The 132,976-nt window shown below is 35.3% G+C and overlaps 1 long non-coding RNA gene across 1 annotated transcript; it reads right to left on the bottom strand.

Moving 5' to 3' along the window:
• Positions 1 to 24,694: 24,694 nt before the first annotated feature.
• On the bottom strand, positions 24,695 to 95,351 carry LOC132671478 (uncharacterized). The gene is made up of 3 exons (XR_009607117.2): positions 95,145 to 95,351; positions 88,800 to 88,903; positions 24,695 to 24,863 (listed from the first exon to the last, which is right to left on the bottom strand). It is a non-coding gene; the product is annotated as an uncharacterized LOC132671478 (long non-coding RNA).
• Between the last annotated feature and the right edge of the window lie 37,625 nt (positions 95,352 to 132,976).

Genomic DNA, 132,976 nt, shown 5'->3' with positions numbered 1-132,976 from the left:
GAGGCTTAGACATAGTAAATGGTTTAATCAGAGTGATATAGCTAGCAAATGGTGTAACAAGATTTTAGGCTTAGGTAGTCTGACTCAGGGCCCACAGTCCCAAGCAGTGAGAGAAGCAGAGATATGGAGAGCAACCTGATATTAACAACTTTCTAGGTCTGGTTTTCTTTGTGCTTTGTGATTCTGTGATATTCATTTTATACTTCCTTCTCCACCTTTTTACATAAGCTATTTGCTTGTTAAACAAAATAACAAGGTTTTACTAGTTGTTGGGAAATTAGGAGCTGTGAGTAAAGACTGCAGAGAAGTTTACTAACAGGGTACTGGAGCTATTTACACAGCATGCAAAATAGCAGACAAGGTAGTATCTTAGCAAAGCCATCTCTACCTGGAGGTAAGAGGTATAGATTACAGAAACAGTGCCATGATAGGAAGAATGAGGATCCATAAATAACCTGATAATGTTGAAAATGTAGAAATTCTGAGAATGGATGTGGGATAGATTTGGGCTCACAATTTAAACTGTTCTGCAATCTAAGAGATGGGAGTGGACTGATGTGTCCATTGTATGGGATTTTTAATAAGAGCTGCACTAGTATTTGACACGTGTAAGGTGGTCAAAATTTGTTGTATACATTACATGACACAAGAGAATTATAATTTACCTGGATAATTCTTAAGAAAAAATGGACATATTGGTACAAATACTATTCTAATGATTATTCTTTGAATTACATCTTTAGATTGCAACCATATCAAGTGAAGTGATTTGTGTGTTGTGCAAGTATAATACTTTTTGTACTTAAAAAAATTTTAAGTATACAGTATAGTATTGCTAAGTATAAGCACAATGTTATAACAAAAGGTCTCTAGAACTCTTTTATCTTGAGTGATTGCAACTTTATACCCATTAAATAACAACTCCACATTTCTCCTTTCCCTCAGCTCCTGACAACCATCATCCTGCTTCCTGCTTTGATGATTTTGACTATTTTATTTTATTTTTTACTATTTTTAAAAGTTTATTTATTTGAGAGAGAGTGAGAGAGCGAGAATGAGCATGAGCAGGTGAGGGTCAAAGAGAGAATCCCAAGCAGGCTCTGCACTGTGCAGAGCCCAATGTGGGGTTCAAACTCACGAACCATGAGATCATGACCTGAGCTGAAATCAAGAGTCGGTCACTTAACCTACTGAGCCACCCAGGCACCCCGAGTTTGACTATTTTTGATACCTCATATAAGTGGAATGATACAGTATTTTTTCTTCAATGATTAGTTTATTTCACTTAGCATAGTTTCCTCAAGGTTCATCCATGTTGTAGCATGTCATAGAATTTTTTATGGGTGAATAATATTCCATATTGTGTCTAAACCATATTTTATTTATCCATTCATCTGTTGATAGGCACTTAGATTGCTTCTACCTCTTAGCTATTGTGAACATAGCTGTAATGAACAATGGAAGTACAGATGCCTCTTTCTGATATTGATTTCAATTTTTTGGATAAATACACAGAAGTAGGATATCTGAATCATACGGTAATTCCATTTTTAACTTTTTGAGGGACTTCCATATTGTCCTGCATAATGGCTGCACCATTTTACATTCCCACCACAGGTACACAAGGGATTCACTCTCCACATCCTTATCAACATCTGTTACTTTCTGTTTTCTGGATTTTACCATTTCATGTCTCATGTTTAAGTCTTTAATCCATTTGGAGTTGATTTTTGTGGATGGAATAAGATAAAAAGTTCAGTTTCATTCTTTTGTATGTGGATACCCAGTTTTCCCAGCACCATTTGTTGAAGACTCTATCTTTTCCCCATTGTGTACTCTTCTCACCCTTGTTGAAGATCAGTTGATGCATGAATTGATTTCTAGGCTCTTTTTTTTGTTGTTGTTCCGTTGGTCTCTATATCAGTACCATGCTCTTTTGATTATTGTAGCTTTGTAGTATTTATGTTTTGAAATCAGGAAGTATGAGGTCTCCAGCTTTATTCTTTCTCAAGATTCTGGTTTTTCACAGTTCTTTGTGGTTCCATATGATTTTAGGATTGTGTTTTCTATTTCTGTTAAAATGCCATTGGAGTTTTGAAAGGAATTGCACTGATTCTGTAGATTGCTTTGGGTAGTATAGTAATTTTAACAATGTTATGTTTTCCATCCATGAACATGGATCTCTATTTATTTATGTTTCCTTTAATTTCTTTCAGCAATGTTTTGTAGTTTTCAGTATACAAGTCTTTTACCTCCTTGGTTAAGTTTATTCCTAAACATTTTATTCCTTTTGATACTATTATAAACAGAATTGTTTTCTTAATTTTCTTTCAGATTGCTTATTGTTAGTGTGTAGAAAATAATGATTTTTTGTCTGTTGGTTTTGTATCCTGAAACTTTACTGCATTCGTTTATTAGGTCTAACAGTTTTCTTGTGTATGTGAAAGTGGAGACGGGGAGGGGGCAAGGAGATTTGAGTGTGCGACTATCGGTATTATGCCTGATAGAATTTCCCAAGAGACTGAATAAACTTAGTTGGTAATAAACCTTTTGCAACTTAAATGTAAGTAATATTTTATACATTTGGATTTTATAAGCAAGCTAATAAAATTCTGTATTACTTCTTATCTTTTGAACACTTAATGGATTTCAGATTCAATTTCCAATAATCGTAGTGAGGTAATTCTTTTGGTGAAGGGCATTTGTCATAGTGGTTGCAAGAAGATAATTTATTGCCTGTTACATTTTTCTTGTTACTTTCTTCAGTTTATCTTGGTAGGATTTCATTGTCTAGAAGGGCTGAAATTTCTAGAGGTGATTTTCTAGTGCCATAACAAAAAAGATTAGCAGTGACAGTTTTCTAAAATATATGTTTCCTACCAGAGGCAGCCTTCTCAGCCCATTTCCTTTAATGATATCTGGGGAGGATCTGATAAGCTTTATTCTACTTGACACAGGTTAAAGGGCATTGTCTTCCCTTTCACTCCAGCAACCAACAACAAAGTCAGGCATATGTTATCACCATCACACAGGAAGCTGCGGGCTTGCTTGTGTTAAACAGAGCACAAATACAGGAAAAGTGTCAGGTAGGTTAAAAGCTGGTAGAGCTCTGCTAAGAGAATATTATGCTAATAATATTTCAGATAGAACCGGAGATATGTTATTAGATTTCAGCATAAAGTAGTTAGAAATCCTTAAACAGTCAAAACCTATATAGAAAGTAGCCATTTTATCTTCCCCACTTTGGAATTATGACCCCATTTTTTATAAATAGTAAAATAACACTTAAAACAGAAAAGTCAGGAAATGACATGATTTCTCAAAACATACAATTACACAATTTCTTAAAAGTTAAAAATTGTTCCCCTCTGCTTTGTATGATAAAAATTCCAATTGTATTCCCTTATTGCAAAAAAAAAAAAAAAAGAAAAAAAACAAAAAAACCAAAAAAACAAAAAACGGGGATTTCCATTTTGTGGCTAAAATTTAGTCACAAATAAAGAATGCATGCCTTTTGGAAACTAAAGAACTCATTTCATTCAGGGATTTTATGTTGTCAGTTTTAATTGGGGTATGCATCTGGTTTTAAAGAGTCATGGTGGATATATTCTAGTCATATCTACCAATGTAGTTTTATGTACCGTATTGGATTTGTTAATGGTGGATATATTCTAGTGATATCTAGTTTTATGTACCATACTGAATTTGTTAAAAAAAATATCTGAAGAGTTTGCAAAATGATTTCCAAATCCCTTCTTTTAAAAAGATTACAAACAGGGTGCCTGGGTGGCTCTGTCCATTGAGTGACCGAGTCTTGATTTTGGTTCAAGTCATGATCCCACGGTCATGGGATCCAGCCCCATGTTGCGCTGCACACTGGGCATGGAGCCTGCTTAATATTCTGTCTCTCTCTCCTTCTGCCCCTCTCTCTCCCCCCACACACTCTCTCTCTCCCTAAAAATAATTAATTAATTAATTAAAAATATAAACAAAATGGATTACAAAAACTTTTGAAGAGAAAACAACAATAATAATATATAGTCTTAAACTTTGACAGTCACTATCAGCATTTTGATTCATTTTCTCTCCATGTATATTTTTCAATGCATTTTCAAGATTGCAGTCAAATGTGTATACAAACACACGAATGTATATATATGTTTATAATTCTGAATATAACTTTTTCGTAAAAATCAATATTACATCACACATTTTCATGTTTATGTTGGTATTTTTTAGAATTTTCAGTTTTAATGGCTGCATAAGTTTTCATGATTACACTTGATCTTAGCCAAAAGGCCGAGAAGCGATTAAGTTTTCATGATTAAGCAAGACATAATTTATTTATTCAGTGAACATTTGTATGGGGTGTATGAATATCTTTCTTTGATGGACTCTTCAACTCTTCTGGTTACCATAGGGACAGGGACTCCCTATATCTTGTTTCTTCTTATGGCCATTATGAGGAAGGCCCATGTTATGTAGATAAAACTGTTGGATTTAATGGACCAATTGTAATGCACTTGTACTTAGCATAAAGTATTAAATATTAAAACATTAAGTTAATTGTTGCATAGGAAGTTGCATAGAAAGTGTTGCGTAGGAAGTGTTGTAGTTCTGTACATTTGTGTACAGAAATGTACACAATGGCAGGAGCCATTTGCAGTTTGGTTTTGAGCAGGAAAAGGTCTAAAGACCTTTAGACTTCTAAAGAGGCTTAAAATTTCTATCATCCAATCTTAGAGCAGAATTAAGCTGGTAGTCCACTGCAAAAGCACAGATAGAAAAAACTCATGTCTGAGACAAAATCAGGGTTAATAAGTAACACAAATGTCTTAAAGTATGGTTTTGTTTGGATATGTTACAAAACACACTAGGTCCATATGTGATTCTCTATATCTATTTGTGTTGGAAAAATTATGCTGGTTGTGCAACTTGCTTTTAGGACCCCAGGACAATACTAATTAGGACCCCAGGAAAATTCTAATAGCCATACATTGATTGTCTTCTCTGCTTATTGCTTATGAAGAGCCAAATACAAAAGTCCTAAAGCAAACGACACTTTATCAGAGTACTTGTCATCATCCACAGAAACATTATCATTAAAAAATTTTTCTTTTAATTTTTATTTATTTTTGAGAGGGAAAAACAGAGTGCAAGTGGACAAGGGGCAGAGTGGGAGACAGACACAGAATATGAAGCAGGTTCCAGGCTCTGAGCTGTCTGCACAGAGCTCAATGCAGGGCTCGAACACATGTACTGCAAGATCATGACCTGAGCTCAAGTTGGACACTTAACTGACTGAGCCACCCAGGTGCCCCCCATCATGGAACATTATTGTATGGCCTCCGACACTAAAGAAAGGAAATTTTATTATTGTGTTATATCTTCTTTTCCCCCTAATTTTTTCTTTCTTTCTCTTCCCACCAGCCCATTCTTTTTATTTAAGGGGATGGATTTGACAACCAGATTTTTAAGAGATCAAATACATTGAAGCAATTGTGTACCTTTTTGCCTTATAGGGTTTATCATGGAATAAAGGGTCATTTTTACCTTCATAGGAATAGTGATGTTTTAATAATTACATTTATATCTCTAACTTTCTGTTGACCTTATCAGGTTTTTTTATTGAAATATTCCATTTTTCTTATTTATGGCCCTGATTTCAAATAGTTTATCATTTAATAAGTCTATTTCATTTTTTTTTCATAAGGAACTGTGTTTGAAAAACCACAATATATTAAAAAAAAGAAGCTTACTATCACAGCTTGATTAAAAAACAAACTCTGCCTTATTTTTATTTAGGAAAATCACACATGGAAATATCAAAAGACAGACATTATTTAGCTAGTTTAGTTTTGTGCTGGGCTGATGCTGGACACAACAACAAAGAGAAGAATGAGTCTTTCTCTGCTGCAGCCCAGATGTTATGAGGCTGTTGAACTTGGGTTTAACTGACCCAGGAGAATCACTTGGCTGCTAGAGGGACCCTGCTTCTGGCTTTGTGGAGATCAAGGAAAGCCCTTTCAGCATGTCTGAGAGCCAGATCCAGGGTGTCTCAGGCAAGCTAGGGAGCACTTTGGCAAAAATCTCCTGAATTGTGCAATCTCTGACTCTGTTTTTTTCCAACTTTTCCCTGTGAAGATCACATGCTTAAATTGGGCCATGCAGCTGTGTGTGGGTGGAGTGCTTATACTCAGAGCTCTTAGGTTTGATGGTGGACCGTCAATGGTACACTATTTCTTCCCCCGCCCCCACCCTGAGAAACCTCAGAAGTAATCCCTTGAGGTTAGTAGTTGGTAATCTGATCTGTTCACCCTAATGTTAAAATAGGGCTTGCCTTTTCTTGGTTTGATACATATGTAAGCTTGTGGCTGTCAGGTAGTTTGCAAATGTTTCACTTGTTTTTTAGGTATCTAATGACCAATGTTATATCAATAGTTTTCTACCACAGAAGAGCCTCAAACTCAGTTGTTAGTTTAAAGAAGTCTCCATTTCTGCAATATTAATTTTTAAATTCAATTTTACAGACACTTTATTAGAGTGTTGATTACTGTAAATGTAGAAAAAGCCCCTCATATTATTCATTGTTTAAAAATACATTTTGAAGCACTCCTAATAATCCTTGCCACTAACTTTCTTTGATTTATGGAGTAGTTGTTTCAACATACTTAAAGAAGGACTTGATCCTGAGGACAAGGTTAATCTTGCAAGTTAAAAGAGCAGTTTGTTAGAGAGTAGCTCTTATGGTCTCCAGGAACATTATTCTGTCCTCTTTTAGATCCAAAGACATTATTTGTTATTATCACTGAGTCTGCTGGCTGCCTTCTTCTCCTCCCCTTCCTCTTCTTCCTCCTCCTCCCAGTTAAGGAAGAGACTTCACAATCAGATTAAAATTTTAACATGCAATGATGCTATTGAGTTTCTAAGGTCTTTTGCCAGGAAGAGTAGAATATAGTAATAAGAACAATCAAAAACTTAACAGGAACATCAATGACATTTATGAAGCTATTGTGGTAGATATGATTTAATCTAATAGAATTCTAATTTTATGACTATGAGTCAAGCTTTTGGAGAGTGACATCAACAAAATGGTGACGTAGGCCATTCCTGACTTTGCTCCCCCTCACCAGAAGAACAACTAACAAGTATTCACAAACAAGACACCACTGAGCAAATCCTAGAACATGAGGGTAAGGTTGCAACACCCCCTGCACCACAGACACCAAGACAGATGGCATTAGAAGGGTAAGAGAAGTACACATTTACTACATTGTCCCTCCCCCAGACCAGCAGAGCACCACCCAAAGAGGTCTTCTCTGAGCCTCCATTCCTCTAGTGGGAAAAGAAAACACAGGGGGTGACAACCAGCACCCCTCAGCATTGTCACTTTATGGGAGTCCCTACTCTGATCTGCACCAGGGGGATTGCAGGGAAATCTGTGGGGCTCAACCAATGGGAATTTGACTATGATGGAGAAGGGGAAGGGGCTTGCAACCAGCACATGGATCTTAGCAGAACAAGTTCATACCTGCACTGCCCAAGAACTAATCCCAAACAGTGGTTTTGTTCATCTGCAGAACCAAGCTGGGGGCACACTCTGACTAGGGAATTTAGATCTACCTCATTGAATTGTCAAATGAGGCATTTTGCTGGCTCTACAGCTTGATTTACCTACGCCAAGGCAAGGAACTGAGTCACAATCCCACCTGTTGGGGAGAGTGTTTCCTGGCTCCATTTGACCAGAAGGGCTGGTGGGAATACCTGGAAGCTGTGTGTACCTGCAAATTTGAGCTGAGAGGTGGTGGGAAGAGCTGACCACCCCGAGAGCAAAGCCAGTACTGGGCATGGAGAGTTACCCTGCGATATGCATAGGCAGGGCCATTAATCCATAGCTAAGGCTGAGGGTAGCTCCCAGCCCTTCCCAACTAGAAAGATTATTTGGGAAATTGAAAGTAGCCTATACAACCCCTCCCCTTTCTGCCCAGGCAAGGTAGCTGAGACATAGTCCCACCCACTGTGGCTCCTGGGGCCCCATCTGACCAGAAGTGCTCGTGAAAACACCTGGAAGCTGTGCAGCCGACCAGCAGAGATCAAGCAGAGAGGCAGGAAGGTGGAGCTGGCCACCCCCAGAGTAAAGCCAGTACTGAGTTCTGAGAGTACAAGTGCTATGCATAGGCAGGGGGATTAACTCACAGCCAAGCTTCAGATATTCTTGTAGCAATTCATGTTCTGTTAAAATAGTCTTGTCACTGACAAATGGAAAACCACAATTGTGTTTTCAGAGTGGTACTTAAAGATTTAGTTCATTAGTGATAGGTCTTCTTATTTGAAACTGTGTATGTAATTTAAGATAACTTTTCATTTTCTATGAACTTATTCAAGTCAGACCAAAAGGGAAACAGATAAGAGAGGAAGATTCACCCAAATAGATTTACTTCTTGACTTATATAGAATTAATGAATATTTGTGGGTGCCTGGGTGGCTCAGTTGGTTAAGCAACTGACTTGATTTTGGCTCAGGTCATGATCTCACAAACTGTGAGACTGCGCCCCATTTGGGGCTCTGTGCTGACAACACAGAGCCTGCTTGGGATTCTCTCTCTCCCTCTGTCTCTGCTCCTCCCTGGTCCATGCTTTCTCTCACTCTCTCTAAATAAATAAATAAACATTAAAAAAAGAATTAATGATTATGTGTGTGTGTTTGGGTAATAAAACTTACCAAGAACATTTACTTTTATTTGTCTCATTAAATTTTTAATAGCATTCTTTACACAAATATTTATTGATCACTTTATTAATGCCAGACTCAAAGATGCTTCAAATAACTTAAAATTGTATTTTGGAGGTGCTCACCTCATTTTCACAACCATCTGAGATCTCTAAATACTCTCTGTAATAAAGACAGATATTAGAGATTAGAGTTGTAAGTGAATGAAAATTGATGGATATTAGCAAAAGTGCTTTTAATTTAAATTTTTTTAAAACTGACCTTGTTCTTCATATTCTAAAAGTAGCTATAAAGTACATAAGGAAGTTGTTATTCTTACTGAAAGGCAAGAAAAGACAGTAGGAAAGGAAGAAGGAACGATGAGCCCTAGCATTTGTTGGGTACCTAATACAGGCTAGGCTCTTTATAGATCTTTCATTCAATTTTCCCCACAGCTCTTAAACGTTTACATTACTTACATTTTACAGATGAGAGAGAGAAGCTGAGTATTATCTATGTAACTTGACCAAAGTTATAAAATTGGAATTTGTTGGAATCACAGAGTGAGTACCATATATTCTGATTAAAAATCCTGTGGGGCCGTCTGGGTGTCTCAGTTGGTTAAACATCCGACTTTGGCTCAGGTCATGATCTTGTGGTTCCAGCCCCACGTCGGGCTCTGAGCTGATAGCTCAGAGCTCAGAGCCTGCTTCAGATTCTGTGCCTCCCTCTCTTTCTGTCTCTCTTCTGCTCACGCTCTATCTCTGTCTCTGTCTTTCAAAAACAGAAAAAAATTTTGTTTAATTTTTAAAATAAATTCTGTGATCTTCACCCCATCTCCCCCACTATATAGATTTTTCCTTTTGGGATCTCTCTGTGTTAAATGCAAATGCAAAAAAATAACAATGATAAAGGATGGAAAGGGAGTGATGGCAAGATGTTCTTCTTTTTTGTCTTTCCCTTTTAACAACAAATGAAAGATCCATCCACACACAGAAGCACCTTTGGAATTGTGGGATCCAGCATCACATGCCAGGGAATTTGGATGAAGTGTTGCCCATCTGTGCATCTGGTAAAAGGCAGACAGACCTCTGTATTGTCTGTGGAACCAGCAGAGCCAGAGAATTTGCCTCAACCTTTCTCATTCTAGTTGGGGTAATAAACTTGGAGAGTGCTGATTTGGGACAGATATCCACAGAACAGAGAGAATTTGCAAGAGTCCAGCCTTCCCAAGGGGAAATTCTAACATCTCATTGGAGGAAAAAAGAGAATTTGGTTGCAATGGAGATAGTAAGGGGAATCTTCCCTGCACTGTCCTTCCCTACCCTCAAGGCAACTCTGCACTGGGCTGAGCTATCCACCCAATGGTGATCTTTCCCATGGGGAAAAAGGATAGTGGTAAGTGAGGGCCTGGCTACTCTAGTTAAGTGGTACCTGTCTGAAAAAGCCCATTTCCTTCCAGAAGCACTCAGTACTAGGTGGGACCTCCATACTGGGGTGAAGAAGGAGATCAAGAAAAAGGCAGATAAGAATAACAAAAGGCATTAAAGCATATGGTTCCTGTTGACTACATTGAGACTTTAGCAGGAAGTTTGTCTGTGAGCCTTTGGGAGTTTGTCACCTAAGGATCTCTCCACGAGGTCCACAGCACCCTCAGTACCCTGAGGACTAAACCCACACCTTCTTCTACTCTGGTTTCCTGTGTGCGATCCTGAGGCCAGTGGCAAAATCAAGTCCAGCAAATGGAGTGCAATTAGAAAAACAAAGAATAAAATCCGTGGGTAATGGAGAAACTGCAAACACAAGCTATAGTGCAACCCTTCTGGGAAACCCAAAATGCAGAAAAAACCCAGATATAACAGCAACAATGAAAAGTATCTAACTCAAAGAGAATTAGTAAATATTTAAGGAGGCATCTGGTACATCAGATACAAAAGCAATGACACAAAACTACAAGAAACATGAAAAATAAAAAAAACAGGTTGTTACAAAAAATAACAATAATTCTATAGCTGAACCCAAAGGCACAGTATTTTGAGACCTAGCTGGTAAAGAATTCAAAATAGCTATTTTGAAGAAACTCAATGGGCTATAAGAAAACTAGAAGGACAATTCAATGAAGTCAGAAAAAAAATGAATAAAATGAGATATTTACCAAAGAGATAGAAATCATAAAGAAACAAATAGAAATTCTGGGGCTGAAGAATTCAATGAATGAAAAAATTTCAGCAGAGAGCATTGGTAGTTGAGTAGAGCAAAAGGAAGACAGGAGAAATAAGGGAGCAGACAGGAATTTTGAAACTACACAGTCAGGCAGAACAAAGATAAAAGAATGAAAAGGACCAAAGAAAGCCTACGTGATGTATAGGACTCCATTAAAAAATTAGAATATCAGGGTTCCAGAAGGAGAAGAGAGAAAGAAAGGGGCAGAAAGTTTATCTGAAGAAGTAATAGCTGAGAATGTCCCAAACCTGCAGAGACTTGGACATCTAAGTTCACGAAGCTAACAGGTCATCCTGTTGCCTCAATGCAAAAAAAAAAAAAAACCTCCAAGACATATTAAAATGAAACTGTCAAAAATCAAAGTTAAACAGAATATCTTAAAAACAGCCAGATAAAAGAAATATTGAGAACTAGAAAGAATCCCCCATTAGGCTATCTGAAGATTTCACAGCAGAAATCCTACAGGCTACAAGAGAGTAGAATGACCTATTCAGAGTGTTGAAACAACAACAAAAAAATTTCTAGCTAAGAATACTCTATCCAGCAAAGTTATCCTTCAAATACAAAGGAGAAAGAAAGACTTTCCCAGATGCACAAAAGCTGAGGGAGTTCATTATCACTAGACCTGACCTGCAAGAAATGCTGAAAGGAGTTCTTCAAGTTGAAATGAAAAGATGCTAGGTAGAAGATGCTAGGTAGTGACACGAAAACATATGAAAGTATACCACACACTGGTAAAGGTAAATAAATATACAGCCAGACTTAGAAAGCTCAAATTCTGTAATAGGATGGTGTGTTAACTACTTAACTATAGTATGAAAGTTAAAGGGGAAGTGTATTAAAAATAATTATAGCTAATATAGTTTGGTTAAATACACAACATACAAAGAGGTAAATAATACATCAGGGCACCTGGGTGGCTCAGTTGGTTAAGCATCTGACTTTGGCTCAGGTCATGATCTCATAGTTCATGAGTTTGAGCCCAACATCTGGCTCTCTGGTGTCAGCGTGGAGCCAGGTTCAGATCCTCTGTCCTCCTCTCTGCCCCTCCCTCTCTCTCTCTCTCTCTCAAAAATAAATAAATAAAACATTAAAAATATATATATTTAAAAAATAATACATCAAAAATATAAAATGGGGAAGTAAACTCATGAAGCTTTTGTAAGAAATGGAAGTTTAAGCTCTCAGCCTAAAACAGACTGTTTTGTCTGTGAAATGTTTTATGTAAACTTTATGGTAACTACAAAGCAAAAACCTAGAGTAGATTCACAAAAGATAAAGAAAAGGGAAACATAGCGTATCACTATAGAAAATTACCAATTTATAAAGGTAGTCAGAAACAGAGAGAAAAAGAAACAATGGAACTATAAAACAACCAGAAAGTAATTAATAAGATTGTACTAGTAAGTCTCTTACATATCAATAATAACTCTAAATGAAAATGGATTGTTTCATTCCAGGCACCTCTCAGCAAAAGTAGTTTTAGGAAGGAAGTTCAGAGTGATAAATGCTCATTTGAAGATACAAAGTTAAAATATTTTTTAATGTTTATTTATTTTTGAGAGACAGAAAGAGAGAGAGAGAGAGAGAGAGAGAGAGAGAGAGAGAAATCATGAGTAGGGGAGAGGCAGAGAGAGAGGGAGACAGAATCCAGAATCTGAAACAGGCTCCAGGCGCTGAGCTGCCAGCCCAGAGCCAGATGCGGGGATGGAACTCATGAACCATGAGATCATAAGATCGTGACCTGAGCTGAAGTCAGTTGCTTAATCGACTGAGCCACCCAGAAGTCCCTAAGAGACAAAGTTTTAAAATAAGCAATCTAACTTTACACCTCAAGGAACTAGAAAGAGAACAAAGTCCAACATTAATACAGAGAAGGAAATAACAAAGATCAAAGCAGTAGTAAATGAAATAGAGATTAAAAATGCAATAGTAAAGATCAATGAACATAAGAGCTAGTTTTTGAAAAGATAAACAAAGTAGACAAACCTTTAGCCAGACTCATCAAAGAGAGACAGGACTCAAAATCAGAAATGAAAGAGGAGACGTTACAAATGTCACTGCAGAAACACAAAATGTCCTAAGACTACTATGAACAATTATACATGAACAAATTGGACAACCTAGATGAAACAGATAAATTCCTGGAAACATACAATCTACCAAGACTGAACCATGAAGAAATAGAAAAGCTTAACAGATAATTACCAGTAGGTGGTAATCAGTAATCAAAAACCTCCCTACAAACAGAAGTCCAGGACAAGATGGCTTTATTGGTGAATTCTACCAGACATATTCAGAATTAATATCAATCTTTCTCAAACTCTTACAAAGAAAAAAGAACATTTCCAAACTAATTTTAGAAGGCCAGCATTACTCTGATATGAAAATCAGATAAGGACTCTAAAGAAAAGAAAATTATAGGCCAATACTCTTGATGACCATAGATCTAAAAATCCTGGACAAAACATTTGCCAACAGGATTTAACAATACATTTAAATAAACTGTGTTGGGGGGCCTGTAGCTGATGTGTTAAATTAAGAATATGCAGATTATGACCTACTGAATGAAGAGGCACAAGCCAGACACACACGGGGTTGGCAGGTAGCTCTCTCAGCATGTGAGTTCCCACTTTGGGGAAGTGAAAAAAAACTTCAGGGCAGTTTTGATTGAAGGTGCAGATTCAACACACTCATGAAAAGGAATTCCAGTCACAAGCCATTGCTGATAGATCCCAGAAAAGGATGGGAGGTGCAATGAGGGGTGGAGGAAGGGCACTTCTCTATTCTGTGTCATGATAGAGAGCAGGGTAGTAAGCACCTATTACTTATAAGGTGGTTGGGTGGCAGTCAGTAACTTTTCATGGGCTCAACTCTAAGTGGTTATTTTAAAAAGTGCCCTGGGAAGGGAATTAAAAGCAAAAATGAACTACTGGGACCTTATGAAGACAAAAAGCTTCTGCACAGCAAAGGAAACAACCAACAAAACTAAAAGGCAACCAAAAGAATGGGAAAAGATATTTGCAAATGACATATCGGACAAAGGGCTAGTATCCAAAATCTATAAAGAGCTCACCAAACTCCATACCCGAAAAACAAATAACCCAGTGAAGAAATGGGCAGAAAACATGAATAGACACTTCTCTAAAGAAGACATCCGGATGGCCAACAGGCACATGAAAAGATGCTCAACGTCGCTTCTCATGAGGGCAATACAAATCAAAACCACACTCAGATATCACCTCACGCCAGTCAGAGTGGCAAAAATGAACAAATCAGGGGACTATAGATGCTGGTGAGGATGTGGAGAAATGGGAACCCTCTTGCACTGTTGGTGGGAATGCAAACTGGTGCAGCCACTCTGGAAAACAGTGTGGAGGTTCCTCAAAAAATTAAAAATAGACCCACCCTATGACCCAGCAATAGCACTGCTAGGAATTTACCCAAGGGATACAGGAGTACTGATGCATAGGGGTACTTGTACCCCAATGTTTATAGCAGCACTCTCAACAATAGCCAAATTATGGAAAGAGCCTAAATGTCCATCAACTGATGAATGGATAAAGAAATTGTGGTTTATATACACAATGGAGTACTACGTGGCAATGAGAAAGAATGAAATATGGCCCTTTGTAGCAACGTGGATGGAACTGGAGAGTGTGATGCTAAGTGAAATAAGCCATACAGAGAAAGACAGATACCATATGTTTTCACTCTTAGGTGGATCCTGAGAAACTTAACAGAAACCCATGGGGGAGGGGAAGAAAAAAAAAAAAGAGGTTAGAGTGGGAGAGAGCCAAAGCATAAGAGACTGTTAAAAACTGAGAACAAACTGAGGGTTGATGGGGGGTGGGAGGGAGGGGAGGGTGGGTGATGGGTATTGAGGAGGGCACCTTTTGGGATGAGCACTGGGTGTTGTATGGAAACCAATTTGACAATAAACTTCATATATTGAAAAAAAATAAAATAAAAATAAAAAGTGCCCTGGGTAAAAGTGAAGTAGAAACTTATGGCAGGAATCCTAAGCTTGGCTCTTTATCTAATGTCCAGACTCTAGGTGTAAGTAGGGTTGTAATAATGTAAAATGACTAGGCAATAACTCCAAATAACTACTTTTTCATCACAGAATCATATACCTTGATTAACCAGGATGTATATCAAGGATGCATTTCAAGGATGCTTCAACATCCTCAACTCATACAATGTGATACACCACATTAACAAAATGAAGAGTAGAAATTATATAATTATCTCAATAGATGTGGGAAAAGCATTTGAAAAAATTCATCATATATTTATAATAAAACTCTTAACAAAGTGGGAATAAAAGGAACATACCTCAACATAATGAAAGCCAATATGGGACAAGCCCACAGCTAACATCATACTAAATGGTGAAAAGTTAAAAGCTCTTCCTCTAAGATCAAGAACAAGACAAAGATGCTCCCTCTCTCATCACTTTTATTCAACATTATGTTGGAAGTCTTAGCCACAGCAATTAGGTTAAAAGAAAAAGGCAACTAAATTGGAAGAAATAAAACTATCACTATTTGCAAAAAACATGACATTATATATAGGAAACCCTAATGACTCCACCAAAAATTTGAACCAATAAACAAATTCAGTAAAGTTGCAGGATACAAAGTCAATACACAAATATGTGTTGCATTTCTATACACAAAAATGAACTAATCAGAAAGAGAAATTAAGAAAACAATCCCATTTATATTAAAAAGAATAAAATACTTAGGAATAAATATAACCAAGGAGACCTGTACACTGAAAACTAGAAGACATTGATGAATAAAAGTGAAGCAGACCGAAAAAAATGGAAAAATATTCTGTGCTCATGGATTGAAATAATTAATATTATTAAATATCTGTACCACCCAAAGCAATCTACAGATTCAGTGCAATCCCTATCAAAACTTTAGTGGCATTTTTCACAGAAATAGAACACAAAAAATTGTGAAATTTGTATGGAACAATAAACCCTGAATAGCTAAAGCAATTTTCAGGCAGGAAAAAAAAAAAAAAAAAAAAGAGCTGGAGGCATCACACATCCTGATTTCACACTATATTTCAAAGCTACAGTATTCAAAATAATATGGTACTGGTATAAAAACAGATTATTGGAACAGAAAAAAAGCCCAGAAATAGGCTTACACATGTATGTTCAATTGTTACACAAAGGAGGCAAAAACATACAATGGGAAAAGGATAGTCTCTTTAATAAATGATGTTGGGAAAACTGGTCTACTACATGCAAAAGAATGAAACTGCACCAGTCTCTTACATCATACACACAAATAAATTCAAATGGATTAAAGACTTATACAAAAGACCTGAACCCATAAAACTCCTAGAAGAAAAAATACAGAGAAACTCCTTTATAATTCAACAATGATTTTTTGGATTTAACACCAAAAGCAAAAGCAACAAAAGCAAAATCAACAAGTGGGACTACTTCAATCTAAAAAGCTTCTACACAGCAAAGGAAACCACCAACAAAAGGAATAGGCAACCCTCTGAATTAGAAAAAATATTTGCAAATCTTATCTGATAAGGAATTAATATCCAAAATATATGAAGTCTTTATATAATGCAATAGCAAAAAACCAAACAATGTAATTAAAACATGGGTAGAGGATCTGAACAGATATTTTCCCAAAGACATAAAAATGGCCAACAAGTATATCAAAAGTGCTCAACATCATTAATCATTAGAGAAATGCAAATCAAAACCACAATGATATAACTTTATACCTGTCAGAATGGCCAGCATCAAGAAGACAAGAAATAACAAGTGTTGGTGAGCATGTGGAGGAAAAGGAACTCTCCTGCATTGTTTTTGCAGACGCAAATTGGTACAGCTATTGTGGAAAACAGTATAGAGATTCCTCAAAAACATTAAAATAGAAATATCATATGATCTGGTAACTCCACCTCTGGTTTTTGCCCAAAGAAAATGAAAACACTAATTCGAAAAGATATATGCCCCTCTATGTTTAGTGCAGCATGATTTACAATAGCCAAGATATGGAAGCAACCCAAGTGTTTATCAATAGATGAATGGATAAAAATAATATAGCATATAATATTACTCAGCCATAAAAAGAATCAGATCTTGCCATTTGCAACAACATGAATGAACCTAGAGGGAATTATGCTAAGTGAAATTAGTCAGAGAAAAAAAAATACCATATAATTTCAAATATATATGTGGAATCTGAAAAAACAAAACAAATGAACAAACAAACAAAAAGCAGAAACAGACCCATAAATACAGAGAGTAAACTGATAGTTGCCAGCAGGAGGGGGTGGGAGGGATGGGATAAATAAGTGAAGGGGAGTGGGAGATACAGGCTTCCAGTTATGGAATGAATAGTCATGGGAACAAAAGGTTTAGTACAGGAAATATAGTCAATGGTATTGGAATAGGTTGTATGGTGACAGGTAGTAGCTACACTTGTGATGAGCATAGCATAACACAGAGACTTGTTGAATTATGTAGTACACCCAAAACTAATGTGACATTGTGTGTCAACTATACCTCAATTAAAAACATGAATTTAAAAAGGGAAAAAATTAAAAATAGAGTCATAGATACAGAGAACAGATTGGTGGTTGCCAAAAGGAGGGCATGGGGAATGGGTGGAATAGGTATAATGGGTGAAGGTGATCAAAAATTACAAACTTCCAATAATAAAATTAGTAAGTCCTGGGATGTAATACACAACATAGTGACTAAAGTTAACAATACTGTATTATATATTTGGAAGTTGCTAACAAAGTAAATCTTAAAGTTCCTATCACAAGAAAAAAAATTATAACTATGTGGTGATGGATGTTAACTTATTGTAGTAATCATTCTTCAATATATACATATATTAAATAATTAAGTTGTACACCTAAAACTAATACAATTTCATGTATCAATTATATCTCACTTAAATAAAAACAAAAAAAACAATACTTAGGAATAAATTTTTTTTCAATGTATGAAATTTATTGTCAAATTGGTTTCCATACAACACCCAGTGCTCATCCCAAGAGGTGCCCTCCTCAATACCCATCAAGGAATAAATTTAACTGAAGGAGTGAAATACTTATAAAATGAAAACTATAAGAGCTTGATACAAGTAATTAAAGAAGATACAAATAAATGGAAAGATATTCCATGTTTATGGATCGAAAGAATTTATATTAAGATGTTCATAATACTCAAAGCCATCTATAGATTTAACACAATCTCTGTCAAAATTTCAATGACATTTTTTTCACAGAAATAGAGCAAATACTCCCAAAATTTGTATAGAACTACAAAATCCCCTGAATAGCCAAAGAAATCATATGAGTAAGAATAACAAAGTGTGAGGCATCACACTTCTTGATTTCAAACTATACTATAGTAATTAAAATAGTATGGTACTGGCATAAAAATAAGCACATAGATTAATAGAACAGACTAGAGAATCCAGAAGCAACCTCTTTCTTCCCCCCATAGTAACATTTCACAAGGGAGACAAGACAATTAAATCGGGAAAGGATGGTCTCTTCAACAAACAGTGCTGGGAAAACTGGATAAATACATGCAGAAAAATGAGATTGAGCCTGTCTGACACCACTCACTAAAAATTAACTCAGAATGGGTTATAAAGACTTAAATTTAAGACTTGATACTATAAAACTCTTAGAAGAAAACTTATGGAAGAAGCTCCTTGATGTTGGTCTAGGCAATGATTTTTTAAAATATGACAACAAAATGGGCGCCTGGGTGGCTCAGTTGGTTAAGTGTCTGACTTTGGCTCAGGTCATGATCTCACGGTTTGTGAGTTCGAGCCCCACATTGGGCTCTCTGCTCTCAGCACAGAGCCCACTCTGGATCCTCTGTCCCCCACTCTCTCTATCCCTCCCCACTTGTTCTCTCTCTCTCTCTCTCTCTCTCAAAATAAATAAACTTAAAAATAAAATAAAATAAGACAACAAAAGCAAAAATGAACAAATGGGACTACATGAAACTAAAAAAAAAACACAGAAAAAGATACATTCACAAAATAAAAATATAATCTGTGGAAGGGGACAAAATATTTGAAGCCATGTCTTGGAGAAGGAGTTAATATCTAATATACATAAAGAACTCATATAACTTGTCCAAATGGCCAAAAGGTATATGAAAAGATGTTCAACATTCCAGTCATTAGGGAAATACAAATCAAAATCACAATAAGCTATTACCTTATACCTTTTAGAATGGCAACCATGGAGAAGGTAAGACTTGGTGAAGAGATGGAAAAAAGAACACTTGTAAACTGTTGGTGTGGATGTGAATTGGTGTAGCCACTATGGAGAACAGAATGGAGATACCTCAGAAAATGAAAAATAGAATCACTATATTATCTAGCAATGCCAGTTTTGGGTATATATCTAAACGAAATTTTTAAAAAAATGATATTTGAGAGGTATATGTACTTCCACATTTATTGCAGCAGTTTTTGCAAAAGCCAAGATGCAGAAACAACTTAAGTGTCTGTCAATAGATGAATGGATAAAGATGTGGTATATGTATCCATGGAATATTATTCAAACACAAGAAAGAAGGATTTGTGACAACATGGATGGATCTTCAGGACATTATGCTAAGTGAAATAAGTCAGATAGAGAAAGACAAAAACTCTGTGATATTACTTATATGTGGAATTTAAAAAATCCAAATTCATTGGGGCACCTGGGTGGCTCAGTCAGTTGAGCGTCCAACATGAAGTCAGATCATGATCTCATGGTTTGCGGGTTTGAGCCCTGTGTCAGGCTCTGTGCTGACAGCTCAGAGCCTGGAGTCTGCTTCAGATTCTGTCTCCCTCTCTCTCTGCCCCTCCCCTGCTCACACTCTGTCTCTCTCTCTGTCTCAAAAATAAACATTTAAAAAATTAAAAAAAAATTCAAACTCATAAAAATAGTAGAATGGTGGTTACCAGATCCTGAAGGTGGGGACATTGGGATGTGCTGTTTAAGGATACAAACTTTCAACTAGTAGATAAATAAGCCCTAGAGATCTAATGAACAAAATAGTGATCATAGACAACAATACTATATTATAAGCTTCAAATCTGTTGAGAGACTAGATCTTAATTATTCTTGTCACAAAAAAGAAATGATATTCATATGACGTGATGGAAGTATTACCTAATGCTATGGTGGTAATCATATTGCTATACATAGATGTATCAAATTAATATGTTGTATTACATAACTTATGCAATGTTATATGTCAATTATATATCAATAAAACAAATTAAAAAAAGAAGAATGGAAGTTAGGTAAAACTTAAATGTGAATTAATATTTACTCAAGTTTAACCACATAGTAAACTTCTGTACTGCTGTATTAAAAACAAGCTTCTAAGTACATACATTAGTAAGAGAGTATTGGATTTCAACATTTACTGTCTACCAAGAACCTCTGGCAGAACAATTTTTCATTTCACAATTCCATGATGAAATAATCTGATGCTTTGCAACCTTTGGAATGACTCTAAATCCCAGGGGATGAAGATGTTGAATAAAATTAATTTTCAGAAAATGAAAAAAAAAAGCTAGATATATATTACCTTGACAAAGAAATAAATGATCTAGTCACTAAGGCTAAGAACATGTATCTAAACAAATGTACATTGACTAGACATTTAGTATTATGTAGGTTGATCTGAAATGAATGTTCTTAGAAACACTTAAGTATTGATAGGAATGGATGTATGTGAGAGAACAAGTCATTCCTTAGATAAATAGAAATGAAGGCCTTATTAGTTTAGATAATTTTGATAGTAAGTCATAGAAATAAAATTATTCTTAAGTGAAATATTTTAAAGCTCTTTTTACTATAGATGAAAATGCTGAATAAATGATTACCAAATGTAACAAATTGCAGGGATCTAGCTCTTTATATTTTAGATAAACCCTCTTTATTTTTTTAAAGTTTATTTATTTATTTGGGGGGGTTGGGGAGGGGCAGAGAGAGAGTATCCCAAGTAGACTCTGCCCCATTAGTGCAAAGCCTGCTGTGGGGCTTGAACCCACAAACCATGAGATCATGACCTAAGCAGAAGTCAAGAGTTGGATGCTTAACCGACCAACCCACCAGGTGCCCATAGATAAACTCTCTTTTAAACAAAGTACATATGGTCCACAAATAAATTTTCCATAATATTTATAATGATAGCCATCATTTATTGAGTGCCTACTCTGTGCCAGTAACGATTTTTAGTCATTTGTTTAATCTTCCTAATATCCCTAGTAAAAATTACTATCCACATTTCAAAAATTAGAAATTAAGGATCATATAGAAGCCCTGTAGCTAATTAGGGATGAGCTGATAATTAATTCAGATTTATCTGATTCCAAAGTCTATGGTTTTCCTCTTTACACTACAGCCTTAGGGGAATTTTTGGCTTACTCACTCTGTGTCAACGCTGCCTCTACCTTTGACCAGTCTTCACTTTCACACTTGGATTGGCCATGATCAAGTAGGAAGGATCCTTGTACTTTAAAAGGCACTAAGTGAGACTCTGTTCTCTCTGGTTTTCCATTTTATAGTCATACAGTGATTGTATCCAGGGAAAATTCCTTCTTTTCTCAACTTTCTTTATCAATACAGCTATCCAGAAAGTGGTTGAGGTCCCAAATTTATATTCAGGTTTGTTTCTGTGAGTGGAGGGAATAGAAGATGAAGATCATGGTAAGGAAAAGTAGACTGTTCATGCCTTTTCGTCAGTCTTATTCTTGACCTTTTGAGCAGAGCACAGTGATCCCATGCTTGCTCTGATATGAATAAAGTATGCTTTGATTTTCATTCTCCCTTGGTCCTTCTGTTGATTCCCCTCTCCCTCTGCCTCCCAACCACAGGAGGAAGGATGCTGCGCAGTGCAGAATTTGTCCATTCCTGGATATATGGTATAACAGCATTAAAGCATCTTAAAAACTTTGATTCAAGTAAACTATATTGTCTTTCCCTTTTTTCATTATGATTGAAATGCTTTCACTTTTAGAAAGCACAGTATTTGTTTATTGTAAAGACATTGCTATAATAAAAAAAATCAATCTGTAGTTATGGTAATGTCTTCTGAGTTTTTCCTATGTAAATGAATCATGGGAGGAGAAAGTCTTGATTTAAAGGTGGAAACACCTTGATTGACAGATGAAAGCTTATCTATTATTTGTGTTACAGCTAATCTCTTCCTGTAAACAAAGAACTCCATTGTGGAGGCTTGGAAGTGTTGAGTTTGGGGAAGCCAGCTGGTCAAATTTCAAGAGGTCAAAAAGTCATACAAAGTAGAATTACAACATTGGTGATTTCACTCTGGTCCATCTTACGAGTTTCAAAGACTCAGTCTTGTCAATACCCTATAATGAGTGAGATGTGTTGGATGACTCACACTGACTAAACTCACAAGAGACTGAAATATATAAATCAGAAAGCCAGTGTGTTATTTAACAATAAGAAATATAACAGTCAACATAACCCAACACTCCTAACCTCTAGCCAGAATGTTTTTTTCTGCAATATAACCAGAGATACACTTGGTGCACATGAAATCAGAATAAGTGACATATTTGATCTGAGGATTTAGAGGCATTTCTACAATAGAAATAAATTCTACTCAACACAACTTAAGTAGGCCAGTGCTAGCATTTGTCTTTCTGGTTATATTACTGATATACTTTTCATGATTTAACATTTTTTTCCTTTTTTTTCCTCATGTGTGCACACATGAGCACACATGAGCAGGGGAGGGACAGAGAGAGAGAGAGGGAGAATCCCAAGTAGGCTCCACACTGTTAACGCAGAGCCTGATGTGGGGCTCAAACCCACGAACCATGAGATCATGACCTGAGCCAAAATCAAGAGTAGGATGCTTAACCGACTGAGCCACCCAGGTGCCCCTTTATATTTTTAAAAATACATTTATTCGAGTTATAATCAAGTCTTTTTCTAGCTTCTTTAAATGACATTGCAATTAACAGTGAATATAAGAACAAAAGTTACATTTGACCACTACAGGGGAAGATTCATATTGAGTTAGTTTTTTTGTTTGTTTGTTTGTTTGTTTGTTTGTTTGTTTATTATTAACCTTTTTTTTTTATTAACTTGTTTTATTTTTTATTTTTTTAAATTTACATCCAAATTAGTTAGCATATAGTGCAACAATGATTTCAGGAGTAGATTCCTTAGTGCCCCTTACCCATTTAGCCCATCCCCTCTTCCACAACCACTCCCGTATTGATTTAGTTCTTAATAACTATATTTATACAGTGAAAACATAGTTGGGAAATTAGATTCTCCAATTGCCAGAAATATGTTTCTAGTCAGTCAAGTCTGCAGGCTATCAGTGAATATATAAATATATTAGAATTGACAAAACTGCCAAAAACTTCTGAAAAGAGGGGAAAATGTTCATGTTATGTCAGAAAACAAATATGTGTTGTGTAGAAAACAAAGCAGACATTATATATCTACTATAATTGAAAAAGGTACATTGCTTAAAATTTAAAGATAAAATTCCAAAATTATTCAATGACATAGATATATTGGTATAAGATGAATCAGTCTTGAACCACAACCAAAGGAATTTACTGAAACGTCTAGAGGAACTTATTATGATAGTCTTGCTGAATCGGATGGTCCTGTAAAGAACTGCCTAGTCTATGAGAAGTTGCTATTGTAACACTGTCAAATAATATCTAGTGTTTTATACTCTTTTTTCTCCTTTGGAACAACCAGAGGAAACTAGGATATATTTTAGAATCAGGTAAAATTGCTAGAATTATCTGCCTTCCTGCTGGTAACCTTAAAAGTGATTTGAGATAAGTATACATTAGGGAAGAGGCATAGTTTCTTCTTAGGTGAATATAAGCACTGAAAAAAAGGGTAGGCATATTCATTCATTTTAAAATTCAGACTCATAGAAGGACATTTGCTTATACTGAAAACTGTTTTTTCTTTAAAAAAATGTTTTTAAATGTTTATTTATTTTAGAGAGAGAGACAGAGACAGAGCATGAGCTGGGGAGGGGCAGAGAGGAAGACACAGAGTCTGAAGCAAGCTCCAGGCTCTGAGCTTGTCAGCACCGAGCCCGATGCCCGGCTGGAACTCACAAACCGCAAGATCATGACCTGAGCCAAAGTCGGACGTTTAACCGACTGAGCCACCCAGGTGCCCCCCCCCTTTTGTTCTTTAAACGATTATTTATTTTTGAAAGAGAGAAAGAGCATGCGTGAGCCCCAGCGGAGGGCAGAGAGAGAGGGAGACAGAGGATCCAAAGTGGGCTCTGCACTGAGAGGGGAGAGCCTGATGGATGCAGGGCTCGAACTCATGAACTGTGAGATCATGACCTGAGCCAAAATCAGATACTAACCTACTGAGCCACCCAGGCACCCTGATATACTATGTTTTATAGGTTACTGATACAATACACTGATGTAAATACAATATCTTTTCCCCTTCTGGAAAAGTCAATGAAGTCATCTGAATTTATTTCATTAATTCCACAGGTTTAGTGTTACAGATTAAGTTATTTTATATTTTATGCATAAAAATGTAAACTATGTAAAATATGTAAACATATTTTATAAATACATATATAATAATATTTAGGTTCATTTCAGGAGTTATATAATTTGTAATGTGAATCCTCAACACCTGGTTTCTACTTGTCTTATAAGTCTAAAAATAATTTAAATTAAGCATTTGACTCACAACCTTTGCTGCTCCAAGATCTGCCATTTCCTGGGGTGACAGTGTCCATGTGGATAACCCATCTGATTCTCTGCTCAGGTCCTTGAATTTTACATCTTTGGTGACTTTTACTTCCACAGCACTTCAGACAAGTGTTCCCTCAGCCATATCCTGGACCTTTTTATCACTCATTACTTCTTCCCCTTTCACATGTTAAAGTAAAAACAACAACAACAATAAACAGTTCTCAATCTTAAATCCTCTCAGCTCTATGGTTCTCAACTTTGGCTGCACATTAGTGTTACCTGGAGAAACTTTTGAAATCCTGATGCCCAGCCTAGGCCACATTTTGGATTAATTAAATTAGAATTTCTGTAATCTCTAGAGTTGTGATCAAAAGATCAGGTTTTCAAGCTCACCAGGTGGCACCAATATGCCACCACAGTTGAGAACCACAGTTTTAACTTTTCCATTCAGTTATTCTACTACACCTGTTTTTGAAACATTGACTCCTCAGCTGTCCCCAATCCACATTACCTGCCTTCCTTGCCCCACCGATGTTTTGTTTCATTCCCTAGCACAGCATCAATCCTGCATCAACCCAATGGTCCACTCCAGGCCACCCTGATGGTGAAAATCACATCATAGGTCAGGATGTTACCAGCACTGTCTTTCTTGTCAGTTGCACTGCGGTTCTCAGGGATGCCAGACAAGTCTGCCTTATTTTGCCAGCCATTTCATGTTTCCATTCTCCACAATACTTGTTCAAAATACACTTCACTTTTCTCAGACTCAAAGTTATCTGAGAATTTAAGAATTCAAACTTCCTTTCTACTGAAATATCAGAAGTTCTCATTTTTTCTTCCTTCAGCTAAACTTTATTGTTTTGTAGCTCACAAACGTGATATTCATTCAATTGGCAGAAATATGAACATCTCTCAATCCTCCTTTTTTTCCTCCCTTTATATATCAAATATATCAAAAATTCTGTGACTTATATATTTTACAATTGGTCCCTTTCTTAGTATTGCTATAGCTCTGACCTTAGGTCAAGCACCCCTTATTCTCTTCTTGATTGTTGAAACAGTCTCCACTAGGTCTCCCTCCACTCTGGCCTTTTTCCAAGCAGTTCTTCAGAGTGATTATGTCTCAATGCCTAGCAGATTGTGTCTCTCCTTTGCTTGCTTATCAGGGTTGCCCTCAGGATAAAGTTCTAATTTCTGAATTTGAAGATCCTCCACAATCTGCCCTCCAGCTTTCTCTGTTGCTTCATAGCAAACATCTCACAAAATTCTGTTGTTTACATATCTTAAATATTTGCCTACTTCTCAGTGCTGCTCCCTCTGTCTGAAACATTGTTTCCTCCCTTCTTTTATTTGCTAAGTCTGGCATCATTTTCTCTGGGAAGCGATTCTCTAATTTTGTCTGGGACTTTTGGCTCCTCTTCTTTGTTTCATTCTTCTTTGCTCTTCTGCCTCCATCACGGCAATTATTCCATGCTTTGAAAGTGGTCTTGTAAGTATTCCCCACTAAACTATAACAGCAGAGTCCATGATTATCACGTTCACCATTATCATAGGTTTTACTATGACATAACATAGTATAATATGTAATGGGTTTCAATCATAAAATATTTCAATAAATCACTGGTGGATAACTTTAAGCAAATGTTCAAATGCTTTTAATGATGTATAATAAAATTCAACTAGGACTCCACAGAATTTCATAATGCAATAAAATACCCAATAGAGGACTATAAATAATAATAATGGAAATCCTGGGACTTGAGTGAAAATTAGTTTAGTGATCTCATATTCATATGTTTAGTTTTGAGAACTTTTTCCATATTTGATGCACTGAGCATGATTCACAACACACCAGAATATCACTAAACAGATGGAGAAGACAATAACCTTTATTTGAGGTCTGAAAAATCACCTAAAAAAATCTTTGGGGCCAAAAATATGTCATTATTTGCTAAAGGTAAGCAACACAGACTTTGGAGCTAGACAACCTGCTGTGCAACTTGGATCCATTATTAACCACGTAACTTTGGGTGAGTTACTTCTTTAAAAATTTTTTTAGTAAGCTTATTTATTTTGAAAGAGACTGAAACAGTGTGAGCAGGGGAGGGGCAGAGAGACAGGGAGAGAGAGAATCCCGAGCAGGCTTCATGCTGCCAGCACAGAGCCTGACACAGGGCTTGAACTTGTGAAACCACGGATCACGACCTGAGCCGAAAACAGGAGTCGGATGCTTAACCAACAGAACCACCCAGGCACCCTAGGTGAGTTACTTCGTAAGTCTTGGTTTTTTCATCTATAAATTGAAGATAATTAAACCAGAATCACAGGGATATCATATAAAATGCCAACACAGTACCTGCTAAAGTAGGTGCTCAATACTTTTACTTCTTTTATAATGGTGCCTAAAATGCTATATTATTTTGGGTTAAAGGATCATGTCACCAGGAATCCCGTGTTAAATGCAAATATATGATGTGAAAGGCAAACATTTACATTTTAGTTTCTATTTGTGTATTCATCTGTAAGGTAATAGAATAGTAAAAATCAGTCATGAAAGGAATGAATACGGTGCCATATGAACTTCTGACATGTGTGAGGGATGGTGTGATAAGTGTGGAATACAGGACATTTGACTAAGGGGCAGTGTAAGCATACAGGTTCATCCTAGGCCCCTAGAGGACATTGGATTCATGGAAAAGAGGGAGATAAAAGCTCAGTGGTGAGGCAAGGGCAGTGCTGTTGAACAGAGAAGAATGAATCTAAGGTGAGCTTCAATTTCTTTTTATTTTAATTAGGGCAGTTTTAACAGGCTTGTCTGCCTCTGCGGACCTAAAAGGAAACAGTTATGTTGAGGCTCCAGGTCTCTGCATACTGGAGCATTTCTGTGAGTCCAAGCCGTTGGATGTTTTTAAGACAACAATCGTTTATTCCTGCCACCTCCCTTTGGCCATATCAAAATACAAATATCTGTGGAAACTATTCCATTAAAACGTGGGCTGTGGCTACAAGTCATTTCTAGTTAAATCCATCTAGAGAATCTTGCTGCCTTTTATCTTCTAGTCTAATTTAGTTTTATTTACCAAGAAATTTAGACATTTAAAAATACGCATCTTGAAATAAGAGAAAGCACCCAAAAAATAAATTTTTGATATTGTCACTTAGTCATGATGAATTTTGCTTTCAATTAATTATTTTTAGATATGCAATGTATTTGATATTAAATAAATTCTAAAGAACATGTATAATCTAGCTAGGTTTGGGGAATTTTATTAAAAGCCCCATTGAAACTTTTATGCAGCATTTACATTTCATTTACTGGTCACAAGAGGGAGTAAGAACACTGCTAAAAATTACATATTTTCAAACTTTTTCAGGATAAGTTGTATGAAGAGAATCCCCTCGTGTTCTAATGATAAAATGATTTCTTTTTTCCCTAATCAGTCTAAGAATTTTTCAGTCACCTCTTAATTTTGACCTGATATGACATTGTATTCAAATAATAAAATCTGAACTCATAAAAATATTAGAATCTTTATGTTTAATAAAGGATCATTTTCAAACAGTTGAAAAGGCCTGAATGTAATTTTTTAAACACTATTTGACTAATATGCCTGAGTCAGCCATCATGTTTTCAACATTTAAGTGATTGCAAACAAAGTGGTGTTTCAGTGATAATGATGCAACACAATGATGAAATATGTTGCAAAAGTAGAAGACCTTTTAGAGCAAAATCTGAAATTCCTTTCCTAGAATGTCTGTAACCTATGACAATTTGCTGTTTTCCTTTTTTTCTGGTTTTATCAGTTTCTTTAAAAAGCTATGGGCTAAAGTGCACTCAATCATTTAAGGTACCTTGATAATTACACAGATTATTCGGTAGTTTTTAGAGTAAAAGTTTAAGATGTCTTCTACTGAAAGTGCAACATTGCTGACCTTTGAAAAAGTTCTTAAGAAGTAAAAATTTCCACAACTTCCTCTTTAGAGTTTAGGTCTCCAAAAGATCACATGGCTTCTTGTCTTATATTCGTTGATAGAATGAATATAATTTCCCCTGAAGATTGCTTCTTACCACTTCATATAAAAGTACCTAAGTATCTGCTGGTTATTTAAGGAAAGAACTCCCCAAACTTAGTATTGAATCAGGGTCATGTGTGTAATTTGCCTCATAAATATAGGACAGATATTATGATAAACTGATACCACAACATATTTTCTTAGGCTTAATATAAGCTATAATGTATTTTAATTTGAATTGAATTTAAAAATTGAATTTAAAAATCCAAATTTTTCCTCAATTTGAAATTTTCACAAGGATGACATACAGGGAGCAAGACATTTACTACTATGAAGTAAATTATGTAGCTTAATACATTAATCCTTTTTTATTTTTGGTTAAATATATAGATGCTAACTGACCCAGAAATTTTGTTCTTTGAAATACCCATGGAAATTATTCAATAAAAATGTGGGGCTTGGCTACAAGTCATTTATAGTTAAATCCATCTGAAGAATTTTGCTGCCTACTTTTCATCTTTAAACTTTATGAACTGCAAAAGAAGCACTTGTTATTGTTTTTAATGCCTTAGCTATTACAAGTGCGAGCTGACTCCACGCAAACTTCTGGGAATCCTGAAGAAACACAGTGCTTCCCCGCTCCACCCACTACTCCTAAAGTTTCCCACAGTTGTTTTTTTGTCACATGGCTTAAAATGATGAGAGTATGAATACTAAGGGTCATTTGTAAGTAAAATTCAAAAGAAATGACTTTAAAACCCACAAAGCATTTAGATTATGCTTATTTTACAAGCTATACTTTTATTTTAATAGCACAAATCTAAACTCATTTTATTATTTAGTGAATTGCATATTAGAATTATCTTATGGAAAAAGTTTCATTACATGTGCTATTTTACAAATGTAGAACAGAATACCTATGCAGAGTAGTTCTAGCACTTCCTGTTTGTTGTGTATTATCTATAACTTTTTGTTATTGAACATGTATTGGTAATAGAAAATTAAAGAACACATAAGAATTTACCTAATGTAAGGCAAGAGATTTTTAAAAAGAAAAGTATACATGTAAATTCAATTTAAGTTTAAATTCAACAATGTATTCCATTCTTTAATTATTGAAAAGATATTTGTTGAACATCTGCCATTTGCTTAATCATTTTAATCCACTTTGTTTTAAAATGGCCTTATGGAGATTTCTATAAACGTTAAGTAATGGAGGAAGGGAAAGTGGTTTGAAATTAGTAGAGGAGATGAAGAAAGTAGAAATAATGAAGTCAAAAATAAGATAGAAAGAGGAATTGAGTATTTAATACAAAATAAATGTCCTGACATTCTATGCATTTTTTATTGGAGAGTATTGTTTTTTTTTTTTTTTATTTTCTAACAGCTAATGGGAAAGAAGGAAACACATAAATTTCATTCCTTGTAAGATAAAAATAATCCAATTTCTTTAGAAAAGCACAACTATTTATAATATTGAGAGCAAACTGTATTCCTTCTTTGGGTTCTCATAGATACAATACTGTGTAATTTAACAAACTTACTAAATGCTAGCCTTGATATTTTTCAGTGAGTTACACTCTCTTGCAGTCATATGTTAAGCACTGGGGATTCAAAAATGATTTTGACAAAAATAGAACTACCCTACAATGCAGTAATCGCACTCCTTGGTATTTACTCAATAAAAACAAAAAGGGATACATGAACCCCTATGTTTATTTTAGCATCATTTATAACACCTACATTATGGAAGCAGCTCAAGTGTCCATCAATAGGTGAATGAATAAGAAGATGTGGTACATATATATTGTATTGAATATTACTCAGCCACAAAGAAGAATGAATTCTTGCCATTTGCAACAACGTGGATGGAGTTAGAGAGTATAATGCTAAGCGAACTAAGTCAGTGAAAGACAAATACCATATGATTTCACTCATATGTTGAATTTAAGAAACAAAACAAAAGAAAACATGAACAAAAGAAAAAAAAAGAGAAAGAGACAAACCAAGAAACAGACCCTTAACTATACAGAACAAGCTGATGGTTACCAGAGGGGAAGTGGGTGGGGGGATGGGTGAAATAGGTGAAGAGGATTAAAGAGTACATTTATCATGATGAGCACTGAGTAATGTAGAGAACTGTTGAGTCACTATATTGTACACCCGAAACTAATATAACACTGTATGTTAACTATATTGGAATTAAAATTAAAAATTTAATAAAAAATTATTTTGACCCAGTTCATGCTCTCAAAGGAGTTGTAATTTAGCTAAGGAGACAGACACATAAATACATAATTAATATACAACACAGTAAGTTTATGATACAGGTGAGGTCAAGGTATTGTGGGCATACAATATTAAAATGCACTTACGCTCTTCAGTTTTCTATTGCATAAATATACGTCTATTAAATATATATAAAATTCCCTTACTAATATTATGTTTGATGATTACTTATGAAAGAAATTCATATTAAGTTTAGATTTACTAGAAAAATAATGCATTCTTTTACATATGGAAATACCCTATGAGGTCTGTGATTTCTATGCCTATCACTATTGTGTGTTTGTAAGTTTGTATGTATACAGACATTTCAAACATTATCAGCTTGCTACAAAATTAAGAAGCTTCATTATTATTCTAAACTTGAATCAATTTATTAATACTCTGTGTATATCTTAGAATACATAGAATACATGTATCTAGGTTAATCAGTAGTTAGCAACTAGAATAATCTTGGCAGAGTGGCCAAATAAAGATCACATTCATATACTTTTTTTATTTTTAAAATTTTTTTAATGTTTATTTATTTTTGAGAGATAGAGCGAGCGGGGGAGAGGGAGAGAGAGAAGGAGACACAGAATCCCAAGCAGGCTCCAGGCTCCAAGCTGTCAGCACAGAGCCCGACGTGGGGCTTGAACCCATGAACCACAAAATCATGACCTGAGCCGAAGTTGGACACTTAACCGACTGAACAACCCAGGCCCCCCCACGTTCACATATTTAATACATGAAATACATATGAAAGATCTAATAGCAATAATAATTTAATGTATTGCCTTTATTTTATAGCATTTTAAAAATAATTTTCTCTTTTTAATTGATGTAAGTACCTTGTAGATAGATTGTTCAGAGAATACTGACCAAAATGGAGATGGTGAACTTTTGATTTACATCTATTGTGATAAATCAAAGCCTTGAGAACTGTTTTTGAAGATGTTAAATCAGAGTTTATGTATTTGATTATATTTTGTGGAATGCTGCAACTTTATAAAAAAATTTTTTTTTATGTTTATTTATTTTTGAGAGACAGGGAGAGACAGGGCATGAGCAGGGAAGGGGCAGAGAGAGGGAGACACAGAATCTGAAGCAGGCTCCAGGCTCTGAGCTGTCAGCACAGAGCCCGAAACAGGTCTTGAACTCACGAACCACGAGATCATGACCTGTGCCGAAGTCAGACGCTCAGCCGACTGAGCCACCCAGGCGCCCCTAAATGCTGCAACTTTATAAAGAAACAGATTTTTTTTTTTTGCATTTTAGCTACTTTCCAACACTGAAGAAGTTATATTCATATATATGTATATATATGTATATTAGATTAGGCACATACTGGATTAGATTTACTCATTCATTTATTACCTAACATCTGCTAGGCATCTTTTGTGTGCTTGGTATGAGGCAAGTGCTAATAATAGGAACACAATTTATATATAACATCTTGTACTCTGCAGTTCAATTCTAAAGGTTTCTCACACTATATTTTGGGAGCCCATATGAAGGGAGGAAGATTTAGGGAAAGTTTCTAGGAGCAGCCAGTGTTCCAGTGGCATGTTAAAGGAGGATTGGGAAGTAACCAGACAAAGGAGAAGAAACCACAGGGTAGAACAGCCTGGATTGCATGGGGAATTAGATGCCCTTTTATGTTGCTATCAAAGGAGGACAAATTGCTAAATAGGGGCTAGTGGAAATGAGACCAACAGTTATTCATTTATGTATCTATTTAGTTGGCACTATTAATTAACTGATGATTATTATTTGCTTAATATTAAGTGATGTTTATCATTTGTCAGAAATTTTTCTGGGTGCTGTGGATTCCATCATTCATCATGGAGAGTCAGTCTGGAATAAGGTCATGAAGGCCTTAGTGGCATACTCAAGAGGTTGTAATTTATCCTGTCGACAATGGGAAGTTATCCACATTAGTTTAATCAGGGATTTGAGTGGGTCAGACTTGTGTTTTACATGAATGATTGTCGTAGCTGTGTAAGGCAGATCTACTCAGAGAAAGAGAATTCACTGTGGGGCTGCTACTGCTGTAATACAATTGAGATATGGTAAAGACATTAACTAAGGCAGTGGGAATAACAAGAATAATAACCTATTTAAGAATTAGAATAAAAAAATGACAAGGTGATGACCACTTGATTGTGAGGTATAATGGAGAGGGAGGAGTTGATGATTCCTTTGTGATACTAGTTTGTTTGATTAAGTGGGTTAATGATGGCACCACCAGCTAAGATAAGATAGAAGAACCCAGTTTAGAAAATAAATATTTCTTCCTGATAGTAAACCTATGAAATTCAAAAAGATATTCTTAAATCTTTATGAGACTTATAATTTTCAAACAACTGAATAGTTTTAGCATATTTGTTTTTCTTGTCTAAGTACTTTAAGCTATGTGGAATAAAATGGCAAAAATGGGATGATAAGAAGTGGGAGTGATAAAATGAGAGCTCAGACCTCCTATCACCATCCATAAATGATCCATTTATTAGTTTGAACATTATTTAGCTGGGGTGTCAGAACAAGTATCTACTAGGGCATTGTAATTTGTTTATTGAATGTGAATTTTGCATTAAAATTATACAATAATATTTAGTTCATTTTAAATGGCAAAAAGTGGAGAGAAAAATATGCTTTGTAGCCTAAGTTGGGAGGTAGACTTTTAAGTGACATAGCTGGGATCAGAATGTAAGTGGCTCTTACTTCACAGACTTTTCCAATAGAAATTTCCTGCTTTGCTCTTTTATAAACTATGTGTCTTCACTTGCTTTATATATTTTTATTGAAACTATATAACCAATCTGGGATTTTTGTAAATGCGCAATAAATGTTGGCTATTATTTTTTTGATAAGTCACATGGAACTGTTTAAAAGTTCAATCTTGTTTTTAATGACTTTCCTCTAGAAAAACTTGAAACCTTTATACAGCTCTTCTAGTAGCTTACTCTTTTTATCTACAAGTAACTTGTTTTCATATGAGAATTCATTTATACATTGCTCACACAATAACTAATTATCTGCGTATCTTCTATTACATAAAATATTTGAAATGTTTTGCTTTTAATCTCTGAAATAGTACTGATAATCTGATTGCAGTCAGGAGTTTAAATCTGAGATTGTAGTAACACTTCTATCTTTCATATCTTCCTTCTTACCATAAAAATTTTTGTGAAAGGGATTCCTGGTGCTATTTCTACCATTTGCTTTCATATATTCAGTTCCAAGAGGGCACACCCTGTGAGTGTGGGAATAAAACTCTTCTGGGCAGACACTTCAGAGCTGCAATTATATTAGATGAGGCTATTGGATTGCTTGATTTCTCCAGGGACTTTGGTAATGTAGCTAAAGAGCGCTCCCCATCCTGCTGCACTTCCAGCCACACTTGTTTTTCAATGCGCCATCCTAGATAATTATCTCACCTCTAACCTTGAATAACATGAACCTTCTAAGTTTGACCCATCATTAAAATTAACTCTGGAAAAACTTTATAATAATAATTTTAGAGAGGAAGTTATGGATTCAACACTGCCGGTCAGTTGAAATACTTCTAAACCTCAAAATTTAAATTGTTAATAGATACTATGAGAAACTACTTTTTGACCTTGTTACCTTATAGAAAAGAAGAAAAGTCTAACACAGAACCAACCCATACTTTGACTTATGCTTTTTTTAATTTAAATTAAGGTTTAATTGAACCATATTAATTGAACATAGTTATAATGCTGTGCATGTGTGAGTATCAAGCCTTTTAAGGTCAACTTTATAATAAGCATTTTCTAATTCATCATTTTTGGCATTGTATAAAAATGCGGAATTATCAATACCTGGTATTGGAGCTAAGAAGCAAAGGTGAATTGTTATTATGACAGTAAGCATAACTGCCATCTGCAGAAGTTTTAGTATGTGCTCATCTATGTACCTCCATCATCTCCTTTAATCCTCACCTATGGCAATATTATAGTAGAGGCAGTTAAAGGTCATAAGTAAGTGATGGGTTCTGGAGTCCAGTGACTTGAGTTTGAATTCTGACTCTACCACTTATTAGCTCTGTGACTTTGATCAAGTTCCCTAACCTCTCTGTGCTTTAGTTTCCTTACATGTAAATAAGGGTAAATTATATTCCACAGAATTTTGGGGAGGATAAATGAGTTATTGTGTGAACAATGCCAAAAACATAGTAAATGCTCAAGTGTTGGCAATTATTATTCTCCCTATTCCACTGACTAAATAGTTTGGATACCTTATTTCAGATTATATATTTTATAAAGGTTGGCATTAGAATAGGAAATCTGAGCTCTTGGACTTCACAGACAGTGGACTTGACCACTAGGCATTGTTATGTAAGAATTAAAGAATACTGGCAAAGTTTTCAGAGAGCCTTCAAGTATAAAATTAAGAGATGCAACAAGGTGAAAGAATAGATTGAATTTTTCCCACTAAGAGCTGTCTTAGTGCAATAGACATTTTTGTGTGCCATGATGTGCAAAGCCCTTGGTTGGGTCTTGGGAACACAAAGAAACAAAGGCAAGTCTCCTGCCTTTGAGGATCTTAGGGTCTTAGTATCTTTGTCTATAGACAAAGATCAAGAAATTACTGTAAGTCAGTACAGTGATTTATACAATGGGTGGACTGCTTCAGTGTTCAGGGGGAACAAAGGAGAAACAGCAACCCATGCATCATGGGAAGTCAGCATTTGAGTGGGATTTGAAGGTCAAGTAGGGGATTGTCAGGTGCAGTGAATGATGAAAGGATTATAGGAGCTGGAAGAATATGTGTGAAGGTGAGGAATGGGAAGAGAGGCTGGCATGTTGGGAACATCCTTAGAATTGTTTAGAACTGTTGGAGAGTGGAGTGTGTTCTGGGGAAGGATATGGAGTATGGGAAATGGCAAGAGACAAAGTCAGACAAAGCCGGCAAGTACCAGGTCAAAAAGTTTTGTATGCCATGTAGTCATGTCAGGTTTTTACTGTGATGAGAGTTATCAAATAGTAGGAATAGATCTTGGAAAAGGCAACTGCAGGTACAAACTAAACCTGGGATATAATGCAGAAGCAATTCCTAGATAAATGGTTTGCTTGGTTAATCAATGGATTTTGTTTTGTGTCAGTGTTAATGATTGTGGGCCACAAAGAATAACACGTGGTTTCTGTCTAATCTTTTTTTACTATTCAGAGATGTAACACAATTTGATGATTTTCCCTGTTCATAAATGAATTTGAGCCTGCAGCCATTACATTTAAATGTTTTCTAGGTTAAGTCACATTCAAAATATAGAAAACATTTTATTGCTTTAAACAAAACAGTAAGCATTTCCAGTCATATTAAAAGACTTTTTTACAGTCTGTTTGTTTGTTTACTTATTTATTCATTTATTCTCAAGTTAATTAACACCCAGTGTAGTCTTGTCTTCAGAGTAGAACTTAGTGATTCAAAGAGTGTCCTCCTTAATGCCCATCACCCATTTAACCCACCCCCCATAAACTCTCAGTTTGTTCTCTGTGTTTAGGAGTCTCTTATGGTTTACCTCCCTCTCTGATTTTATCTTATTTTTCCTTCCCCTCCCCTATGTTCATCTGTTAAGTCTTTCAAATTCCACATATGAGTGAAATCATATGATATCTGTCTTTCTTTGACTTATTTTGCTTAGCATAGTACCCTCCAGTTCCATCCACATTGTTGCAAATAGCAAGATTTCATTCTTTTTCATCACCAAGTAGTTTACAGTCTTCATTTCTTATTTTTTAAGACAAAGTTTTTAGAGCTGTTTTAAGTTTACAACAAAATGGAAAGGAAGGTATATAAATCTCATATATATCTCTTATTCCCACATATAAACAGCTTCCTCCTCATCAACGCCTCATCACTGATCAGAATGGTACTTTTTTTTTTTTTAAACCAGGGATGAACCTACATTCACACTTCTTAATTACTCAAAGTTCCTTGTTTACCCTAAGGTTCATTCTTGGTGTTGTACATTCTATGGATTTGGAAAAAGGTATACTGACATATATTCATCATTATAATATCATACAGAGTATTTTCACTGGCTTAAAAATGTTCTGTGTGGTTTCTGTCTTTAATATACCAATAATTCAGTACAGAAACCAAGGAGATTGCATATCATCATAAAGTCAAGTCTCTTTTTATTTCACTTCAAATTTTCTTCTTCAATTCAGTTCTCCCTTATTTTTATTTCATGAATTTGGTTATAAGTCAGCATAATTGTTTAGTGGGGTAAGTTTTAGGTAAACAGGAAGATGGCATATTTAATTTATTCGAATATATTTATTCATATCTAATGCTATTCAGTTTTCATAGGAAGGACTGGATATAAATAGATTGGCCAGATTTGCTTTGTCTTGGACTAAATAATAGCAAATTTGGGTAAAGCAGCTCAAATAGAAGCAGTAGTTTAAACAGCAGCAAAATTAGATAACATGACCAATGGCATGACCTAGTAATTATCTTATAATCTACTGATGATGTCTTTGAGTTCAATCTGGAGCTTATTCTGTCATTGGAACTTTTACAGTGTTTTCATTTCTAATATCCATTTTTTTTCTATTTGGCTATTTTATCATGTCAACTTGGGCTTATTTTATTCCTGCCAAATTTTTCTTTTAAAGTGTTTTGTTTGTTTTGGAACTCTGGGGAAGCTGGGAAAGTAGAAGGATCACAAGCTTACCTTGTCCTACAGACACACTAAAGTGGCAATTATATTAGTGCAACTAAATTTAAAAATGACCTGAAGGGGCGCCTGGGTGGCGCAGTCGGTTAAGCGTCCGACTTCAGCCAGGTCACGATCTCATGGTCCATGAGTTCGAGCCCCGCGTCAGGCTCTGGGCTGATGGCTCGGAGCCTGGAGCCTGTTTCTGATTCTGTGTCTCCCTCTCTCTCTGCCCCTCCCCCGTTCATGCTATGTCTCTCTCTGTCCCAAAAATAAATAAAAAACGTTGAAAAAAAAAAATTAAAAAAAAAAAAAAAAATGACCTGAAGATTCCAGAAAATTTTTACACAGTTAATTATAGAGAGGAGGCCGCATCTAAAAGGGTAGGAAGGGCAGAGACCAGGTCAGGAGTCAAACTCCCAGCAAGACTAACCACAGACAGGAAGGACACCACAAGCATGGAGAAGTAAGGGGATCAGACCTCACACCAGGCACCCCAGGCACAGGGGACCTGCCCTGGGAAGATGAGTATCCATAACGTTTGGCTATAAAAACCAGTGGGGCTTAATTTTACAAATTTTTACAATCAGTGGGGCTTAATTCCAGGTACTTTATAGCTGGCTTAGCTCTGGGAGCACCAGGAGGGATAAGAAACCGAGTCTTCACCCTTAAAGAGCCACATAATAAGTAAACCATCTAAGATACAGCATAGAAGCAGCAGTTTGAAAAGCACCTGGGGTATATGTGAAGGAGATTTACTTATTAATCTCAGAATATGCACTGGAGGGCAGGGGATCTTTAGGGAACTTCACTAAGAACAAAAGTGCTGGTGGTTGCCATTTCTCTTCACCCCTCTAGCCTACAGAGCAGGACACTTGAGGGAATAAGCATAAACACTCCCCATCTAATTTGTAGCACCACCTGCCCTGCCTCTACATTCTCCTGTGGATCTGCCCCATTAAACTTGCCCCACTTAGCATGTGTCCTTCCAAAGAAGCTTCTGCCCTGACACACCCTGAAAGCAACCCTAGCAGGGACTGATGGCACCCCAAGTAACTCTTGCCCTAGGAAGAGGGTAAGATAACCACACATACTAGTGTGACTACAGTCCCAGCATTTGAACTTTATAGCTAGCAATGTAAAGAGAGTGCCCTGCTGATGAGTGTGACTGTAGCCCCAGAGAATAGGCTGGGCATAAGCACCTGCTCTGTCTGCCAGTCCCAATCAACTACAAGCCTGTGGTGGCCCCAGACTAGCCACTTAACATCACAGAAACCAAATGATACCTGGTGTGCCCACAACAGGCAAAGTGGACCATTGCAGCTGACTGGACTGAAGGCAAATGTGGCTTAGCCATAACAGTAGGGTGCATGCAGCCCACATGGGAGAAGTACCTCTGAAGCACCCGGTTCTGATGAACTAGGGACATTGTGTTGCAGGGAACCTCAGGACCTCTTCTTCACAAGGCCACTACTTTCAAGATCAGGAGATATAGCTGACTTTTCTAATATGTAGAAACAAATGCAGAGAGTTAGACAAAATGAGGAGACAGAGGAATATGTTCCAAATGATATAACAGGATAGAACCACAGCAAAAAAGCTAAATAAAGTGGAGATAAGCAATATGCTTGATTAAGAATTCAGAGTATTGGTCATAAAGATACTCACTGGTCTTGAGAAAAGAGTGAGAAACCTCAGTGAGACCTTTAAAAGACATAGAAAATATTAAAAAAAAAACAGTCAAGAGATGAAGAACTCAATAACTGAGATAAAAAAATACACTAGAGGCAACCAATATCAGATTAGAGGAAGTAGAAGAATGGATAAGTGACCTAGAAGACAGGGTAATGGAAAGTAATCAAGGTGAATGGCAAAAAGAAAAAAAAAATGATAATAGGTTAAGGGAACTTAGTGACATTACAAGTATAATAACATTTTCATTATAAGGGTTCCAGAAGAAGAGAGAGAGAAGGGGGCAGAACATTTATTTGAAAAAATAACAGCTGAAAATGTCCCTAATTTGGGGAAGAAAACAGACATCTAGATCCAGAGAACTTCCAACAAAGTTAACTAAGTGAGGCCCACACCAATACACATAATAAATAAAATGGCAAAAAGTAATGATAAAGAGAAATATTAAAATCAGCAAGAGAAAAGAAAAAAGTCATATACCAGGGCAACCCCATAAGGCAATTACCTAATATTTCAGCAGAAACTTCTGATCAAAAGTGAGTGGCATGATATATTCAAAGTACTGAAAAGAAAAAAAAAACTGCAACCAAGAGTACTCTATCTTGCAAGGTTATCATTCAGCACAGAAGGAGAGATAAAGAGTTTCTCAGACAAACAAAAGTTAAAAGAGTTAATTACTATTAAACCAGCCTTACAAGAAACATTAAAGGGAATTCTTTGAGTGGAAAGAAAAGGACATACTCAGGAATAAGAAAATTGTGAAAGGAAAAAATTTCACAGGTAAATGCAAAAAAATGACAAAAGATTAATAGCTAGTGGAAATTAAAGCACAAAAGCAATAAAATCAATTATGTCTACAAAAATCAGTCAAGGGATTCACAAAATAAAAGGATGTAAAGTATGACATCACATACATAAAATGTACAAGGGAGTAAAAGTTTAGTGGTTTAAGAAAGGTTGAAACTCAAGTGAACCTCAACATAATATGGACTGCTCTACTCATAAGATGTTGTATACAAACCTACTGGTAATCCCAAATCAAAACCTATTAAGAGATACACAAAAAATAAAAAGAAAGGTACCCAAACATAAAACTAAAGAAAGTCATCAAACCACAAGGGAAGACAGCAAAAGAAGAATGGAACAGAGAAGAACTACAAAAACAAACATAAAGCAAGTAACAAAATGACAGTAAGCATATAAGTATCGATAATTACTTAAAATGTAAAAGGACTAAATGCTCCAATAAAAAGACATAGGGTGACTGAATTGATAAAAAAAAAAAAAGCAAGACCTATCTGTATACTGTCTGTAAGGGACTTAGCTCAAACCTAAAGACACATGCAGATTAAAAGTGAAAGGATGAACAATAATTTACCATGCAAATGGAAATGAAAAGAAAGCTAGGATAGCAGTACTTATTTTGGACAAACCAGACTTTAAAACAAAAACTGTAACAAACAACAATGAAGGACACTATGTAATGATAAAGAGAACAATGCAACAAATGGATATGACAATTATAAATACCTATGTACCCAACAAGGACACATCTAAAACATAAAAGAAACTATTAAGAGACATAAAGGAAGAAATTGACAGTAATACAATAATAGTGGGGGACTTTAACACTCCACTTATGTCAATGTATAGATCATCCAGACAGAAGATCAACAAGAAAACTGACTCTGAATGACACATTAGACCAGATGGACCTAACAGATATATTCAGAATAGCCCATTCAAAAGCAGCCAAATACACATTTTTTTCAAGTGCACATGGAATGTTCTCCAGGATAGATCACATATTAGGCCACAAAACAAATCTCAATACATTTAAGAATATTGAAATCATATCATGCTTCTTTTCTACCACAGAAATATGAAACTAGAATTCAATTACAAGAAAACTGGAAAGAGCATGAATATATGGAGTCTAAATAACATGCTACTAAACAATGAATGGGTCAACTAAGAAATCAAAGAAGAAATAAAAAAATACATGGAGACAAATGAAAATGAATGTATAATGGTCCAAAATCTTTGGGATGCAACAAAATCTGATCAAAGAGGGAAGTGCATTGCACTATAGGCCTATCTCTACACGCAAGCAAGATCTCAAACAAACAACCTAACTTATGCCTAACAGAGCAAGTAATGAACAAACAAAGCCCAAAGCCAGTAGAAGGAAGGAAATAATTAAAGATTAAAGAAAAAATTAATGAAATATGGACTAAAAAAACCTAATAGAACAGATCAATGAAACCAGGAGCTGGTTCTTTGCAAAGATCAATAAAACTGATAAACCGTCAACCAGACTCATCAAGATAAAGGGAGAGGATTAAAAAAAATCAGAAACAAAGGAGTAGAAATAACAACCAATACCACAGAAATACAAAGGAAGAGAGTATTATGAAAAAAATATGTGCCTAAAAATTGGCATAGAAACATATCGCCTTCCCAAACTGAATCTATTTCCAATAAGAAATAGGAAATTTGAACAGACCAACTGCTAGTAATGAAATTGAATCAGTAATAAAAAACTCCCAAAAAACAAGTCTAGGACCAGAGGTCTTCACTGGTGAATTATACCAAACATTTAAAGAAGAGTTAATACCTGTTTTTCTCAAACTATTCTAAAAAATAGAGGAGGGGAGAAAGCTTCCAAATTCATTCTACAAGGCCAGCATTACCCTGATATAAAACCCAGGGAAAGACTCTACAAAAAAAGAGGACAGGCCAATTTCTCTGATGAACATAAATGCAAAAATTCTCATCAAAATATTAGCAAACCAAATCCAACAATATATTAAAAATACTCACCACAGGAGTGCCTGGGTGGCTCAGTCAGTTAAGCATCCAACTCTTGATTTTGGCTGAGGTCATGATCTATCTCATGTTTCATGGGATCAAGCTCCTGCTTGCGATTCTCTCTCTCTCCCTGTGCCCCTCCTCCCACTTGTGCTCTCTCTCTCTCTCGAAATCAAATAAATAAAGATTAAAAAAAGCAAAGCATCAACAACAAAATCCATCATAATCAAGTGAGACTTTCCCCAGGGATGCAAGAATGGTTTAATATTTACAAATTAATCAATGTGGTATATCACATTAACAAGAGAAAGGATAAAAACCACATGATCTTTTCAATAGGTGCAGAAAAAGCATCTGACAAAGCACAATATCCATTCATGATAAAAGCTCTCAACAATTAGGTTTAGAGGGAATATTTCTCCACATAATAAAGGCCATATATGAAAACCCTACAGCTAACAGAATATTCAATGGTGGAAAAACAGCTTTTCCTCTAATATCAGGAAGGATATGCATTCTCACAATTTTTATTCAACAACATACTAAAAGTCATAATCTTGGGAATTAGGAAAGCAAAATAAAGAAATAGCATCCAAATTGGTAGGGAAGAAGTAAAACTTTCACTATTTGCAAATGACATGATACTATCTATAGAACACCGTAAAGACTCCACCAAGGGCTACCTGGGTGGCTCAGTTGGTTAAGCATTCCACTTCGGCTCAGGTCATCATCTCATGTTTGAGTTTGAGCCCTACATCTGGCTTGCTGTCAGCACAGAGCCCGCTTGGGAATCCTCTGTCTCTGCCCCCCCCCCCCCCCCGCCCTTCTCAAAAATAAATGTTAAATACTCCACCAAAAAACTACTAGAACTGATAAATGAATTCATTAAAGTTGCAAGATACAAAATTAATATACAGAAATCTTTTGCATTTCTATACACATAATGAAGCAGCAGAAAGAGAAATTAGGAAAACAATCTTATTTGCAGTTGCACCAAAAAGAATACAATTCCTTGGAATAAACTTAATCAAGGAGGTGAAAGACCTGTACTCTGAAAATTATAAAACATTGATGAATAAATTGAAGATGACACCAAAAATGGAAAGAAGTATACTCCATACTCATGGGTCGGAAGAATGAATATTATTAAAATGTCCACATTACCTACCTAAAACAACCTACATATTTAATGCAACCCTTATAAAAATACCAACATTTTTCACAGAACTAGAATTAAATATAACATGAGGAAAATTAAAACTGTGTTTTGATTTAATTAAACATCTCAGAAATAAGTTTAGAAAAATTACTCTGTTGCTTTATAATCTTTAGAAACTTGTTCCTTCCTCTGGAAAATCTTTTCCTCCAGTAGAGTGTTACATCTTGGCAAGGATTAAATAAATTGAATCAACTGTGATTAGATTCTGTTGAAAGGTCAAGATGATTTTAGATTTTACAAGTTATAAAGTTTGAGTCCTAATTTTATTAGGAATTTATTAAAATTATTTTAGAAATTTATTAAACTATATCACATGTTTATTCTGTATCTAGTGATACAAGAGGATATTAAATATTGTTTGTATCCAAATAAGATATGTTGTTAAAACACACACACACAGAAGGAAAAAAAAAAAGAGGTTATAGAGGGAGAGAGCCGAAACATAAGAGACTTAAAAACTGAGAACAAACTGAGGGTTGATTGGGGGTGGGAAGGAGGGGAAGGTGGGTGATGGGTATTGAGGAGGGCACCTGTTGGGATGAGCACTGGGTGTTGTATGGAAACCAATCTGACAATAAATTTCATGTTTAAAAACACACACACATCATTTTATAGCTTTAAGGATTTATTGTTTGGATGGATGTTATGAATTTCTAGGAGTTGGAAGCTAAGTAGACAATAGACTTCCACTTTTCTGTTCAGAAACTCTTCCTGCATAAATAATGTTATTTTGTGACCTTTTATAAACTCCTTTTTTTTTGGTTTAAGTACAATATGAATAGATTTCATATTCCAGATCCACATTCTTAGATTTGATTTTAATAATGACAAATATGAAAAGAGGTCTTTATAGTTCATTAGTATTGTTACTGTTTTTAATAAGAAAATATTTTTAAATTTGTTAAAATAATTTTTATTCAGTTTACAAAGTACTTTCATATACTTACTTTAATTATATCATAGTGAAATAGATAAGATACTTTTAAAGCAATTATTAAATTTAAGAACAAGACAGGTCCTTATTTGAATAGAAAATATAGTTGAGATTCAGAAAGTTGACTGCTATACCACTGCCTTCCTTCCAGGAACAATGTATGCACGAGTCACTTATTTATTTATATGTTTATTTCTGAGAGAGAGAGAGACCGGGGGTGGGGTGGGGGGTGGGTAGGGACAGAGAGAGAGAGAGGGAGACACAGAATTTGAAGCAGACTCCAGGCTCTGAGCTGTCAGCACAGAGTCTGACATGGGGCTCGAACTCACAAACCATGAGATCATGACCTGAGCCAAAGTCAGACACTCAACCAACTGAACCACCCAGGTGCCCCAGAAGTCATCCATTTATGTGGCATCCTTTAACATCCCTTGATAAATTCCAGCTCTCACTAAGTCTCCAAATACGGAATTGGGATTATCACTACTTTCCCACTGTTTTCACTCCCCAGATGCTTATCTAAAGAAAATTCAAAAGCTTCTGGAAGTTGTAAGAGCTTAATAATAAATTTTTGTCTAACATGCAAGTGTTATTACTACAATGATTAGAGCAATCTTGTATGTTAGGGCCACAGGGAGGACAAATGAAGGTGTGGGAAACGTTTGGTTTAAAGAAAAGTCTAAAATGAAGATAGAAATGAACTGAAACGAGTTATCTCCCTTTATCTTTTTTTTTTTCAACGTTTTTTTTTTTTTTTTTTTTTTTTAATTTATTTTTGGGACAGAGAGAGACAGAGCATGAACAGGGGAGGGGCAGAGAGAGAGGGAGACACAGAATCGGAAACAGGCTCCAGGCTCCGAGCCATCAGCCCAGAGCCTGACGCGGGGCTCGAACTCACAGACCGCGAGATCGTGACCTGGCTGAAGTCGGACGCTTAACCGACTGCGCCACCCAGGCGCCCCTATCTCCCTTTATCTTATCTTGTGCATCGTGTGGCTGTTTACTTGGTCTTTTACATGAGATTTTTGTGGTCTTCATAAGAATTTTCCATGCAATTATCAGCTGTTTTTTAAGATCAGAAATACTATGTTAACTAATTGTCAGAGTGATTAACTAATCATTCCTCTGATTTCATGTATTTGCCTGACACTTGCTAGCTGATGGGCTTCATGCTTAGGGGATAAAATTATGTTTTCTGGTTGGCAGCTTTAGTTTGTGTAATCAGATTTCAAGATTTTATTCAGGATATCCAATCAGACATATCAACACTTAAGTCTTAGAGTCATGCACTTGAAAAGGTCGATGTTTCTAGAAATGTTTCAGCCAGAAGAACAGATTCGGATGGAAGGGCAGTTAGCTCCGTATTTCTCTGCTTTGAGTGGGACAGGCAGCTTCCCTCCTAAACCATGAAAAACTGCTCTTGGTTACTCTTATTTTTTGAAACAAAGAAGAGTAAGGTATAATCCAAATGCAATATATCATTTATGTAATCTCTGATATATGACTCAGAGTTAATGACTCCTGTTGTCAGTGCCAGAGCTTCCATAAGCTGGCAGGCAATGGTTTGGGTTCAATGATGTATCTAATGTACACTCACAGCCTGCACTGCAATCTCCTTCCCTGTAGACAAAATGAGCACATTATGGTATAATAAGGATGGAGGAGTTTCTCCCTTCTACAGAGTAAATCGCATACTCTTTCCAGATATTCCTTCATACAACTTGTTTGGTGACATGCGATTACACAATGCACCATGCTAAACCCAATACAACTGTGGCTTTGTGGGCCACAACTGCACACAAGATAGTGTCTAGGCCAGAGAAATGAAACTGACAATTTGACCTGTTGTTTATTCTGAATGCTTTTATCTACTTAAAAAACCACAATAGTAGGAATGGGATTCTGAAAAACACTCTCCTGTTTTTCATTTTTTAAGGATTTTTTTTGGTTAGTATTTGCTTTGAACTGTGGCTTCATATGTATGTATGGTCTTAGAAAATTCTTAGTCATTACCTTTTTCTATTATTTCTAAGACGTGTAGTTTATGTCTTCAGAATTTTTCTAATACCCTTATTTGAAACTCCAGTTAGACACATGTTAGGCTTTAAGTCTATCCTTCAATAACTTTAACCTCTCTTTCATATTTTCTATCTCCTTTTCCTCACATTTTGAATAATTTCTTCAAATACATCTATCTGTAGGTTCTATAATTATTTCTTTACCATTCTTCGATTTGCTGTTTAACCTACCCATTGAGTTTTTAATTTAAAAAAATCATGCTTTTCAGATTGATAAATTATATTTCATTACTGTCAAATCTTCTCTGATCATTTTTGAGAATCTTCTGATTCATACTTTTATTTATTCCTACTTTTCTTTCAACATTTCACACATAATTGTTATAATCTTTATTTGATGATTCCTGTAGCTGAAGTTTTTGGACTGTAATCTATGATGAATGCTAACCTGTTCTTACTCACTCTTGCTGATGGCAGCTTGTTTTGTAGTGTGTTATATGATGTGGTGATGATGATGATGATGATGATGACGTAGTTTCTTTTTTAGAAATGAACCATATTTGCCTAGAATTAATCTGTGGAAACACTTAACGTGCTTGCTTGAGGAAAAATCTTTATCTCATGGTAGGATTTTGTTTTACTTTTACTGGGGGCCAACGGTTGATATCAGCTGTTCGGTAAGTTTACCTAATCCTGTCTGGGGATTCCCTGATTGGGATGGTAATATAAATTCAAATGATAAACTCATGTGAAAGCAGTATATTGCTACAAATTCTCAGAAAGGACTATTTTTTTTTAGCTTTTAATCACCTACGGCAATATTGAGTGGTAAGATTTACCACTATAGTTTTAGCTTAATATTTGAAGACTGAAAACATTTGTTTCTATTTTTGCCCTCAGGAAAATTTCTCTTAAATTTTTATGAACTCATAAGAGTTCAGTTTATTTAAAAGTATTTAAAAGCATGTTTATAGTAATTGATCCAGCATCTGGGTGTTTTTTAGCAGAAGGCCTTTTAGAATTTTTAGTCTTAATCATATTGATGAAATCAGAATGTTATACCATTATTTCTCTTGTCCTTCTGCTTAGCTGTCCTGCTACTCAGTTGATTTGAGTATGTTTAAAATAAAACTTTAACTCTGGAATAATTTTAGGTTAACAGAAATGTTTCAATGATAGTGGAGAATTCTTGTCTACCTTCATACAATTCTCTCCATTGCCAACATCTTTTTTTTTAAGTTTTATTTGTTTATTTTGAGAGAGAGAGAGATGGGGGTGGGGGAGAGTATGCATGCATGAGTAGGGGAGAAGCAGAGAGAAAGGGAGACAGAGAATCCCAAGCAGGCTCTGCATTGTCAGCACAGAGCCTGACATGGGGTTAGTCTCACAAATGGTTAAATCATGACCTAAGCCGAAATCAAAAGTTGGATGCTTAACCAGCTGAGTCACCCAGGTGCCCCTATTGCCAACATCTTACATAACCATGGTAAAACCAAGAAACCAACTTTGGTGCATCATTATTAACTAAGCTCCAGATTATATTCAGATTTCTCTACTTTTTTCCACTAGTGTTCTTTTTCTTTTTTTTTTAATGATTTTTTTTAACGTTTATTTATTTTTGAGACAGAGAGAGACAGAGCATGAACGGGGGAGGGTCAGAGAGAGGGAGACACAGAATCTGAAACAGGCTCCAGGCTCTGAGCTGTCAGCACAGAGCCTGACGCGGGGCTCGAACTCATGGACCGTGAGATCATGACCTGAGCCGAAGTCGGGCAATTAACCGACTGAGCCACCCAGGCGCCCCCTAGTGTTCTTTTTCTATCCCAGTATCTCATCCATGATACCACATTGTGTTTAGCTGTCATGCTTCCTTAGCGTCTTCAGCTCTGTGATAATTTCTCAGCCTTGTTTTTCTTGACCTTGACAATTTTGAGGAATACTGATTAAGGATGTTATAGAATGTCTTCACTTTGTATGATTTTTTCTCATTATTAGAATTATAGTTTTTTGTAAAGAATGTGATAGAGGTGAAATACCCTTCTCATCATCTTATCAGATGATGCTGACTATCAACATGACTTCTCACTATGTGAGGTGATTAACTGGACAAGGTAGTGTTTGCTAGCTTTTTTTCTCTGAAGCTTCTCTGTTGAATTTACTTTTTTAATATTTAAGTTCTTTAGGTGATACTTTTTTTTAATGAAAGCAGTATTGTTTCATATTTTTCTGAGGATATAAAATACATATTTTAAAGTACTATTCTGCATGTTTTATTCTTACTTTTGCTGTAATCTCCACATTTTGGGAGAGTACCTCTTCTTCTTGGGTTTCATTTTCTCAACTGGTTATTGATTTTTTTAATTTAAGCTTCTTAAAAATTTTTAAGTTTTTAAATTTATTTTATCATTTCATTTCATTTCATACATTATGATAAGTATACTCTAATCTCCATCACCTATTTTACTTATTCCCCCACCCACCTCTCCGCTGGTAACCATCAGTTTGTTCTCTATAGTTAAGAGTCTGTTTCTTGGTTTGTGTCTCTCTGGCTTTTTTTCCCCTTTGTTCATTTGCTTTGTTAATTAAATTTCACAAATGAGTGAAATCATATGGAATTTGCCTTTCTCTGTCTGACTTATTTCTCTTAGTATTATACTCCCTAGCTCTATTCATGTCACTGCAAATGGCAAGATTTCACTCTTTTTACATGACTGAATAATATTCCATTGTGTGTGTGTGTGTGTGTGTGTGTGTGTGTGTGTATATATATATATATATATATATATATATATATATATATATACCACTTTTTCTTTATCCATTCATCTATCCATGGACACTTGGCTACTTCCATAGTTTGCCTATTGTAAATAATGTTGCAATAAACATAGGGGTGAATGTATCCCTTTGGATTAGTGTTTTTATATTTATTAGGTAAATACTCAGTAGTGGGATTACTGGATCATAGATGGTTCTATTTTTAATTTTTTGAGGAAACTCCATACTGTTTTCCACAGTGGCTGCATCAGTTTGCATTCCCATCAACAGTGCAAGAGGATTCTTTTTTCTCCACATCCTTGCCAACACTTGTTTCTTGTGTTTTTTATCTTAGCCATTCTGACAGGTGTGAGGTGATATCTCACTAAGGTTTTGATTTGTATTTCCCTGATGATCAGTGATGCTGAGCATGTTTTCATGTATCTGTTGGCCATCTGTAAGTTTCCTTTGGTGAAATGTCTGTTCATGTCTTATGTCCATTTTTAAATTGGATTATTTGGGTTTTTCTGGTGTTGAATTGTATAAGTTCTTTACATATTTTGGATACCAAACCCTTACTGGATATGTGATGTGCAAATATCTTCTCCCATTCCATAGGTTGCCTTTTTTTTTTTTAGTTTTATTCATTGTTTTTTGTTGTTGCTGCTGTTGTGCAGAAGCATTTTATTTTGATGTAGTCTCAATAGTTTATTTTTGCTTTTGTTTCTCTGGTCTCAGGAGACATGTCTAGAAAAGTGTTTCTATGACTGATGTCAGAGAAAATACTGCCTGTGCTCTCTTCTATGATTTTTTTGGTTTCAAGTTTCACATTTAGGTCTTTAACCCAGTTGGAGTTTATTTTTGTGTATGGTATAAAAGAGTGGTCCAGTTTCATTCCTTTACATCTAGCTGTCCCATTTTCCCAGCACCATTTGTTGAAGAGACTGTCTTTTCCCTGCTGTAAATCATGGGTTTGTTTCTGGGCTCTCTATTCTGTTCCATTGACTTATATGTCTGTTTTTGTGTTGTACCATACCCTTATAATTACTACAGCCTTGCAGTACATATTGAAAGCTGGAATTATGATACATCCAATTTTGTTGTTATTTTTCAAGATTGCTTTGGCTAGTCTTTCCTAGTCTTTCCTATGGAACCAGTCTTTCCTGGTTCCATACAAATTTTAGTATTATTTGTTCTAGTTCTGTGAAAAATGCTGTTGGTATTATAAAGATTGCTTTGGGTAATGTGAACACTTTAACACTATTGGTTCTCCCAATTATTAGAATAGAATATGTTTCCATTTGTATCATTTTCGCTTTCTTTCATCAATGTTTTATAATTTTCTTAGGGCACATCTTTCACCTTTTCGATTAAGTTTATTCTTATGTATTTAATTATTTTTCGTGCACATGTAAGTGGGATTATTTTCTTAATTTCTTTTGCCTTTATTATTAGTGTATAGAAATTCAATAGATTTCTGATTTTCAATAGCACACTGATTTTGTATCCTGCTACCTTAATGATCATTTATCAGTTCTAGTAGTTTATCAGTGGAGCCTTTCAGGTTTTCTATATAGAGTATCATGTCATCTGCAATAGTGAAAGGTTTACTTCTTCCTTACCAATTTGGATGCCTTTTATTTTATTTTATTTTTTTGTCTGATTACTGTGGCTAGGACTTCCAGCACTTTGCTGAATAAAAGTGGTGTGAGTTGACATCCTTGTCTTATTCCTGATCTTAGAGGAAAAACTCTCAGTTTTTCACAACTGAATATGATGTTAGCTGTGGATTTTTCATATATGGCCTTTATTATGTTGAAGTACGTTCCTTCTAAGCCTACTTTGTTGAGAGTTTCCACTAGGAATGGATGTTGTATTTTGCAAAATGCTTTTTCTGCATCTATTAAAATGATCACATATTTTTAAATTTATTTTTTAAATGTACATCCAAATTAGTTAGCATATAGTACAACAATGATTTCAGGAGTAGATTCCCTTAATGCCCCTTACCCATTTAGCCCATCCCCTCTCCCACAACCCCTCCAGTAACCCTCTGTTGGTTCTCCATATTTAAGAGTCTCTTATGTTTTGTCCCCCTCACTGTTTTTATATTATTTTTGCTTCCTGTCCCTTATGTTCATCTGTTTTGTATCTTAAAGTCCTCATATGAGTGAAGTCATATATTTGTCTTTCTCTGACTGACTAATTTCGCTTAGCATAATACCCTCTAGTTCCATCTACGTAGTTGCAAATGGCAAGATCTCATTATTTTTGATTGCCGAGTAATACTCCATTGTACATATATACCACCTCTCCTTTATCCATTCAACCATCGATGGACATTTGGGATCCTTCCATACTTGGGCTATTGTTGATAGTGCTGCTATAAACATGGGGGTGCATGTGTCCCTTCGAAACAGCATACTTGTATCCCTTGGATATATACCTAGTAGTGCAGTTGCTGGGTTGTAGGGTAGTTCTATTTTTAATTTTTGAAGAACCTCCATACTGTTTTCCAGAGTGGCTGCACCAGTCTGTATTCCCACCAGCAGTGCAAAAGAGATCCTCTTTCTTGGCATCCTCGCCAACATCTGTTGTTGCCTGAATTGTTAATGTTAAGCCATTCTGACAAGTGTGAGGTGGTATCTCATTGCGGTTTTGATTTGTATTTCCCTGATGATGAGTCATGTTGAACATTTTTTCATGTGTTGGTTGGCCATCTGGATGTCTTCTTTGGAGAAGGGTCTATTCATGTCTTTTGCATATTTCTTCACTGGATTATTTGTTTTTTGGGTGTTGAGTTTGATAAGTTCTTTATAGATTTTGGATACTAACCCTTTATCTGATATGTCGTTTGTAAATATCTTCTTCTATTCCATTGGTTACCTTTTAGTTTTGCTGATTGTTTCCTTCACTGTGCAGAAACTTTTTATTTTGACGAGGTCCCAAAAGTTCCTTTTTGCTTTGTTTTTCCTTGCCTCCAGAGACGTGTTGAGTAAGAAGTTGCTGCAGCCAAGATCAAAGAGGTTTCTGCCTGCTTTCTCCTCGAGGATTTTGATGGCTTCCTGTCTTACCTTTAAGTCTTTCATCCATTTTGAGTTTATTTTTGTGTATGGTGTAAGAAAGTGGTCCAGGTTCATTCTTCTGCACGTCGCTGTCCAGTTTTCCCAGCACCACTTGCTGAAGAGACTGTCTTTATTCCATTGGATATTCTTTCCTGCTTTGTCAAAGATTAGTTGGCCATAGGTTTGTGGGTCCATTTCTGGGTTCTCTATTCTGTTCCACTGATCTGAGTGTCTGTTCTTGTGCCAATACCATACTGTCTTGATGATTACAGCTTTGTAGTATAGCTTGAAGTTTGGGATTGTGATGTCTCCTGCTTTGGTTTTCTTTTTCAAGATCGCTTTGGCTATTCGGGGTCTTTTCCGGTTCCATACAAATTTTAGGATTATTTGTTCTAGCTCTGTGAAGATTGCTGGTGTTACTTTGATAGGGATTGCATTGAATATGTAGATTGTTTTGGGTAGTATCAACATTTTAACAATATTTTTTCTTCCTATCTAGGTGCATGGAATCTTTTTCCATTTGTTTGTGTCTTCTTCAAATTCTTTCATAAGCTTTCTATAGTTTTCAGTGTATAGATTTTCCACCTCTTTGGTTAGATTTATTCCTAGGTACTTTATGGTTTTTTTGTGCAACTGTAAATGGGATCAATTCCTTGATTTCTCTTTCTGTTGCTTCATTGTTGGTGTATAGGAATGCAACCGATTTCTGTGCATTGATTTTATATCCTGCAACTTTGATGAATTCATGAATCAACTCTAGCAGTTTTTTGGTGGAATTTTTAGGGTTTTCCATATAGAGTATCATATCATCTGCAAAGACTGAAAGTTTGACCTCCTCCTGGCTGATTTGGATGCCTTTTATTTCTTTGTGTTGTCTGATTGCAGAGGCTAAGACTTCCAATAATATGTTGAATAACAGTGGCGAGAGTGGACATCCCTGTCTTGTTCCTGACCTTAGGGGGAAGCTCTCAGTTTTTCCCCATTGAGGATGATATTAGCATTGGGTCATTCATATATGGCTTTTATGATCTTGAGGTATGCTCCTTCTATCCCTATTTTCTTGAGGGTTTTTATCAAGAAAGGATGCTGTATTTTGTCAAATGCTTTCTCTGCATCTATTGAGAGGATCATATGGTTCTTGTCCTTTCTTTTATTGATGTGATGAATCACGTTAATTGTTTTGCAGATATTGAACCAGCTTTGCATCCCAAGTATAAATCCCGCTTGGTTGTGGTGAATAATTTTTTTTAATGTATTGTTAGATCCGGTTGGCTAATATCTTGTTGAGGATTTTTGCATCCATGTTCATCAGGGAAATTAGTCTATAGTTCTTTTTAGTGGGGTCTTTGTCTGGTTTTGGAATCAAGGTAATGCTGGTTTTGTAGAAAGAGTTTGGAAGTTTTCCTTCCATTACTCTGTTTGGAATAGCTTCAAGACAATAGGTGTTAACTCTTTCTTAAATGTTTGGTAGAATTTCCCTGGAAAGCCATCTGGCCCTGGACTCTTGTTTTTTGGGAGATTTTTGATTACTAATTCGATTTCTTTACTGGTTATGGGTCTGTTCAAATTTTCTATTTCTTCCTGTTTCAGTTTTGGTAGTGTATATGTTTCTAGGAACTTATCCATTTCTTTCTGATTGCCCATTTATTGGCATATAATTGCTCATAATATTCTCTTATTATTGTTTGTATTTCTGCAGTGTTGGTTGTGATCTCTCTGCTTTAATTCTTGATTTTGTTTATTTGAGTCCTTTCCTTTTTCTTTTTGATCAAACTGGCTAGGGGTTTATTAATTTTGTTAATTCTTTCAAAGAACCTGTTTCTTGTTTCATTGGTCTGTTGTACTGTTTATTTGGTTTCGATAGCATTGATTTCCACTCTAATCTTTATTATTTCCTGTCTTCTGCTGGTTTGGGGTTTTATTTGCTGTTCTTTTTCCAGCTCTTTAAGGCACAAGGTTAGGTTGTGCATCTTAGACCTTTCTTCCTTCTTTAGAAGCCCTGGATTGCTATATACTTTCCTCTGAAGACCACCTTTGCTGCGCCCCAGAGGTTTTGGGCTGTGGTGTTATCATTTTCATTGGCTTTGATGTACTTCTTAATTTGTTAGCCTATTCATTCATTAGTAAGATGTTCTTTAGTCTCCAAGTATTTTTTATCTTTCCAAACTTTTTCTTGTGCTTGATTTCTAGTTTCATAGCCTTGGTTCTGAAAATATCGACAGTATGATCTCAATCTTTTTGTACTTGTTGAGGACTGATTTGTGTCCCAGTATGTGATCTATTCTGGAGAATGTTCCATGTGCACTGGAGAAGAGTGTATACTCCGCTGCTTAAGGATGAAATGTTATGAATATATCTGTTAAGGCCATCTGGTGCATTGTGTCCTTCAAAGCCATTGTTTCCTTGTTGATTTTTTGATTAAATGATCTGTCCATTGTTGTAAGTGGGGTGTTGGAGCCCCACTATTATGGTATTATTATCAATGAGTTTCTTCATGTTTATGATTAATTGATTTAGATATTTGGGTGCTCCACATTTGGCGCATAAAAGGTTACAATTGTTAGGTCTTCTTGGTTGATAGACCCCTTAATTATGATATAATATCCTTTTCATCTCTTGTTACAGTCTTTATTTTAAAGTCTAGTTAGTCTGATATAAGTATGGTTACTCCAGCTTTCTTTTGTCAACCACTGGCATGATAGATGGTTCTCCATCCCCTTAATTTTAATATGAAGGTGTCTTTAGGTCTAAAGTGGGTCTCTTGTAGGCATCACAATCCCAGACTTTAGCCTCTACTACAAAGCTTTAATCATCAAGACAGCATGGTACTGGCACAAAAACAGACACATAGACCAATGGAATAGAATTGAAACCCCAGAACTAGACCCACAAATGTACGGCCAACTAATCTTTGACAAAGCAGGAAAGAACATCCAATGGAAAAAAGACAGTCTCTTTAACAAATGGTGCTGGGAGAACTGGACAGCAACATGCAGAAGGTTGAAACTAGACCACTTTCTCACACCATTCACAAAAATAAACTCAAAATGGATAAAGGACCTGAATGTGAGACAGGAAACCATCAAAACCTTAGAGGAGAAAGCAGGAAAAGACCTTTCTGACCTCAGCCATAGCAATCTCTTACTCGACACATCCCCAAAGGCAAGGGAATTAAAAGCAAAAATGAATTACTGGGACCTTATGAAGATAAAAAGCTTCTGCACAGCAAAGGAAACAACCAACAAAACTAAAAGGCAACCAACGGAATGGGAAAAGATATTTGCAAATGACATATCGGACAAAGGGCTAGTATCCAAAATCTATAAAGAGCTCACCAAACTCCATACCCGAAAAACAAATAACCCAGTGAAGAAATGGGCAGAAAACATGAATAGACACTTCTCTAAAGAAGACATCCGGATGGCCAACAGGCACATGAAAAGATGCTCAACGTCGCTCCTCATCAGGGAAATACAAATCAAAACCACACTCAGATATCACCTCACGCCAGTCAGAGTGGCCAAAATGAAGAAATCAGGAGACTATAGATGCTGGAGAGGATGTGGAGAAACGGGAACCCTCTTGCACTGTTGGTGGGAATGCAAACTGGTGCAGCCACTCTGGAAAACAGTGTGGAGGTTCCTCAAAAAATTAAAAATAGACCCACCCTATGACCCAGCAGTAGCACTGCTAGGAATTTACCCAAGGGATACAGGAGTACTGATTCATAGGGGCACTTGTACCCCAAGGTTTATAGCAGCACTCTCAACAATAGCCAAATGATGGAAAGAGCCTAAATGTCCATCAACTGATGAATGGATAAAGAAATTGTGGTTTATATACACAATGGAGTACTACGTGGCAATGAGAAAGAATGAAATATGGCCCTTTGTAGCAACATGGATGGAACTGGAGAGTGTGATGCTAAGTGAAATAAGCCATACAGAGAAAGACAGATACCATATGTTTTCACCCTTATGTGGATCCTGAGAAACTTAACAGAAACCCATGGGGGAGGGGAAGGAAAAAAAAGAGGTTAGAGTGGGAGACAGCCAAAGCATAAGAGACTCTTAAAAACTGAGAACTGAGGGTTGATGGGGGGGTGGGAGGGAGGGGAGGGTGGGTGATGGGTATTGAGGAGGGCACCTTTTGGGATGAGCACTGGGTGTTGTATGGAAACCATTTGACAATAAATTTCATATATTGAAAAAAAAAGAATATAGGACAGTACATTATACTTAATAAGAGAAAAAAAAATAAAGTGGGTCTCTTGTAAAGAGTATATAGATGGATCTTGTTTCCTTATCCATTCTGTTACCCTATGTTTTTGATTGGAGCATTTAGACCATTGATATTTAGAGTGAGTACTGAAAGATATGAATTTATTGCCACTATGTTGCTTGTATAGTTGGAGTTTCTGGTGGTATTCTCTGGTCCTTTCTAGTCATTGTTGCTTTAGTCTTTTTCTTTCTTTCTTTTTCACCTTTTCTCCCCTCAGAAAGTCCCCCTTAAGATTTCTTGTAGGGCTGGTTTAGTGGTCATGAACTCCTTTAATTTTTGTTTTTCTGGGAAACTTTTCATCTCTCCTTCTATTTTGAAAGACAGTCTTGCTGGATAAAGAATTCTTGTCTACAAATTTTTTCAATACAGCAAATTGAATATATCCTGCCACTCCTTTCTGGCCTGCCAAGTTTCTGTGGATAGGTCTGTTTCAAACCTGATCTGTCTTCCTTTGTAGGTTAAGGACTTTTTTTCCCTTGTTGCTTTCATGAATCTTTCCTTGCCTGAGTATTTTGTGAATTTGACTATGACATGCCTTCTTGATGGTTGGTTTTTGTTGAATCTAATGGGAGTCCTCTGTGCTTCTTAGATTTTGATGACTGTGTCTTTCCCTAGATTAGGAAAGTTTTCTCCTATGATTTGCTCACATACCGTTCTACCCCCTTTTCTCTCTCTTCATCTTATGGGATCCCTATGATTCTGATGTTGTTCCTTTTTAATGAGTCACTGATTTCTCTAATTCTTAAATCTTGCTCTTTTGCTTAGTTTCCCTCTTATTTTCTCCTTCATTATTCTCCATAAATTTGTCCTCTGTATCGCTGATTCGCTGCTCTGCCTCATCCATCCTTGCTGCTGTGGCATCCATTTAAGACTGCAGCTCAGTTACAGCGTTTTTTATTTCATCCTGACTAGCTTTTACTTCTTATATCTGCACAGAAAGGGATTCTAATCTATTTTTGACCCCAGCTAGTATTCTTATCATTGTGATTCTAAATTGTGGTTCAGACATTTTGCTTGTATCTGTGTTGATTAAGTCCCTGGCTGTCGTTTCTTCCTGCTCTTTCTTTTGGGGTGAATTCCTTTGTTTCATCATTTTGAAGGAAGAAAGGGAATTATGTAAAAAAATTAAAATTAAAAACAACACACACACACAGACACACAAATCAAATTAACAATGCTAGATCCTAGGTGTGCTTTGGTCTGGGTGTTGAAAGGATCTTGATAGATTAGAGAAAAAAATGGAAAAAAAAAGGAAAATGTTTGAAAATTTGAAAAAATGAATAGAATGAAATAGAATAAAATGAAATAATGGAAGTAAAATAGAATTGGAAAAATTTACAGGGGCTGCTGGGTGGCTCAGTTGGTTAAGTATCTGACTTTGGCTCAGGATATGATCTTGGAGTTTGTGGGTTTAAGCCCCACATCATACTCTGTGCTCACCTGTCAGAGCCTGAAGCCTGCTTCAGATTCTGTGTCTCCCTCTCTCTCTCTACCCCTCTCCTGCTCATGCTCTTTCTTCCTCTCAAAAATAAACATAAATTTTTTTTTTTTTAAAAAAGAAGGAAAAGGGGCGCCTGGGTGGCTCGGTCAGTTAAGCGTCTGACTTCAGCTCAGGTCATGATCTCACAGACCATGAGTTTGAGCCCCGCGTCAGGCTCTGGGCTGATGGCTCAGAGCCTGGAGCCTGCTTTCGATTCTGTGTCTCCCTTTCTGTCTGCCCCTCCCCCGTTCATGCTCTGTTTCTCTCTGTCTCAAAAATAAACGTAAAAAAAAAAAATTAAAAAGAAGGAAAAATTTACAAAAATAAAAAATACAGTAGGTAAAATAAAGGAAAATATTTTTGTATTTGGGATTTTTCTTATTTATTGAAATAGGCCTGGATTGCAATGTATTTTCCTCTCAGGACTGCCTTTGCTACATCCCAAAGCGTTTGGATTGTTGTATTTTCATTTTCGTTTGTTTCCATATATTTTTTAGCTTCTTCTCTAATGTCTGGTTGACCCATTCATTCTTTACTAGGGTGTTCTTTAACCTCCATGCTTTTGGAGGTTTTCCAGACTTTTTCCTGTGGTTGATTTCAAGCTTCATAGAATTGTGGTCTGAAAGTATGCATAGTATGATCTCAATTCTTGTATACTTATGAAGGGCTGTTTTGTGACCCAGTATGTGATCTATCTTGGAGAATGTTCCATGTGCACTCGAGAAGAAAGTGTATTCTGTTGCTTTGGGATGCAGAGTTCTATATATATCTGTCAAGTCCATCTGATCCAATGTATCATTCAGGTTCCTTGTTTCTTTATTAACTGTGTGTCTAGATGATCTATCCATTGTTGTAAGTGGAGTATTAAAGTCCCCTGCAATTACCACATTCTTATCAATAAGGTTTCTTATGTGTGTGAGTAATTGTTTTATATATTTGGGGGCTCCCGTATTCGGCGCATAGACATTTATAATAGTTAGCTCTTCCTGATGGATAGACCCTGTAATTATTATATAATGCCCTTTTTCATCTCTTGTTACAGCCTTTAATTTAAAGTCTAGTTTGTCTGATATAAGTATGGCTACTCCAGCTTTCTTTTGACTTCCAGTAGCATGATAGATAGTTCTCCATCCCCTCACTTTCAATCTGAAGGTGTCCTCAGGTCTAAAATGAGTCTCTTGTAGACAGCAATAGATGAGTCTTGTTTTTTTATCCATTCTGATACCCTATGTCTTTTGGTTGGCGCATTTAGTCCATTTACATTCAGTGTTATTATAGAAAGATATGTGTTTAGAGTCATTGTGATGTCTATATATTTCATGCTTTTGGAATGTCTCTGGTACTTTGTCTCACAGGATCCCCCTTAGGATCTCTTGTAGGGCTGGTTTAGTGGTGATGAATTCCTTCAGTTTTTGTTTGGGAAGACCTTTATCTCTCCTTCTATCCTAAATGACAGATTTGCTGGATAAAGGATTCTCGGCTGCATATTTTTTTCTGTTCATCACATTGAAGATTTCCTGACATTCCTTTCTGGCCTGCCAAGTTTCAGTAGAGAGATCTGTCACGAGTCTTATCGGTTTCCCTTTATATGTTAGAGCACGTTTATCCCTAGCTGTTTTCAGAATTTTCTCTTTATCCTTGTATTTTGCCAGTTTCACTATGAAATGTCATGCAGAAGATCGACTCAAGTTACGTCTGAAGGGAGTTCTCTGTGCCTCTTGGATTTCAATGCCTTTTTCCTTCCCCAGATCTGGCAAGTTCTCAGCTATTATTTCTTCAAGTACCCCTTCAGCACCTTCCCTCTCTCTTCCTCCTCTGGAATACCAATTATGCGTATATTATTTCTCTTTAGTGCCTCACTTAGTTCTCCAATTTTCCCTTCATACTCCTGGATTTTTTTATCTCTCTTTTTCTCAGCTTCTTCTTTTTGCATAATTTTATCTTCTGGTTCACCTATTCTCTCCTCTACCTCATCAATCCGAGCTGTGGTCGCCTCCATTTTATTTTGCAGCTCATTTATAGCATTTTTTAGCTCCTCCTGGCTGTTTCTTAGCCCTTTGATCTCTGTAGCAATAGATTCTCTGCTGTCCTCTATACTGTTTTCAAGTCCAGCGATTAATTTTATGACTATTATTTTAAATTCACTTTCTGTTACATTGTTTAAATTTTTTTTTTTAACGTTTATTTATTTTTGAGACAGAGAGAGACAGAGCATGAACAGGGGAGGGTCACAGAGAGAGGGAGACACAGAATCTGAAACAGGCTCCAGGCTCTAAGCTGTCAGCACAGAGCCCGATGCGGGGCTCGAACCCACGGACCGTGAGATCATGACCTGAGCCGAAGTCGGACACTTAACCGACTGAGCCACCCAGGCGCCCCGACATTGTTTAAATCGTTTTTGATCAGTTCGTTAGCTGTCGCTACTTCCTGGAGTTTCTTTTGAGGGGAATTCTTCCGTTTGGTCATTTTGGATAGTCCCTGGAGTGGTGCGGAACTGCAGGCCCCTGTGCTGTCTTGAATAACTTGTGTTGGCGGGTGGGGCCGCAGTCAGACCTGATGTCGGCCCCCAGCCCACCGCTGAGGCCACAGTCAGTCAGACTGGTGTGTACCTTCTCTTCCCCTCTCCTAGGGGCGGGATTTACTGTGGGGTGGTGTGGCCCCTGTCTGGGCTACTTGCACACTGCCAGCCTTGTGGTGCTGGGGATCTGGCGTATTAGCTGGGGTGGATCGGCAAGGTGCACAAGGGTGGGAGGGGCAGGCTCAGCTTGCTTTTCCTTCTGTGATCTGCTTCGGGAGGGGCCCTGCGGCACCAGGAGGGAGTCAGACCCGCCACCGGAAAGGAAAATATTTTTAATAAAAATTGAAAATAAATTTTTCTTTATATAAGAAAAAGAAAATAAATGAAAAAGAAAAAAAGAAGTAAATCAAATAGATGGACCAGCGAACAGACTGAAATATATTTGAAATTACATCATTTTTCCCTAGAAGTGGAATTATGAAGTACTTTATAGTCTGTAAACTAAGCAGGAAGATAGACTTATGGTGTTCCTGAAGATCAAGGTTGGCCCAGTTGGGTGGGGCTTAGTATAACAGCTCCATTCTCCACTAGATGGCACTGCTTACCTTACTGGGGTGGATTGTTGTGGCACTTGTAGGTGTGTATGCACATGCATGGGAGGGGTGTAAAATGGCATCCCCCAGCTACCCGGTCTCTGGTTTCAGAACTCCAGATCTCCCTGATCGGCAATAGTGTACCTGGCCTTTCCCTCTGGCTTCTGTCCACACCCTGCTTTTACACTGTCTATGAGCAAGCCATTAGGTTGCCAGGTGGTACCTCCCTCCTGAGTTTTATCTCAGATGGGGCTGTGTTTCCTGATCGCTCATTTCTGAGGGACTGTGGCTTTACACATTCTGACCCTCTGTGGGAGGGTCTCACCAAGAAATGGCTGGGTGCCAGCTGCACCCAGGAATGTTCATGGGACTGCACTGTTCCCAACGCCCAGAGACTGTAGCTGGGTGCCAGCCCGCCCCAGAAAAAGTTCATGAGATTGTGTAGCAGCAGCATTACAGGGATTATGGAAAATCATAACACACATCTGGCACCAGTCTTCACCCTTAACATCCTTGTTACAGCATCAGTGAAGGTGGTTGTTCTCTTGGGTCTACTGGAACCTTTGCCTGTGGGGTGGCCTCACAGCCTCTACCAAATGTCCCCCCAGCAGGAGAACTGCCTCTGTCCATGTTGCCTAAGGACCCCCTGGACTTCACTCTGCTCCTGGGGATTCATTCTTACCACAAGAGCACCGCCAGGTATCAAGCTGTGGAGTTTCAGACTCTGTGCTCCTCCTGTTTATAGAGTCTTAATGGAATTTAAACCCTCTCCTTTCTCCTTTCTCCCTTTTTTAGTTCAGTCCCTGTCACTATTTCCACTTTCCCACTTTCCAGCTGCTTTTGTGGGTGGGGGTGCTTTTCCTGTACCCTCCCTCTGTCTCTGTCTTCTCTCCACAAGCAAAAACAGCTCCCTGCCCTCCATGGCTTCTCTCAGCCTCAGTTCACCTCTCTGCATCACATACCTGCTGAGTTCTGTGGATCAGGTTGCGCAGATTGTTGTTAATCCTTAAATCAGTTTTCTAGGTGTCCAGGATGGTTTAGTGTTGATATGGCTGTATTTCATGGATGCGAGATGCAAAATAACTTCCATGTTCTTCCGCCATCTTGGCTTCTCCTGGATCACATGGTTTTTATCTTCTCTCTTATTGATGTGATGTGTCACATTGATTTGTGAATATTGAAACACTGTTTCATCTAAGGAATAAATCTCACTTGATTGTGGTGAATGAGTTTTTTAAAATATATTGTTGGATTTGGTTTGCTAATATTTTGATGAGACTTTGCATCTACAATCATCAGAGAGATTGGCCTATACTTCTCTTTTTTTGTAGTTTCTTTATCTGGTTTTGATATCAGGGTAATGCTAGACTTGTAGAATACATTTGGAAGCTTTCCTTCCTCTTCCATTGTTTGGAATAATTTGAGAAGTATAGGTGTTAACTCTTCTTTAAGTCTTTGGAAGAATTTACCTGTGAAGCTATCTGGTCCTGGACTTTTGCTTGCTGGGAGTTTTTTGATTACTACCCATAGATTATTTTATGCCCCTCTTCCAGGAGGCATTTGCCAAGACTTCTTCACAAATACCTTGAACAGACTGATTTTTAAGGAGGTAATATAATACGATAGTTAAGAACATAACACTGCTACTTACTAATGGTATGATATTTGGATAATTTAATATCAGTTTCCCATTAGCAATATTTGTATAATTAAAATACATAACTCATGAGTGTTAAATGAATGTATCATAGCCTGATACATAGTAGATACTCAGTACATGATAGTTAATAACATTATCTTATACTTCTCCCTTATACTAAAAGTAAGTTGGAATGGAGTCCATGAAATTTTGTTGGCAAAGAATTGGCTAGATTTAAAAAATTTTAATATTCAAAAAATCTGAACGGTGATTTTATTTCTGGACTTTCCTGCTTTTGTCTTTATTCCACATGGGCTATAAATCCATGGTTGAAATTAATATATATAATTGCTATTTGACTTCTTTGGTATAAGTAGTCAAAACGGACTTATGACCTTAACTTTAAAAAGACATGTTTGAAAGGATAAATCATTACTCACAGAACCAATGGAAGAGATTAATTTTTCTCAACCTGTGGTATAAGTGTTAAATTCAACCATTGCAAATATATTCTCCAAATAATACTATAAAAGAAAAGAAAGTTAAGAGGATGAAACTGTGTGTACACTTACGTACATGCTCACATATGCACAGATACACGCATGCATGCACGTTTCAAGGTATATACTCAGAAAGTGAAGAATATATGTATAGACTAGAGTTTTCATTTCTGCAGATAGCATATCTGGTAATTTTCACTTCCTTTCTCCACTACTGATTCCATATTTCCCTTGTGGTTGGGCAGAATCCTAGCTGGTTGGTGCTGTTTTCTTAGTGATGTGATCTAATCCTTCATTTTTTGTAGGACTTAGTGGTCCTTTCTATAAAGGCTTGAAGCATACTGATTTTTCTTTATCATACAGCATTCCTTTAGGCTCTATCCTAACTCTTCCTAGTCCCATTGTAGGGCAGAAATCTTATTTACTGTTAAGTAAATCAATGTCAAACGACAGCATAGCTGCAATTTTTAAGTCTTTACCTAAAGACAGGATAAAACCAAAATAATGAGGATGCAGCTTCTTCTGTTTTTAATTCAGAGAAACTATTTTTTTTTTAAATTTTTTTAACGTTTATTTATTTTTCAGACAGAGAGAGACAGAGCATGAATGGGGGAGGGTCAGAGAGAGAGGGAGACACAGAATCGGAAGCAGGCTCCAGGCTCTGAGCCGTCAGCACAGAGCCCATCACGGGGCTCGAACTCACGGACCGTGAGATCATGACCTGAGCCGAAGTCAGACGCTTAACCGACCAAGCCACCCAGGCGCCCCCAGAGAAACTATTATTGTGTCAATGGTATACACATATCTTTCTTGGGTACTAATACTTATACAAAAGCGAATTCTTGGTCTAAAAAGCAAGACATTTATCAAGATTATTGAATATTATTTTAGAAGACTCCTCTGCACTTCTCTCCCATTATACTAGGGTTTACACATTTTTGGAGAAACAAACCCATATATGTGTGTTAGTCATTTGTTCAGAACAAATATCACATCCTGCAAGTTAGCACCTCAGTGTTACAAAGTCTTGTTTGCAAATTGGTAGTATAGGAAAGTTTTCAATAAGGAATCTGATTATTCCATAAGGATTATTGTTTTTGAGCATTAGTTTGCTGCTTTAAAATTTGAAACTGGTATCTTGATTGAAAGTAGTATTTTATGGATTGCTTCCTTGGCAATGAAAAGGCCACAATTCAACTAAGCAGTTTCCAGATGGCTGCCAGTTCCCTTAAGGCACCATGTTTGGCCACTATTGCTGGCAGACTGGACATTCAGTAATAGCATCAGCTGGCTGAACTCATGTGTAACTTCCATCCTTGCCCCCATAACAACTTTAAAAGCCTGTGGTCCTGGGTCAACCAGGAGAATGACTCACATCCATATTCAGCTTATACATCTGAGTTATTAAAGATCTATTTATGAGGAATGGGACTGTTAGATTCCATATGGGGTACAAACGTTTTCATGATCTGGGCCTTTCCCAAGTATTCCATTCACACATACCATTCCAAGTCTCCTTTTCTCCAATTTTTCAATGTCACCATTTTTTTTAACCATCTGGCCAGATATTGACCACAGTCTAGCTGCCTAAGAATCAGAGTAAATTCTTAATTCTATGGTAGTAGACTGGCAAGTGTTCTGCATAATGCTTTATCCATTGGGAGTATTTCATGAGTTATTCTATGGAATAAGAACACAAAGCTTCCCATAAATTTTCCTCTTATTTTATATTGACAATATGTAAACATCTGGGTGTGTCTCTGTGTATGTCTGTGTTATTAATATGTACCATTAGGATGTAAATACAACATTATATAATCTAAATAAGGAAATCATTAAAAGGAATAAATTATTGGCTGTGGAATGAGAAATGAATTGATCATGTCTCTAGTAATAAGTCAAATGGTTTACATATATAAGTAGATGACAGAAAGGTCACAGTTAAGATAGGAGAAGGGTCACAGTTAAGATAGGAAAAAGTGAAAGGTGACCTTCCTCATAGCCTACAAATAGGCACATTTTGTATTAGCTTACCAGTTTGCCACTCAATGAATTTTAATAGTTTAGATTTAATGCATTTGAAAGCAGTTTAAGTCCTAAGAGCTACTGAACAAGTCTTTGAGTTAAATTTTATGTTTTATTCTGGTTCTTATTTTCAAGCTCACAGTTTCTGTTAATCTTACTGTAGTTTTTCTCCTTAGGCTCTAAACCTTTTGGTCACTCTTAAATGACATGCATGCTTCAAAGGCCTTTAACACATCACCTCTCCTAGAAAGAACTTGTTTTTCTTTTATGCCAATACCTTCTACCATTATAAGATATCTTGTTAATAGCTGATGCATTTCAACTGCAGATGCTCAGAAAAACTCTTGGGCCTATTGAAGAAGGAATTCCAGGGCAGAAGGATGACAGCTATGGTCCCTGTGAGGGGACCTCTTTCCTCCTCATTGAGCCACACCATACGAATAGGAACTCCACTCAGCATAGGTGGAGAGCCTATACTCACAGACTGCCCATATTGTGGAAGAACAGTAAAGTAAGAGCCTTTGGTAAACAGGTTTTTTCCTTTGGAGCAACTTTATTTTAAAGATATGTAATTCATATATAGTACAACTCATCCATTTAAGGTGTATAATTTAATGGTTTTTAGTATATTCACAACGTTGTGCAACCATCTCCACAATCAATTTTAGAGTGTTTTCATTACCTTGAAAAGAAGGTTCATGCCCTTTAGCTATCGTCCTTTAAACTCCCTCCTCCAGCTCTAAGCAATCACTAATCTACTTCTGCCTCTCTACACTTGCCTATTCTGGACATTTCACACAATTGGAATCATAAAATATGTGGTCTTTTGTGACTGGCTTCTTTTGGGGGACTGTTTTTATTACTCCACAAAGCACCAGGTTAACCCAGCCATTTAAGAAAATGTTGATTTAGCATATTTTATGTGCATAAACTTAAACAGCTATTATAATATTTCTGCATTTAAAGGTCTAGCTAAATTTCTACCTCCTCTAGGTAATTTTTCATGTCTGCCAACCCCATGTGTATTTGGCATAGCATGGTTGATAATGACAGTTACTAATATTAACTAATATTCAGTTCACCATAGGCTAGGTATTGTGTTAAGTGCTTCATATCCTATCTTACATAATCCACTCTGTGAGGTAGATATTATATTCATTTAACAGTTGACAAAAAATTTAAAAGAATCTAAATAGTTTTTTTTAATTTTTTAAATGTTTATTTATTATTTTTGAGGTGGAGACAGACCATGAGCAGGGGAGGGACAGAGAGTGAGACACAGAATACAAAGCAGCCTCCAGGCTCTGAGCTGTCAGCACAGAGCCCGACACAAGGCTTCAACCCACGAACTGCGAGATCATGACCTGAGCTGAAGTCAGACACTCAACCAACTGAGCCACCCAGGCACCCCAAGAATCTAAGTAGTTTTTTTAAAGTTACATAATATATTATGGAGAAACTTTCAAACCCAGGTCTATCTGATTTCACAGTTGGGAGGGGTTTGATATTTTTAAGACCTTGCACATAATTTTTTTAAATGAAGAAACATAGCTAATTAACTAGTTAATTAACTAACTAAACAAATACAAAATCACATAAAATAATCTTCTCATAATGATATGCTTTCAATTACTTTGCATATGAAATAACATTTTTTCAAATTCTATTTATAAATGTAGTCATTCATTTATATACTTCAGTTCAGTTCAGTTCAGTTATAGGTAAGTGTTTTAGGACTTTATTTTTTAAAGCAGATGTTTAATTTTTCTCTATGTAACAAAATACTTTATAGTTGTGCATAGGAAAACTTCAGTGTTTTAACTTGTGTTTAAACTACTGAAGCACATTAAGTTTGCTTGTCTGGATTAGAGTACCTTTAGGCATTCACACTTCGAAAGAATTTCCAATGGATTTCAACACCTAATTTAAAATAACGGCAATTTTTGAGTTGCATATTAAAAAAACTGAGATATGGTTAGTTCCTTACTGAGATGAGCTATTCAAATGACTCTCTAGCATGCCATTGGCAATAATCTTTCTGATTATTTAGATTGGATGCTTTATATTGATCTGATGGAACATAAGTACACCTGAGATGTGTAAATATGTAAATAATTTACCTATTACTGTCCCTGATAATCATAATACTGTTATGAAAGTTGGGATTATATTCTTGCTACAATTTCTAAAATAGTACTTGTTTATTCATGATTTAACATTAGTTTCCTTTATTTTTGCATATTAGCCACGTGCCTTTTTCTCTGTTTATCTAGGGACTAACACAGAGATGCTTCAGAGAGAAACTTTTAGCTTTGATAACTTGAACAACAAACAAAATTAAAATTTTTGTGAAAACGTCTGTCTAAAATTTTTGTTTCTTGGTAAGTGCCTCCCTCAGGTATCTCAGTGGAAGATGGTATTAGAATTTGGAGCTCTTGTTACAAAACTAACACAAAAAGCTACATTTCTATTCCTTATTCCTTCACTGTTCCAAACTAACTTCTCTGTGAACATGTATACATGAACCATATGGGCTGAGACTCTTAAGTTTTTCTACTGACATGAGTTAAAGTGCCCACTAATTAAATCAATTGCACAAAGAGAGTCAAGGTTCGTGACAGTTGATGTGTTTTTCAAGAAGTCTGATTTATTATGTTAGGTCCTTCTGGCCTCAGGCTTCTGTCCCCATTCTAGGTAGTCATGGGAGAGAAAAAGGGCCAGTTGATGCTCTGAGAAGATTAAATTTATATGAATAGTAGAGAATTTCTTTAGCAATTACTTTTTTTCCACGCAAGGAAAATCAAAGATCATAGACACGTCTCTAATTTAGACTCCATAACTGAAGATTTTCTGCAAGTGAGATGCCTAAATTCTTTGGAAGAACTGGAGCTGTCATAAGACAGGTTAGAAACCAGAGGTTCTATTTTGGCACAGGTCTGGGTGAATAGATTCTGGCTTCCTAGAAAACATGGGCTCTACCTACAGAGTTTCTCCTCTTCATAATTTCTCTCAAAGAATTCTTCTCTTAAACATAAGTCTTCATTACAAAAGTATTTTTTCCTTTCTGAAACCAAATTTATGGCCATAATTGGTTCTGGTCTGTCCCTTCTAGAACCATGCATTGATGACTCTGGAACTCTGCTTTTTGCTATTCCAAACCAAATATCTTATATCTCTCTTTGGAGGGGTTTTTAAAAAACGAACCCATGTCAAGGAAAATGTAAGTAAAAATGGTGAAGCTTACACATTTAATTAGTCTCACTAATCCAGAAGGGTCTTTAGGAAGTCTATTATTTCTATATTTCCATTTTACGCTTTTCAAAAATGAAATTAAAGTATATTGTAGCACTCAGATCTATTGCAATTGTCTTATAAGTCTATGAACCTAAAGCTTTTAAACTAAACACATGTGATTAGAATAATTAATATTAAAAGCATTTCCAAGTTAATGAATTACTAACCTGATTGCTAGGTCACTGCTAGGTCAATGATTTAAGATGTTTAATTTGAAATGTGATTTTATACCATTTTTAGTAGAGCCACTGATTTAATATTTAAGTTAAAGCAAAAAGTTAGTTCAAATTCTAGAAAGTCAAGTAACTTAAGCTATGTAGATAACTTGCCCTTAAAAGTTTAATGTAATTTAAAAGCTATACTTTAAATTATATTATAAAAGTATGCATTAAAGTTATATTTAAATTTAGAGGCATCTGGGTGACTCAGTCGGTTAAGCATCTGACTTTGGCTCAGGTCATGATCTCGCAGTTCCTGGGTACAAGCTCCACGTCAGGCTCTGTGCTGTCAGCTCGGAGCCTGGAGCCTGCTTTGGATTCTGTTTCTCCCTCTCTCTCTGCTCCTCTTCCACTTGTGCTCTGCCTCTTTCTCTCTCAAAAATAAATAAACATTACATTTTTTAAAAGTTATAGTTAAATTTAAATTTTAGATCTATTTATATTTAATGACATGTTTAGCATTTGTTTTTCTCTTTAAAGGCAATAAGGCACATAAACCTCATGTTCATAAAAACTATAATTTTTATAAAGTTCAAAGAAGTAATCAAAATATGAAAGCAATGGAGCAAATAAATTGCTCTGTAATAATAAGAAAAGCCATGTGCAATTCTAACATGCTCAGGTAAAGTAGAAAATTCCCAAAGTCATATAGTTTAATTGGTTTTAGAAGTGAGAATTATTTACTGTCTAGGCAAATCAAACACACAGGGAGCAGCAAAACCTTGATCTTGTTCTAGGCTGTTGCCTTAAGTAATTTGGAAATATGAAAGAGAGCTGCCACAACTTTAAGTAATTTACACAAGTTCTCTGGATAGATAAATCCTGCTGCTTTCTTCCCCACTTGCTTATCAATGTAGAGTGAAGAGTGGCAGGAATTCAGAGCTACAGCAAAAGTTGACAGAGAAAGCTTTAGAGATCAGAACTGTAACATGGACACATATTTTTGGTCTTTATATAACAATCACTGCTCCTGGCACATAGTAGTCATTCAATAAATATTTCTAGTAAATTAATGAATGGGTTAGGAATGAATTCCAAGAACCCTTGACAATTAGATTATGAGTTGTCTCTGGCTGTCATCAAAGAGAAACAGGCTTTGAAGTGCATGTTTTGCATAATCCCTTGTGAGAAGTTTATTTTTACAAATGTCTCTTTTTGATAAAAGAAAGCCTCAAATGACATTTTTTATAGCTTGCCCTACACACAATTTATTCTTTCAATGATTAAATACTAATAACATTATAAGTTAGGTTTATAGCTTTTTAATTTGATAAAAATCATTTTTAAAAAGCCCATCTACTTGTCCTGTTATTAAAACCTAGATTGCTGCTGTAACAAAGATATATGCTCTGCATTTCAGAGTTTTAGCTAACACAAACAGTGCAACTGTTCTTTATCATAATCTTACTAAGTTGGGTAATGAATACACTTGTGTTTCTTTCCACTTCCTAAGGCTCTGTCTTTACTTGTACAGTTTCTTATCAAAGCCAGCAGACATCCTACATCTGTCTTCAAATCCTTCACAGAGTTTTGAAGTTTAGGAGGAGCTTCGTATGGGGTTATCTCTCTTTGCTTCGTGTAGCCTGAAGTCAAATAATTTGAGTGGAAGAAACACTAAAAACAAATAATATATTGTCTCATGCCTTTGGTTTTTCTTCCTTTTCTAAATAAGACCGCATTGTATGGTGGTCTGTGGAATTTTACAGTTTCCTACAGTGAAAGAAATGCTGAGCAGACCTTTACTATTCTTCAGATATCTGGATCCTTAAGATAAATGTGGCGTTTGCATTTGGAGGCAGCTACCGTTTGGGGCGAGTAAGGTGATTTGTCAGAATACTTCATAAAATTTCAGAAGTACTTTATTATGGTTTGACATAAGTCGTTCTGTCTGCTCCTGAATTAAGGGTGAGAAAAAACTGGGACAACAGCATGAGTTAAAGCACTCCATGGGTCCCCATTTTGTATAGAATTACTTGGTGTTAGACAATATCCTGCAAGTTTTAAATCATTCTACCTAGCTGAGTAATTTAATCCTAGAAATCATTCAGAAAAAAAGAGCGAAGAAACACCATTGATTTTCTTAACAAATGATTTCTTTTCCCTTTTACATTCCTTTAGTTTTCTGTGGTGTTATGTAATATGAACAATATCTATTTCTCTATCCTGGTACAGGCGTCTATGACTGGCCTGAGGAGAGGCAGAACTCTGAATCAGGAGGGAGCTATCTGTATTCTAATCCTGGTTCCTGTCCTGGGTAGCCATCACACCCTTTGGACACATTAGTCTCTTGGTCTGCTCCTCAGGTGGTGATACAAATCCCTCCCCATTTCATTATATTGTTGTTTCTATGTGTCTGTACATATTCTGAGATGTAAATTTCTCTATGAATATTAGAAAATAATAGTGACAGTAGTCTTGAACAAGATGGGCATTGTTTCTGTCCTCAAGGATCTGCCGGAAGACACAAATACTTGGCAGCCGTTTGAGGAAGGGTGTGACAAACTCAGCACTAGGAAGAGTGAAGTCACATATTATTCTGCAGGGCCTCTCCTCAGTGGTGCAGGGCTGAAACTCACTCTTGACGTCAAGCACTTCAGAAGGAAAAGGTGCAAATGGTGAACTAACTGGGACAAAAAAATAATTCACAAGAAAGACTACTCTGTCATCTGAGGTGTGAGGTGGGCTGACTTAGACCTTTTTCTCCCCTTCCCTTCTTCCCCATAGGCAGGTTGCTTGTGGACGTTAGCTTTTATAGTTTGTTCAGCTGAAATTGTCCCAGTGAGATCTCTTTACTTCTAGATGTCTTTAATGGTGCATCTACGTGGTATGCATCTAACAGAACCAAATTACTTCATCTCAAGTAATTCTATTCTCCATTAACCAGCCCCCCCGCCCCCCGCCTTTATGCAAGAGTTAGATTCTAAGGGGCCAAACAAGTGGTGTGTGTGCCTGGCAACATAATGAACAATAACTGGTCCCTGAGATGTACCAATGGTTCTGCCATTACTTTTATAGAAAATGTCTTCAATCTATTTGCATTATGGACTTAATTTGTTTCAAGTGAAAATTGTTTTTGATGACCAACATTTTAAAACAACTTCTTAGAGACAATTTTTTTAAATGGAGGATCCAAAATATATAGAATCTAATTTAATCATATCACCTTAATTTCCCTCAAGCTCTTCTCATGTAAAATAAGGGGACTGCATTAACTGATTGCTCCTCCAGATTTCGCATGTTAGTTTTGCCTTGAGTCTCTTAATTCTGTTGTTCCTCCTTTCATACCTCTACATCTTCTATTTGTAGTGGAAATGGAAATTTTTATCCAATTGGGTAGTGAAAACTCTTACTGGGTGGGCAGTGGGGAAGATGGGGAGGCTCAGAGAAGGAAAAGGGACATAGCAATGAATTTCTATCAGTTCTTTCATTATTAAAAGGTCAACCATGTGGTTCTGGTGGAAGAAGCAATTTATAAAACAAGGAAATTTATAAATCAAAAGACTAGGTCAGAGGAACACTTGGCGCTGATTATATTCCTGGTTTGTTCCTTTTCTGAGTTTACCACTGGTGTTAGTGGTTTCTGAATGTTGCTCAGCTTCTGCTTCCTCACACTTAGGAAAAGAATAGCAGGCATTTTCAGTAAGACTCACAGGGAATATTCTCTGGCAATCTAATAGAAGAAGCAGAGCAAAACTGATGTAATAGTAACTAAGTGGTCAGACCAAAGTGATCTCTTTTTACTGTGTCAAATCTCTTTATTTCAGGGTCTCTCTCAAAGCTCTGTCCTGGATCACTCTCTGTTATGAATTTTTTTTATTTCCTTGGATGCCCAGGCTATTTCCTTTTCACTGACTTAGGAAGTTTCTTTTTCTGTCCAAGCCATCAGGATTAATGACTCTTTTGGATAGTCGGCTTGGCCTTTGCTCAGCTTCTCTCCAGGGTTTTGCTCTTAGTCACCATGGTTTGGGCCCTATGATTTTTAGTGGAGTGAGTGTTCATCCCTTACCAGCATCCCAATTTTCCCACCCTGATATTCTAGGGCTGTGGCTCCCACTTGTGTACAAGGCAACTATTCAAGAATATCAAATGGTGGTATTTCCAATGATAAAAATTAATAGTAAATATTAATTATTTAGAGGAGAAAGAGATACAGTTGGGAAAAATTCTTAAAGAATAAATAACTGGACAGACAGTTGGAGGTTTTTTGAGATTGGGATAAAATGAGGGAACCACTACCAGAACCCTAAGCAAGATTGCATGTTGGAAAAGTGTAACTGGTAAAATCCCATTTATCTTCTGGGCATGCCTTATCAAGCTTACCCATTTATTCCCAGACCTTCTCCTCCATCACCATTACCGAGTTCTTTAGTTCTTTAAAGGTAATCACTGGTAATATTTTTCTATTACCTCAATTATATTCTATAATTCTCAATTATAACCACTCTTTCCCCTAATTATCATATTCCTATTTCCCAGATTTGTTTATCTCAGCTATACATTAAGTAATTGAAATTAAGATGGGAATAACTGGTAGAATTATTCTGCCAGGAAAATCTTTTATTATAGAAGAGGAACCTACCAGTCCAAATAAGACTCTAATTTGTAGACTGCGTCCATGTGAGATTTTGTGTATAAAAACCTTTCTGTGCATCTTTCCTAATCTCACATGGTTGACCCATCCCTCGGGTTGTGTCCTACTCAGTTTCCAAAGAAATTAAAAGACATGATACTGACATTGTTGTGAGCATTACAGTTAATAGGCACGCTTGCCTCCTCTTTACATTTCCAAGCAGCTCCACACTTTTTTTTTTTTTCACTAAACGTGGCAGCCTTGGGAGCACCGCTGGTAAGAGAAAAGGAAAGCATTCCAGACTTTTTGTTCTTATTCTAAGATATGGGTTAAATTGACATAAAATTACCCAAACTTATTTTGTGAATAAGAATTACTTTCTGTCACGGTTTTATTCAAAAATAGAGAGGAGAAGCTATTTAGAATGGTTTTCCCCCGTACATGTCTTTATTTAAAGTTTAAAATATGAGTATTTAACATTTCCTTTTATTCTCAAATAGAATCCTGAAGGGAATTCTGACAATTTTTGTTACAGACACCTGGGTTATAATATTTGTTCCAAAATAATCTCATAATAATATTACATATGACTTTTTTATTTTCAACTATCCAATTTGAGTAAATTATACAAGTCTTCTGAGACTTAGTTTCCTTATTTTTAAGGTAAGGGAGAGAAGATTAAATGTGATGATGAATGCAAATTATTTGGTATATAGCAAATATCTAGCTATTATAATTAAGAACTGGTAATAGTGATATAATTTTTCATTAAGAAACTTGCATTAAATAAGAATTATGCCATGTTCTGTGAGTGCAATTACTGGATGAAAAGTGCTTTTGGAAAATTACTCTGGAGAAATGCATTATAATTATCAAAAAAAGTATATAATAATTTAAATATTTAAAGAAAAAGTAAAATATTAATATTAAATATTATTGAATTTTCACATTCCTTAAGGATGTATAGTTATTAATTATTTTATCCTCAATTTGATAGCATATAAATTGCATAATTCCAGGGGTCTCTGTATACCATAAATTTAGAGATTCATTGAGGACTTTATGAAATCATAGATAATTATAGGATAGAAAGTTGCAGAATAGTCAAGAAAGAGACAAAAGGGGGAAAAGAGGAGGAAGAATACAAATGAAGGGGAAGAAAAAATTAGATGTGTTTTATAGGATATGATTTGGAGAACTAGCCTCATTATTAAGAAATTCAAATATCAAAAGGACTTATAAGTATTTATGTAAGTTACCTTTTTATAAGTATGACTTTTAGATATGCATATGTTATAGTTATATGTTATAGTCAACTCGTGATTAATGAGTGGTAAAATATTTTAATTATCTTAGAATAATAAAAATTAGAAAGGAACTTAGATCCATAATCCAAAATGAGAACATATGCTTTCTAAATCACTGACTTTGCTTGCATTTGATTTTTTTCTCAGCGTGAATTTCAAATGTTTTTTTCTTTGAAGAAATCAGAGTTTTAGAAAAGCATAATAAGAAAGAAAATAATCACTCAACCTTCAAATCAGACATAACTATCATTTGAATTTTGATATTCATTATTTCAAAGTATTTTCACAATGCATGCACTCAGATAAACCCATAAATATCTTTTTAAAAAGAAAACTGGAATGATACAATTTACATATATTCTTTTAGAGTTTTAAAAATGAGACAATACAAATGTGTAAAAACACAGAGCTACATAAACACTTTCTATAGTTGCACTATTGCTCAGTGCAGCTATAAATGTTTATTTAACTTATCCACTCCACTTGGATATTAGGTTAATTTTCCTGATATAAATTTTTCTTCCATGAAAATACATACATTTAACCTTGTTAGTCTCATATCTTTAAGATAAACTCCTGGAAGTGGAATTTTGGGGGCACAGGGTAAGTTGAGTTTAAAATCTATGTCTGTGCCATTATCATCAATAGCTTTTTCTGAATCTATGCCTGAATCTGTAACTACAGATTCAAGAAAATCATAACAATTATATACCCATCATTATTATATGACAGAGCAGTGGATATTTCCCTTTTGACGTAATTAATTATTTTTTCAGCTCTGAAATAAAAAAAAATAATGTTTATTTATTTTGAAAGAGAGAGAGACAGACAGAGCATGTTGAGCAAGGGAGGGGCAGAGAGAGAGAGAGACATAGAATCTGAAGCAGGCTCCAGGTTCTGAGCTGTCCGCACAGAGCTCAACAAGGGGCTTGAACCCACCACCTATGAGGTCATGATCTGAGCCCAAGTGGGACACTGAATCAACTGAGCCACTCAGGTGTCCCATTGGTTCTGAAATTTTAAATGTTTGTGACATCTCATCTATCTTTGTTTACCTTTATGGTTTGTGCCTTGGTGTCATGCCTAGGAAAACCTCCCCTTGCCTGACTGAACTCTAAGTTTTCTATTTTCTTTGCATGAAGGAAAATATTTTACATGGCTTCTCTAACTTCTTAACAGTTTAGCAAATGTCCTAGAAACTTCTAGGCATAGATGGAAATTGTGCTTTCTTTTCTTGGGAGGCTAGCTGGGCAGATCTCCAGTTAGATTATTTGAGCTAAATCGATGTAATATTTATCTATATACTTATAATATATTAAGCTGATAAGAATACTTCAATGAATAAGATATTTAAGTGGGGGTACATTATCTTAAGTGCTCTTCCCCACCCTCATCTCTATCCTTAATAGCCATTTTGGCTTTTGTGAGGCTGGAGAACAGGGAAGTTAAAGGTAGTTAGGGACAGAGAGTAAGAGGGAAAGAAGAGTAGCACTTGGAGTAAAACAAATATAGGAGAAAGGAAATGTTCAAGAAAAAAATTGGTTTCATTAAAAAGATATCACATATTATAATATCATCTCAATTGCTGAATTTTACCAGTTTACTTTTTTATATGCTATGGTTGTTCAGATAACTCATAATCATTCAATACCTTGACTTGAATCCATATTGTCTCTCTCTCTGTCAACCCTCCACTCCTCTCCTTCTTCTCTAATGCTGAATATGAGGATTTCTAAAACTTGTGACTAGAATGCTTTTATTTCCTAGTGAACTGGAAAATTAATATGAGTTTAAGCTTCAAAGTTCTCTTTTGCAGAAAACAAATTAAAAAGTTTAGAAAAAATCAGTGTTTATATTTATTATCCTGACCAAGTAGAAAAGCCATAAAGCACATGACTTGTTCTAACAAGAAATAAAAATTACCCAAAATGTTTTACTTATAAAGACCTGAGTTGAAAGGTTAATATGTGTCATAATTAATGACACTTCTTCAGAAAATAATAATGTTAACAGCATGGCCCTTAAGCAAAATTTAGATCCTAGAAATTTTAAACAAAAAATTTAATGGCTACAAGACCTGGATCTAAAAGGTTTTTTTCTTTCTTTTCCTTCCCTTCCTTTGGCAATGGTGTTTAGAGATAGCAACAAACATTTTCTCAGAAGAGGGACCCAAGTTCAAACTACCCAAACAAAACAAAACTTTAATTAGTGGATGAATGACATATAAAGGTAGTATTTATGTAGTATATATTATGTAGTATACATATGTGAAGATTTATCATAAATTCTCTTTTTCTTATTATGTGCTCAGTATTACAATCTGCAGGATGAACTGAGAGGTTATCAGAAATAATATTTTAAAATACATTTTCTTTTAGGATTTCTACCTATCTTCAAAAATGTCTTAGCAGGTAGCTAAGGATGTAATTCTGTTTATTAGTATTTTGTGAAATCACAGATGACAAGACATGATAACATTTTCCTGCATCATACTTAGAGAGCTATGTCATTTATAGGTTGATAATTAAGATACAAGAGAGAAGGCAGCCAAGCAATATTTACATCCTTAGGCACAAGATGGATTCTAAAATATCATAAATAAGAAAGGATATGCTTACAATGAAATCTAATATTTAATGTTAAATGGATAGAGAGAAATGGCTCCAAAAATAAATAACAAGGTCAGAATCCATACTTAAATGGTTGGTTAGGAAACAAAAGCAAGAAATTAAGTAGCAAACAGGGCTGAGTAGTCATTATCAATTAGGTGAACGGCAGGATTAAAAGACAGGACAAAGATAGCCTAAAATTTCTGAGGTCAGAAGAAATATGATGGCTTATGGGGTTTGTTAATGTATCAGACCATTAAGCCCTCTTAATCTTTATCTTATCAGAGCCTAAATTTCAATGTACAACACCTTTGAGTGAAAGAACCAAGTCTATTCATCCTTATGATAAATAAGGCTGCCTGAAAGCAATGATGTGCCTTCCAGTTGGGTGAATGACTCAGCACTGGATCAGTATTCTCAAGAGAGATGAGTTACATAAGATTGGAAAATTTCTCCTGTGTTTAGTGGTTTAACTTTATCACTCTCTCCATTTACCAACCTTTCCCCATCTGATGTGAAGTCATAGGTACTATCAGTGGAAGCTCTGATGTAAGACAAAGTGCATGCTTTTACAATCAAAAGAAGTATTTAGATGTGCATCGCATACACATATGCTTTATTATGTCTTTGATATCATTTTAAATGTGCATGACCTCAGATTTCATTATGTCTACTAAGGGTTCATATCCTCTCCACACATAGATCAAACTTTCAAGTGAGTGTTTTGGAAGAGAAAGAGTTGAAGACATGAAATGGAGGAGAATTTTCTGTAGAGGAACTTTCTTCTTTATCACTATTAAGATAGAACGTTAACATAAAATTCAGGGAAAATACAGTCTTTGGAAAATAAGAAAAAGTGTATAGACTTTTAATCTTAAAGCCATTTTTGGCACAAAGTGTAAAAATTTTTAAATTTAAAAAAAATTTTTAAATGCTTACTTATTTATTTTAAGAGAGAGAGAAAGAGAGAGAGCAAGCAGGGGAGGGGCAAAGAGAGAGGGAGAGAGAGAATCCCAAGCAGGCTCCACTCTTTTAGCACAGAGCCCTACGCAGGGTTTGATCTCACAAACTGTGGGATCATGACCTGAGCCCATAACAAGAGTCGAGATGCTTAACCAACTGAGTCACCTAGGCACCCCAAAATATTTAAAATTCTTATATATCAATTAATTATATTTGAAAATCATAAATCAAATAGAAATAACTGATAGAAAATTTCATAGCCATTGCAAGATCACAGAGGAAATAAAAACTTGCTTAAAAGCACTGCGCTCTTTTGTTTCATTATTTTTTTTTAATGTTTATTTATTTTTGACAGAGACACAGAGCATGAGTTAGGGAGGGGCAGAGAAAGAGGGAGACACAGAATCTGAAGCAGGCTCCAGGCTCTGGCTGTTCGACGCAGGGCTTGAACTCAGGAGCCGTGGGATCATGACCTGAGCTGAAGTCGGACCCTTAACTGACTAAGCCACCTAGGCACCCAAAAAAAGCACTGTGCTCTTAAAGATACAGGATTTCCAAGAAATTTAAAAAATTGTGTTAATAATCTCAAAAAAAATTAAGGACAAACTGAAAATAAATGTTTATTTTAATGTTGTCAAGTCTATACTATGGGTCCATGTTTTCTTTTCTTTTTGCCTTACTAGATTAAAATTTTTTGAGGGAAGGGCTCTGTCTTCTTCTTTAGCATGTATCCTCTGAATCAGCCCAATGCCTGGTTTGTAGTAGGTATGCAATAAATACTTTTTAAATTAAAGTGTAAAGGAACAAATGCAAGTTTTAGAAAAACATTAGAATTGGTAATAGCTTTCCATTCTAAATTGCAAAATCTGGATGAAAATACCCTTCATGATGAAGCCATTTTCTCACTGAATGGTATGCTAAATCTTTGATTTTGTTAAAGTTATTGTTAATTGATGAAAATTAATTATTTGAAAAAAGAAATCTATATTTATCAGATTTTCTCTTTGTTTGAGGGTATGGATTTCTCTGAACTTGTTTTCCATGTATTTCCTGAGTTTATTACAATTAAATATTAATAAAAAAGTCACCATTACTGAAAACGCAGTAAAAAGTTATATCTTAATAGGATGGTTGTGTAATTGTATTTCAGTGAGATAAAGTCTCAAAAGTGGTTTTTTTTTTAGATTAATGCCTTGGAAATACTTCACAATTCCCTAGACTCCATGCATTGTGTTTAAGCAGTTCTTAAATGTTTGAGATGACATAAAATAACTGGTCAATTTTTACATTAAAATATGTAAACATATATATAAACATAAATATTTACATATTTATGTATAATATAAATGCATAATCTTCAGTTTGGTTGTTAATTCATTATAGCAACCAACACTGCAAATATTTTTTAATTTATCTAGAATCTAGATGATACATATAGAAAAGGAAAATCTCAGAAATCCTTTCTGTAAGTAATTATTAAGTAATAAAACATATTGCAATTTAAACATTTGATCAAATCTGTAAAAATACATTTCTTAAAATAATCCTTTAACTTTTTTCTAGTGCTTGTAAGAGGCAGTTAGTATTTTATTACCAACATGTGCCTTCGTAAAATCAGTTTAGATATTTATAGCAAGAGCCAAACATAGATTGCCTCAATCTTCTTATGACACATCTACAGAAAGAAACACAAGGGAAACTATCAAGTGTATTAAGCATGACATGCAAGGCCATCAAAGACCCACCTGTTCTCTTATGCTGAGTGAAGCAGACACTGATCTTAGGTCATAAGTAGCTGGCACAGTGTGCTTTCCACAAAAGCCTGACGCGCAGACCTCTTTCTGGAGGTATAAGCATGTGTGAAGATGTCGTCATCTAATTGCTTTCCTTTGCATAATATAGATGATAGCCTTAAATAATGTGACCAATTTTCTACTATTAAGTTCAGCTCATTTGCTTTAATTTCTTTATTCATGGAATGGAAACTTCACATTCAAAATCTTTAGTTATTTGCTCAGACTTATCCAATCAGGGGAGAAAAGAAATTATGTCAAATCCAGAAGAACTTGATTTAGGAGACATGAAAACTTATAGTAAGAAAACAAGCAGTCGAGGCATTCTGTCATTGCCCATCATCTAGCTACAGGAGCTTCCTGCCCCGCACTGCGTTAGCAAAAGCATCTTCATAGGTGGCATAAAACTGCATAGAACTATACACACATGCACATATACATGGAGATGAGTGCATGTAAAAAATGGTGAAACTGAATAACATCTCTAGTCTAGTTAACAGCATCATACCAGTGTCGATTTCCTGGTCTTGATATTGTTCTACAGTTCTATAAAGGCACCATTGGGGGGAAGCTGGGTGGAGGTTACACGAGACTGTTTTTTTCAAGTTACTCTGAATGTGTAATTACTTCAAAATAAAAAAAAATTTTTTTAAGCCATCTAAAGAGGGAGAGACCCTGGGGTGCCTGGCTGGCACAGTCAGAAGAGCTTGGGACTTTCAATCTCAGGGTTGTGAGTTTGAATCCCACACTAGGTGTAGAGATTACTTAAAAAAATAATAAAAAAAGAAAAAATAAACAGGAGGGAGCCTATTTGATGACAGTGGCCCTAAATCAAAAATCAGAAACACAGTAAGACCTTGAACAAGTCATTTTGCCTCAGATTGATGTTTCATTCTTTGTAAAAATGTGGTGAATGGAGTAAAGGATTGGGGGGTACTTTTAGCTTATATTTGAGATTCTAATTTGAAAGGCAGAATTGGTGAAAATTTTGTGGTTCAGAAAACAATTTTTGAGCAAATCAAAAGTTTTCATAAAATAATTTTCTAAAGGTAAGACATATTTGAAACAAAATTACTATAAATATATAGTCATTCAGTGAATAATATTTTAGGAGCTTTTACCATAGTGGCTCTCTGTATAGATGAAAACATGTTCAAATATCCTCATCAAGCTATGCTCCCCTTTGTAGTTTGCTAACATAGGTAGCCTGTTAAGGTTGTTGCCATATATTATTAAAATTACATGTGATAGGGGCGCCGGAGAGGCTCAGTCGGTTAAGCGGCCGACTTCGGCTCAGGTCACGATCTTGCGGTCGGTGGGTTCGAGCCCCGCGTCGGGCTCTGTGCTGACTGCTCAGAGCCTGGAGCTTGTTTCAGATTCTGTGTCTCCCTCTCTCTCTGCCCCTCCCCCATTCATGCTCTGTCTCTCTCTGTCTCAAAAATAAATCAACGTTAAAAAAATTTTTTTTTAATTACATGTGATGGAAAAATTGATTAACCCAATTTTAGTCCATATATACATACAAGAGTTAAAAAATATGTATGGCTTCAAAAAACACTTTGCATGTTTTCAAAATTCAATGCTTTAAATGTTTAATTTTTAGGATAAAATTTTCCCATCATTTACTTTGAAAGTCAGTTTTAGAAAACACTCATAGCACTTTGTGAGTGTCAGCAACTTTATGTACATTGTGTCACTGAATGCTCACTACAAAATAGGAAATAGGTTTTATTATTCCCTGAGGAAATGGAGGCAAATAGTTTAAGTTTCATGACTAAGATCTCACAGCTGCTAAGTTTGGAGCTGAGAGACGACTTGTCTGACTTTAAATGTGGTGCTCTTTCCACTGTGCACTGTATCCCAGAGAACAAGGATAAGATCTGCTGTTTGATGCATAACTTTATTGAATATTTCAGGTAGTTATCGTTTACTGTAAATATGTGTCTGTGGATACCATCTTAACCTAGGGGCAAACCATTGTAGCTTCTTTAAAAATGATTATTTCCAGTTTTTATTTAAATTCTAGTTAGTAACTTATATGGTAAAAATGATTTCAGGTGTAGAATTTAGTGATTCATCACTTACATATAACACCCAGTTGTAGCTTCTTTTCTTTTTAATGTTTATTTATTTATTTTGAAAGAAAGAGCATGAGCAAGCTGAGGGCCAGAGAGAGAGGGAGACACAATCTGAAGCAGGCTCCGTACTGTCAGCACAGAGCCTGATGTGAGGCTTGATCTCACAAGCTGTGAGGTCATGACCCGAATTGAAATGAAGAGTCAGTTGCTGAACCCACTGAACCACCCAGGCACCTCTGTTTTCTAACTTTTCGTACCTCTTATAGACATAAGATCAAAGTCAAACTTCATGTGCCAGTTTTTAGATATTGAGTTTTAAATACTTAGGTTGATTTCATTTCCAGACACCAGTAAAGCATAGTGTTTAAGGGCATAGGCTTTGAAGACAATAGGCTTAGAATGAATTCCAGCCAACATTATCTAGTTGGGAAACTTGTTTCCTCATCTGTTATAAAAGGAATCATATCTACCTCAAGGAATCATACCTTACCTTGTAAGGACTGAAGTTAGATTATTTCACTTAAAGGGCTTTACATCCTGACTGGTTCATGCTACTTGCTAATAGCTATGTCTGTTGTTTTTATAATTATACATGATAGTTAGATGAAAATGTGCTCCAGTGTATCTATGATGCAGTTTTATCACAGACTTGAAACCAGAAAATCATATCAATACAATTTTTTTTCCATTTTTTTTTAATCTTCTAATGGGCCAAATCTGTAAGTATCCAACTATGAAGCAAATAGTGGCTATACAACTATTATTAATATGGGCTTCTATGTGAAAAATACCTGGTCTAGCGAAATTCCAACTTTAGGTGATCCAACAGCTCTCTGATTATTTAAGGGATCCTTTCATTGGCATAAGGCTGAATAACACTGCAAAAGGAGGGCTACGTTTTTGCCTTACTGGCTTCCATGATAGCAGGCAGATGTCTCCTGTCCTTTAGTCTGCTTTAAGAGAGTCTCTATACCAGTCGGTGGGATTCTAGTACCATCAAACTAGCCAGAGAAAATTCATATAAGGATTTGGATAGACTCTGTTATGAAGACAGGGATGGCTCCCAAACCACACTGTGCTGGATTGAGTTTTTCAATGTTACATCTCAGGATTGTTACCTTTTTAAAATCCCACATTGCCATATAATTGGATGGATTCTATGTGGATAACACCTAGGAAATAAGTCATTTTCTACAACATCTCAAAGTCTTACATGGCAAAATGAGTGTAATCATAACAAAGTGTCTCATAGTAGCAAGATGCATGGAAAGGTCAATATTTTTGTGGTACCTTTTAAACAAGATACAAATTTCTATAAGTGACATCACCACTCAATGGAACTAAAGATAAAGTAACATTCAAAATCAACCTCCTCCTTCAGATTAAGTAATGAAGATAATATGAATTAATAAAAGACTTTCATATAATCTTTCTATTCCAACAATTTCCTTCTTTCTGCCTTTCTGTCTCTGTCTCTATGTGTGTATGTGTTTCAGCTAAAGGGTTTGAAATTATAAGTAGGACTCTCTATTGAGTGAAAAATTTAGAATGTTTGATGATAATTGTCACTAATGACAGAATGGAAAGTGAGCAAGGAGTTAAATTCTTCTCTCATCACATAAATAAGCACTTCTCACTATGGTTTTGAAGCTTAAATATGGCCATTACATAAGCAGACCAGAAGGAAATAATCAATATAAGACCATAAGCAATGTATATAGTGAAGGATATACTTGATATTTCTTGAATCAAGAAATCTGGTTTCTTGGATAAGGAAAATAAGAATATGATGCTGTATGAACTTCTATGCATACCATAGGTTGTTTTTTTTTGGTTCCATAGAGAATATGTATATAGATATGTTGGGGAGAAATCTCTAAAGTTTACTAAAGTTATATTAGTAAATGTTATCATAATAAAAGGAAAAATAACACTTTTGGCAAATTTTAGTTACAAAAGATTCTGAACACAGAAATTTACATATTGGATTTTAAATCTCCTGAGAATTATTAAAGAATTGTGATAGCACAATGTTACTAAAAAGTAAACAAGTCATGTCATTTCACACCAAATTATGTATCAAAACATAGTAATATGTATTGTTAGGTTCTGAGAGTTAAGAGAGCTGTTAAATTGTAGCACATGGGGCTTCTGGGTGGTTCAGTTGGTTACGCACCTGATTCTTGATTTCAGCTCAGATCATGATCTCATGGTGGTGAGATTGAGCCTCAAGTCGGGCTTGTGCTGACAGTGCAGAAGAACCTGCTCGGGATTCTCTCTCTCCTTCTCTCTCTGCCCCCTACCCCCCACCCCAAAATAAATAAACATTTTTTAAAAGTTTCAGAAAAAAGGTTACCAACATGAAAATTCCTGGAGAATATTTGCCTATTTTGGTATGTATAACAATGATGTACTTACGTCCGTCCTTTAAATATATTATGTCTAACCCATTTGGTAGTTAGATCTAAAAGAAAATAACATGCTTTCATCAAAGGTTTCTAAGAGTTTTTTAAACACCTGAATTGCTTGGCATTGCATTTTACCATTTATGTACTTTATCCCAAGAAGAAGCTTGACATTACTAGAGTTTAGTGATTCTTAGAACTTAGGGACAAAAAACTAATATTATAGTTTCTTCATATATTTAGAAAAATATTTCTATAGACATTATCCAGGCATGTAAATAAAAAGAAGAGGCTCTGTATTTCTTGTTACCATTATCATTTAAAGCCATTTATGAAATCTTAGTGGTGGCAGGGAACTTTAGCAGGTTTCCAAATTGAAACAAAAATGATTAGAAAAATGTTAGACGAGAGGTATCTGGCTGGCTCAGTCAGTGGAGCATGTGACTCTTGGCCTCAGGGTTGTGCGTTCAGGCCCCATATTGGGTGTAGAGATTACTTAAACATTAAATCTTAAAAAAAAAAGTAAAATGTTAGATGAGAACTTTGAGATATGGAAAACTAATTTCACATAAATATGGCTGCTTCAACTACTTACTTTATTCCAACCAAGAGATGGAATAGCTAACATAGAACTGTGGCTATCAAATTTTATTGACATTGGAAGGGGAAAAAACTAATATATGCCTTAAAAATGGCTCCAAAATCATTTTTGATTTTCTGGTGAGGAAGATTAGGTATAGTGTTACTTTAGCAAAAATTTCATTCCCTCTTCCCTCCTTTCAGACACTCTCTATTTTACTTATTTTTCCATGTTAATTATTGTCTTTCTTCTTATCTAGAATGTAAGCTCCAAGGCTAGGAATTTTTATGTTTGGTTAGTTGGTACATTCCCAATATCTTGAAGATTTCTGACACACTGTAATCATTTAATAAATATCTATTAACTATTTGAACTGCAGTAATTCTTTTGTTGATGTTTAGTTATTAAAACCTGTAAACTGAATTGCTTTCAGTGCATCACCACATATGTGGGGCTAATGAAATAATACTCAACAATATATTTAGAAGGGTGCATTATTACTAAAAATGTAGAATCTTCTTGTCTGGTCTTTTCCCATAGCCCGTGCTCACCTTTTCCACAGAGGAGCCCCTAATTATTTTTCCTTTACTGATTTCTTTCTTTTTTTTTTTTTAATTAATGTTTATTTTTGAGAGAAGAGACAGACAGAACAGGAGTAGGAGAGGGGCAGAGACAGAGGGAGAGATAGGATTTGGCCAGGCTCTGAGCTGTCAGCACAGAGCCAGACATGGGGCTCAAACCCACCCACTGTGAGATCGTGACCTGAGCTGAATTCAGACACTTAATGTACTGAGCCACCCAGGTGCCCCCATTGATTTCTTTCCAAACATAATCTCCCTCTGCTATTCATCTATCTTCTCCCCAGACCTATCTTCTCTCCCATTTGAACCAAACTTTACCCAGGGAGGTGGTAAATGTCCTAAGAGGGAAGTTCCAGGAGTTACCTTCCTTGACTCCTGGTTTTCCTTAAAAATGCCAGTGTAGGGGCGCCTGGGTGGCTCAGTCGGTTAAGCGTCCGACTTCAGCCAGGTCACGATCTCGCGGTCCGTGAGTTCGAGCCCCGCGTCAGGCTCTGGGCTGACAGCTCGGAGCCTGGAGCCTGTTTCCGATTCTGTGTCTCCCTCTCTCTCTGCCCCTCCCCCGTTCATGCTCTGTCTCTCCCTGTCTCACAAATAAATAAACGTTAAAAAAAATTAAAAAAAAAAATGCCAGTGTATAAGTTGAAAATTCAATAAAAAAGTTTCACATTTCTGGAGGATTCAAAATGGTGTAGGAATATTATTATGTTGATTTAATTTTTGTATACCTTTATGTGGACACAGACCATTTCATTCTTTTTTTTAAACAAAATTGCTTCAATCTCAAATCTACTCTCCTGTTCTTTCAAACACTAGATGTCTCTCTAGTGCCAGTCTCACTTTGCTACGTGTTAGTTCAGCCTAGAGTACACTGGATTCCACAGCAAGGAGACATTTATTTACCCAGTATTGGCCCTGAAGAGACAGGGGCATTTTCTATAATGTGTATCCTTTCAGATTCCATATGTTCATGTGGCAAAATTTTAGTCATGGCCCTCTCTGATTTACAGATCTGACTGATAATATTATTTTATACTTGTATAGCAGTAGAAATTTTAAAAATCCTCTCACATGTACTATTTTATTCTTCATAGCAGTTTTGTAAGCCAGGTATTATTATTATCTCTATTTTTACAGTTGTAGACACAGGCTCCAAATGTTACAGAACATTGATAAGTTGACATAGCAACTAGTCACTGACCCCATGTTCACTCACTGATTCTCTGATTCCAAATCCACTTGCTTTTTCCTCTCCATAAAACTGCCTTTGCCTGGATGAGCACTTTTAGAGGATTCTTTGTTATATATATGGGTCAAGTACATTACAGCTTTGAACACACACAGCATAACATAGGGCATTTTTAAGGCAGATGCTAGTTGTTTCCCTTCTGGTAATATAAAGCTAGTTATAGTTTCCCTTCTGGTAATAAAAAGGTGTTACCGCATTTAATTCTTTCATAAAAGTCTACTAGAAAAGCAAATGTGTTTTAATTAACACTTCTAAACTGGCTTATATGTTCAAATAATATCTAGGGGTGAGACTGCCCCCACCCCCTCCCCTTTAGTCTGAACCTTGGGTAACCCGGTCTGTGATAAGCTTTAAAGAGGTATACGTGTGAGACTGCATTCCTCTGTGTACTTCACTTGCTGCCAGGAGAAACATTTAATTTCCTGATGGGAGAACATTATCTTTAAAGGAAGAGTCCCATTCTTTCTATTGTTACTCTGAGGTTCTCTGGATGATTTCAATCTCAAGAAAGTACAAATAAAGACTCCCTTAGATTCTGCTTAAATAAATATATATAGGAAATGTTCCTTTTCATTAGTTTGTGTATTTTACATGATAATAAATCAGTACTTTTTTGATATGTTAGTAACACCCATGGGCATTTTTGCAACTGTGTCTTAGTGAAGTTATTGCTACATTACTTTTCCCAAAAAGCACATTAAAATATAGGAAAATGTGAAATTTACTGTAACATCTGACTAGCAGTTATATATTCTTTACAATTAGAGCTTCAAAACTTACATATAAAACCCCTAATTTTGAAATCTTGTGTAAGGAATGCGCAGAAATCTATTACTTACTGAAATTTAAAGTCCTGAGCACTTAGTGAAACTTCCAATTTTTCTTCTTTAATATAAGAGTAAATAATTGCTCTTGAATTAGAAAAGGGAAGATGTGATCATTTTATTATATAGGATAGGTATTTTAAATAAAAGCTATACATCTTCATGAAGAATTCTGATTTTTATGTTTTAGTTTTATGTACAAATTATTTTTGCTACCAGTCAAGAATTTAATGATACCTATTTCTACAGCATTCTTGGGGGGTTTGTTTATTTTTCAGGTTTTCCAATTTTCAGGATGATCTATATTCACATAGCTCTTTTTATATTATATAATGGATTTAGTTCTCCATTTCCCTGATAGGGGGTTTGCTTGACAGTCAAGAGTATCATCTTTGAAGACAGATCTGTGTTTGAATCTCCATTTATTGCTCATGTGATCATGGAGAATTTACATAACCTATCTATGGCTCTATCTCATCATCTATTAAGTCTTGATAGAAATACCCAGAGTATTTTGGGTTGGAGATTGACTAGAAGCAAGATTGGTTGGAAGGATGAGGTGCAGTAATGTTAAGCTAAGAGACTAGAATATGGTGAGTATTATTGGGCCAATGAATGGCCCAACGATTGTCATTTATGGCACTTCTCTTGAAAAAAAAACATGTCTATTCTCACAACTGGTTGATATCTTCTCCCAGCATTACATGTTGTTGCTTATTAGTCCACTAATAAAGATTATTTAAAATGCCTCTTCAGAAGTGCCTGGGTGGCTCAGCTGGTTAACCATCTGACTCTTGATCTGTGCTCAGGTCATGATGTCACGGTTCATGAGATAGAGCCCTGCATCAGGCTCTGCACTGACAGCACAGAGCCTGTTGGGCATTCCCTCTTTCCCTCTCTTTCTGCCTCTCTCTCTCTCTCTCTCAAAAATAAAAAATAAATATAAAATAAAATAATAAAATAAAATGCCTCTTCAGAGAACATCATAATGAAGCAATGATAAGTGCATTATTAATATGCACCTATAATCTCCTTAGGAGAATATATAACAAGATTTTTATAAAAAATCCTTGATCATCCTTGGAACACTTTACTTTTAGGAACCTATAAAACATAGCTTCATTTTTTTAAAAAAGATATACATACGTCGTAAGTGAAGAATTTAATCAGCTTTACTCCAAGAATAGCTGAATTGGCATTTTCACACCCATTAGTCATTCAGAGGCAGTGCTTTTCTTTAAAAGAAGAATCTGTTAGAAAAGAGATGGTTAGTACAACACCATGATGTGTTGGTCTTTAAGCTAGCATTCAAAATAATTGATTGGATAGGAAAAGATACAGAGAACAAAAGGAAGGAAAATAAATACTCATTAACTCAGCAGGGTTAAAGATGAAAAAAGGAAACAAGAGGAAAGAGTTTAAGACTAGGATGGACAAACAGAATCGATTGTTCTACTAATGTTTACAGTGGCAGCCAATTCAGTAACAAAAGCTTATCCCTCCTTATACGCAGTGGTTTAGCAGTGAGGCCAACATAGAGAAGGACATTCTCTCTTTCTAAGTCCCCAAGTAACTCCTATGAAACAAAAAGCTGGTATCAACAATCATTTTACTTTTCACTACAATATTTTTGTGTATTATAATTAAAACCATAGTTTACTAAGAATATAATTATCTAAAACTTAAAAACATGAGGTTTTATCTAAAAAAAGGAAGGATAAGTAAGTTTGACTGCATAATACTTTAGTTTTAGAGCTTCTGGGTTGTGAAATATTTTGAACTCAGAAGTGGAATGTCAGAAATGGGCTTTAATAAAAATAATTACTTTTTATTTTAGAAGTATGATTTAAATATTTTATTAAAAATGACAGTAAATTTTATGGATCATATAATCCTTTTCTTTGAATTATTTATAAATTTGTGATATAAAAACAATCATTTTCAGCAATTTGGAAATGTTCTACTTAAAAAAATCCTCATTCTCCTTTTACTTCTTTTTCCACCTTGTCTTCCTCCTGACTCAAAGTTTAAATGGAACTGAAACACGTGACATTAGTTGATTTGGGATACTTTATAACTAACTTTCCCCTCTGGAAATGTGGGTTCAAGTGCATTTTAAGTCACAAGTGGAATGAGTCATATGACCCCAATTTGTTCTTCTGTGACTTTTCGTGTTGATTTCAGAATGCCTCTTGCCAAACTCTATTTGGGAGGAGTCCAGTGATGAAATAACAGGAGTTGAAACCTGCTTGTTTAGAACATAGCTTTAGCTACTATTGATATATTCTCATTTTCTTTAGTTAAGAAATTCAGTGAAAGTTAGCAAGAGAGCAGGGACCCAATCTTGGAGACAACCCTACTAGAAACTAGTTATAAGTTTGCGTGTGTGTGTGTGTGTGTGTGTGTACATGCAAATGTGTATTTATAAGATTACAAATAATATTTTAATTTTTCTTACTAACAAAGCTCATTTCACCCCAAAATGTGATTTTACATCCTAGATATGTGATTTAAGAAGATGGTTACAGAACTTGGGGTACCTGGGTGACTCAGTTAGTTAAGTGTCTAACTCTTGATTTTGGCTCAGGTCATGATCTTTCAGTTTGTGGGACTGAGCCTCATGTCAGTGCAGAGCCTGCTTGGGATTCTCTATCTCTCTCAAAATAAATAAATAAACTTTAAAAAAAGAAAGAAGATTGGTTATGGAACCTGAGTTAGTCAGTCTGGGTTGCTATAGCAAAGTACCATAGACTGGGGGTGGCTTATACATAATAGAAAATTATTTCTCACAGTTTTGGAGGCTGGAAGTCCAAGATCAGGATGCCAAGGTAGTTTGGTGAGAACCTTCTTCCAAGTCACAACTTCTCATTGTATCCTCACATGATGGAAGGGATGAGGGATCTCTGTTGCATTTCTTTTATAAGAGCACTAATTTGATTCATGAGGGCTCCACCCTCATAACCTAAGTACCTCCCAAAGGCACCATCTCACTCTTTTTTTTTAAATTTTTTAATCTTTATTTATTTTTTTTTTTTTAAATTTTTTTTTTTCAACGTTTTTAATTTATTTTTGGGACAGAGAGAGACAGAGCATGAACGGGGGAGGGGCAGAGAGAGAGGGAGACACAGAATCGGAAACAGGCTCCAGGCTCCGAGCTGTCAGCCCAGAGCCTGACGCGGGGCTCGAACTCACGGACCGCGAGATCGTGACCTGGCTGAAGTCGGACGCTTAACCGACTGCGCCACCCAGGCGCCCCAATCTTTATTTATTTTTGAGAGAGAGACAGAATGCGAGCAGGGAGGAACAGAGAGAGAGGGAGACACAGAATCTGAAGCAGGCTATAGCCTCTGAGCCGTCAGCACAGAGCCCGACGTGGGGCTCGAACTCAGAACTGCAAGGTCATGACCTGAGCCAAAGTCAGACGCTTAACCAACTGAGCCACCAGGTGCCCCCAAAGGGCCCAGCTCTTAATACCATCACGTTGGCATTAGGATTTGCCACATATGAACTTTGGAGGGACATAAACATTCAGACCATAGCAGAGACTAAAATTTGGAAGTGTCTCAACAGTGTCATTGCTTTCAGATCACTAATAAAAAGTTAAATACAGGTATATGAATTTATTTAAATACATTGATTTTACCCTATATAAAGAGGATATAGGGCTTTAACAGATAAAAGCTATACTTTAATGTTGGACATTTTGATTTGAACTACATAGAAATGATGGACAAATATAAACTGTTTTTTTCAATATGTGATTAACTCAAAGAAATTAATTATTCAAATGGCAGAAATGAGAGGAACATTTTAAGCCAGTGCAATAAGGAACAGCTGAAGTCATAGTCGTCTATGTGGCAATGGGGCTGAAATAGTATATATGGACCTTAAAGACTGAAGGTTTGGAATTTTAGCATCTAAATGGAGATTTAGAGGTAGGGCTTCAACGAAGACAGAACCTGTTAAGGTCTACTCTATCTATGACACAGGGATTACCTAAACTTTGCCACTAGTCTAAGGAAGTAGTAAGGAGTAGTGTTATTAAAAATTAGGGTTAAGAAGAAAAACAAAGTTATGGTAGAGAAACTGAGAACCCAATCCAAACCAGACTTGGACACTAACATCCTATATGGGACACAACCCTAAATTAAGAAATTACCTGGGACCTCAGCAGAAACAAAAATAAAAACTTGTAATTCTATCCCTTTCTAAAATGTTATTTAGGTTTTATTGGTTTTGTAGAGAAGCAACAACTCATTGGGATATTAACATTTTATTTTTTAATAATTTCTTGTCATTGGCTTCTGAAGATCCAGAGACTGACAGCCTTCCAGTTTCTACAGTTGCAACCATACAAATGGGTGCTATTTTTATGGAACACATTAATTGGTTCTTCAGAGAGTCCTGTGAGTGTCTTTCCTTTGTGTTGTCTCTGATGTAGAAATCTGGCTTCGGTTCTTAGTCCTTGCTTTCCTTTTTAGCTCTAGTTATAATCCGTGTACTGATAAGACAGCTAAGGGCTTTAGAAAATTCTGAGAAACTAACTCACTCCCTGCGAAGCCAAATGGTGGAAGTGCTGGCTGCTTCGCTAACATTTTTTTCTTTTAGCATGATTTTTCCTGGTCCCTGTTTCCATATCACAAAAACATCAGGCTCTCTCCGGCCAAATGAATAGCTTGGATAAGTTTAGATGAGAGATACTCATGATTAACTGACTTACAGGAAAATAAGTAGTTTGGATAACCCCAATTTGTTTTAGTAATTCTGTTTCTCCCTTTCCTGGCTTCAGGGAGGAAAAACATCACATTTCTTCTACACAGAGGGGTATGTGAGGAGAAATAAAAACTTTCTTCATGAATTGTGTATCCCACAAAAATTCACGTTCCATTTTCCTAAACCTCCTCTTATATTGAATGAAAAGTGGGGGTTGGAGTATTCGTTTTGCAGAAAAATTGCCTTTGAACAATCCTTTCATGCGTGGGTGACATCAATAGCTGGAAAACCAGTGTTTTTAGACTCGCGGTGCTTTGTTAGGGCTTTTGCCTCAACTGTAAGGCTTAGAATCCGTATCTGGTATCCAGAATCAAATAATATCTTGTTATAGAAGAGTAGGGACAAAATAAAAACGTACTGAGAAAACTTAGGACTGAGGATCATTACTCAGACCCACTAAAGGGAACATCAAATGATGCACTTTAATTTTTTTAATGTTTTTATTTATTTTTGAGAGAGAGAGCATGAGTGGGGAAGGAGCACAGAGAGAGGGAGACACAGAATCTGAAGCAGGCTCCAGGCTCTGAGCTGTCAGCACAGACTCAGGGCTCGAACTTATTAGCTGTAAGATCATGACCTCAGTCGAAGTTGGATGCTTAACCGACTGAGCCACTCAGGCACCCCTCAAATGATGCACTTTATAAAGAACAGGGAACAAAGAAGAACAGGATGCAAGAATCAAAGAAAGTGATTAACATGTGGATGAGCATGTTTGTAAAAAACTGATTAATCTATAGATGAATCTAAGTAAGCAATGAATGCTAAAAACAATAATAAAAATAATGCCTTATTTTGAGTGCCTTAAAAACAGGGCTCAAAGTGCATGGAAAATCAAATAAATCATTGGAGCTCAAGCTTTTTCAGATCCTTTGATTTTCTGGAGGAGTTAGTAATACTGACTAAATTTTTATCTGCTGGGTCAAGATTGCATGTTGATTAAGGATAAACACTGTACGTAGAGCAATAGAGTGTAAAACAATAACAAATCAATAAATGTTTCTGCTGTTCAATAAAGGAAGGAGGAAGAATATAAGCAGATAAATATCACGAGAAATAAAATTAAAAAATAAACTACTAAAGTAAGTTAAAATGAAGCAGGAATAATAAATGCTAAACTACCAGTTAAACTTAAATAAATTTAGATTTAAGTCTAAATTTACTTCTTAAAAGATAGGTAGTTTCAAATTAGATTTTTAAAATTCTGGGTTGATGGAAATACACTTACATATGATGATACAGAAAATACTGAAATGGAAAAACAGATACAAGCAAAGCAAAGATGAACCCAACTAAATTTGTTTTTGCAATATTAATAAAAGGCAAAATAAACTTTGAACCAAAAAAGGACTTAGGTGAAAGAACACCATAATTCACTAGAGAGATACATCACTGAATGTATATATACTGGAAAACCTGCAATGCCTTGAAAAGTGCATAGAGCAAATGTTAATAGTATTAAAGTTGAAATTGATAATTATCCATTGTATTGGGAGATTTTGATACAACTTTTCTGGAAAATGACAGATTTTGCATATATCAAAAATTAGGATGCATCTAAAGCACTACCTTCAACAAATAGGGAGACAAATTATTTCCAAACACCTATCGAATATTTTAAAAATATGTTAAAAATTTACATACAGGACAATTTGCTCTTTTTGGTATAGAGTTCTATGCATTTGACACATGCATACTGTAGTATAAACACCACCATAATAAAGATACAGAACAGTTCTATCACTCCAGAAGAAATAACGTCATACAACACTTTGTAGTCAAACACTTCCCCTGGTATTAATGTCTGACAACCACTGACTGGTCTTGTAACTCTATAATTTTGCCTTTTCTGGACAGTAACATATATGGAATTATACAGAATATAGCCTTTGGAGAAAAATTTCTTTCTTTTAGTATAACGCATTTGAGATTCATCAATTTCTCCCATGTATCAGTAGTTCAATCCTTTTTATTGCAGAGTACTGTTTCATTATATGGAGGTAGCACAATTTATTTATCTATTCTCCTGTTCAATGACATTTATGTGTTTTCGGTTTCTGGTGATACTAACAAAATTGTTTTAAAATTACTGTAGTATTTGTATGAATGTAGTTTTCATTTTACTTGGGCAAATGCCAGTGTGTGATATTGCTAGGTAATTGTTGTGGTAAGTGTATGTTCAACTTTTAGGAGTTATTTTCTAGAGTGGCTGTGCCTTTTGCATTCCTACCAGCTATGTGTGAGAGTTCCTGTTGCTTTGTGTTCTTGTTAGTACTTGGTATTGTCAAGTTTTGTAGAAAAAGGCATTCTAGTACATGTGTATGGGTATCTCATTGTGATTTTTATTTTTTTTCTTTTTTTAAAATTTTTTAAATCTTTTTTTTTATTTTTGAGAGAGAGAGAAGAGAGAGGAAGAAAGAGAGAGAGAGAGATGAGAGAGAGAGAAACAGAGAGAAAGGGAGACACAGAATTCAAAGGAGGCTCCAGGCTCTGACCCGTCAGCACAGAGCCCGACGTGGGGCTTGAAGTCACGAACCGCGAGTTCATGACCTTAGCTGAAGTTGGACACTTAACCACCTGAGCCACCCAGGCACCCCATGATTTTTATTTTCATGTTATCTTTTGTACATACTTCAAGATTCAAGTTGTGTCATAATCCATTCAGGTTGCTATAACAAAATGCTAGCTATATTTTATAAACAAGATAAATTTATTTCTCACAATTCTGGAGACTGGAAGTCCAAGATCATGGTGTTTGTAGGTTTTATATGGTGGCTGGTGAGGGCTCAATTCCTGGTTATAAGAGGTACCTTCCTGCTGTGCTCTCATGTGGTGGAACGGGCTAGGGATTCTGTGAAATGCTTTTACAGTGCGCTAATCACATTCATGAGGGTCCCATCATTATGACCTAATCACTTCCCCGAGACTTCCATTTACTAACATGTAATCACCTTTGGGAGTTAAGATTCAACATAAGCATTCTGGAGGCACACAAATATTCAGACCATATCACTGAGGATTTTTTTACATTTATGTTCATTGAGACAGTGTTTTTTTTAATTTTCTTTTTCTTTTAATATCTCTGGCTGTTTTTGAAATCAAGGGAATGCTGACTTCATAAATAGAGTTGGGAAGTGCTCCTGCCCTCTCTCCAGCCGTTCCATTTTTTGCAAGATTTTCTGTAGAATTGGTATTATTTCTTTGTTGAATACTTGGTAGAATTCACCAGTAAAACCATGTGGTGCTAGATTTTTCTTTTTTGGAAGATTTTAAACTACAAATCCAACTTCCTTATAGGGGCAGATATAGGCTATTTACTATGGAGCAGGTTTTGGTAATTTGTATTTTTGAAGGAAGTGATCCATTTCATTTAAGTTGTCAAAATCATGGGCATAGATTTTTGTAGTATACTTTCATTATCGTTTAATATCTATGGAGTCTGTAGGAGTATCATCTTTTACATTCTTTATATTGTTAATTTGTGTTTTCATTCAGTTCAAAATATTTTCCAAGTTTTCTTGAGATTTCTTCTTTAACTCATGGGTTATTCAATTTTCACACACTTTTTCTGTTACTGATGTTTAGAGAATATAATTTGTTTAATTTGAACTCTTCCAAGTTTGTTAATGTTTGTTTTATGATCTATCTTGGTGAATGTTTTATGTTGTACTTGAAAAGAATGTATATTCTGTTATTGGGTGGAATGTTCACATGTCAATTAGGTAAAGTTGGTTGATAGTGTTATTCAGGTTTTCTACGCCCTTGATGATTTTGTCTCCTTGCTCTGTCATATGTATTAACATGTATATACACTTAAACTTTCCCAGAAAATGTTAAAAATTTTACTTTCAAAAGTAGTATAATTTAATGAGCTGAGAAAAGAAAAATAGTAAATTGTATTTATTCAGATATGTTTCATTGCTCTTGCTTTCCTTTTCATTCCCAAAGTTACAAGTTTCCCCTCTGGTATAATTTCTCTTTTTTATTTGAACTTGGACTGTTTGAGATTTACTGAAATTCTTAAATTTTTTTTCTGTCAATTTTTTTTTCATCAAACATGCAGAATTTTTTTCAGTCACTATGTCTTCAAATATTTTTCTGCAGCAACCTCTACCTCCCTACTTCATATACTCCAAATAATAGATCTTTTGATATTACTATCATATTATCCTCAGGCACAACAGATTCTAGTCATTTTTGTTTTCAATCTTTTTCTCCCTAGTATTTAGAATGAATAACTTTTATTAACTTATCTTTAAGTAATCCTACTATTTGTATTGGGCTAAACAAACCAACCAATGGAAAGGAATAAAAATGCCAGAGAAAGATTTATGCATATTTAAGAACTCTAGTGGCGGCAACTAATTAGTTGTGAAAGAGCAAAGTTTTTAATACATGGTACTAAGTAAAATTAATTCTTTGTTAAAGGAATTCTCAATTTGTACCACATTAAAAATAAAGTCCAGGTGAACTGAAGACCCAAATGTGAGAAAAAATTCTTTAAAACTTTTGGAAGGAAATATATCTTACTTTTAAACAAAAACATAATAAGCACAAAATGAAAGGAAATCATCTATAATCTTGTTTAAAATGCAAGGTTCTGTACTGTAAGATACCCTGAAAAAATTTAATAGAAAGTAATAATCTTGAGAGAAATAGTTTATAACACATATAAACAGAAAAACTGGTATCTTAGTATAGTAAAAATGTCTCAAAATGAGTAAGACAAATTACCCAATTGAAAAGTGGACAAATAGGGGCACCTGGGTGGCTCAGTCAGTTGAGCGTCTGACTTCGGCTCAGGTCATGATCTCGCGGTACGTGAGTTTGAGCCCCACGTCGGGCTCTGTGCTGACAGCTCAGAGCCTGGAGCCTGCTTCAGATTCTGTGTCTCCCTCTCTCTCTGCCCCTCCCCTGCTCATGCTCTGTCTCTCTCTGACTCAAAAATAAATAAAACATTAAAAAAAAATTTTTTTTAAAGAAAAATGGACAAATAATATGACGAAGAAGCTAGAATGGCAGAAATGGAGAAAAGATCTTAAATCTGAACAGTGGAGGGAGAATTCTCATCGGTTTGAAAATGAAATATTGCTTCACATTTAGCTTTGGCAGACCCCTGACAACTGAGACCTCTGACAATACCCAGCTTTTGGAGGAGTGGGAAAACAAATTCTAATACCCTGCTGGCTGGCAGTAATGTAAATTGATCAAGCACTTTGAAAAAAATACTTAGATAGTCAAGCAAAATAGACTACAAGTGTAACGCATTTTCCAGAAATTCCACTGCTAGGAGTATGCTCTAGAGAAATACTTTTTTATGCCCATGAGAAGACATGTACAAGACTATTTCTTGCATCACTATTGATAAAAGAAAAAGATCAAGAAACCATCTAAATATTTATTGATAAAGAAGTGATTAGCTAAATTACAGTATTTTTAATATAGAATACTACCTAGCAGTCAAAATAAATGAAGCACGTCTACATGTATTAACTTTGGTACATTTTGAAAGCACAAAGGTAAATTAAAAATTAGGTTGTAAATATATATCATACAAAATTAAAATAATGTAAAATGTTACCTATAAGTTTGATGGTGCTATACATATATGGGAAAAGTAATAAAAACAAAAATAGGAAGGTTACACAATCTATAATATATTGGTTTTCTCTGAAAAGGGAAGGAGGCAGGTAGGAGGGTCCAAGGAGTGATTCAGGCTATAGGACTGAGTAAGGTGTTATGAGACTTTCTCTGCATCTGTCATTTTTCATTTCTTTCCAAAAGTTTCTGAAACAGTAAAAAATTTAACATTTATAAAATTTGGGTGTTGGCTATGAACCGATTCCTAAATCTCTGAGATAATTCATTAAAAGGGGAGAGATGTAAAAGTCAATGAACAAAAAAACCATAGCCACTTTCTATGTATTCTGTGCTGAGTGATGAATAGCTCTATTAACGATAGCATTAACCAGTAAAGAGTTTCACATTTCTGCTGACTTTACAAGTGAACCTGGGCTGAACCTCACAGAGGGAATGTATAAACTAGAGAGGTCAAAACCAAGAGGGAGGTTGCCGCTATTACTAATTATTAAAAAGAAAAGAAAAGAACCTGCAAGATTGCTCACACTAACTCATATAACTATGAACCTGTTATAGAAATTAGGCACATCGTGCTATTATTTTTTATACTTACTTTTCTCCTCTGGGAAAGAAGGAAAGTTTTTGCAAAATATATTTATGTAAGAAAAATGCTGTTTGTTTCTAAGAAAATCACATGCTAATATAAAATCATATGGAGGTAGTTTTATTTTCTCTTTCAGAATTAGTTTATTTGGTATAATTTAAAGCATATAACTTTGGGAATATATTGATGTTGAAGTTAAATCTTTAAATTATCTGGTTTCTCTACATATGTTTGACTTAGAGAGTTTCAAAATATAAATGCCAAATCGAAATGACTACTAACACAAAAGAAAATTTTAGTTTTTATCAGGTAATAGTACCATCTCTCTCTCTCTCTCTCTCACGTACACACACACACACACACACACACACACCAAAGTCCAAAACAAAAACTTCTGCAAATTATTCTTTTATTTTAAATAAAGTTAAGTGATTATTGAGAAAATTAATTAGGTACTCAAATCAATTAAAATAGTTAAAATGGTTATGCATGTTACTCCACAGTGATGCTTTCGAAATTTAATATAATTCCATTATATTATAATTAAAAATATTTTTAAATTAAGTTTATTTATTTATTTATTTTGAGAGAAAGAGAATGCACGCAAGTGAGGAAGGGGCAGAGAGAGAGAAATAGAGAGACTCCCAAGCAGGCTCTGTGCTGTCAGCACAGAGCCTGACCCAGGGCTTGAATCCAGCAACTGCAAGATAATGACTTGATATGAAGTCAAGAGTGGGATGCTTAACTGACTGAGCCACTCAGGTGCCCTACCATTATATTACAATTTTAAATACTTACTCTGCCTGTGAGAAGCTAAGCTATCCAGTCTAGATGTTGTAAAGATATTTTTTAGATGTAATTAACACTTAAATCAGTAGACACTGGGTAAAGCAGATGTGGGTTGGGCCTGATCCAGTCAGCTGAGGCCTTAAGAGCATCCTTAAGAAGAATTCTCCTCCAGATTGCAACAAAGAAACCCTGTCTGTTTCCAGCATACTTTCCTGTGACATTTAGATTCCAGAGGGCAATATCAAGTCTTACCTGAGTTTCCAGCCTTCTGCCTGCTTCATGGCTTTTGGACTTGCCAGCCTCTGTAAATGATGTAATTCAATTTCTTAAAATCAAGTGATCTCTTTTTCAATCATTCTTTCTCTCCATCCTACTCATTCTGCTTCTCAGGAGAACCTAGAGTAATATAGCTGTCTATTAGCCAGTTGAATTAAGTGATTACCAATATCAAAGTATCAACCATTTTAACATATCCTAAATATACATACAAAATTTTGCAAACACCTAAGCCATACTGGGCAATCAGGAGAGTTTTTATGCCCCAAATAATTTAACTCTACTTACTGCACATATTAGAAAAGAATTTCCCACATTTGAGTTTTGAAGTGCACAAACAGTTCCCTAGGGCCTACCTTGAATCCCTCTATGTGCCTCTTTCCCTGTAGCTTTCCACTCTTCTATGATGTATACATGAAAAGAACAGGGGGAAGGGAAGAACAGGCCCTTCTTGACAAATGGCCATCCTGGTGGAACCAGAGCTGTAACATACATGAACATGGTCTATTAACGGCTATTTTATAGAGCAGGAAAAGAGAAGGAAAAGAGAAAAGTGAAGGGGAAAGTAGAACTTGGGGATGTCAGCTGTCAACCCTCAACACAGAAAGAAGGAAAGGAAGAAAAAGAAAGAAAGAAAGGAAAGAAAGAAAGAAGAAAGGAAGAAAGGAAGGAAGGAAGAAAAGAAAAGAAAAGAAAAGAAAAGAAACGAAAAGAAAAAGAAAGGAAAGAAAGAGAAGAAATTTCTAGTTTCTGTAGGACCTGCAGATGAAAGTGTAACCTCCACACATGGTCAGTGTGTGTGTGCAAAAGTAGAAGTGGAAAAAAAAAAAAAGCTTTGAACCCACTGGAGAAAGGAGGATGTTAACAACTCCACCCTTTCCTCCTCCTTGTGCTTGAATCTTTCTTTGTGTTCTATTTTGTGATCTGGACACTTGGGAAATTATTTTTCTGGAAAGAGTAATTAGAATGTTTGCAGAGGGGAGCCGAGAGGGAAGTTGAATAATAATTGTAAACTTTAAATGGCTGAACACATGATTTAGTAGGGTTTCCTACATACTGTATTCTGCCAATAAATAGATGAGATCAGTTTTCTCATCTGTGAAATAAAGGAATTGGATATCTCTTCTAGATGATCCTTACAGTATCATCTGTAGTTTAAAATTTCTATGTAAATTCTATTTAAATGGACAGTGCAAAGAAAAAATTAGTTCAGGCCTTTTGTTCTCCTTAATTTATAAAACAAACAGAATTATAATTTGGTTTGTTTTTTTCCTTACAAAGAGTGGTTGTTACATGAATAAACACCAGAAAAAAATTTATTTCAAAAAAATAAATTAACAAAATACTACTCCTAATAGACCACGGGGTCAGTCAGAAGTTTAAAGGTATTATTACTTATATTTTTAGCTTTCAAATATAAAGCAAGGTTCATATTATTTAAGTTTAAGGGGAATCTTGCAAACTAATTTTAATAGGAGAATAAAAAATTGCTTCATAACTTTCCTCCATTTTCTGCCTATACAATTTTTGAAAACTACCGTTATTTTTATAAGCCTTAATTTCTCTATCTTTAAAATTGGAATACCAACTTCCTACTAAGGTAGTTATAAAAATTGAATGAAGGATTACATGTGAAAGTTTCTAACATACCTTGAACATATGCTAAACTCTTTTTCAAAACTCCTCCTTCTTTCTGTACTTCCCATTTTGATGATATAGCTATCAGTTTTTTCTCTGTTGCCAAGCTAGAAAGCTGGGAATTACCCTAAATCAATATTTTAAAACTATGGTAATATAACTAATGTAAGCAGCCAGTATCTACTTATTTATTTATTTATTTATTTAATTGTTTTTTTTTTGTTTTTTTAAAATTTTAATTCTCATGTAGTTATCATACAGTGTTATATATAGGTGTACAATATAGTGATTCAACAACATGAAGCCAATATTTTATAATAGAAGCAGTAGAATATAAAAAAGTATTAGAGAGCATTGCACATAGTAAAGGTAGGTATTATCTGTACAACTTTTGTATTATTAAAGTGTATGTGTATAGGAAGGCCTGAGGGAGGGTGCGTCTTCCTGGCGTGAAATGTATTTCTTCCTGTGGGTTATAATTAAAAATGTCTGAGAAACACCATCTTAAGAGGTGCTGTCTCTCTCCTATGTTCTCCAGCTTACCGATCTTATCTCCTAAAGAAGCTTTCTGATCCTTATTCCTTTCTGTGTTCTTCCATTGCTTTGTATAAGCCCTAATCACTTTGGTTTCCTTGTCATCAAACTTTTCCATGTGGAAAACCGCTACTCAAGAGATCGTCCTAAAGTGTGTACCTAAACAGGTTAACCTTAAGACATATTAATTCTTAGGGGAGAGGTCAGTCTTTAATCACCATCACATGTATAGGGGGCATTTGAAATACAGTTGACCCTTGAACAACATGGGTCACTGACCTATTCACAGTCTGAAATCCATATTTAATTTTTGAGCCCCCCCCAAAACATCACTACTGTTGACGGGGAGCCTTACCAATAACATAAACAGTCGATTAACACATATTTTGTATGTTATCTGTATTAAGTACTATAAGTAAGCTAGAGAAAGGAAAATGTTACTGAGAAAATCGTAAGGAAGAGAAAATACGTTTACAGTAGTGTACTATAAAAATCCACGTATAAGTGGACCTGCAAGGTTCAAACTCACATTGTGAAAAGTCAATTGTGTATCATAATATAAATGAGTACCTCAAGACACTTTTCGGGTCCTTCTCATACCCTTCTCAGCCTCAGATCTGGTTCTAGTCTCTACTTGGGGGACAGTTAGTTCCTCACAGGATTCCACGGTTGACTTTGCAGTGACAATGTCTCATGTCCAGCAAGCAACTTTTGCTTTCTGTCCTATGGGCGCTCGGAGGTGAGAAATGCCAGCGGGAGCCTGCTTGCTGCACAGACATGCGCATGTCAAAGCGAAGCACTGCGTTTGCACGCTCGCTGACTGCGCGCGTGCACGTGCATGAACATGCGTGGTGGGTTACATTAAGGCTCCTGTCAATAATGCGGGGAGAGGAGCTGCTTGATGAATGCCTTTTACTTCTCTATCCTTGCATGGAATATTTTGCGAAATCCTCCTCAGAAAAAGTCTAGGTGGTACTGAGCCCTGGCTGCTTACAGTGGTGGTCAACCCAGGAGAGCACCCTCAATTTGGCTTTTCCTCCTTTCCTCTCTAGCCAGTCCCTCTTTCTTACTCCTTGTGGAATCGGCTCCCAAGTAAACTACCTGCGCACAACTCCTAGTTTTGGGCTCTGCTTTCAGGGGGAAAGTAAACTCCATTTCTTGATGCTCCACAATATCTATACATATTACATAGTAAATATTTGCATAAAAAATAATAAAAATTAAAAAAAAATACTTGTGTAGTGCAGTGAGAAAAAGTTTCTGGAAACATTTATAGAGTTTGGAGAATATAAACACAGTCTTTTAGAGTCAGTCCTCTTAAAATCTGCTCCTACCTGTCTAGCCTCATTTTTACTGTTTCTCCATCGGTACTCCATGCACAGTCCTAATCTGCCTCTTACAGTTTCTGGAATATGCCTTGCTTTCTCTTACTCCTATGGTTTTGCACAAACTGTTGCATCAAAATGTGTTAGAGGTGATGGGTTGCCTCTACAGGAAATAATCATGAATTACTATGTCTTTATATCTCAAGCAACTGCCACGTCATCTGGCACAAAGTAATTGTCAAGAAGTGTTGAATGAATGAACGAATAACTTACATGCTACACATTGCATTCTAATTCTTGGTTTGATGACTTCTCTCCTCTGCCTGCATATAGGCTTTTTGAGGTCAGTTAATTTATTTTCTTGTATTCCTAGCTTAAGGCCAGGAGCAAAGTATGGACCTGATGAATATTTACTGAATGGATGAATGACATGATATTATTTAAAATACTGTGTTTTAGTTTTGTGTTTACCCTTCTGTCTTCCTCACTAGGTAGTAGGGTTACACAAGGGATCTATGAGCTCTGCGTACCCCAGCATATATTCACGGGCTGGCACATGTAGTTATATTCATAATTTAAAAAAACTATATAATATATATTTTCCTGTGTTCTTTACCAGAAACAAATTCCTACTTGGGCAATATTTATTTATTTATTTATTTATTTATTTATTTATTCAACAGAGTCTTATTTAAACAGTACAACAAATCAATAAAATGTAGTTTTGATTGATTTTAAAGAAATAATTGATTTGAATATTCTAATTTGTTTGCCAGGATATAGTTTTAAACAAGCTGGCTATTTGTTATGAAATTCCTTGGGTAATGGTGGAGATACCATCTTGACATATTGATAAGTACTAATCAAATTGTGAATACATGGTATAGATGGGAAAAACATGCGTTAGGATAGCCAGATATAATAGAAAGACTGGTATCAATACATTTAGGAAAAACTATGCAAGTAAATCAGATACCGAGAAAAGAGACCTTATTGAAACAGAGGGACAAAACAAGAACAGAATGAAGGATTTAGTTTTTAACCACAAGAGGGATGCAACGACAAGCAGATTGGAAGTTTAATCAGGTAGAGTTAAAACTGAAATGCTCTAGGGAACTTCAGGTGCTTCCTACTTCCTCACTGACTTTGGTGAGAATGATGTTAGTAAATTATACAATTAAAATCCATACTTTCTTTTTTCTAATTTTTCTTTTTTACATTTATTTATTTTTGAGAGACAGAGCACAAGTGAGGGAGGGGCAGAGAGAGAGAAGGAGACACAGAATCGGAAACAGGCTCCAGACTCTAAGCTGTCAGCACAGAGCCAGGCACTGGGCTCGACGCTAGAACTCACAAATGGTGAGATCATGACCTGAGCTGAAGTCAGATGCTTAACTGACTGAGCCACCAAGGTGCCCCAAAACCCATACTTTCTTATCTTCTTCCTTTGCTGGGAAGAAATTTCATTAATCAGAAACCAGGATTGAGAAAAGGGTGATTGCTCAGTCTCTAGCGGACTGTCCAGAGCAATGGACCAGAAACATGATCTTTTACAATTTTAAGTCACGCTACTTTACCCCTGTGTCCAACCCCCCACACTGGCCTACACTCCCTATGCAGTTGGCTTCCCATGACTTCATTTCATGTATTGGGTCATCTTCTTCTCCCCCTTGATTACTCTATTCTTATAGCAGATATTGAATCTGTATTTTTGTTATTATTGTTTTAAATTGAGAATTTAAAGGGAGTCCAAGCCTGGCTTAGGATAAGTATCTCTTGAAAGGGACAATTCAAGTCTTGGTCACTCCTGTAACTTTACCCAATTGCTGAATAGGTTCAAGCTCATTCAGTAGCTTGGGATTTTGTCTACCAACTGAGTAGGTGTTCAACTGTCCACAGCTGAGACATGTAGTGTCAAGATACCCTCATGGGTGTCCTCCAAAACCTGCTTGTTATCAAGCTGATTTTCATAAACCATGTTTCTTAGCAAATAGGAGGACTCCTTTGCCAATAAAGTGATAACAGAATAGTGGGAAAAGCTGAAGAATAGAATAATGGCCAAGGGACAAATAAAGATTCAGAACTTAAAAAAACAGTAAAGTGTTTATAATTCTGAGTTGGGGGAGTACATAATCTCATGAATGCAAAGCAGACAATCGAATGATATGAAAAGATGATGGTAAAGTTAGCCTGTCTGAGATGATAAATATGACCCTTGGTCAGGTAAGCTAAACACTGAAACTTAGAAAAAATGTAAAAATAAGTAAATATTTAATGGAGTAAAAGAATCCCATAAAATTAATATTTTGATATTTAATTTTTAACATCAGCATGATAATGTGAATATACATTGATTAATGTGAATATACACTTGAAAGACAATTACACATAAGAAACATAGACATATTGGCAAGATTTTAATTTGAAATGTGTAGGAGAATTTTACTGTATTTTTAAGAAAAGCCAGATTTACATTTATGTTTGGTTCATCACATTTACAAAAGTTACTTAAATACTTAGAAATAATTTGCAATTCAGGCATTTGTATTAGCTTACTAGGGCTGCTGTAATAAAGTACCACAGACTGGTGGCTTAAACTGCAGACCATTGATTGTCTCACAGGTCTGGAGGCAAGAGGTCCAAGAATAAGATGTCAATAGAGTTGGTTCCTTCGAAAATTTGAAGTTCATGCCTCTCTCTTAGCTTCTGGTGGTTTTCAGACAATCTTTGGTGTTCCTTGGCTTTTTAGGTGTCACCATGTTCTCTGTCTTCATCTTTACAAAGTGATCTCCCTGTGTGCATGTCTGTGTCCAGAGTTCCTCTTTCAATAAGGATTCTAGTCATATTGGATTAAGGGCCCTTCTTAAGTATGACCTCATCTTAACTAATTACAACAGCAGTGACACTATTTCCAAATAAGATTGAATTCTGAGGTACTAGACGTTAAAACTTCAACATATGAATTTAAAGGGGACACAATTAAATCCATAATAGCATTTAAGTCTGACTTACCAGAAGCTTAAAGAGATGAACATTAGCTATACTAAATTTTGAAAATGATCAAGTAAAACTTGACATTAATATTTTAAATAGATTTAAGATTTTTTTTTGCATTGATATAAAGACTAAGAAACACTTAGGTTAAAGATTTTTAATCTTAATAAGTTAAAACACAGGCGGTTTAAAGTTTTGCTTTCTACATATAAGTCCTCCCAGATATTAGGCACTCAACTGTTGGTCTTCACCAATCAAAGGCCAGCATAATACCACATACCATGGCCATGGTCAACAGTAGTTTTTTATATGCATTCATACCTGCACATAAGGAATAAATAACATAGTTGGGCTATCTATTCACCCTAAAATTCTGAATCAATGTGGATTTATCTTTATTTTGAAAATAAACCTAATAAAAATCATTAACTAGTTTGAAGTAGCCTATTTCTACAGAACCTAAAAAATTAGACTTTGCCATCACTTGGCATTAAAACAATCTGATGCAAATTGTTTTGCAATCTATACAAGCACTGATAAAACCAATATTGATATAGTTCATTTTACAGGACTAAAAGTTGGCTCCCAGTGTACCAAATACACAAAGATTTAGTTTTTTCAAAAAGTTATATAATTTTCCATTAATAATTTTTATGTATTTTGACATAGCACTTTTATAAATGATGTTGCAAAGCAAACAGACTGATCTGATTAAAAACCATATGCTTAGGTTTGTTCTCAATGTTGTACCATTAGTACATTTAAGTGTATATTGGATCTATTCAGCAGAAAATATAAATATTTATGCTTGTTTTTAAATGGACTAGGTATATTCTATGCTGAATAATGATGTCTTGTACCATAAATTCTGTATATTAAGTAGATATTTGTTAAGAGTGCTTTTTTCTTTTAGAAAAAGCCACTAAAACGTGGCTCCTAGACTCTTGATTTATTACTTCCTTATTCGTTAAAAATCGATATGACTTGAGGTGTCTGGGTGGCTCAGTCAGTTAAGCGTCGGACTTTGGCTCATGTCATGATCTTGTGGCCCCTGAGTTTGAGCCCCAAGTCACGCTCTGTGCTGACATCTCAGAGACTGGACTCTGCTTTGGAGTCTGTGTCTCCCTGTCTCTCTGCCCTTCCCCACTCCTGCTCTATCTCACTCTCAAAAGTAAACAAAACATCAAAAAAATTTTTTAAAATAGATACAACTTTAGGTATTAAATTTGTTCAATATTCTCATACTAACCCCCCCTTTCTTCTTTTAATATTATTTGCAATATCGAAAGAGTATTAAATACCATCACCAAATAAACAAAATTTAGTATTAAATATTCCTTTTTAAATTTTTTCAAGTTTAATATTGGACATATTTTTTCAAATATTAGTACTGAATATAGCCTTTTGAAACTCTTGACATGTTCCTCCTGAGTAGATACATGCATGTGTGAAAAGAGATACCATAGCCACCCTCTCTTTCTCTTTATCCCTTCTCCCAGGTTGAAAATCCCTGAATTGTTTAAATTGGCTAGATTATGACCTCAGCCTATTTATTTATTTATTTATTTATTTATTTATTTATTTATATGTAATTGGAATATAAAGAAGTCTCTTTGTGTATCTGGAAAAATAAGGATACTGTCCAGGGGGAAATTATGCCAGTTCGAGGTGTAGATCTGAGGAACATACTTTGTGTGCATCAGAATCATTATTACAGTAGTTACAGAAACTGGGAGAGTGCTGTGAGCTATAGCCTTGGTGAGCACTGCCAGTAGAAGGAAGAGCAGAGGATTTAGATGGTGTCATTGTAAGAATTTGGTTAGAGTGGACCACAATAATCATTATTACATGTAAATACAATATGACTTCTATTGGAAAAGGGTTTTGTCAGAATTTGTAAAACCTAGTGTTATTTAGACTATGTTTCCTTGCCTTCTATTGCATTCAGTGTTTTACTCAGTAAAATTTTTTTGTTAAAAGCATCCCTGAGATGCAATTAACGTTTGCTCTTTGCAAACTATCTCCTTGCACTCTAGCCTGGAGAAGTCGTTCAGGAGAAGTTGGAAAGTGCCACAACTTTTCAGTGGTTAGTTGAAATAATAATTGCACGGAAAAAGAATCATTTGAAGAATAAACTTGGTCTTTCTTGGCCTTTCCTGAAGAGGGAAAACTCCTGAAGAAGAGTTATTTGTTTCTTTTTTTCATATTTATTTTTTGAGAGAGACACAGAGTGTGAGTGGGGGAGGGGCAGAGAGAGAGGGGGACACAGAATCAGAAGCAGCTCCAGGTTCTGAACTGTCAGCACAGAGCCTGATGCGGGGCTCGAACTCACGAACCTTGAGATCATGACCTGAGCAAAAGTCAGACGCCCAACTGAGCCATGCAGGCGCCCCCTGAAGAAGAGTTTTAATTCTTATTTTAGACCTCTTATCTCTAGAATTTTATAGCTTAAGGTTTCATTCTAAGGTGTATAAAACTTGCAAATAAGAATATTGTTTAATTCAGGGTTAGGATGAATGATTCTGTCAGATAGATAGCTATCTGGGTAAGTCTTCAGTGGAATCCTAAAGATGCTAATAAAAATATTGATTGTCTTCATAATAATTTGGAATTGTTAGAGCTGAAGGTTTAAATAATTCTAAAAATTCATAGATAAAAAATGGTATCATAGGAAGACCATACATAAAAAAATATATATCAGAAAGCTAGCTACCATCTGACTCAGAATCAGTATTCAATTATGTCTCTTTACCAGAGCGATTGTCAGGTATAATTATCCCCATTTAACAAATGAGAGGCCTGAAGCTTAGAAAAATTATAGAATATGACTGAAATATATAGTTAATTGAGGGAAAACTCAGAGTTTGAATTCACTTCTCATTTCAAAGCTCTATTTTTCCAATACCCTGCTGACCTCCAGAGGCAATATTATAAATGAGAGAATATTCTTCCTCACCGTTTTGATATACAGAGAGCGACTGTTGTTTAATAAGTAGAAAAAAGCCAAAACAAATGCAACAAAGATTTCTTTCCTTTTCTTTCTGTGTTTTGTCAGCTGATGTAAAGTTTTGATGTTAAAACTAAAAATGAAGTTTCCATTGAATAGAAAACTCTTCAGCAGAGAACCAAATGTTCTTCAAGGGAATCTCATTTATTTATTTTTCTCTAACAGGGTGTGCTAACTCAAAATGTGGTCTTCATTTTTTTCTGTGTTTCTTTTTCTTTTTTCTGCCAAACATTGATGGGGTGAAGCTGAAAGAACAAAACAAAACAAAAACAGAAAACAAACAAACCCCCCAAAAAAACCCAAACCCAAATCCATTCAACTGCTTTTTAAAAGCTGCAAACTATGGAGGGTGTGAAGGCTTGAATGTACCGTTCAGGTAGCTTACTTCTGGACAGCACTCCTGAGCACCTTCAGTTAAACAAATGCACATGAAGTACACATCCCATTGCTTGTGGGAAAAGTTTGAACTTGAATATATATATTTTAGCCTGAAAAGCTAAAAGTCCTGATGACACTATAAAGTGTTGAGTTATATCTACATGAATGTCACAGCTCTCTACAGTTGTTGCTTCTTTGCGAAAATATTTCCTTTCCTTGTATGGTGTTAATTTTTCTGTATGTTTGTGGTGATGTTTATTTATGTTGAGTCTGAGGAGTAGGCTAAAATTGGTCTTTGTTAGAATAACTGGGGATCTTTATAGAATTTTTGTAACTATTATGCAGTATGAATAAACAGGTTATACTGCCCCTTTAATCTGCTTCTGCAAATTGCTTAGACAAAGTACTTATAATGCATTGCTAAAGCCATTTCATGGCTAATATATTGAAGATTCACTTCTACTCTATTGGCCACACATCAAGTAAGACATAAACAGAAAAATGGGTATATAATCATCTACACAAGATTATGGAATTTCTCAGAGCAGGTGGGGACGCACTGTCCCTCCATGCAGAGCTGAGATTTTACCCCAGGATTCCCAAGCAATTTCGATATTCTAGGTGGATTGTTTAGTACTGAGTGAATGACTTTAGAGGTATCCTTGTTCTAGGGGTAGGATAAATAGCTTGTGTCAGGTAAGTCCTTAAATTTGGACTCAGACACTGCACTGCTGGGTAGTCACATATCCTTCAATAAAGCACTGCATTTCTAAATATGCCCAGCCTGTGGTTCAAAAATGAAGAGGCATTTTTGAGGCATTTTGAGACAGGAGTCTCTGGGAAGGTCAGGCAGAATGACATTATGCTTTAAGAGAGACTGTAAAAATCAATTTGGACTGGACATGACATGTCTTCATGTTTACAGGACTACTGTTCACTTGCCAATAGTATTTATTATTTAAAACCAAATTATTTATATGTGCTGAATGCTGGATTGTTATGTTCAGATGTAAATTTCTTATTGGATGAGAGGGGTAAGCCATACCCAATGACTTCTGCTTTTTTCTTGGAGGCAGACTTTGTAATTGTTAAATATCATAAAAAGTGGCTCACTTTGAATTGGGAAAATAAAGAATGGGGGGGAGAAATGAAGCTATGAATTTTTTTTTTTAGACTTGGGTATTGTGCCTGAAACTTGTGTTATGGGCATATTAATGCTATGTTTGATCTCCTGATTGAGCTTGAACTTGCTACATGAAAGTAGGAACTGCATCTGTCTTATTTGCCATTGTTTGTTATAATGATTTCCATATTATCTGGCACATAATATGTGCTTTCCCTCCAAAAACTTTTTTTATTGAGGCATAATTTACACAATAACAAAATATATAAATTTTGAGAGTACAGTCTGATGGGGTTTGACAAATTTATACATCTGTGTAGGTACTACCCCAGTCAAGGTGTAGAATATTTCCATCACTCCAGAAAGTACCTTCCTGTCTCTTTCCAGGCAATACTCCCCCCAACCCCAATCCAAGCAATCACTCTTCTGATCTCTTTCAACCCTGAGTTAACTTGGTCTGTAATAACAACAATTAAGTATGTATTCCTGTCATTACCTCCCTTCATTCACCATGTTTTTGAGAGCCACACACATTATTGTTGTATAATAGTATTTTTTTTTCATTTCAAGTGGTACTACCATATGAATCCACCACAATTTTTTAATCTATTCATTTCTTTGTGAACTTATAGAATATTTCTAGTTTGGGGCTATAATGAATAAATCTACTAGAAACATTTACAAGTCTTATTGTAGAAAATATGTTTCCATTTCTCTGGGGTAAATATCTAGTCATGAAATTGCTAGATAATTTGAGTAGTTGTACATTTAACTTTGTAACATACTTCCAAACATTTCCTGAAGCGGTTGATAATTCTGCAACGTCATTCATCAATGTATGAATAAAACTTGTAGTCACTTCACATTCTTACCAAAGCTGTATTTTAATTAATTAATTAATTAGTTAATTAATTAATTAATTCTTAGAGACAGAGAGAGAGTGAGAGAGCATTAGTGGGGGATAGGGACAGAGGGAAAGAGAGAAAATCTTAAGCAGGTTCCACACTCAGCATGGAGCCTTGACACAGGGCTCGATCCCACAACCCTGGGATCATGCATGACCTGAGCCGAAATCAGGAGCCAGATGCCCAACCAACTGTGCCACCCAGGTGCCTCCAAACCTATATTTTAAAACTTTTAAACAATTCTTTAAGACATAAATGATTATCTATCTAATTGTGGTTTTAATATATACTTTCCTATCCACTAATGATACTGAGTGACTTTTCATGTACTTATTGTTTATTCATATATCTTTCTATGTAAAATGTCTATTAGGGTTTGTCCATTTAAAAAATTGTGTGGTTTGATTTTTTTGTCATTCAGTTATAAAAGTTATTTATATATCTTAGATAAATTCCTTTGCCAGCTATTTACATCATACATATTTTCTCCCAGTTTGTAACTAGAGTTTCAATTTTCTTGGTAGCATTATTTTCTGATGAGTAGACATTTTAAATTTTGATAAAATCCAGTTTGTCTTTTTTCTTCAATAGTTTGAGCTATTTATGTTCTCTTTAGAAGTCTTTGCCTATTCCAAGTTTGCAAAAATATTTTATATTTTCTTTAAAAATCTTCATGATTTTTTGTCTTTTATGTTTCGAAGTATGATCCACGTCAAATTAATTTTGTATACGGTGTGAGGTAGGGGCCAAACCTCTTAAAAATAGACTGAAAGCAGGCAGGGAATATCTTTAAAGAAAGCCTGACAACATGACTTGTAATTCCTAAGAATAATTATACATGGTAACAATTTAAATATTTTTTATGTTGTCTGGCTTCCTTTATAGCAGAAGTTTCAGTAAAATCTTGTTAAAGATGCAGCTCGGTCTCTGAACTGCTGTTGCACACTAGAGAATTGATCAGAAAAGAGGAGAGCATTATCTTTTCCTTATCATCCAAAGTTTCACATATTTGGAAAACAGCATGGTGGAAGTAGCAGCTTTTTTTTTTTTTACTGTTTATTTATTTTTGAGAGAGAGAGAAAGTTCACGCACACAGGCACACCCACTCATATGGGGGAGGGGCAGAGAGAGAGGGGAAGATAGTCTAAAGTGGCCTCTGTGCTGACAGCAGAGAGCCCAATGCAGATCTTGAACTCCCAAATCGTGAGATCATGACCTCAGTCAAGGTCGGACACTTACCCGACTGAGCCACCCAGGCACACCAGAAGTAGCAGCATCTTGAAGGAAGTCAGTGGTACCATAGCTGTTAAAAACAAGAAACAGTGGTTCTTATTATGTCTTAAGAAAAGGCTGAGACAAATGAGCCTGAATAGCTTCTGCTTTTAAGTGCAAGGGGAAAGCATCTTCAAGGACTCTAAAAGTATCTAGGAAACATTGTAAAGATGATTACATTATTGCATTTAGACCGTGGGCACTCCAATTTATTACAGTTTGAAATATATGGGTAGGTGACCTTATATTTTTGCTCTCTGGCCAATTAATATATATTAAGAAACTCATAGAAATTTAAATGCATGGCCACATACCTGACTGAAATAAAAGTTTATCTTCATTTAATATGTGTATTTGAAGATTAGGCAATGAAGACTATTCCTGGTGTTTCAAATAAAAGTAAATTATTATGAGGAGCATGCAAAATCTAACTGGAAAATCTCTACAACAAGAAATGCCTGGTTTCTTCACTAAATAACTTTCAAGGAAAAAAAGGGACAGATAGTGAGATAATCTGTGGATAAAAATAGATGAGACGTACTAACCAATGAAAATGTATTGACATTATTAGAATCCCATTTCAAAAGAACTGTACATATATGACAAGTGAAAAACTTAAACATTGTTTAGAAATTTGACAACAGTAAGAAATTACTATTAATTTTGGGGGCAAACTACTGATAGCATCATTAAATTGGTGGTTGTTAAGGATCAGTAATGTGTATATGATATTTCATTATACTCTTTACTTGTGTGTTTTTAAAATTTTCCATAATAAAAAGTAAAAAGAGTACATTGGTAGTTGAGAGATCTTTCCATTTGATAAAAATAAGATAAAACTTTGATAAAATACAAAGATCTGGGCTTAGATTGCATCTTGCAATTCCTATTAAAGTTTATTACAGATAATGTGAGAACTTATTTTTATATTTGGGACTATTACTGTTATTAATTACCAGTCAGAGCTGTGGCCGACCCACTTTTTAGTGAAATTTCATAATTTTCCTAAAAAGGAAATTTGAATATTACCAAATGCAGAACAGAAACCCCAAACCTATTAAGATTTTACACTCACTGAGTTGCTTTCTCAAATTATTTTCTTAGGGTAACACATCTCCTTTGACTTTTGATGTCAATTTCTCTGCAGAAAGAGAAAAATAATTATGTTTGCTTATAATATGGTCATCAGGGAATATTGATGACAAAGATGTTGCTCAGTTTAAACATAGGAATCTGAAGCTGAGGTCCTTGTGAGCAAGGGTTAGACTTCAGCTGTCCTTTGTTTGCTTGGCCCCCCAAAGTTCAATACTGCCTCTCTCTGCAACCCTTGACTCTAACTACATGCCCATATCAGTTTCACCACCTTGGCTAAAATGACTTGCCAATTCAATGGGTAATGAAAGACAAGGGAAACTATATAACCAATTCGCATTAAAAGTTATTAGCTAACATCAATTGAATGCTCATAGTATACCTGACACTGTGCTAAATGTTTTGTTTGTGAAACTTCACTTATTTCTCACAATAAACTATGAGGTAGGTATAATTCTTACCATTTTACAGATGAAACAGACTTTAAAAAATCTTAAACAGTTTTTCTGTGATCATACTGCTGGTAAGTGATGGATCTTCAATTTGAATACAGGTATCATTGACTTAATGCTTGTAAAGAATTTACTATTGTCAAAAATACTACCTTTTTATTTTTTAGAAATTGAAAAATAGCTCAACTATATATCCTACATTAAGATTTTAAAAATGTTCTCAAGATAGAAAGAAATAATAAGGCCCTATGATGCTTTGGAGAACTTTAAGTATCTGGTTCAAGCAAAGGGCAGGACTAATGAACACATGGAGATTCAGTTTTTCAGAGCACAAGAATATGATGGACCACTCTTAGTGATTCTGTCTTTGAAGATAAGCTAAATGAGTCTCTGGCCTTAGAGGAACACAAGTCAGAAAAAGAGAAAAATTTCAGAAAGCAGGCTGAATTAGAAGAGAAAAGTAAGAGGTTTGTAACATGACTAAATAATTTATTGTTATTTTGTATTTAATAAGTTGAAAAATTGATTATCATCCTCATTCTACTGTGCAGCTAGTCAGTTCCAGACTAACTAGCTCAAAACTCTGTCTTCTCTCTGATCTGTGTGATTGGACATCACGCACCCTTGGCACATATTAACTTGGTCTTCCCTCTGATTCCTTGACTTATTTATGAGTTGCTCTCTTCCTCCCTGCCTTACCTTTATTATTTCTTTCCAGTATCTATTCTTAAAGGTTTCGAAAGGATCCATCAACCAGTGGGCTGTGTGTCTGGTTCAAAAAAGAAAGGTCTGACAAAAGGTTCAAATGCTCAGGAGAATCAATCAGCCAAACAACCAATCAATAAATTGTGGTACCAATGACTTCCATTAATAAGCCAGAATGATTTCATGTGGCTCCCCTTGCCCATTCTAATCATCCCCACAGAAAATTCTGAATCTGATGTTGGCTGTGAATAGACCAGTTATAAACCGAGTAGTTTTCATTTCTTAATATATGTTAATAAATTTTAAAAAATTTATTATTTTTATTGTAGTAAAATATACATAACATAAAATTTACCATTTTTTAAGTGTACAATTCAATGGTATTAAGTACATTCATATTGTTGTGCGACTATCACCCCTCTCCAGAGCTTTCAAATCATCCCAGACCGAAACCATATATCCATTAAACAGTAACTCCCCTTATTTTGTCTCATCAGCCCCTGGTATTCTTTATTCTACTTTCTGTATATGAATTTGACTATTCTGGGTACCTTGTATGAGTGAAATCACATAATATTTATCCTTTTGTGTTTGACTTATTCATTAGTATAGTATTTTCAAGGTTCATTCACGTAGAATACAGCAGAACTGTTAATACATCTTTGATTCTAACTGCACCAAGATTCCCCGTGTAGCTCCTCTGAAAATATAATAATTGCCAAGAAGATACTTCCTCTACCTCAAAGGATTAATAAAATAAATGTTAGATCTCTTATTTTTAATAGTTATATTTGCTAGGTTATTTACATTTCAAATCTTTTTTTAAGTTTTTTTTTAATGTTTTTTTTTGAGAGAGACAGATGGCACATGCAAACAGGAGAGGGGCAGAGAAACAGGGAGACACAGAATCTGAATCTCCAGGCTCCCAGCTATCAGCACAGAGCCCAACACGGGGCTTGAACCCATGAACCGTGAGATCATGACCTGACCTGAAGTTGGGCACTTAACTGACTGAGCCACCCAGATGCCCCTCAAAAATCTTTCTTATAATAAGTTTCTGGAAAACTACATGGTGAATTATTTAGTTGGCTGAACTCTCTGGAGGAGGCAGTTTCAGAATGCCCATCTTTATAAAAGTGGTCATACATCTCTGTTTGAAATTAGGATATTTTTCATTATAAATGCTATTGTGACCTATAGGCTATAACCTTAAACTTGCTCCTTTTTGTCAACTTTAAGACCAGATTCTTGGCATGATCAAATAGCATTCCAACATCTAGTGAAAACAGATGATTTCTTTTATTAAAACAAAGGGAATAAGACTGAAATCCTTTAAGTTTTTGCTTAGATTTTAAAATATCTATCATCCGTATATTTGATTATATGTCTAAAATCTGATAGCCCACTATGCAAAAAGCCATAATTTAATTAATATATTCATTTTTGAATATAGCATGCCATAAAATCATAGAAACTATCTATTTCATCTGCTACCATTAACTACATACATACATGTAGTTATTGTATAGATGTTTAATTGGTCATTTGAATTGATATTTATACATGAAGTTCTGTCACATTGCATTTTGCACAATTTTTCACATAACCATCTTATTCACTAGATCCATTCAACTGATTTTACCTAGCACATGTACTATGTCACTTTTCTGTTCTAGAAAATTAAAACACAATTGTAAAGAAGACAGAAATGGACTCTGTCCTCACAGAAATTTATTAACTACTGGGGAAAATAGAAAAATAATAGGAAATTATAATACAGTATGACATAGTTATGATAAGTCTAGAAGGCCAGCAAGTGCATAGAAAAGTGTACAATAACCCCATTATGTGGAAGCTGAGGACTCTATGAAAGAACATATGCCTGAAGAGAAGACCATGGCATTTTTTCTTTGGTGAACCAAAGGAGTATCTATGAGCAGACCAAGATATTCTTCAGAAAGTTGCTACCAATCTCATTAATGGACAAGTGGTTAATTAATGGCTCAAAGTTCTTTTTCTTTAACTAAACTATGATTATTATAACAAGATTAGAGCCTAAAAAAATTAAGGCAGTAATACTAGGCACCCACAGAAAGCACCTATCAGTTACTTAGTTCAGGCATTGCTAATTTTAAGTGTACACATAAAACTGTTTGCAAAATGTACTCCAAGGAAACTTATATGGCAATTATGTTACAATCACTTGAAATTTGGTGAGTTTTTACCAAAGATGATCACTATAGCTGTGGAATACTTGCTACATTGTCTGTCTTTCCAGAAGAGTTAACTAGTAAGGCTTATTGTATATAAACCTTAATATTGTAATAAACACATTTATTATATACAACTTGTATATTGTATATTTAGGCTACTTCTAATTTGAGATTCCAAAACCATGCAAATTACATTCTATATCAGTAGGAGTGTTTTGTGTGTGTGTGTGTGTGTGTGTGTGTGTGTGTTCCAAAAGACTACCAGATCATTGAGACATTAATTGTAAAAGTTAGGGAAGTTAGGGAAGTGGCCACACTAGCCAGCCCCACAACATTTTTAACTGCTCTGTCAGAGGGACCATTCCCCCCAGTTCTGACTCTTGTGTGTGTGTGTGTGTGTGTGTGTGTGTGTGTGTGTGTGTGTGTTATAGGCAGGTTCTTTATAAACATCACTCATCTATTCAGTAAGTATAAAGTCCCTACTATGTGCCAAGAATGTGAACTGCTGGAGTAATTCAGTATACAATATGAACATTGTCCCTGGAAGATAAACTTTGAACAAATAATCAAACATTTGATGAGTAATACAAGGAGAAATGCAGAATTCTATGCAGAAAAAAGCAGAAATACTCATTGTAGGTTCTCAGTTCAGGGAAAGCCTTCCTGGAAAATAAAACTTAAGCTGAGACATGAAAGATGACTAGGAATTTGCAACTACAAGACTGGGGGAAAGAGTGTTACAGGCAGAAATGGACTGTGGGGAAGCTTTCAGGCAAAAGAGATGGAATCACCCATTTTAAGGACTGAAAGAAGAACAATGGAGCCTTAAAGGAAAAAAAGGAACCTGGAGGATCATCTTAAGGATTTGAGAATTAATTTGAAGAGCAATGGGGTTCTATGGAAGCATTTGAATTGAGCACATAACATGAGCAGATTTTGTTTTAAGAGATCACTCTAATTTATACTTGTGATGGGAATAGGAGTGGGGTGCAGTGTATTAATTTGAGACATTATTATGAAGTAGAATCAATAGGACTTGAACATTGATATGATATAGAGGGATAGGGAGGGGGAAGGGTCAAAAATGATTTGAGTTTTCTGTCTACAGAAACTCTACAGATAGAGATTGCATTTACTGTTGACAGGAAACTGGAGAAATACAGACGAGATGATTTCACTTATTGAGTATGAAACACTGGTTTTGAGGATTGAATTAGAGGATAATACATGGAGAGAGAGGAAGAAAGACAGAGGGATAATAACAGAAATGCTTTAGGTTGGGGTTTAAATCCTACCTTTGCCAATTATTATCCATATGAGTTCTAATGAATTGTTCTTTACGTATGAAAAATTTAAGACTTTGGAGTTGGCAAAAGTGATTACTAGGTATCTTTCAATGGGATCCTGGAGCCTCTGAAAATTACTCAATCCTGTAAGAAGGAGCAATCAGTATGCTCATGTGACAAAGAATTTTTTATATAGCCTCTCAATGGTATATATATATTTTTAAAGTGCTAATTTTGATGAGTTTGCTCTGGTTTCTACCCATTACTTCACCCTCAAAGTTAAACATTTTATTGTATTCTATTAGTCTTTCTCTGTCTCCCTCTTTCTTTTTCTCTCTTTCTATAAATGAATGACATACATACGAATATACACATATACATGAATTCTGTAACATACAAACACATATATAGCACATGCATTAAAAAAAAGCCAAACAAGGGTCATATTATTTTGTAATCATCTACCATTAAAAAATACTCCATGTAATTTTTTTCTACCATGTCATTTCAAATAACTGCTTGATATTCCACAATAAAGATGATCACAACCAAAGTACCTTCTAATTGAATATTTTCTCAATATTTTGCCATCATACATATCATTGCAATGAAAATTACATATAAATCTTTGCACAAAGCTTTAAATGCTATTTAAAGAATGCATTTACAAGCTACTGTATAGTTAAAGAAGATCTGCAGATCATCTTCACAATTTTTTTTATTTTTTATTTTTTAATTTTTAAACAATTTTTATTTACTTATTTTTTTTTTTATTTTAGAGACAGATAGCACGAGTGGTGGAGAGGGGAAGAGGGAGGGAGGAAGAGAATCTTAAGCAGGCTCCACATGGAGCCCAATGAGGGGTTGATCCCATGACCCTGGGGTCAGGACTTGAGCTGAAATCGAGTCGGACGCTCAATCAACTGAGCCACTCAGACGCCCCATCTTTATAATTCTTTTTTGTCTTTAATTTACTTATTTGGAGAGAAAGAGAGAGAGAGCGTGCATGTGTGTACATGAGCAAGTGGGGGAGGGGCAGAGAGAGAGAGAGAGAGAGAGAGTCGGACACTTAACCAATTGAGCCACCCAGGCACTCAGGCACCTCCTCCTTAAGAAGGAGACACGTGCAATGAAAAGTTAAACACTTCAGTATACTAATGAATGCAAATTAAGAATGGAAACTAAGAAAATGAGACCACCTTTGGGGTTGGTTCATGTTAGACTTCTGTCTCATAACTCTTCATGCTAAGGAATGATACAATATCTTTAATTGCTTATTAAACATAAAATACTGAAGTTAAGGCATGTAAAATGAGATGGTTCCCATGATGTTGTACAAGTGTAACCCCTGATGATACAGCCATGTTTCTAGCTATCCATACTCTGATTTCTAAAGAAACGTAGTTGTGTGCTTTTTAAATACTTAAACATTTTTAAATTATAAATATGTGTTTATTGTTCAAGTTCAAATATGAATCAGGTTGCTTTGTGGTTGCTTTTCTCCCGACACTTACCTTGTTTTCTTTTCTTTTTTTTTTTTAAAGCTTTTATTTTTAAGTAATCTCTTAGACCCAACTTGGGGCTCAAATTCATAACCCCAAGATCAAGAGTTGCACACTCCACCGACTGAGCCACCCAGGCACCCCCAGACTCTTAGTTTTAACTATTTGTTTCTCTTATCATTTATCTTCATCCATTTGATATTCAACATTCAAAATCTTGTTTAATTCTTACCTGCTATTGGCTCTCTTGTTCTCCTAGTCTTTACAGGTTGATATAAAAAAAGATCCTTTATTTTCTCTTTAGTAGGGATTTTGGAGGCAGTAGACATGTGTTCATTCTCCCACGTCTAACCAGAATCTTCTTTCATTCTTTTAATTATTGTTTCTCTTCTTTCCATTTTTTTTTTTACTCCTTCCAGAAAAGGGTAATATAAGACCTAGAGTATTGGCCTTCAAGACTGTTATTTCAGTTTCTTCGTTCACTTAGTTTTGTGAGCTATCTCCATATTCAATCTGCTCACACCAGTACTTTAGTTTACATTATTTTACATTGTATTCATTCTTTTTCCTATTTACTGTTTTCTTTTAAATTTCAGAAATCACAACTTTGGTTCCAGAAAGTCCACTGTACCTGTAAGATCGTTTTCTTAAGACTTCTCACTACTTTGATTTTATTCCTCTCTCTGTTTTTCTTCCCCCACCTCTTCCAATTTAATAGAAACTGCCTTTTGAAGGAAGAAGCCACTATGGAGGATCTTAAACAGAAAGTTGGTTTTACTTCTTGCTAATTCGGAGAGAGCTGTCAGTGTAGGACGCGATTGCCGAACAAAGCATTACAGCATGTGCATGTGTGCACTGAGCACTTGCATCAACAACTACTTGTTTCTACGGCCAAAGGGCAGAGAATAGAAACCTTTTATTCTCACTCTTTAGTCAGTATATATTTCTTTCATACCGTTGCAGGTCAGATCAGCAGACCAGCATGTAGTAAAAAACAAAGTGGGAAGTGGGGTTAGAGTGGCAAGCAATTTCATTTCCATTGAGGCATGGACTAGGTCCTTTTAGTTGTTGTTGTTTTTTTATCCAGGTCCTCTTAGTCTTGAGATTTTTGGGGTGTGAATGGTGAGAAGCAATTATCTTCTCAATTTTTAAATTATTCCTGAGTTAATAACATCATTAAAAAAATGCAATAGCTACAGATTTCCTCATGTATTTTCATATCACAAAACTTTTCCCAAATAGGCAAAAGTTTTTCTAAAATATGATTTTTAATGTTTGTAGAATTGATTTATTTATCTTTTCTGTCATCACTCTAATTTTTCTAGAGTCTCATTAGAAAAATATAGTTGTTGGAATCTGTTCTAAATAGAGGAAGTTTTTTTCTTCAAGTTATTAACATCTATGATCATTTAAATTTCAGTTTTAGCTGAATTAATTGGTTAATTTGGAGCTTTTAATAGAAGTGAGTGTGACTGGATTGTTTTGACTATTCTTTATCTGTATGTAATTAGGGATGTATATGTGTATATATCCAAAGAGAGAAAGTGAGAGAGAAATATTTGATATGCTTCTTAAAAATCATTTTATAACTATGATAACTGAAATATTTGTTATGTATTAGAACTATGGGTTAATTCATTTGATAAGACATTAATGATTGCATAGAATTAGGATGACCAATTCTTTTACTAAACTCGATGGGGATAAAATTGATAGTTTATCCGTTACATAGTATACATCACTTAAACTAGCTTGCATTTAATGCAACATGCCTTCCAGTCACACTGCTATCATAACAGTAATATTGTGTCTTTCCAAATTAGCAGCATGTGATACTACTTGAATCTATAGGCACGAGTCAAGAAGAGTTTTATCATTATGGTGCTTTTTCTGAGCATAGGAGAGTTAAATAAACCAATTTATGACTTATTAAATCAGGCATCAGCAAACTATAGCTGATGGGCTAAACTTGGCCTGCTGCCTGTTTTTGTAAATAAAGCTTTATTGGAATACAACCACGCTCATTTATTTACATATTGCCTATGGCTGCTTTCATGCTACAATCATAGATTTGAGTAGTTTCAACACAGACCATATTGCCCACAAAGCCAAAAGATTTACTCTTTCTACAAAAAAATATTTGTTGGGCCCTGTATTAAATGCCAATGTTAACCTTGTAAAAGATCTATTACTTTGATTTACCTTTGGGAATTTCTTTAGGCATTTGTAATTTTGACACAAATCACATTTATGTCGATAGCCATGTGTCAGTAAGATGCTGGTTATGATTTTGATATTCTACTGCTAAGTTTATCAAAGGACTTGCTAAAAATTCATGAAATTCACACCTTCTGCTCTATCATCATTCTAAGAATAGTCATCACAGTTTAATTTGAAAGTTATATATCTGTTCCCTATCACAAGCCAATAGCAATTTATTTTTATTTTTATTTTAAAAATATTTTTAATTCACGTGTAGTTGATACATAATGTTATGTTAGTTTTGGGTGTAAAAAACTTACTGATTTGACGACTTTATACATTATGCTATGTCCACCACAAGTAGAGACAGCTACCATCTGTCCTGTTACATTACTATTACAGTATCGTTGAGTGTATTCCTTATGGGTGCCTTTTATTCCCATGACTTACTCTTTCCATAACTGGAAGTTTGTATCTCCCTCTCCCTTTCACCCATTTTGCCCAAACCCTTACCCACTCTCCTCTCTGCTAACCATCAGACAAAAAAAAAAAAAAAAAAAAAAAAAAAAAAAAAAAAAAAAAAAAAAAAAAAAAAAAAAAAATCAGTGTTTTCTGGGCAAATAGTAATTTGAATGTTATACTCATTCACAATTTTACTTGAAAAAATTGACAATTAAAAAATTATTGGGGGCCATATAAGTTAGTATTTAAGAACTATAAATTAGATAAAATTATAGTCTAGTCTATCCTGATATAATGTATGCTTTTAGTGCAAATTAGTTCATATGTTATATTAAACGCAGGAATGATTCAGTATAAAAAGAAATTCCACTGCTTCAAATGCAGTTTTTTTCCGTCATATTGATTTTTAGCCATCAAGTTATAGCAACTGAATGCAAAGTATGTTAACGCATCAGAATTCTGTTTCATTTATTAAAGGAAAGAGTGATATTGTAATATGTTAGACTGTATTGTATACAATACCTGTTCACCCCAGATTCTTCATCTTGGTTACATGCTTTGTCTTGGAAATGCTTTTTATTCTCCCATAATCTTGGTGCATTTTCCCCTCAGTTTTATAACACAGTGGCCTCAGTCATTCCTTATACCTTCTCCCATCAAAATATTTTTACTTTTTAAAAAGATTTTATATATCTTTGCTATTGTAGTTCCTTAGTTATGAGATTTCATGTAAATATTTAACTGTCCTGGTATTTAATTAGGACTATTTTTCTTTAGCATGATGCTTAGACAGTGACACAGGCTTTCTTTGGTTAGCCCTTAGTATTTAAAATAATTAACCAGATATATATGTCGGCATAAATACATCTCAAAATCATATTTATAGAAAAAAATCAAATGGCAAAGATCCATACATCAAAATTGTGTAAAGTTATAAAACAATGCAAATAACACTATATATGTTTTTTATGAAATACATATACAATTAAAATATAAAAATGTGGTCAGAAAAGATACATATTAATTTCAGATAGTGAGGTGCCTGGGTGTCTCAGTTGGTTAAGCATCTGACTCTCACAATCTCAGGGTCATGAGATTGAGTCCTGAGTTGGGCTTTGTGCTGACAGTATGGAGCCTGCTTGGGATTCTCTTTCTCTCTCCCTCTCTCTCTGTCCCTCTCCTGCTTGCATACATGCAGTCTCTCTCTCTCAAATAAAAATTAAAAAACCCTCATTTCAGATACTGGTTACCTGTGTCAGAACAAGGAGAATGGTATGAAATGGATTTCATACAGAAGTATCTGTAATGTTTTACTTCTTTTTAAAAAAATTTTTTTAATGTTTATTTTTGAGAGCGAGAGTTGGGGGGAGGGGCAGAGAGAGAGGGAGAGACAGGATTTGAAGCAGACTCCAGGCTCTGAGTTGTCAGCACAGAGCCTTGAGGTGAGGCTCAAGCCCACAATCTGTGAGATCATGACCTGAGCTGCACTCAGACATTTACCGGCTGAGCCACCCAGGTGCCCCCTAATGTTTTACTTCTTTAGGAAAAGATTTGGATTTTCAATTCCAGGTAAGAAGGAGTAAGCACACTTGCCCTTTCTCACTGAACACTGCTTTAAAATCTGGGCAGAAGGCAGAATGTGATTTATATACAGATCTTCCTTGACTTATAATGGGCTTATGTACTGATAAACTTACCTTAAGTCGAAAATATTATAAGTTGAAAATGTATTTAATATACCTAACCTACCAAACATCATAGCTTAAATGTACCTTAAATGTGCTCAGAACACTTACATTAGCCTACAGTTGGGCAAAACCATCTAACACAAAGCTTATTTTATAAACAGGTGTTGCATATCTCATGTAATTCATTGAATACTGTACTGAAAGCAAAAAACAGAAAGCTTGTGTGGGTACAGAATGGTTTTAAGTGTATCAGTTGTTTCCCCTCATGATTGCATGGCTGAATGGGTACCATGCTATTTATCACTAGCCTGGTAAAAGATCAAAATTCAAAACTTGAAGTATGGTTTCTACTGAACGTGTATCACTTTTGCAATGTAAAATAAAAAAATCATTACATTGAACATTTGTAAGTCGAGAACCATCTATACTGGTTACAGCTGACAGATTGGAAAGAAGATCAAAATTTGGCAGTCAGTTTGTCTTTATTTGCTTTTAGTCCTCTTTAACTGGAGAATGTAACCAATCATGTACTTTAATAGCTTTAATGTCACAACTCAGTACTGACATTCTTTTCCTGTTGTGTAACTTGTGATTATTTGACAAATCTTAAACAACTGGCCCTGGGGACATAGGCACAATTGTTGCAGTGTGTAGCTGAGTCAGATAAAACCAACAACTCAACTTTCTGCTTAGGGAGAGCCCCAGGGAACTGAAAAATATTCAGGAGATCATGGAGAGGAAGGAACTTGGGAAAGTGACCCTGTAAAGTTGTATACATGCTCCTGAGCTCACCCCTGAGATGTGCACGAACAGATCTTGAGCATACCAAAGATTTGGGGAACTAAGCAAACAGACGATGGACCAGGTCCCATGCTGTCCATTGGGTGGTATACATGTGGGATAAATTCTAACAGCACAATGAAGGTTTTGAAAATGGAACTGATACTGGACCCACAGACCACAGAATGTAGGTTGGAACTTAATTAGGTCAGTTGTCTGCTAAGACAAAATATCAACATTCTCCATAGGATTTAAATAAGACTCAGATTCAAGTGATTGTTTTGTTTTATTAAAAGGCCTTGACCACAGGGCAGGAGAGTGGACTACACTGTAAGAGTTAATTCCAACAGCTTGGAATCATCCTGAGATTTCTACTCAAATAAGAACCATACCTCTGCATATGGATTTATAGTACTGCTTTGTAACCTTGAATCTGAGAGGAATTGTATCAGTTTGTCAGCGTTATTTATCGATTACTTTGAAACTGATGATTTGCATCTGGTCTCACTGAGACACTGTAAGGCTCTGCTGTTGTGGCTGGTTATATGAGAATATACCTATATAACTAGCAAAATATATGAAACCTAAGCTGAGATACCCTTTTGGATTCCTTGGTTTGGAGATATTACATGCATACATCAGTGATGCCTGATCTGAGAGTGAAGATGTATCTGTTATGGCCTTTACAGAGGAAGGACAATTAAAGCCCCTGCCTTGGATACCTTACTCAAAGATGCATATCCATTCTTTATGCTATTGTTACATTGTATTGTTTTCTTGTAGATCTGAAGCATTGCCATTTGGGGTCCTGTAAATCTTCTTTAGCAATCAACCCTTCTTTAACTGCCCCTGTCAGAATTCCAAATGATGTTATTGGCCATATGCTATATACTTGAAAGTCAAGTAATATTCTACTCTGAACATACCTCAAGCCTGAGAGAGATTTTTACAAAGACTTTATAAGTTTCAGCAGAAGAATAATTTCCCAAGTTTTGTCCAACTTAATTAAAAAAATCACCTATAACTATAAAGGAATGGGGACCAAAACTTTATAAGGAAATAACTAAATAACTCATTTATTGCTGATATTTTTACCCTATTCAGAGACATTTCTTCTCTTAGAATGTCTATTGGTAAGGTCTTAAAATTTATATTTCAGTTAAACTTTGGCTGTGTATTATGGTCATGAAGAGTCACCATTCAGATCTCCTACAAGAAGCTGCTGTGGGAACATAATGACGGTAGCTTGGACTACCACCCCTCTGAATCTGAGGCCAGGTAGCCCCAGACTGTTCCTAGGCAATGACTGATCACAGCAGGGTATTAGTGACAACCAATTTCTGTCTGATACAGGATTCCTCTAATTTGATATAGAACATATCATATTTGATCAAATGTTGGGTCACAATTCAAGTCTCAGTAGAATGAGAACATTAATAAATAGTATGGTGTAGTCTTCTGGCCATAGTATGATAACATTAAAGTTAATAATGATAGATCTACAAAAATCCAGAAAATAATGATTTTTGTTATCAAAATGGTAAAAATATCTGAAGTTTAACAATTAGAAAAATGATATATTATGATCTACGAGATCAACTGAAGTAACTCAATTAGGAAGACTGAAGTTTGTATCTCCCCCCAAATCATAGTATAATAATTGCATTAGAAACAAGAAAGAATGAAAAGAAATGCCTCAATTTGAAATAAATACACCTGAAGAACATGTAAAAAGACAACCAAAAAAGGATAGCAAGAAGAGAACCAATAAAGATAAAAGGAGAAAGCAGAAACAAAGAATACAAATAATAAATATGTTTAAAAGCTGTTTATTTGAAAAACAAAACAATAAATAATCTAATAAAGTATAACAAATCAAAAAGTAAAGACGGTGTCCCTATGTGAGCATTTCCTACATCCCTTCTACTCTGATAATTAATCCATCTGTTCCTTCAGAGCATCTGGAGATGGCAAGGAGCTGACTTGCCTGAGCCTTGGGCCCTGCGAGAATTCTGAAAGACAGAGCTGGCCCAAGGCTTGGACTAAGACTAACACCCATCACAAAGCATGTCAGTCTGCCCATAAGACCCTGGGGAGAAGCTGAACAGTGGAGTGAGGCCTCCTATGCCTTCCATTACAATATAGGCTTCCAGAGAAATTGCACTACTGGTAACAGAAAACAAGTCAAGCAACACTCCACCCCTCACCTCCTCTCCAAAACCAAAACCAAAAGAAGCTTTAATAAAATTAAAGTAGCAAGTAAGAAGTTATGCAAAGAAGAGGGTGTTAGTATGGGAAATTTTTTTTTCCCTTTCAAGCAGTAGTTACAAATAGCAGAAAAAGTGTTCTCAAGAACTTTTCTTTAAAAAGTAGAATGTTTGTAGCAAATTATTCTGTAGGTGATTAAAATATGATTAAAGTTGAGATCCAAAATAGTGACAGGAGTAATTCAATACACAGAGAAAACTTAAGAGCAAAAAATCTGAATAAAAATAGGAGTGTCTGACTGGCTCAGTTGTTAGAGCATGTGACTGTTGATTTCAGGGTCATGAGTTCAAGCCCCACATTGGTCATTGATATTACTTTGAAAAAATCTGAATAAAATAGTAAATAGTAAAATAAAGAGTATATAACAAAATAATAGTAAATAATAAACATAAATGTAAATAGGGCTCCATGAATAAAAATGGAAACATTTGTAAGAGAAAAAATAATGTAAAAATTAATAGAAGAAAATTTCATTCAACTGAAGAATGACAAATATCTACATTTTCAATGGCGAAAGTTACCCATTAAATGGGTTAAATGGTGTTAAAAATTTCACTAGTAAAGAAGAATAAAAACAAATCAGAACAGTTCCTCATCTGCAACCCCAGCTATTACAATATGATTTTTAAAAAAGTTATAGACTTCTGAGAGAAGAACCAAAGCTCAACCAAAGCCAAGTTTACATTTATCTGCCAGAACAAAAGATATTTGAGAATATAAAAATATCTTATTGTGTATCACACATACATATAAATAATGTGATCCTGAAAAGCAAAGTACAGAGGAAATACTCTAATTAAACAAGTCAATCAAAACAGTCTTATTATCATGGGTGAGGAATGAGCAGAGGAAGCAAGTGTTAGATGATGAATGGTATACATATGTATATAGTTACAGCTGAATATCATGAACTGAGAATGCATAATAATAAGTCCAAATAAGAATCCTTGAAATGGAGGAACATGCTACAAAGAATAGTATAATATTACTTCAGAAAAAAAATGATAAAAAGGAGTAAAATAAGAAGTATTTTAAGAGTTCATCATCTTATTGAGGTGTAGCAAGTAGGAAGTTATGGAAAAAAGAGTTTATTAATGTAGGAAATTGGTTTTTTTTCTTTCAAATAGTACAAAAATATGCTTCTGACTATGATGCTGGGGCAAAAAAAGAAGAGAACCAATAAATGTGTAATAACCTAATTAGATAGCATTTAAAGAGGACAAAGAAAGAAAATGAAATAAGTAGCAATTAGATAAATCAGCAATATTTAAAATATTAATAAATATTAATATTAATTAATTAATTAATATTAATATTGTATTTACTAATTAAAAGACAGGTTAATTCAAGAAGCAAAACTGATACATGATATTTCTAAGAAAAAATTGAAGTGATAGGGAGATAAGCAAAGAGATAATAGGCACACAAGCAAAACTAATTCAGGAATGACTGTATTAATATTAGAAAGGCTATTACTTATCTATAAAGGCAATAGATAAGGATAGAGATGGACATAATACCATAATGAAAAATGCAGTTTATGAAAAATATAATAATAAACACAGAATACACAAAAAATAGCAGGTAAAGATAATCAATACATTTAGAAATAAAAGGATAAACTCATAAAACAATTATATTGAGAGAATTTTGTTAGTTTTTGAGACTTAGGAATGACTAGTAAGAAAATATAAGCAAGAAAATTTAATTAAATTGTTTTAAAAACTTGGCTTAATAATTTTATAAGATCTCTAAATCCCTTGACATTATGTTTTTTCATTTTTCTATGAGTTGACCAAAAATGGATTATATATTGGCTATTAAAATATATTTTATGAAGAGTTTTATTAGGCAATTTCTCTGATCATATTAATATAAAATTAGAAATAAATAAAACATGATTGAAATATTAACTACTTGAAAACTAATAATCATTTTCCTAGGTAATCCATGGATAAAAACGGAAATTTCAAAATCATAAATGATCTAGCAAACAAGAAAGAAAAAACAAATATTTATATTGAAGCCCAGCAAAGAAACTCATCTACATTAGAAACATAAAATTCCACACATATGCACTAATCCAAAGAAAACTAGTAGTTAATATAAAAGAAGAAATTAATGAAATGAAAAACAAAGAAAGTTAAGTATAAAGATTAAGTCCGTCTAAAAGCTTATTCTTTGAGAAAACCAACAAAGTAGATGACCTCTTAGAAATCTGAAGGAAGAGCAAGAATATATTAGAAAAGGTACATAGCCACAGAATTTGAGGTTATTAAAAGGGTTTTAAGACAGTATGGTATGTAAATGTATGAAAAAAATTGAAAAGCATAAAATTAATTGTTTGCTAGCAAGATACAAACTAACAAAGGAATAAAGATTATTGAAAATCTTGAATGAATCAATCAATGATGATAAGATTGGAAGACTGCTTAACCTATCGTTGGAAATGGAAAGAGGACCAGGTGGTTCTAACTTTTAAAAAATAGGGAATTGGAACATTAAACCATTTAAAACCTCAGAAACTATTTATAAAATCTCCCTAATCTATTTACAATATGAACATATCTTATATGTTATCTTATATACCTTCCATGTATACGTAAGCTGCATATATAGGATGTCTTAAATGTGTATCTTATGGCTATATTAATTGGTTAAAAAGGTATTAATAAAATGAAGAGCTATTCCTAAGTAAAGTAGGAATAATATGAAACAAATAGTTTTAATAGAAGCTATCCTGCACAATCTATAGCAAATAGTATTCTAATTAGCAAAACATTAATCCATTTAAATAACAATAAACACCACAAAGAAACTCTTGATGTAGACTTTATCATTCGTATTCATTTTGAAGATTCTAGCAAATTCATTAAGAAAAGAAAAATGATTTGTGCAGACTTTGGCAAAGAAGAGCTGAAACTTTTTTTTTTTTTTTTTGCTGATAGTACATTTCACAACAAGAAAACATAAGAGCTTCTAGTTAAAAAATAAAGACAAATTAAAATAATTTGGTATGGCACCTGCACATATAATATACAAAATAGAGATTTTTGTCTATAATCTGATAAACGTTTAAAAACAGAAAGAGGGAAACATTTTCATTCACACTAGCAAAAACTTATAAAAATGCTTATGAATGAATTCCACACTGACAACTTGGAGCCTGCTTGGAATTCTCTCTCTCCCTGTCTCTCTGTCCCTCCCCTGCTCTCTTTCTATCTCTCTCAAAACAAATAAATAAACTTTAAAAAATAAAAATATAAAAAATAAAAATAAGGTCAGGACACATAATAATCATAAAATTTAATTAGAGAGCATAAAGTGAGATTTGAGAAAATGGGAAATGTAAAAAGGATTGTCCAAATAAATACCATCCATTTTACATAGAGGCACATAAAATACCAGTTCTCCCATAATTAATTTTCAAATTTAATTCCATTCCAAATACAGCTTACTATAGCTAGATAGATGATAGATAGATAAAGAGATAGATATAGGTAGATACAGATGTAGATATAGATATAGATAAGAGCTCACTAAGAGCTCACTAGATATACTATTATATATATATATATATATATATATATATATATATATATATATATATAAAGAATTGGTTAAAATTATCTTAAATGTCATTTAAAAGTATCTATGCCTAAAAGTATGCCTGAACAGTATCCAAGAAAAATATGAAAAAAAGTATTCAGCATAAAAGGGACTTGCTTTTATCAGTAAATTAACTGTAATGTGTCAAAGAAAACCAGAGCCAGACACTAAAGTGGTAATAACAGATTTATTCAAGAACTACTGCAATAGGAGGAAAGGGATCTCAGCATAGAAGCAGGCTCAAGTTTGAATATAACAAGAAAGAGTGAAGATTTATAGCCCAGAGGCATGGTGAGGAGGGTGTGGTAGATGAAAAATTACTAAGAGCTGACTTCAAGGGTAAGGAGACTCTTGCTAAACCAACTTAAAGACTAGATTTTTCCTGAAGGCTGGCCAGGTTGATTAGATATCAAGTGTGGGGATGAATAATTTAACCAGATATTGATAGTGTGGGAGGGAGGGTGTGTCTGTCTAAACTGACTTAGCAGGATTCTTTCTAAAACTGGGCTATATAGGCCCAACGGGGATGGGCACCTAAGTTGAGGCTTAGTCCAGAAGAGAGCTCCAAGGAGACTGTCTGAAATTTGGTCAAGGAAGAGGCTTTGTCAAATGAAAACAATGTTTGGCACTGGCATAAAAAAACAAATGATTAAACCCAAACTGACACTAGTATATACTTGAATTTAACACATGACTAAGGTGTTGTTTCAGTTCATGGAAAAATGATAATTATTTAGTAAGTGGTGTTGCTATACTGACTATCTATCTGGGTTTTAATTAAACTAAACCTATATCTTATACCAGATACAAAAATCAATGTAAAACTAAAGCAACAGAAATGCTGCAAGAAAATGGTACTTTAGGGATGAGGAAGATCTTATTAATAAAGACAAGAAACCCACAACTATAAAAAAGTGATAGATGCTTTTAATTAAAAGGTGAAAAACACTGTTATAAATCAGGAAACAAATAATGGATTTGCAAAAGTATATTTGCAATGAAAAGAACAGAATGTTAGTATCTATAATAAAGAAACTCTTACTGAATGATATGAATAAAATAAAAGAGAAAATCCAAATGCCCAACAAATGAGATGTTCAAATTCACTAGCAGGCAAGGAGAATATAAAATTAAATTAGATATTACTTAAATCCATTACTCTGACAGTGATTTTTTTTTAGTTTATTTATTTCTTTTGAGATAGAGGGCATGGGCTGGGGAGGGGCAGAGAGAGATGGAGAGAGAGAATCTGAAGCAAGCTCTGAGCTGTCAGCACAGAGCCTGATGCTGTCTTGAATTAACAAACTGGGAGATCATGACCTGAGCTGAAATCCAGAGTTGGATGCTTAATCAACTGAGCCACCCAGGTGCCCCATCTGATGATAATTAAAAAGAACTGCTGTTCTCATGGATTCAGGAGAAAAGCTACTCTCACATATTGTGGAAGTGTAAAGTATTAATGTTTTGGGGGGCGGGGAAGTATTCTGATCACATCTATTAAGAAAATCACTAACTCAGCAATTCCACTCTTAAAAATCTTTCCCATAGAACATGATAACTTATCCTCATTATGACTTAAGGATAATACAGATGTTTATTGATACCTTGTACACAATGTGAAAAAACTGGAAACAAAGTTAATGTCCACTGAAAAAGAAATGTTTGAATAATAAGTTAAGCTATAAATACCTTAATTCTATATAGCAATTTTTAAAAGTGAGTTAAACTTATACAAGTTAACTTTAAATAATTTTACATGGTCTTTTTAAGTAAGAAAAGTAAAAAGCCTATTATGGCCACATTTTAATTTAATTTATTTTATTTATCTTTTAAATTTTTTAAAAAGTTTTATTTATTTTATATAATCTC

The sequence above is a fragment of the Panthera onca genome, chromosome C1, assembly GCF_046562875.1.
Source record: "Panthera onca isolate mPanOnc1 chromosome C1, mPanOnc1 haplotype 2, whole genome shotgun sequence".
Lineage (NCBI taxonomy): Eukaryota > Metazoa > Chordata > Mammalia > Carnivora > Felidae > Panthera > Panthera onca.
The sequence above is the reverse complement of the archived record's forward strand: the minus strand, read 5'-3'. Positions and strand labels throughout refer to the sequence as shown.